This window comes from Pristiophorus japonicus, chromosome 21, assembly GCF_044704955.1.
Source record: "Pristiophorus japonicus isolate sPriJap1 chromosome 21, sPriJap1.hap1, whole genome shotgun sequence".
Taxonomy (NCBI): domain Eukaryota; kingdom Metazoa; phylum Chordata; class Chondrichthyes; family Pristiophoridae; genus Pristiophorus; species Pristiophorus japonicus.
In genome coordinates, this window is record NC_091997.1 from 66,321,299 (window position 1) to 66,465,477 (window position 144,179).

The 144,179-nt window shown below is 51.1% G+C and overlaps 1 protein-coding gene across 4 annotated transcripts; it reads right to left on the minus strand.

The window, feature by feature from the left end:
* Positions 1-9,080: 9,080 nt before the first annotated feature.
* Positions 9,081-104,903, minus strand: tp53bp1 (tumor protein p53 binding protein, 1). 4 transcript variants are annotated; one of them, XM_070864952.1, is made up of 29 exons: positions 104,824-104,903; positions 103,106-103,173; positions 81,219-81,406; positions 80,715-80,799; positions 77,712-77,805; positions 75,900-75,988; positions 73,660-73,806; positions 71,294-71,375; positions 65,269-65,447; positions 63,446-63,560; positions 59,055-59,149; positions 54,066-54,289; positions 49,994-51,536; positions 48,151-48,267; positions 43,066-43,272; positions 41,669-41,717; positions 38,004-38,096; positions 28,023-28,647; positions 26,657-26,809; positions 25,218-25,531; positions 23,336-23,500; positions 21,400-21,824; positions 19,304-19,495; positions 16,078-16,254; positions 13,744-13,956; positions 12,666-12,760; positions 11,635-11,834; positions 10,610-10,755; positions 9,081-9,418 (listed from the first exon to the last, which is right to left on the minus strand). In XM_070864952.1, the coding sequence occupies exons 3-29, from the start codon at positions 81,396-81,398 to the stop codon at positions 9,231-9,233; spliced, it is 6,192 nt and encodes a 2,063-aa protein (XP_070721053.1). In that variant the 5' UTR covers positions 81,399-81,406; positions 103,106-103,173; positions 104,824-104,903; the 3' UTR covers positions 9,081-9,230. The 4 variants fall into 4 exon arrangements, with proteins under 4 accessions (XP_070721053.1, XP_070721050.1, XP_070721051.1 ...); XM_070864949.1 differs by lacking the exon at positions 104,824-104,903 and having other exon boundaries at positions 59,055-59,146; XM_070864950.1 differs by lacking the exon at positions 104,824-104,903 and having other exon boundaries at positions 50,006-51,536.
* Positions 104,904-144,179: the final 39,276 nt, after the last annotated feature.

Here is a 144,179-nt window from a genome sequence, read left to right on the forward strand (position 1 = left end):
GCTGCGTGCGTTTAGGTAGAATGTTTTAATACTAGTTTTTAAACCATGATTTTTAGTTTTGACCCCTCCTGCAGCCCCTTTATATTCAGTGGCCCTTTTTGTTTTTTGCCTTGGGTTTCTCTGCCCTGCACTTTTACTCATCTCCTTTCTGTCTTTTGCTTTTTTCTCCTTTTTGTTTCCCTCTGCCTCCCTGCATTGGTTCCCATCCCCCTGCCATATTAGTTTAACTCCTCCCCAACAGCACTAGCAAACACTCCTCCTTGGACATTGGTTCCGGTCCTGCCCAGGTGCAGACCGTCCGGTTTGTACTGGTCCCACCTCCCCCAGAACCGGTTCCAATGCCCCAGGAATTTGAATCCCTCCCTGCTGCACCACTGCTCAAGCCACGTATTCATCTGAGCTATCCTGCGATTCCTACTCTGACTATCACGTGGCACTGGTAGCAATCCCGAGATTACTACTTTTGAGGTCCTACATTTTAATGTAGCTCCTAACTACTTAAATTCGTCTCATCCCTTTTTTTTACCTATATCGTTGGTACCAATGTGCACCACGACAACTGGCTGTTCTCCCTCCCTTTTCAGAATGTCCTGCACCCGCTCCAAGACATCCTTGACCCTTGCACCAGGGAGGCAACATACTATCCTGGAGTCTCGGTTGCGGTCGCAGAAACACCTATCTATTCCCCTCACCATCGAATCCCCTATCACTGTAGCTCTCCCACTCTTTTTCCTGCCCTCCTGTGCAGCAGAGCCAGCCACGGTGCCATGAACTTGGCTGCTGCTGCCCTCCCCTGATGAGTCATCCCCCTCAACAGTACTCAAAGCGGTGTATCTGTTTTGCAGGGGGATGACCACAGGGGACCCCTGCACTACCTTCCTTGCACTACTCTTCCTGCTGGTCTTCCATTCCCTCGCTGGCTGTGGACCCTTCTCCTGCAGTAAGACCAACTCGCTACACGTGCTACTCACGTCATTCTCAGCATCGTGGATGCTCCAGAGTGAATCCACCCTCAGCTCCAACTCCGCAACGCGGACAACGGAAGTGTCCCTGAGTTCCCACATGGTGCAGGAGGAGCATATCACGTGACCGAGCTCTCCTGCCATGACTTAACCCTTAGATACACTTAAATTGGCAACAACTTTTGACTGGGCTGCGTAGTTTGTTAAAGGGACCGCTCACCCCCCAAACATTAGGGGGGACATTATCAGTGCAGCCGTTCTGGGGCAGTTGATGAGCGTTGGAGCCCGGGAGGCATCAAAGGAATCCCTGAAAAATTGTTAATAAAATGCAACAGTTGCATTTTATTGAGGATTGTTTTCTGATTTTATTAATCATGTTGCATATTCTCTCTCTCCGCCGTCCTCGCCTGTTGTAAGGTCTGTGAGCCGCTGATGTTCACTCTCAGCCGTGGCTCTGTGGGTAGCGCTCTCGTTTCAGGAGGTCGTGGGTTCAAGTCCCCACCCCAGACATTTGAGCACAAATCCAGGCCGACCCTCCCAGTGCAGTGCTGAGGGAGCGCCGCACTGTCGGAGGGGCAGTGCTGAGGGAGTGCTGCACTGTCGGAGGGGCAGTGCTGAGGGAGCGCCGCACTGTCGGAGGGGCAGTGCTGAGGGAGCGCCGCACTGTCGGAGGGGCAGTGCTGAGGGAGCGCCGCACTGTCAGAGGGGCAGTGCTGAGGGAGCGCCGCACTGTCAGAAGGGTAGTGCTGAGGGAGCGCCGCACTGTCAGAGGGGCAGTGCTGAGGGAGCGCCGCACTGTCAGAAGGGCAGTGCTGAGGGAGTGCTGCACTGTCGGAGGGGCGGTGCTGAGGGAGTGCTGCACTGTCGGAGGGGCAGTGCTGAGGGAGCGCCGCACTGTCAGAGGGGCAGTGCTGAGGGAGCGCCGCACTGTCAGAAGGGCAGTGCTGAGGGAGCGCCGCACTGTCAGAGGGGCAGTGCTGAGGGAGCGCCGCACTGTCAGAAGGGCAGTGCTGAGGGAGCGCCGCACTGTCAGAGGGGCAGTGCTGAGGGAGCGCCGCACTGTCAGAAGGGCAGTGCTGAGGGAGTGCTGCACTGTCGGAGGGGCGGTGCTGAGGGAGTGCTGCACTGTCGGAGGGGCAGTACTGAGGGAGCGCCGCACTGTCGGAGGGGCAGTTCTGAGGGAGCACCGCACTGTCGGAGGGGCAGTTCTGAGGGAGCACCGCACTGTCGGAGGTGCCGTCTTTCAGATGAGACATTAAACTGAGGCTCCATCTGCCCTTCCTACATTACAACAGTGACTACACTTTAAAAGTACTTCATTGGCTGTGAAGCGTTATGGGCCCAGCCTGAGGTCGTGAAATGCGCTATATAAATGCAAATCTTTCTCGGGTGGATATATAAGATCCCGTGGCACTATTAAAAGAGCAGGGGAGTTCTGCCATGTATCCTGTCACTATTTAACCCTCAACCAACATTAACTGGTCATTATCACATTGCTGTGTGTGGGAGCTTGCTGTGCGCAAATTGGTTGCCGTGTTTCCCACATTACAACAGTGACTACACTCCAAAAGTACTTCATTGGCTGTAAAGCGCTTTGGGATGTTCTGAGGTCATGAAAGGCGCTATATAAATGCAAGTTCTTCTGCGCTGCAAATACCCTACCCCGCACACTTCCTCCTGCCTGTATCCTCAGTGTTGAATTCAAGGCTTATCACAGGACTCTTAAACTCATTCTTTCCCATGACTTTCAAACCGTGGAACTCCTTGCAACCCTCAGTCTGCCTCTTACAATCTACAAGCTTGCTATCACCGAATCAGGGATACCTGGCAGCGGAGGCTGTGTGCTGTGGGTATGCACTTTTCCGGAGAATGTGCACAAGCTCACTCAGTCACTTGGCTCAGCTCATGGCACAACTTGCTGAGTCAGTGCCTTCCCCTCGCAATCCCCTCGCAATCCCTGCTTCTCGGCACCAGATGGCAGCATCACTACAGCACAGCGAGAGTGCCACTTGTTGAATCGAGACCGGGTTCATGTGCAGGGGTAGATGCGATGAATTGAGGACAAAACACAATGATGTAATTTTACTATTGCCTTTTTTAAGTTGAAAAAAATACTTTAAATGAAGGGCCATAGCCCTCAAGATTTGAGAGAAGAGATTAAAGAAAAGCTTGGATTTATATAGCGCCTTTCACGACCACCTGACGTCTCAAAGCGCTTCACGTGCAAATACTTGAACATTTTGCAGAGTTATGGGGAAAGAACAGGGGGAGTGGGACTGATTGGACCGCTCTGTCACAGAGCGGCCTCCTTCTAGATTCTAGAATTTAACATAAGAAATAGGAGCAGGAGTCGGCCATTCGGCCCCTCGAGCCTGCTCCACCATTCAATAAGATCATGGCTGATCTGATCATGGGCTCAGTTCTACTTCCCCGCCCACTCCCCATAACCCTTTATTCCCTTATCGCTCTATCTCCGCCTTAAATATATTCAATGACCCAGCCTCCACAGCTCCCCGAGGCAGAGAATTCCACAGATTTACAACCCTCTGAGAAAAGAAATTTCTTCTCATCTCAGTTTTAAATGGGTGGCCCCTTATTCTAAGACTATGTCCCTTAGTTTTAGTTTCCCCTATGAGTGGAAACATCCTCTCTGCATCCACCTTGTCGAGCCCCCTCATTATCTAAAATTTTCGATAAGATCACCTCTCATTTTTCTGAACTCCAATGAGTAGAGGCCCAACCTGCTCAACCTTTCCTCATAAGTCAACCCCTTCATCTCCGGAATCAACCGAGTGAACCTTCTCTGAACAGCCTCCAAAGCAAGTATATCCTTCCTTAAATACGGAGACCAAAACTGTATGCAGTACTCCAGGTGTGGCCTCACCAATACCCTGTACAGTTGTAGCAGGACTTCTCTGTTTTTATACTCTCAAAAGTAGTAATTTGGGTTTAAAAGTCTTGATTCAGGAGGAAGGCTGAAGGAGGTAAGGATTCCACAGCAAAGATCTTTGGAATAAGGTTAGTCGTATAGTGAATGCAAAACAGTAACATTAAATGAGTTTCCACCCTTCTCCCTATCCTGCTCCAACGTTCCCCTCTGCTGGAGGTGTTGATTCTTGCTGGGGTGTAGTGCCGTGAGCACCAAGTGACTCCTCCGTCTCTCCCCCAAGTGGCTATTCCACCGGGCGTCAGCCTAAAGTGAGCAGCAGGCAGCTGTTTTACCATGGGGTGCATCACGACTGAGCCGCATTCTGTCACCCGCTGACACCTGCACCTGGAAAATGTCAGCAGTGGGGAGGGGTCCCCGGGCGGTGATTATAACTGGGGGTTCAGGCTGATCTTTTATCTGTTGGGGGGAGGGAATAATGAGGGAGGGTCAAACTCGCATCCCCCTTTCCTCACACTCCTCCTTGCTCTCACCCACTCCGTCCCATCACCCCCTCCTAAACCCCACCCCCGCTCACCTTCCCCTCCTGTTACCCTACACACTTGCCCCCTCCCCTACACACTTCCCCCCTCCCCAACACACTTCCCCCATCCCCAACACACTTCCCCCCTCCCCAACACACTTCCCCCCTCCCCAACACACTTCCCCCCTCCCCAACACACTTCCCCCCTCCCCAACACACTTGCCCCCTCCCCAACACACTTGCCCCCTCCCCAACACACTTCCCCCCTCCCCAACACACTTCCCCCCTCCCCTACACACTTCCCCCTCTCCCCCTCTCCCACACCTCCCAACCTCTCACCTCCTCCCAACCACACCCCCTGCTCCTCACCCCTCCCTCCGAATCCTCCCCTACACCCACCCCACTTCCCTCTCACCCCCGCACCTGCCCTGAACCCCTCACCTCCCCCCCCAAACACTAACCACACCCCCACTCCTCACCCCTACACAGCTCCCTCCCCCCCTCACTGCTCACAGTACCAGCAGTGAGGGGTGAATTGGGGCACACAGCTTTGCCCCTCTAATCTCTGCAGAGCACCAATTTGCTCCAGCTCGCCACCCTAGCTGTCCGCATCGACCATTCTCGGCTTCTTCTGTGGGTTCCCCGCGACAGGCAACGTGTCTGCGAGCAGTGTGTGTGTGTGTTTGGGCTCCCCATAAATGACGTGGCTATTAAGGCAAGCTAAACCCCGAAACACTAGATTCAGTCTGAATTGTTTGCGCCCTTGTCTGTTCGCATTGTCCCTTTAATCACCGGCCTTCTGACATAAAATCTGGTTTATTTTTGACACTTTGAATTCAATTAAAAATCTCTCCAAACATTGACCATGTCACTGTCGGATCATCTTATCATCATCATAGGCGGTCCCTCGTATCGAGGATGACTTGCTTCCACGCCGAAAAGGGATGAGTTCACAGGTGTTTCTATGAAGGATCTAATATTCCAGATCCCGAACTACATCCTGAAGGGTGGAAGATGCTGTTTCACTGATCTCCTTTAGTGACAGCTGTGGCTCCGTGGGCAGCACTCTCGCCTCTGAGTCAGAAGGTTGTGGGTTCAAGTCTCACTCCAGTGACTGGAGCACAAAAATCTAGGCTGACACTCCCAGTGCAGTACTGAGGGAGTACTGCACTGTCGGAGGGGCAGTAACTGAGGGAGTGCTGCACTGTCGGAGGGGCAGTACTGAGGGAGTACTGCACTGTCTGAGGGAGCGCCGCACTGTCGGAGAGGCAGTGCTGAGGGAGTGCTGCACTATTGGAAGGGTGGTACTGAGGGAGTGCTGCACTGTCGGAGGTGCCGCCTTTTGGATGAGATGTTAAACAGAGGCCTCATCTGCTCTCTCAGGTGGATGTAAAAGATCCCATGGCACTATATTGAAGAGCAGGGGAGTTCTCCCCGGTGTCCTGGGGCCAATATTTATCCATCAATCAACATCAATAAAACAGATGATCTGGCTCATTATCACATTGCTGTTTGTGGGAGCTTGCTGTGCGCAAATTGGCTGCCGCGTTTCCTGCATTACAACAGTGACTACACTTGACAAATCTAGTATTTTTTGAGGATGTAACCAGGTGAGTGGACAAGGGAGAACCAGTGGATGTGGTGTATTTGGACTTTCAAAAAGGCTTTTGACAAGGTCCCACACAAGAGATTGGTGTGCAAAATTAAAGCACATGGTATTGGGGGTAAGATACTGATGTGGATAGAGAACTGGTTGGCAGACAGGAAGCAGAGAGTCGGGATAAACGGGTCCATTTCAGAATGGCAGGCAGTGACTAGTGGGGTGCCGCAGGGCTCAGTGCTGGGACCGCAGCTATTTACAATATACATTAATGATTTAGATGAATGAATTGAATGTAATATCTCCAAGTTTGCAGATGACACTAAACTGGGTGGCAGTGTGAGCTGTGAGGGGGATGTGTGACTTGGACAGGTTAGCAGAGTGGGGAAATGCATGGCAGATGCAATATAATGTGGATAAATGTGAGGTTATCCACTTTGGTGGTTAAAAACAGGAGGGCTGATTATTATCTGAATGGTGACAGATTGGTAAAGGGGGAGGTGCAACGAGATCTGGGTGTCATGGTACATCAGTCATTGAAGGTTGGCATGCAGGTACAGCAGGCGGTGAAGGCGGCAAATGGCATGTTGGCCTTCATAGCTAGGGGATTTGAGTATAGGAGCAGGGAGGTCTTACTGCAGTGGTTTAGGGCCTTGGTGAGGCCTCACCTGGAATATTGTGTACAGTTTTGGTCTCCTAATCTGAGGAAGGACATTCTTGCTATTGAGGGAGTGCAGCGAAGGTTCACCAGACTGATTCCCGGGATGGCAGGACTGACATATGAAGAAAGACTGGATCGACTAGGCTTATATTCACTGGAATTTAGAAGAATGAGAGGGGATCTCATAGAAACATATAAAATTCTGACTGGATTGGACAGGTTAGATGCAGGAAGAATGTTCCCAATGTTGGGGAAGTCCAGAACCAGGGATCACAGTCTAAGGATAAGGGGCAAGCCATATAGGACCGAGATGAGGAAAAACTTCTTCACTCAGAGAATTATGAACCTGTGGAATTCTCTACCGCAGAAAGTTGTTGAGGCCAATTCGTTAGATATATTCAAGAGAGAGTTAGATGTGGCCCTTACGTCTAAAGGGATCAAGGGGTATGGATAGAAAGCAGGAAAGGGGTACTGAGGTGAATGATCAGCCATGATCTTATTGAATGGTTTTTCTTTTAGCCTTCATTGGACGCAAGTCACTTTGGAACATCCGGACGTTGTGAAAGGCGCTATGGAAATGCAAGTCTTTCTTTAGGGAAGGAAACCGACCGCCCTTACCCGGTCTGGGCCTATATGTGACTCCAGTTCCACACTCACGGGTCGACTATTAACTGCTGCCTGAAGGGGCCCAGCGAGACTCGGATTTATCAAATTGCTACCAGCGGAGCAAGGAGGCAGCTTAGCACCTTCGCAAGGGATGGGCAATGGCGGCCTTGGCAGCGAGATGATGTGATGGGGAATGCGCTGCCTGAAAGGGCGGTGGGAGCAGATTCAACATAACTTTCAGAAGGGAATCGGATAGATACTTGGAAAGGAAAAAAGAATACAGGGCTGTGGGGAAAGAGCGGGGGGAGTGGGACTAACTAGATCGCTCGTTCACAGAGCCGGCACAAACACGATGGGCCGAATGGCCTCTCTCTTCTTTTCCCCCCCCCCCCCTGTGCTGCACCATTCTATAAATGAAATCTTATTTTGATATGCTTGGGGAAGAGCCATTTTTGCAATCTCTGATATTAATTCAAAAGTGTGGAGGCGAGAACATAAGAAATAGGAGCAGGAGTTGGCCATTCGGCCCCTCGAGCCTGCTCCACCATTCAATGAGATCACGGCTGATCTGATCTTGGGCTCAGCTCCACTTCCCTGCCCCGCTCCCCATAACCCTTCACTCCCGAATCGTTCAAAAATCTGTCTATCTCCACCTTAAATATATTCACTGACCCAGCCTCCACAGCTCTCTGGGGCAGAGAATTCCACAGATTTACAAACCCCGAGAAGAAATTCCTCCGTTTTAAATGGGCGACCCCTTATTCTGAGACTATAGAAACATCGAAAATAGGTGCAGGAGTAGGCCATTCGGCCCTTCGAGCCTGCACCGCCATTCAATAAGATCATGGCTGATCATTCCCTCAGTACCCCTTTCCTGCTTTCTCTCCATACCCCTTGATCCCCTTAACCGTAAGAGCCATATCTAACTCCCTCTTGAATATATCCAATGAACTGGCATCAACAACTCTCTGCGGCAGGGAATTCCACAGGTTCACCACTCTCTGGGTGAAGAAGTTTCTCCTCATCTCGGTCCTAAATGGCCTACCCCTTATCCTTAGACTGTGTCCCCTGGTTCTGGACTTCCCCAACATCGGGAACATTCTTCCTGCATCTAACCTGTCCCGTCCCATCAGAATCCTGTATGTTCATCAACCATCCTACACTTTAATCTATTTTCCCAGTCCACTTCAGCCAACTCAGCCCCTTTGAAGTCTCCTTTATTTAAGCTGAGTACACTGGTTGAATTCGAACTTTCTCGCCCTCCATCTGAATTTGAAATTCAACCATGTAATGGGCTTTCATTCCCAAGGTATCCTTTACTGGGAGATTGTTTATTAATCCTGTCTCATTACACAAGACCAGATCCAAAATATCCTGCCTGCTGTTTGGTTCAGTTACATACAGCTCAAGGAACCCGTCCCTTATGCACTCTATGAAATCTAGGAGGACAAGATTTGCTCCCTAGTTCTAGATTCTCCCACGAGGGGAAACATCCTCTCTGCATCTACCCTGTCAAAGCCCCCTCAGAATCTTAACCGTTTCAGTAAGATCACACCTCATTCTTCTAAACTGCAATGAGTCCAGACCCAAGCTGCAGGAGCGAGCGGACAGTGGAGGGGCGGGATTCATGAGCGAGCGATCAGGAACAGCTGAATATTAATCCTCGGAAGATGGCGGGCCAATCGATCCACCCCACCCACCGGCTGAGATCGCGCAATAATCCCAGGCCCCTGTGGGCACAGTGCCAGCCTGGCACATGTTGAGATGAAGACAGACAAAAATAAAATTAATTTAAAACTGACCCCAAAAAATGCGGCCGTGAAACTTCACCGTTTGTTCCGTTATTGTTTTTTTTAATAAAAATGAAACCGATAAAACTATGTACATTTTCATACATGCAGTTACAAACACAAACAATTAAAAGCTTCTAAAATGTAAAACAACACCACAATTGATTGGCGGTTGAGGGAGCGAGAAGGTGAGCTCTCCTTTTAGCTGGGTTTGTAGGTGTGTTTGTACTGGGGGTGCTTGTTGTGACTGACACGCTGGCCAGTCACCAGGCTCTGAATCACCCACTCCTGCGAGACCACTGGCAGCTTCAACATCTCCGCACACTTGAGCAGGGAAGGCGGGCAGGAAGGATCGGTCACCACGATGTCAAAGATGCCCAACGGGACGTCTGCAAGAAGAAGCAATCGTCAAGTCGGCCAAAAGGTTATGGTCCCCAACATCCCCAGCACTGACCGCGTTTGGCCAGCTCCGCTGGGCAGGGCCACATCGCCCGCGGGCCCCGACACGAGACTCCCAAAGCAAGCGTTCTACTCGGATCTCCGACACGGCAAGCGGGCGCCAGGTGGGCAGAGGAAACGCTTCAAGGACACCCTCAAAGCCTCCCTGATAAAATGCAACATCCCCACCGACACCTGGGAGTCCCTGGCCCAAGACGGCCCAAAGTGGAGGAAGTGCATCCGGGAGGGCGCTGAGCACCTCGAGTCTCTCCGCCGGGAGCACGCGGAGGCCAAGCGCAAACAGCGGAAGGAGCGCACGGCAACTCAAGCCCCCCACCCACCCCGTCCCTCCAACCACCGTGTGCCCCAGACACCGCCTGTGACACAGACTGTCGGTCCCGCATTGGTCTCAGTCACCTGAGAACTGGTGTTAGTGTGGGAGCAAGTCATCCTCGACTCCGAGGGACTGCCTAAGATTGCCCAAAGCACTCTCATCCGGCCTCAAAATATCAGAGGCTGATTTCCGCTCTGGGTTATGCTCCGAGATACAGGGTGTGACTAAAGTCTCGGCAGCAGAACTAAATAAACATCATATGCAATGTTCGACAGTGTAGAGAGAGCTTTACTCTGTATCTAACCCCCTGTAACTGCCCTGGGAGTGTTTGATGGGGACAGTGTAGAGGGAGCTTTACTCTGTATCTAACCCTGTGCTGTATCTGCCCTGGGAGTGTTTGATGGGACAGTGTAGAGGGAGCTTTACTCTGTATCTAACCCCCTGTACCTGCCCTGGGAGTGTTTGATGGGGACAGTGTAGAGGGAGCTTTACTCTGTATCTAACCCTGTGCTGTATCTGCCCTGGGAGTGTTTGATGGGACAGTGTAGAGGGAGCTTTACTCTGTATCTAACCCCCTGTACCTGCCCTGGGAGTGTTTGATGGGACAGTGTAGAGGGAGCTTTACTCTGTATCTAACCCCCTGTACCTCCCCTGGGAGTGTTTGATGGGACAGTATAGAGGGAGCTTTACTCTGTACCTAACCCCCTGTACCTGCCCTGGGAGTGTGTGAAGGGACCCCTCACTATTTGCACACGTCACACACCGACACCGCTGCCCGCTCGCTGCCCGCCCGCTGCCCGCTGCTCACCCATGCTGTGCGCGGTTGCGTTGTGCTGTCTGACGGACATGGCCCCGCCCATCATCACAATCTCCGACCAGAGGCTCAGGAAACTCTCCTGCTGATCAGAAACTAGCAGCATCTTCATATTCTTAAACGGGACGGTCCGCGGGTGCCTGCGGGACGGAGAGAGGGAGGAGGGGAGTGTGAAAGTGAAGGGTAAGGAGCGGACAGAAGCGAGACGGAATACATCAGGAAGGAGAGCGAGACAGACCACACCACGAATATTTACAATGTTCTGATTAGCTTTGGGGTGTCGGCTCGTGTTACAGAACTTCTACTGAACATAAGAATTAGGAGCAGGAGTCGGCCATTCGGCCCCTCGAGCCTGCTCCACCATTCAATAAGATCACGGCTGATCATCGACCTCAACTCCACTTTCCTGCCCGATCCCCATATTCCTCGATTTCCCTAGAGTCCAGAAATCTGTCTATCTCAGCCTTAAATATATTCAATGACCCAGCCTCCACAGCTCTCCGGGGCAGAGAATTCCACAGATGCACCACCCTCCGAGAGAAGAAATTCCTCCTCATCTCAGTTTTAAACGGCCGACCCCTTATTCTGAGACTATGTGCACCTTAGTTCTCGAGTCCCCCACGAGGGGAAACACCCTCTCTGCATCTACCCTGTCGAGCCCCCTCAGAATCTTACACAAAAGCAAAATACTGGAGATGCTGGAATCTGAAATAAAAAAAAAAACACAGAAAACGCTGGAAATCTCAGGTCAGGCAGCGTCTGTGGAGAGAGAAACAGAGTTAAATGTTTCAGGTCGGTGACCTTTGCAGTTCTGAAAGATCCCACTCAGAATCTCTCACATTTAAATGAAGTCCCCTCTCATTCTTCTAAATGCAAGAGAGCATAGGCCCAATCTACTGATGGGATTAAATGGGTGGGGGGAGTCTGCGATTGGGGGAGGGGATTGAATGGGTGGGGAGAGTGGATCTATGTCCGAATGACTCTGGAGAACAAAAATAGAAGTGCGTCCGTTTTCTCACCACTCCAGGATACGGTCGGCCTCCACACTGTATCCGGCGGGAAGCATGTAATTCTTGTAAGGCTGCAGCTGGTTTGAGAGGCAACTGTCGCGGACCCACAGGTTGGACACACACGGCACCCCGCTGGCGATACACAGGAAGTACTTCTTGGTTCGACAATGCTGGTCTGCGATCAGTACACACTGGTACGCAGCTTTACACTGAAACACAACAAGGTCACACACCGTCAAGTCGCGCAGAGCACGGGGAAGTTGCAGATAAAGGGTTGGACTCAGGGAGTTACCCTGGGCCCCACATCCCCTCCCTCTCACCTCTGGGCCCCACATCCCCTCCCTCTCACCTCTGACTGTTGCCGGTTTACTCAAGTCTGGGCACGAACCTCAGGCACACAAACTACACAATAACTTAGCATAAGAATTAGGAGCAGGAGTCGGCCATTCGGCCCCTCGAGCCTGCTCCGCCATTCAATGGGATCATGGCTGATCTTCGACCTCAACTCCACTTTCCCGCCCGATCCCTTGATTCACTTAGTGCCCCAAAAACTATCGATCTCAGTCTTGAATATACTCAGCGACTGAGCCTCCACAGTCCTCTGGGGCAGAGAATTCCAAAGATTCACCACCCTCTGAGTGAAGAAATTCCTCCTCATCTCAGTCCTAAATGGCCGACCCCTTATCCTGAGACTGTGACCCCTGGTTCTAGACTCCCCAGCCCGGGGGGGGGGGGGGGGGGGGAAAAACACCCTCCCTGCATCTACACTCCAAAAGTGTACTTCATTGGTTGTGAAGCGCTTTGAGACATCCAGTGGTCGTGAAAGGCGCTATATAAATGCAAGCCTTTCTTTCTTTACCCTGTCAAGCTCTTAAGAATATTGTTAAAATGGCTCCGTCTTTCACCCGACAGACGGGGGGGGGGGGGGGCAGTCTGCGTGTGTCCAGTCTGGGTCTAGTTCCCTCCCATCGGCCCTCAGCTCCCTCTCCGCTGACCCGAGATCGGTATCCGGGCAGCAGGGGCTGCTGTTAAACCTTTACCTGCGCTTCGTTGAAGTCCTGGAGGATGTATCCGCCCCCAGCCCGTAGCTGCCTCTCGGTGTACTGCTTATTGTAGGCCGCAGTTTCCACAAACTCTAGAGTGAAACAGGGACACAGTGAGACATCGACTCTGACCCTCAGCCTGTTCACTAATGCTGGGGGAGTGAGGGGTCGAGACCGGGGCTGATGTTTCTGTTCGCTCCTCATCTCCCCCCCCCCCCCCCGCCCACCTTGGTGAAGAGGCCAATCATAGTGTCTCTCCTGGGATCTTCCTGTTCACTGTGCGTGCCTCAGTTCCAAGCTGATCAGTGAACGGAGTCGCCAGTTCTGGTCGAACGGATTGCCGGAGGTTGGAGCAGGTGACTCACGACCCCCCCACCTCCCAAACCCCCGACCTCTGGGCCCCACACCCCCTCCCCCTCACCTCTGACTGTTGCCGGATTACTCAAGTCTGGGCACGAACCTCAGGCACAGAAACTACACAATAACTTAGCATAAGAATTAGGAGCAGGAGTCGGCCATTCGGCCCCTCGAGCCTGCTCCGCCATTCAATGAGATCAAGGACAAGGGCAGCAGGTGCATGGGAACACCACCTCCTCCACGTTCCCCTCCCAGTCACACACCATCCCGACTTGGGAATATATCGGCCGTTCCTTCATCGTCGCTGGGTCACAATCCTGGAACTCCCTCCCTAACAGCAGTGTGGGAGCACCTTCACCACACGGACTGCAGCGGTTCAAGAAGGCGGCTCACCACCACCTTCTCAAGGGGCAATTAGGGATGGGCAATAAATGCCGGCCTTGCCAGCGACGCCCACATCCCAGGAATGAATTTTTTTTTTTTTTTTTATATAAAAGTGTTTGCAAATCTACCGTATAAAGTCCGAGTGTCTGGACCAGCTGAAGGGGGTCTGGGTATTGGGAAATTCTCCCCCCATCCCACTGACAAAGTGCGTTGTGTTCTCTCAGTGCACCCCCCCCAGTGTGGCTCGCTCCGATCCCCCTCCCAAATCACGTTGCTACCATTAACCACCGGCGACAGCTGCGCAGGAAGGGGAGGGAGGAACGATTGGGCTCACCCTCATCCTCCTCGCTGCTGAGGGCTCCGTCCCGCTGGGCTTGTTTGTTGGTCCGCCGGTCCGATTCGGTTGCCGCGGTGAGGATGAAGGCGTAGCCCACGAAGAGGGTGGGGCTTTTCGGCAAGGGTCCGTGCTGGGCCTCCACTGAGGGGCCAGACTCCCTGGACATGTCGCCCTCCGAGGGGCTCGCAAATCCGCTCAGCTTCGAGATCCCTGCAGACCGGAAACCACAGTTCACAGAGTGCACAGAAAGAGGCCAATCAGCCCCACCAGTCCATGCCGGCGTTGATGCTCCACTCGAGCCACCTCCCGTCTTTCCTCATCTCAATCTATCAGCGTAACCCTCTATTCCCTTCTCCCTCATAAGAACATCAGAAATAGGAGCAGGAGTCAGCCATATGGGCCCTCGAGTCTGCTCCGCCATTTAATAAGATCATGGCTGATCCGATCATGGCTGATCCGATCATGGCTGATCCGATCATGGCTGATCCGATCATGGACTCAGGTTCACTTCCCTGCCTGTTCTCCATAACCCCCTACTCCCCTATCGTTTAAGAAACTGTCTATCTCTGTCTTAAATCCATTCAATGATCCAGCTTCCATTCTGAGGCAGAAAATTCCACAGATTTACAACCCTCAGAAGAAATTCCTCCTCATCTCTCAGTTTTAAATGGGCGGCCCTTATTCTAAGACCATGCCCTCTAGTTCTAGTCTCCCCCATCAGTGGAAACATCCTCTCTGCATCCACCTTGTCAAGTCTCCTCATAATCTTATAGGTTTCGATAAGGTCACCTCTCATTCTTCTGAACTCCAATGAGTAGAGGCCCAACCTACTCAACCTTTCCTCATAAGTCAACCCCCTCATCTCCGGAATCAACCGAGTGAACCTTTTCTGAACTGCCTCCAAAGCAAGTACATCCTTTTTTAAATATGGAAACCAAAACTGCACGCAGTACTCCAGGTGTGGCCTCACCAATACCCTGTATAACTGTAGCAAGACTTCCCTGCTCTTATACTCCCCATCCCCTTTGCAATAAAGGCCAAGATTCCATTGGCCTTCCTGATCACTTGCTGTACCTGCATACTATCCTTTTGTGTTTCATGCACAAGTAGCCCCAGGTCCCACTGTACTGCGGCACTTTGCAATCTTTCTCCATTTAAATAATAACTTGCTCTTTGATTTTTTTTCTGCCAAAGTGCATGACCTCACACTTTCCAACATTATACTCCATCTGCCAAATTTTTGCCCACTCACTTAGCCTGTCTATGTCCTTTTGCAGATTGTGTGTGTCCTCCTCACACATTGCTTTTCCTCCCATCTTTGTATCGTCATATGTTTGTCGAGCCTCCCTTTAAATGCATCGATACTATTCGCTTCAACCCTTCTCTGTAGCAGCGAGTTCCACATTCTCACCACGCTCTGGGTAAAGTACTGAATTCCCCATTGGATTTTAGTGACCATCTTATATTGATGGTCACTAGTTCAGGTCTCCCCACATCTTTGCTACCTCTATCCCATCAAACCCTTTCATTACTTTAAAGACCTCTAGCAACTCACCCCTCAGCCGTCTCTTTTCTAGAGAAAAGAGGCCCAGCCTGCGCATCCTTTCCTGATAAAACTATCAGGGACGATTAAACAAATTGGGGCTCTTTTCTGCAAAGAAGAGAAGACCGAGAGGTGATCTAATAGAGGCCTTTAGTATTAAGCTAAACGAAGTGGATATATACTTGAAAAGGAAACTGTAATGTACGCACTGGGAGTACGCTTACAGGTTTGTAGAGCTGTTAAAGTGCCTCTCCCTCCCACTTTTAGCCAGGGGGCACTTGTATCATTTGTGTTTTAGTGCCCTCAAAAAAAAAGGGGCACTTAAAGTTTTTGGAGTGTGCCCCCACCTTTAATCAGGGGGCACTTGATTACTGATCACAGCTTAAAATAGTTGTGGAGCTGTTGAGGTGGGAGGGGCTTAGCCAGTCACGTGATGTTCACGAGACTCAATAAAACCCCAGCCAGTTGGGTTTGGGGGATCCACGATGGGGCAGGTGGTTGTGAGCCTGGTGGATGAACCGGTAATGTGTCATGTGATTGTTAAACCTTTGCTATTAAGAACTAGTTGGTTTATTAGCAATGTGTTGCTGTGAATTCTTAAGCAAAGAACCCATGAAGCAAATACATTGCAGAAATATGTGCCGGGCTGTGGGGAAAGAGCAGGGGGACTGGGACGAATGGGATCGCTCTTTCACAGAGCTGGCACAGACACGATGGGCCGAATGGCTTCCTGCTGTGCATACCGTTCTAAAACCGGGCTCCCACTCCCAACCGCCCAACGTTATTACCGGATTTTCCAGACCCCGGCTTGCGTCCGCGTTTTGCAGGCGATCGTTCCTCGTCCGAGCTCATCAGCTTCCTCTTCCCCGAGAGGGCCAGGCCCCGCGGGCTTTCCGCCTGTTTCCGCGTCGGCGTGCTGGCCCCAACACTGCTGCGCCGTTTCCGCTTCCCCTCCACCAGGTTATCTGTGGGCGCAGTGTTCGTTCGTCATTACACCCGCGTAGCTCGGTACAGGGCCCGCGCATCGCAACACCGCAGGTCAGGGCAGGGCCCGCGCATCGCAACACCGCAGGGCAGGGCAGGGCTCGCGCATCGCAACACCGCAGGGCAGGGCCCGTGCATCGCAACACCGCAGGGCAGGGCCCACGCATCGCAACATCGCAGGGCAGGGCAGGACCCGCGCAGCGCAACACCGCAGGGCAGGGCAGGGCCCGCGCATCGCAACACCGCAGGGCAGGGCAGGGCCCGCGCATCGCAACACCGCAGGGCAGGGCCCGCGCAGCGCAACACCGCAGGGCAGGGCAGGGCCCGCGCAGCGCAACACCGCAGGGCAGGGCAGGGCCCGCGCATCGCAACACCGCAGGGCAGGGCAGGGCCCGCGCATCGCAACACCGCAGGGCAGGGCAGGGCCCGCGCATCGCAACACCGCAGGGCAGGGCAGGGCCCGCGCATCGCAACACCGCAGGGCAGGGCAGGGCCCGCGCATCGCAACACCGCAGGGCAGGGCAGGGCCCGCGCATCGCAACACCGCAGGGCAGGGCAGGGCCCGCGCATCGCAACACCGCAGGGCAGGGCAGGGCCCGCGCATCGCAACACCGCAGGGCAGGGCAGGGCCCGCGCATCGCAACACCGCAGGGCAGGGCAGGGCCCGCGCATCGCAACACCGCAGGGCAGGGCAGGGCCCGCGCATCGCAACACCGCAGGGCAGGGCAGGGCCCGCGCATCGCAACACCGCAGGGCAGGGCAGGGCCCGCGCATCGCAACACCGCAGGGCAGGGCAGGGCCCGCGCATCGCAACACCGCAGGGCAGGGCAGGGCCCGCGCATCGCAACACCGCAGGGCAGGGCAGGGCCCGCGCATCGCAACACCGCAGGGCAGGGCAGGGCCCGCGCATCGCAACACCGCAGGGCAGGGCAGGACCCGCGCATCGCAACACCGCAGGGCAGGGCAGGGCCCGCGCATCGCAACACCGCAGGGCAGGGCAGGGCCCGCGCATCGCAACACCGCAGGGCAGGGCAGGACCCGCGCATCGCAACACCTTACCGCCACTCGAGAGGGCACGGAGGAGAGTTATGAGGATGTTGCCAGGACTGGAAAATTTTAGCTGAGGAAAGATTGGATAGGCTGGTATTGTTTTCTTTGGAACAGAATAGGCTGAGGTAGACCTTATTAAGGTGTATAAAATGATGAGGGACCTATTTCCCTCAGCAGAGGGGTCAACAACCAAGGGGCATAGATTTAAAGTAATTGTGGTGGGGGGAGGTGAGGTTTAGAGGGATTTGAGGAGAAATTTCTTCACCCAGAGGGTGGTGGGAGTCTGGAACTCACTGCCTGAAAGGGTGGTAGAGGCAGAAACCCTCACCACATTTAAAAAGTACTTGGATGTGCACCTGAAGTACCGTAACCTACAGGGCTACAGACCAAGAGCTGGAAAGTGGGATTAGGCTGGGTGGCTCTTGGTCGGCCGGCACGGACACGATGGGCCGAATGGCCTCCTTCTGTGCTGTAAATTTCTTTGATTCCCAGGAGTGATTATCAAACAAAAGCTGACACCGAGCTACATAAGGTGATATGACCAAAAGCTTGGTCAGAGGTAGGTTTTAAGGAGCATCTTAAAAGGAGGAAAGAGAGCTAAAGAGGCGGAGAGGTTTAGGGAGGGAGTTCCAGAGCTTGGGGCCCAGGCAACAGAAGGCACAGCCACCGATGGTTGAGTGATTATAATCAGGGATGCTCGAGAGGGCAGAATTGGAGGAGCGCAGACATTTATGGCGGGGGGGGGGCTGGAGGAGATTACAGAGATAGGGAGGGGCGAGGGCCATGGAGGGATTTGTAAACAAGGATGAGAATTTTGAAAACGAAGCGTTGCTTAACCGGGAGCCAATGTAGGTCAGCGAGCACAGGGGGTGATGGGTGAGCGGGACTGGGTGCGAGTTAGGACACGGGGCAGTGAGCACAGGGGGTGATGGGTGAGCGGGACTCGGTGCGAGTTAGGACACGGGGCAGTGAGCACAGGGGGTGATGGGTGAGCGGGACTGGGTGCGAGTTGGGACACGGGGCAGCGAGCACAGGGGGTGATGGGCGAGCGGGACTCGGTGCGAGTTAGGACACGGGGCAGTGAGCACAGGGGGTGATGGGTGAGCGGGACTGGGTGCGAGTTAGGACACGGGGTCAGTGAGCACAGGGGGTGATGGGTGAGCGGGACTCGGTGCGAGTTAGGACACGGGGCAGTGAGCACAGAGGGTGTTGGGTGAGCGGGGCTTGGTGCGAGTTAGGACACAGGGCAGCGAGCACAGGGGGTGATGGGTGAGCGGGACTCGGTGCGAGTTAGGACACAGGGCAGCGAGCACAGGGGGTGATGGGTGAGCGGGACTCGGTGCGAGTTAGGACACGGGGTCAGCGAGCACAGGGGGTGATGGGTGAGCGGGACTGGGTGCGAGTTAGGACACGGGGTCAGTGAGCACAGGGGGTGATGGGTGAGCGGGACTCGGTGCGAGTTAGGACACGGGGCAGTGAGCACAGAGGGTGTTGGGTGAGCGGGGCTTGGTGCGAGTTAGGACACAGGGCAGCGAGCACAGGGGGTGATGGGTGAGCGGGACTCGGTGCGAGTTAGGACACGGGGTCAGCGAGCACAGGGGGTGATGGGTGAGCGGGACTAGGTGCGAGTTAGGACACGGGGTCAGTGAGCACAGGGGGTGATGGGTGAGCGGGACTCGGTGCGAGTTAGGACACAGGGCAGCGAGCACAGGGGGTGATGGGTGAGCGGGACTCGGTGCGAGTTAGGACACAGGGCAGCGAGCACAGGGGGTGATGGGTGAGTGGGACTCAGTGCGAGTTAGGACACGGGCTGCCGAGTTTTGGGTGAGTTCAAGTTTATGTAGGGTGGAATGTGGGAAGCCAGCCAGGAGTGCGTTGGAGTAGCCTAGTGGTAACAAAAGCCAAATGAGAGCAGGAGGGCGCCCCAGAGGCCGGCGGGGTGGGGGGAAAGAGGAGAAGAGAGACCTCTCCCTCACTTACCCAAGCTGATGTCCGCGGCCATGGTGAGGGGGGTGGTGGGTTCACAGGGGTCGAGGCCGAACTGCTCCCGCAGCCGGTTGCCCTGCTCCAGCGACAGTATGACTGCCATCCGCTTGTACCACTTCTGCAGGCCGTCCTTCTCGATGCAGTAGTAGAACTCCTCGGCCTCCTTCCGGTGCGCCTTCACGATACCTGCGGCAACGGCACACGGGGTGGTCACTGGTCTTTGCAAATGGTGCGGCAATCTTTACTGCTCAATTTACACCTCCTCCCGACTTATCTCCTGTTCCTTAACTTGTCCCATTACCTTCTCCTTTTGTCTCTTTAATCTCTCCTGTCTCCCACCCGATCACAGACCCTCCCCTTTCCCTGCCCCTACACTTCCTTAAAAACCTGTTACATCTTGAACTTCTTCCACTTCTGACAAAGGGTCATAAGAACATAACATAAGAATTAGGAGCAGGAGTCGGCCATTCGGCCCCTCGAGCCTGCTCCACCACTCAGTGAGATCACGGCTGATCATCGACCTCAACTCCACTTTCCTGCACTAGCCCTCGATTCCCATAATATTCAAAAATCTATCGACCTCGGTCTTGAATATACTCAAAGACTGAGCCCCGACCTGAAACGTTAACTCTGTTTTTCTCCCCACGGATGCTGCCTGACCCGCTGAGTATTTCCAGCATTTTTTATTATTCCAGATTCCAGCATCCGCATTATTTTGCCTTTTTAGTGCAAGGGGGGGTTGGAGTACACGAGTGAGGAAGTCGTCTGATCAGCACCTCATCCTCATTCGGCTCCAAATCCCTCGACACCCTTGCCCCACAACAATCTACTCGATCAGTCTGGAGAGCTGCAAATCTCTCCCAGCGTCCACAGCCTTTCAGGGGGGGGGGAAAGTGTTACAGATTGCCACTACTCTTGGTGTGACGGATATAAAAGCAGAGTGTGTTTTAAATGGTGAGAGACGAGGTGATGCTGGTATGATTTAGGAGTCCTTGTACACAAATCACAGAGTTAGCACGCAGGCATGGCAAGCAATAAGGAAGGCAAATGGCATTTTAGCCTTTACTGCAGGAGGGTTGGAGTGTAAGACTAAGGAAGTCTTGCTACAACTGTACAAGGCCCTGGTGAGACCACACCTGGAGTATTGTGCACAGTTTTGGTCTCTTTATCTAAGGAAGGATATACTTGCCATAGAGGCAGTGCAACGAAGGTTCACCAGACTGATTCCTGGGATTGGGGGGGGAGGGGAATTGACCCAAGAGAAGAGATTGAGCAGATATTCTCTCGAGTTTAGAAGAATGAGGGGCGCTCGTTGAATTCCTTTGCGAGAGCTGGACCCGTTTCTGGCTGTGTCAGAGATCGCTTCTCACAGAAGGCAGGTGCCGCAGGGAATTCAGGGATCTCCTGGACTAGGTTCCATCGCCTAGATGGGTTGGAGAGGAATTTCACAGATTTTTACCCCGGCCAAATTGGCTGTTTTTTTTTAAAAAGCTGGTTTTCGCCTTTCCCAGGAGATCTCATGGTTTGGGTGGGGTGGGGAGAGTGTGTCATCATAAGCAGTCCCTCGGACTTGCTTCCACTCTAAAAATGAGTTCTCAGGTGACTGTACAGTCCAATACGGGAATTACAGTCTCTGTCACAGGTTGAGGGAAGGGGGAGGGTGGGACTGGTTTGCCGCACGCTCCTTCCGCTGCCTGCGCTTGGTTTCTGCACGCTCTCGGCGACGAGACTCGAGGTGCTCAGCGCCCTCCCGGAGGTATTTCCCTCACTTAGGGAGGTCTTTGGCCAGGGACTCCCAGGCGCCGGTGGGGATGTTGCACTTCATCAGGGAGAGTGTGTATACTGAATACACGAGGCATCGCAATTGTGTAGGGCCAGGGACTCTTCACATGTCTGTCACTGTCCGTATCTCATTGAAATGTATAAAATTCTTAAGAGGGCTTAACAGGCCTCCTCCTGTTCCGATGTAAAAGGCTGATCCCAATGCATTTGCAGCTTTTAAAACAATCCAAAGTGCCCGGAGTGGGATTCGAACTCGAGCGCTCTGGATCACTGGCCCAGCGACTGATCCCGCTACGCCACACATTTACCTGCACTGAAGTACTCGTCGTCAGATAGGGCGGTGACCTCTGTCTCCACGGGGATGGGGTCACACAGCAGGATGTCCTTGCCCGACACCTCGCACTCGTAGCCGTCGTCGAACAACACCTTGTACTTGCCGTCGCCGGCGTCCCGGGTAATGGCACCAGAGTAGAAGTACCCGTTGGACGACCACTTGGCCACCACGCGCAGCCCCACGAAGCTGCTGGTCTGGGAGGCCGGGAGCTCAGGGCCCGAGGCGGGGGGAGACGACCCCGGGGGCGGGGGCACCTCCGGTGAGCCAGAGCGGGGGAGGGGCGGGGCCGCCGCCTTCTCGGGGGGCCGGGCCGCAATGCGGGTGTAGGCGTCCTCCTCCGGCGAGGTGGCGCTCGACGGGTCATCCCCCCGTGCCCGGGGAGAGGTGGGCATCATCTCCCTGTGGGGAAACAAGGCGGGGAGAGGGTGGTTAGCGAGGGAGAGAGGGGGAGGGGGAGGGGGAGGGGGAGGGGGAGGGGGAGGGGGAGGGGGAGGGGGAGGGGGAGGGGGAGGGGGAGGGGGAGGGGGAGGGGGAGGGGGAGGGGGAGGGGGAGGGGGAGAGAGGGGTGAGAGAGAAAGGAAAAGAAAGGAAGGGAGGAGAGAAGGAAAGAGACAGAAAGAGTGAATGAAAAAAATCCAGCGATCGAAAGAACAAAAGAATCACAGACATTTACAGCACAGAAGGAGGCCATTCGGCCCATCGTGTCCGTGCTAGCCAACCCAGAGCTACCCAGCCTAATCCCACTTTCCAGCTCTCGGTCCGTAGCCCTGTGGGTTACATCACTTCAGGTGCACATCCAGGTACTTTTTAAATGTGATGAGGGTTTCTGCCTCTACCACCCTTTCAGGCCGTGAATTCCAGACCCCCACCGCCCTCTGGGTGAAGAAAGTTCTCCTCAAATCCCCTCTAAACCTTCTAATTATTTCAAAAATATGCCCCCTGGTTGTTGACCCCTGTGTTAAGGGAAATAGGTCTGTCCTATCCACTCTAGGTCCCTCATAATTTTATACGCCTCAACAAAGGTCTCCCTCAGCCTCCTCTGTTCCAAAGAAAACAAGCCCAGCCTATCCAATCGTTCCTCGTACCTAAAATTCTCGGCAATAAAAAGACTTGTATTTGTATAGCACCTTTCACAAAGGTCTTGACAGCCAATTAAGTACTTTCTGGAGTGTAGTCACTGTTGTAATGTGGGAAACGCAAGCTCCCACACACAGCAATGTGATAATGACCCAGATAATCTGTTTTAGTGATGTTGATTGAGGGATAAATATTGGCCCCAGGACACCGGGGAGAACTCCCCTGCTCTTCGAAATAGTGCCGTGGGATCTTTTACGTCCACCTGAGCGAGCAGACGGGGCCTGGGATGGGGCGATTGTTCGATGAGGAGAGATTGAGTAGACTGGGCCGATATTCTCTGGAGTTTAGAAGAATGAGAGGGGATCTCACTGAAACATACACGATTTTGAGGGGGATTGACAGGGTAGATGCAGGGAGGATGTTTCCCCCGGGCTGGAGAGTCTAGAACCAGGGGTCACAGTCTCAGGATAAGGGGTCGGCCATTTAGGACTGAGATGAGGAGGAATTTCTTCACTCAGAGGGTGGTGAATCTTTGGGATTCTCTGCCCCAGAGGGCTGTGGAGGCTCAGTCGTTGAGTATATTCAAGGCTGAGATCGATAGATTTTTGGACTCTAGGGGAAATCGAGGGATACAGGGATCGGGCGGGAAAGTGGAGTTGAGGTCGAAGATCAGCCATTGAATGGCGGAGCAGGCTCGAGGGGCCGAATGGCCGACTCCTGCTCCTATTTCTTATGTCCTTTATTCACGATGCAAAAAGAGCCCCCAGTGTTGGCCGAAAGTGTTCCATTTCCCCAGGACTGGCATTCCCAAGTTCCCCACCTGCCCGGCTTACCTCCCAACTAGCGATCGGATTGGCGGCCGCCCTCTCTTCCCCCTACCCCGGGGAGCGGGGCTCCTCGGTATGGGCTTGTGGCTGAGTGAGGTCTCTTCTGTCTCTGCCACACCTGACAGCGGATGTTTCGACGGCGACCAATATTGGCCTCCAACCTTCCGAGGGCTTAAAACAAAAAACAAAAACAAAATCAGAAAGATGGCGTTGCAGGCGAAGGATAATGACAGGCAGCTCAATCGTGGAACGGCGCTCAGCGTCAAACAGCCACTCATCTGGGCTGGCTGGTGTAGTAACTCCTCCCAACCACCGAGCGGGACAATGAGCTGGCCATTGGCCACCCTCCCCATGGCAATTGGGTTCAAGTCCAGCCCACACCCAATCCCAAGAGGTTCCTCTGTAAGACGTCCCATGTCAGCTCAAACAAGCAGCTCGACCCACTGCACAAGCCTGCCCATCTCGCCCAGAGTCACAACAGGACAGCCAGTGTGGGACTTCAAACAATGTCACACTGCTACAGAAGGGCGCTCACGTCGGAGATTGCACTGAGACATGCACTCTGTATCTAACCCGTGCTGTACCTGCCCTGGGAGTGTTTGATGGGACAGTGTAGAGGGAGCTTTACTCTGTATCTAACCCTGTGCTGTACCTGCCCTGGGAGTGTTTGATGGGACAGTGTAGAGGGAGCTTTACTCTGTATCTAACCCGTGCTGTACCTGCCCTGGGAGTGTTTGATGGGACAGTGTAGAGGGAGCTTTACTCTGTATCTAACCCGTGCTGTACCTGCCCTGGGAGTGTTTGATGGGACAGTGTAGAGGGAGCTATACTCTGTATCTAACTCCCTGTACCTGCCCTGGGAGTGTTTGATGGGACAGTGTAGAGGGAGCTTTACTCTGTATCTAACCCTGTGCTGTACCTGCCCTGGGAGTGTTTGATGGGACAGTGTAGAGGGAGCTTTACTCTGTATCTAACCCGTGCTGTACCTGCCCTGGGAGTGTTTGATGGGACAGTGTAGAGGGAGCTTTACTCTGTATCTAACCCCGTCCTGTACCTGCCCTGGGAGTGTTTGATGGGACAGTGTAGAGGGAGCTTTACTCTGTATCTAACCCCGTGCTGTACCTGCCCTGGGAGTGTTTGATGGGACAGTGTAGAGGGAGCTTTACTCTGTATCTAACCCCGTCCTGTACCTGCCCTGGGAGTGTTTGATGGGACAGTGTAGAGGGAGCTTTACTCTGTATCTAACCCCCTGTACCAGCCCTGGGAGTGTTTGATGGGACAGTGTAGAGGGAGCTTTACTCTGTGGAGGCTCAGTCGTTGAGTATATTCAAGGCTGAGATCGATAGATTTTTGGACTCGAGGGGAAATCGAGGGATATGGGGATCGGGCGGGAAAGTGGAGTTGAGGTCGAAGATCAGCCGTGATCTTATTGAATGGCGGAGCAGGCTCGAGGGGCCGAATGGCCGACTCCTGCTCCTATTTCTGCTGTACCTGCCCTGGGAGTGTTTGATGGGACAGTGTAGAGGGAGCTTTACTCTGTATCTAACCCCGTGCTGTACCTGTCCTGGGAGTGTTTGATGGGACAGTGTAGAGGGAGCTTTACTCTGTATCTAACCCCCTGTACCTGCCCTGGGAGTGTTTGATGGGACAGTGTAGAGGGAGCTTTACTCTGTATCTAACCCCCTGTACCTGCCCTGGGAGTGTTTGATGGGACAGTGTAGAGGGAGCTTTACTCTGTATCTAACCCCCTGTACCTGCCCTGGAATTTCCCGCAGTACAAGTGTGCAATGGGGAGATAAGGACAGAGAGATTGAAAACAAGGATCAGAAATCCCCCCCCACCCAGTCACCAACACCCGCCCCACCCGCTCTGCAGCGATGGCCCCCACCTGAGTTTGGACTGAATGCCTCGTCCGCTGGGCACGACGAACTCCCGCAGGTCTGCCCCTCCGTTACGCCCCCTGGAGCCGCCGCTGCCCCTCCCCCGCTCGTGCGAGGCAGGCCCTCCTCCCCCGCTGCTGCTGCTGCTGTGAGCCAGCGACACGATGCTGCTGGTGCCACTGGAGGCTCGCAGCAAGCTGGAGGCCTTCGAGGAGAAGGAGCTGATGTCCCCCAGGTCGCCAGAGGTCATGGACCCTGTGGCCCGAGACGGTGAGACCTCGTTCTCGTATTCCCGACACTCCAGCACCGGTTCCTCGCTCTCCTAACCAAACAAAACACAGACAGAAAGGGAGCCACGTTAAACGGTGACAACTCCTCTGGTCGCAGCAGAGATACAATCACAGAAAGTTACAGCACAGGAGGAGGCCATTCGGCCCATCGTGTCCGCGCCGGCCGACCAAGAGCTACCCGGCCTAATCCCACTTTCCAGCTCTCGGTCCGTAGCCCTGTAGGTTACGGCACTTCACGTGCACTCCAAATATTTTTTAAATGTGGTGAGGGTTTCTGCCTCTACCACCCTTTCAGGCCGTGAGTTCCAGACCCCCACCACCCTCTGGGTGAAGACATTTCCCCTCAAATCCCCTCTAAACCGCCTACCAATTACTTTAAATCTGTGCCCCCTGGTTATTGACCCCTCTGCCAAAGGAAACAGGTCCTTCCTATCCACTCTATCCAGGCCCCTCATAATTTTATGCACCTCAATCAGGTCTCCCCTCAGCCTCCTCTGTTCCAAAGAAAACAACCCTAGCCTATCCAATCTTTCCTCATCGCTAAAATTCTCCAGTCCTGGCAACATCCTGGTAAATCTCCTCTGTACACTCTCCAGTGCGATCACATCCTTCCTGTTATGCGGTGACCAGAACTGCACGCAGTACTCCAGCTGTGGCATAACTAGTGTTTTATACAGTTCAAGCATAACCTCCCCTGCTCTTGTATGCTATGCCTCGACTAATAAAATTCCCAATTTATTTACATTAGTCAGCCGTGGCTCAGTGGGCAGCACCCTCGCCCGAGTCAGAAGGTTGTGGGTTCAAGTCCCACCCTAGGGACCCAAGCACAAAATCCAGGCCGATACTCCCAGTGCAGTGCCGAGGGAGCGCCGCACTGTCGGAGGGGCAGTGCCGAGGGAGCGCCGCACTGTCGGAGGGGCAGTGCCGAGGGAGCGCCGCACTGTCGGAGGGGCAGTGCCGAGGGAGCGCCGCACTGTCGGAGGGGCAGTGCCGAGGGAGCGCCGCACTGTCGGAGGGGCAGTGCCGAGGGAGCGCCGCACTGTCGGAGGGGCAGTGCCGAGGGAGCGCCGCACTGTCGGAGGGGTCTATTTTCCGTGTCTGCCACGCTCAGCCTGCTGCTTCTTCCAACACTGACCCCACCCCCGATCGGACCTTACCTCGGTCACTTTGCGCTCCACCTCCTTCCCGTCCATGTAGTAAACGTCGGTGATGATGCGAGTCAGCACGGTGCGCACCTCGCGGATTGTGCGGACGTGTCTGCGCAGGAGCCGGCCAGGTGGAGGGGGCGGGAGCTCCAAATCCTCTTCCTCCTGCAGCGCAAAACAGTTAGTGCGGCCGTTACACAAACCCTCAACTGGTCTACCGAGCATCCGCCCAGACACAGCTTCAAATCGCCGGGAATGGTTTAACGCAAGGTTACAGGAACTATATTTTTTTTTACTCAAAGGATGTAATATATTTGGAAAATTTGTAAAAAGTATTCAAAATGCAGCTGCATCAAATGGGGGAGTTAGGGTACCGGAGGGATGGGCCTCGATGGGAGGGTTAGGGTACCAGAGGGATGGGCCTCGATGGGTGAGTTAGGGTACCGGAGGGATGGGCTTCGATGGGAGAGTTAGGGTACCGGAGGGATGGGCCTCGATGGGAGAGTTAGGGTACCGGAGGGATGGGCCTCAATAGAAGAGTTAGGGTACCGGAGGGATGGGCTTCAATGGGAGAGTTAGGGTACTGGAGGGATGGGCTTCGATGTGAGAGTTAGGGTACCGGAGGGATGGGCCTCGATGGGAGAGTTTGGGTACCGGAGGGATGGGCTTCGATGGGAGAGTTAGGGTACCGGAGGGATGGGCTTCGATGGGTGAGTTAGGGTACTGGAGGGATGGGCCTCGATGGGAGAGTTAGGGTACTGGAGGGATGGACCTTGATGGGAGAGTTAGGGTACTGGAGGGATGGACCTTGATGGGAGAGTTAGGGTACCAGAGGGATGGGCTTCGATGGGAGAGTTAGGGTACCGGAGGGATGGGCCTCGATGGGAGAGTTAGGGTACCGGAGGGATGGGCCTCGATGTGAGTTAGGGTACTGGAGGGATGGGCTTCGATGTGAGAGTTAGGGTACCGGAGGGATGGGCCTCGATGGGAGAGTTTGGGTACCGGAGGGATGGGCTTCGATGTGAGAGTTAGGGTACCAGAGGGATGGGCTTCGATGGGAGAGTTAGGGTACTGGAGGGATGGACCTTGATGGGAGAGTTAGGGTACCAGAGGGATGGGCTTCGATGGGAGAGTTAGGGTACCGGAGGGATGGGCCTCGATGGGAGAGTTAGGGTACCGGAGGGATGGGCCTCGATGGGAGAGTTAGGGTACCAGGCGGATTGGATAAGAGAATGGTGGATGACTGCGATTGATCAACCATATCCAGATTCGGGATGGACTGGACTCTGACGCTCTCGCCCTCCAGGCTGTGTGTTTCACCAGCACGACACAATCGGAACGCACCATTTATCGAGGAAACAAGAGAAGGGGCCAGTACCTGACTGTGAAGGGAGTCTGTGTCTCGATCATCTGCCCCCTGGTGGGCGTGGAAGGAGGTACTCCTCGACCGCATCTGGGGCTTGCCGGACGACCCTTCGGTCTGCACCATGGCGTCCCGCGACGGGACCTTGGGGCACTCCCGCTGAGCCGCGCTGGTCTGGGTGGCGGTGTGTGTAACGCTGAACTCCGAGGGGCACTGGGGCAACCCACCCCGCCCGCGCGGCTGGACTGCCCGCGCGTTCACTGCCCCCTCGGCCGCCCTCCTCCCCGCGGGGCCGGCCGGCGTCGTCTCCTCGTCCTTGGGGGTCACGCGGACCACCGCAGCCCCGCCCCGCTCAGCGCCGTTCCCGCCCTTGGCCGGACCTGGACCGCAGGGCACCGCGTCCAACTCCATGGCCTCCACCTCGCTCTCGCCCCCGCTCCCCGCCGAGGGTTTGCCGGCCCCCGATTCCGGCATGGACTCCTCGGGGGTCTCCCCGACCTCTTCCGCCGGCGGCGACTGGCTGATCAGGAAGTGGCGCCGCGCCCTCTGCTTCGCCCGCTGTTGCCGCTGCCACGTCTTGCGCTCGTCGCAAACTTCCTCCGCCTCTTCCTGGGTGCTGGGGAGGCTGTACGGGTCACTTCTGGAAACATATAAAATCAGCAACTAGATCGAGTGAAAGAAAGACAGACTCGCATTTATATAGCGCCTTCCACCACCACCGGACGTCCCAAAGCGTTTTACAGCCAATGAAGTACTTTTGGAGTGTAGTCACTGCTGTAATGTGGGAAACGCAGCAGCCAATTTGCGCACAGCAAGCTCCCACACACAGCAATGAGATAATGAACAGATCATCTGTTTTTAGTGATGTTGATTGAGGGATAAATATTGGCCCCAGGATACCGGGGATAACTCCCCTGCTCTTCTGCAAAATAGTGTCGCGGGATCTTTTACGTCCACCCGAGAGAGCAGACGGGGCCTCGGTTTAATGTCTCATCCGAAATATGGCACCTCCGACAGTGCGGGGCTCCCGCGGCACTGCACTGGGAGTGTTGGGCTGGATTTTTGTGCTCAAGTCCCTGTAGTGGGACTTGAACCCACGACCTTCTGACTCAGACGAGGGTGCTGCCCACTGAGCCACGGCTGGTCATCTAAAAGGAATGAGAAACTCTCTGTGCCCCTACCCAACAGTGGCTCAATGAGTAAGTCCATCGTAGGGGTATCCACTGGCAGCAGGATGGGCAAGCAGAGGACACAGATTGAAGATAATTGGCACGACAGAGTAGGAGGAATTTCTTCACTCGGAGGGTGGTGAATCTTTGGAATTCTCTGCCCCAGAGGGCTGTGGAGGCTCAGTCGTTGAGTATATCCAAGACCGAGATCGATAGATTTTAGGGCTCTCGGGGAATCGAGGGATATGGGGATCGGGCGGGAAAGTGGAGTTGAGGTCGAAGATCAGCCGTGACCTTATTGAATGGTGGAGCAGGCTCGAGGGGCCGAATGGCCGACTCCTGCTCCTAATTCTTATGTTCTAAACGAACCAGTGGGGAGGAGAATTTTTCTTTTTACGCAGCGAGTTGTTGTGATCGGGAACGCGCTGCCTGAAAGGGCGGTGGGAGCAGATTCAATCGTAACTTTCAAACAGGGATTGGATAAATACTTGAAAAGGAAAAATCTTCAGAGGAAAGAGCAAGGGGGAGGGGAGAAGGAAAGAGTGGGACTGATGGGTTCGCTCTGTCACAGAGCCAGCACAGGTACGATGGGTGAATGGCCCCCTCCTGTGCTGTAAGATTCTATGTTGCGATACTGGGCTACACAGCTTGGGGAGCACCCAGGCGGTTCATGTTGAACTTCCTGATCTTCGGGCAATGCTGGCACTGAACCTGGGCTCGGGAAGGAAAGAACAATCACATCTCTGACCCCGATCCAGCAACACCTCCCACAGCTGTGGCTCAGTGGGCAGCACCCTCACCTCCGAGTCAGAAGGTTGTGGGTTCAAGTCCCACTCGAGACTGGAGCACAAAAATCTAGGCCGACTCTCCCAGTGCAGTGCCGAGGGAGCGCCGCACTGTCGGAGGGGCCGTGCCGAGGGAGCGCCGCACTGTCGGAGGGGCCGTCTTTCAAACGAAGCGTTAAACCGAGGCCCCATCTTCTCTCTCAGGCGGGTGTAAAAGATCCCAAGGCGAAGAACAGGAGCAGGGGAGTTATCCCCAGTTTCCTGGGACCAATATTTATCCCTCAATCAACATCACAAAAAGAGATTATCTGGTGATTATCACATTGCTGGTTATGGGAGCTTGCTGTGCCAAATTGGCTGCCGTGTTTCCCACATTACAACAGTGACTACACTCCAAAAGGTTAATTCATTAGCTGTAAAACATAGAAACATAGAAAATAGGTGCAGGAGCAGGCCATTCAGCCCTTCCAGCCTGCACCGCCATTCATTGAGTTCATGGCTGAACATGAAACTTCAGTACCCCCTTCCTGCTTTCACGCCATACCCCTTGATCCCCCGAGTAGTAAGGACTTCATCTAACTCCTTTTTGAATATATTTAGTGAATTGGCCTCAACTACTTTCTGTGGTAGAGAATTCCACAGGTTCACCACTCTCTGGGTGAAGAAGTTTCTCCTCATCTCGGTCCTAAATGGCTTACCCCTTATCCTTAGACTGTGACCCCTGGTTCTGGACTTCCCCAACATTGGGAACATTCTTCCTGCATCCAACCTGTCCAAACCAGTCAGAATTTTAAACGTTTCTATGAGGTCCCCTCTCACTCTTCTGAACTCCAGTGAATACAAGTCCAGTTGATCCAGTCTTTCTTGATAGGTCAGTCCCACCATCCCGGGAATCAGTCTGGTGAACCTTCGCTGCACTCCCTCAATAGCAAGAATGTCCTTCCTCAAGTTAGGAGACCAAAACTGTACACAATACTCCAGGTGTGGCCTCACCAAGGCCCTGTACAACTGTAGCAACACCTCCCTGCCCCTGTACTCAAATCCCCTCGCTATGAAGGCCAACATGCCATTTGCTTTCTTAACCGTCTGCTGTACCTGCATGCCAACCTTCAATGACTGATGTACCATGACACCCAGGTCTCGTTGCACCTTCCCTTTTCCTAATCTGTCACCATTCAGATAATAGTCTGACTCTCTGTTTTTACCACCAAAGTGGATAACCTCACATTTATCCACATTATACTTCATCTGCCACGCATTTTCCCACTCACCTAACCTATCCAAGTCACTCTGCAGCCTCATAGCATCCTCCTCGCAGCTCACACTGCCACCCAACTTAGTGTCATCCGCAAATTTGGAGATACTACATTTAATCCCCTCGTCTAAATCATTAATGTACAATGTAAACAGCTGGGGCCCCAGCACAGAACCCTGCGGTACCCCACTAGTCACTGCCTGCCATTCTGAAAAGTACCCATTTACTCCTACTCTTTGCTTCCTGTCTGACAACCAGTTCTCAATCCACGTCAGCACACTACCCCCAATCCCATGTGCTCTAACTTTGCACATTAATCTCCTGTGTGGGACCTTGTCGAAAGCCTTCTGAAAGTCCAAATATACCACATCAACTGGTTCTCCTTTGTCCACTTTACTGGAAACATCCTCAAGAAATTCCAGAAGATTTGTCAAGCATGATTTCCCTTTCACAAATCCATGCTGACTTGGACCTATCATGTCACCATTTTCCAAATGCGCTGCTATGACATCCTTAATAAGTGATTCCATCATTTTACCCACTACTGAGGTCAGGCTGACCGGTCTATAATTCCCTGCTTTCTCTCTCCCTCCTTTTTTAAAAAGTGGGGTTACATTGGCTACCCTCCACTCGCTAGCAACTGATGGAATGTTGGAAAATGACTGTCAATGCATCCGCTATTTCCAAGGCCACCTCCTTAAGTACTCTGGGATGCAGTCCATCAGGCCCTGGGGATTTATCAGCCTTCAATCCCATCAATTTCCCCAACACAATTTCCCGACTAATAAAGATTTCCCTCAGTTCCTCCTCCTTAATAGACCCTCTGACCCCTTTTATATCGGTCTCCGTAATCCCAATCACTTCATATTTGTTAACATCTATTTGCACAGTTAATTCATCCACCTTATTGCGGATACTCCTTGCATTAAGACACAAAGCCTTCAGGCTTGTTTTTTTAAACACCCTTTGTCCTTTTAGAATTTTGCTGTACAGTGGCCCTTTTTGTTCTTTGCCTTGGGTTTCTCTGCCCTCCACTTTTCTTCATCTCCTTTCTGTCTTTTGCTTTTGCCTCCTTTTTGTCTCCCTCTGTCTCCCTGCATAGGTTCCCATCCCCCTGCAATATTAGTTTAACTCCTCCCCAACAGCACTAGCAAACACTTCCCCCTAGGACATTGGTTCCGGTCCTGCCCAGGTGCAGACCGTCCGGTTTGTACTGGTCCCACCTCCCCCAGAACCGGTTCCAATGTCCCAGGAATTTGAATCCCTCCCTGCTGCACCACTCCTCAAGCCAACGCTTTGGGACGTTCGGTGGTCACGAAAGGTGCTATATAAATGCAAGTCTTTCTTTACCTACAAGAGGAGGACACAATCAGGAGCTAGAGGTTGCAGTAGCCCCACAGTCCATGCTTAAACTTAGACATAACGAACAGTCACTTTCTGAGGGGCACTACAATAGCCGGAGAAAACAGGAAAAAATACTCCGCACTCCACAGGTTAATCTACAGCCCAGCTGAAACCACCAACCTTACTCCAGAAACAGACGCTAAACGGCACCATTCTAGCACCTCAGTGACGGTCGGTCCCCTCAGCCCCACATTCAGCAGGAGGCAGTGAATGGGACCATCAGAGTTTGCAGCAGGGCCAATGCAGATCTGGTTTCTCCTCCATTTTTAACGTAGATTCAGGTCTGAAGGCATAGCAGGGGAGCTAGTGACACCCCCCCCCCCCCCTCCCCCCCCCAACACTGACAGACTGACCGGTGCAGGGTTACTGCAGACTGTGTGCCCAGCGCAGATATCAGAGACCATTCATGAGATGACACTGACACAAACCCTCCTCAAACTGGGCAGTCGTGGCAAACCAGGGGTTAATACCACCCCCCCAACCCCACATTCTCGTTCCAGTCGTCCCTAGAGTACAAAAGATTGAGCGGTTTTCCGATCAAGGTGTTTAATAGGATTCTGCGCACCTCGGCAAAGATTTATTAGCTTTGGAGGGGGTGCAGGGCAGATTCACCAGAACGATACCGGCTCATGGGAACACCACCACCTCCACGTTCCCCTCCCGACTTGGGAATATATCGGCCGTTCCTTCATCGTCGCTGGGTCACAATCCTGGAACTCCCTCCCCAACAGCACTGTGGGAGCACCTTCACCACACGGACTGCAGCGGTTCAAGAAGGCGGCTCACCACCACCTTCTCGAGGAGCAGTTAGGGATGGGCAATAAATGAGGAGGAATGCCTGCATAAACTTGAGTTTAGAAGGTTGCGTTTAAAATGTTAGCAGAATTCAAATCGGGTGGATCGAGAGAATCTATTTCCTCGAGCCGGGGGGAAATCGAGCGCAAGGGGACAGAATCTTAAAATCACAGCCAGGTCGTTTCAGGCGTGAAATCAGGAAGCACTTTGTTCACAAAGGGTAGTGGAAATGTGGAACTCTCTCCCAAAAGGCTTTGTTTGCTGTGGGTCAATTGGATTACACAGGAGATACGGCCCAGAAACAGGCCATTGGGCCCAACCAGTCCATGCCGGCGTTTATACTCCACTCGAGCCTCCTCCAGTCTTTCCTCATCTAAATCTATCAGCGTAACCCTCTATTCCCTTCTCCCTCATATGCTTGTCTCATCATCATCATCACAGGCAGTCCCTCGAATGGAGAATTACTTGCTTCCACGTCAAAAAGTTCACAGGTGTTTCAATGAAGGGCCTAATATTCCAGACCCCGAACTACATCCTGAAGGGTGGAAGATGCCTGTGGGTGGATTTTTTTAACGTGGGGTGGCCGTTGCACACTAGCCACCACACGGGCTTGACAGAGCGAGGTCTTGGTCCAGTGGCAAGGATTACCCAAGACGACTGGAGACCTGCTCTGCTGCACGGACCTAGTGCGCCCACATATCGCAGTGTGGGCTGGTCCGTGCTGCCCCTGGGCCCCAAACTCGCGCCTCTCCTGGGCCCCGATCACATCCCTCTACAATCTCTCGCCGCTCCATCGCCCTGACCTCGCCGCTCCTGCTGTATCTGCCCACGCTCCAATCACCGACCTGGACCTTGGTGATGTCCCTTCACTGCCGTTGCTCTCCTGCTCCAGCACATGCTGCTCCCTGGAGTGGTACACCGCCACACTGCTCCTTCCACTCCCCGGCCTGCTCCGATGGTGCTCGCAGGCCCGGGGGGGGGGCCACACAGACTATGTCTAGGCGTGTTCAGCCTCCCTTTAAATGCATCGATACTATTCGCTTCTGCCACTCCCTGTGGCAGCAAGTTCCACATGCTCACCATTAATACAGAGATTGATCAATTTTTAGAAGCCAAGGGTATCAAGGGATTATAGAACCAAGGCAAGTAGATGGAGTTGGTCCCGATCAGCCCTGATCCAACAGAATGGCAGAGCAGGCACGAGGGCCTGAATCGCCCCCTCCTGCTCCCACTTCCCCCCACATCTCTCCTCAATGTGCTGACGTGACGCGCGAGTACGGGGGTGCCCGAGGCACCAGCAATCTCGGGCGACCTCGTCCATTCATCAGATGCCAGCTTAAAACAGCCCAACTCTCCCCTCACCCACAATGCCCACGTGCCGATGGCAGAGCCCACCAGAAGCAGAAACCAAGGCTTCTTCATCCCCTCCAGAGACCGAAAGGCAAGTGGTCAGTTTCAGAACTCCCTACCTCAAATCCATCAGAAGAAAGGTTAAAAAAAAAAGTATGAAAGGTGGGGTGGGAGGGAAAGGCTCCCCCCGTGAGGTGTGCTTTGTTCTGCGTGGCCCCTTTAAATTTCTGCGCGTGCACGTTTTTATTTACAATGGAGGAGCCGCAACTTAGCGGGGACATTGGGGGTGGAGGGGCTGGAGGTTTGATGGTCGCCTGAATCAGCATTAAAATCCCACGCACAGCAAGGTCCCAGATATTATCCTCGTGTGCTGAATTAGCTGCAGTGCCGTGACACTCCTACAGGTGGCAGTGCTCGGCGGCTACAGACAACCTAGGCTTGCAGCCTAAACACCAGGACAGAACCAGGCACAAGAAAATAGTCGTTTTAAAAATATTTAAATGTAATAATGTTCTTGTTTTTAAAAAAAAATGTAAAAGCTGAGGGAGCCAAGACGGTAATTCTGAAATGGTAGCTAAGCACACAAGGGGGGATTTAAAATCCGCAAGTTCATACCCATCAAAATATTTCCAATTATTGTCAACCCGTGTTGGCAGTGAATGCACACAAGCGACATGGGGATGGGGGCTTGTAGGGGACGCGGCGGGGGGAGGCAGGGGAAGCTCTCAGCCGCTCCCAGATCCCGTCCCTTCCCATGAGTCAAGAGATTGTGGGTTCAAGTCCAACTCCAGGGACTTGAGTGAGTGAATGAGTGAGTGAGCGAGCGAGTGCCAAGACGACTGGAGACCAGCTCTGCTGCACGGACCTAGTGCGCTCACATAGCGCAGTGTGGGCTGGGCCGTGCTGCCCCTGGGCCCCGATCACGTCCCTCTACAATCTCTCGCCGCTCCTTCGCCCCGACTGCTGTACCTGCCCACACGCCAATCACCGACCTGGATCTTGGTGATGTCTCTCTTCGCTGCCGTTGTGTGGCGCAGATCCACACGGGATGTGGGATTATCAACAGAGCCAATGGAAAGGTGCCATGTTTGGTCATCTCTCTGACTGGATACTCGAGCGAGGCAACACTCAACAACTGCAGGGTCTCCCATTGCGAGGGAGAAAGCACCTCTACCGAGACTGGAAAGCACTTTTTTTTTTAAATATACAAGAAAACTAAAGCTCTTCGTGTGTTGTCTTTGAACCCCAGGGCACGGTGTTCAGTTACAGAACCTTCCACAACAAACTTACGTTCAATTGGAGCAGTGACAGTTGCCTAGCAACGACACCCATTTGACCTAGAATGCTTCCAAATTCCGTGCTGAATGATTTTATTTTAATGCACAAGCCAAACACAATCTCAGCGGCTAAATGGGCGACCCCGATGGAAAGTCTAGCCCTTGGGTACCAAACTCAGCACCTCAGCGGAAATGTTCAAATTACAATTAATGAGGTTTCTGCTCATTAAATTTATATTTAATTACATTTGACTAACTATAATTGGTGCTTTTATTTATCAGGTTGTAATGCACTCCTGGCTGGCCACCCTCAGCTTATCCAAAACTCGGTGCGAGTTAGGACATGGCAGGCTGAGTCCCGCTCACCCATCACCCCTCTGTGACCCGTGTCCTAACTCACACCAAGTCCCGCTCATCCATCACCCCCTGTGCTCGCTGCCCCGTGTCCTAACTTACATCGAGTCCCACTCAACCATCACCCCCTGTCCTAACTTGCACTCAGTCCCGCTCACTCATCACCCCCTGTGCCCTGTGTCCTAACTCGCACCCAGTCCCGCTCACCCATCACCCCCTGTCCTAACTCGCACCCAGTCCCGCTCACTCATCACCCCCTGTGCCCCATGTCCTAACTCGCACCCAGTCCCGCTCACCCATCACCCCCTGTGCTTGCTGCCCCGTGTCCTAACTTGCATCGAGTCCCGCTCACCCATCACCCACTGTGCTCACTGCCCCGTGTCCTAACTCGCACCGAGTCCCGCTCACCCATCAACCCCTGTGCTCGCTGAACTACACTGGCTATCGGTCCGGCAACGTCTTGATTTCAAAATGCTCATCCTGGTTTTCAAACCCCTCTATGGCCTCGCCCCTCCCTATCTCCTCCAGCCCCACAACCCACCCCCCAGATCTCTGCGTTCCTCCAATTCTCGCAATGCGTATCCCTGATTATAATCGCTCCACCATTGGCGGCCGTGCCTTTAGCTACCCGGGCCCCAAGCTCCAGAATTTCCTCCCTAAACCTCTTCGCCTCTCTTTCCTCCTTTAAGACGCTTCTTAAAACCGACCTCTTTCCTGCGCTAATATCTCCCTATGCGGTGTCAGATTGTGTCTGCTATTTGCTCCTGTGGGGCGTCTTACTGCATTAAAGGTGCTATATAAATACGAGTTGTTGTTCAGCCAACTGAAAGCCTCAGCACATGGGCCAAAAATCAGTCACAGCCCATCACAACCCAATATATACACACCCTGCCCCATCAACAAGTGAACACGCCAATGGCGGTCTTGGGAAGGCCTGGGGCTCACGTCCCCATTGCCAATCCAGTAAGGGCAGAGTTAGCACGGGTGCGCAGCACGGGCAGGTACTGGGGTGCAGGCAATGGAACGCCCCTGGTCTCTTGCTTCGGCTAAAGGCACGAGATAGCAAGATACACCTCTCCCCTCCCACCCCCACCCTATAACAATATACAAAATAGGAGCAGGAGTCGGCCATTCGGCCCTCGAGCCTGCTCCGCCATTCAATAAGATAATGGCTGATCTGATCATGGACTCAGCTCCACTTCCCCGCCCACTCCCCATAATCCTTCACTCCCTTATCATTCAAGTATCTGTCTATCACCACCTTAAATATATTCAATAACCCAGCCTCCACAGCTCTCTGGGGCAGAGAATTCCAAAGATTCATGACCCTCTGAGGAAATTCCTCCTCATCACCATTTTAAACGGGCGGCCCCTTATTCTGAAACTATGCCCCCAGTTCTAGATTCTCCCACGAGGGGAAACATCCTCTCTGCATCTACCCGGTCAAGTCCCCTCAGAATCTTATACGTTGCGATAAGATCACCTCTCATTCTTCTGAACGTCAATGAGTACAGGCCCAGCCTGCTCAACCTTTCTTGATAAGACAACCCCTTCATCTCAGGAATCAAGCGAGTGAACTCCACCGCAACAAAAGAAAAGAAACTTACCTAAATGGGGCGGTGGCTTCATCCGGTTGTTTGGCCTCTGTTTCTCGCCTCACCTCACAGACCCGGCTGAACACCGACTGGCTCTTTACCGCACTGCAAACACAGAAGCAGCCGAAAGTTAGAACCCACCGACCCAACTTGTCCCAGCCACACCCGGAAAGGGCTTCAAGCTTAAACTGATGTACTGAATGCATCACACTCTGCAAATCGCAAGCTACTGACAGAAAAGGAGGGAGAGAGAAAGCAGGGAATTATAGACCGGTCAGCCTGACCTCAGTAGTGGGTAAAATGATGGAATCAATTATTAAGGATGTCATAGCAGCGCATTTGGAAAATGGTGACATGATAGGTCCAAGTCAGCATGGATTTGTGAAAGGGAGATCATGCTTGACAAATCTTCTGGAATTTTTTGAGGATGTTTCCAATAAAGTGGACAAAGGAGTACCAGTTGATGTGGTATATTTGGACTTTCAGAAGGCTTTCGACAAGGTCCCACACAGGAGATTAATGTGCAAAGTTAAAGCACATGGGATTGGGGGTAGTGTGCTGACGTGGATTGAGAACTGGTTGTCAGACAGGAAGCAAAGAGTAGGAGTAAATGGGTAATTTTCAGAATGGCAGGCAGTGACTAGTGGGGTACCGCAGGGTTCTGTGCTGGGGCCCCAGCTGTTTACATTGTACATTAATGATTTAGACGAGGGGATTAAATGTAGTATCTCCAAATTTGCGGATGACACTAAGTTGAGTGGAAGTGTGAGCTGCGAGGAGGATGGTATTAGGCTGCAGAGTGACTTGGTTAGGTTAGGTGAGTGGGCAAATGCATGGCAGATGCAGTATAATGTGGATAAATGTGAGGTTATCCACTTTGGTGGTAAAAACAGAGAGACAGACTATTATCTGAATGGTGACAGATTAGGAAAAGGGGAGGTGCAAAGAGACCTGGGTGTCATGGTACATCAGTCATTGAAGGTTGGCATGCAGGTACAGCAGGCGGTTAAGAAAGCAAATGGCATGTTGGCCTTCATAGCGAGGGGATTTGAGTACAGGGGCAGGGAGGTGTTGCTACAGTTGTACAGGGCCTTGGTGAGGCCACACCTGGAGTATTGTGTACAGTTTTGGTCTCCTAACTTGAGGAAGGACATTCTTGCTATTGAGGGAGTGCAGCGAAGGTTCCCCAGACTGATTCCCGGGATGGTGGGACTGACCTATCAAAAAAGACTGGATCAACTGGGCTTGTATTCACTGGAGTTCAGAAGAGTGAGAGGGGACCTCATAGAAACGTTTAAAATTCTGACGGGTTTGGACAGGTTGGATGCAGGAAGAATGTTCCCAATGTTGGGGAAGTCCAGAACCAGGGGTCACAGTCTAAGGATAAGGGGTAAGCCATTTAGGACTGAGATAAGGAGAAACTTCTTCACCCAGAGAGTGGTGAACCTGTGGAATTCTCTACCACAGAAAGTAGTTGAGGCCAATTCACTAAATATATTCAAAAAGGAGTTAGATGAAGTCCTTACTACTCGGGGGATCAAGGGGTATGGCGTGAAAGCAGGAAGTGGGTACTGAAGTTGCATGTTCAGCCATGAACTCATTGAATGGCGGTGCAGGCTAGAAGGGCTGAATGGCCTGCTCCTGCACCTATTTTCTATGTTTCTATGTTAAAAAGGCAACCTTTCTGCCCCTCTCATCAGGTCTCAGACTTGGCTCCGAGTCAGAAGGTTGTGGGTTCAAATCCCACTCCAGAGACCCGAGCACAAAGTCCAGGTCGACACTCCCAGTGCAGTGCCGAGGGAGCACCACACCGTCGGAGGGGCAGTGCTGAGGGAGCGCCGCACCGTCGGAGGGGCAGTGCCGAGGGAGCACCACACCGTCGGAGGGGCAGTGCCGAGGGAGCGCCGCACCGTCGGAGGGGCAGTGCCGAGGGAGCACCACACTGCCGGAGGGGCCGTCTTTCTGAAGAAATGTTATCCGAGGCCCCTTCTGCCCCCGTCAGGTGGGCGGAAGAGATCCCATGGCGCTATTTCGGAGAAGAGCAGGGGAGTTATCCACGGTGTCTTGGGACCAATATTTATCCCTCAACCAATCTCACTAAAAACAGATTATCTGGGTCATTATCACATTGCTGTGTGTGGGAGCTTGCTGTGCGCAAATTGGTTGCCGCGTTTCCCACATTACAACAGTGACTACATTCCAAAAGTACTTCACTGGCTGTAAAGCGCTTTGGGATGTCCGGTAGTCGTGAAAGGCGCTATATAAATGCAAGTCTTTCTTTCACAGTTCTGGTCTCCATATTATAAAAAGGATATAGAGGCAGTGGAGAAGATGCAAAAAATATTTACAAGGATGATGCCAGAAGAGAGAGGTTATACACATCAGGAAAGGATGTACAGGCTGGGTCTCTTTTTTCTAGAAAACAGAAGGCTGAGGGGTGACCTAATAGATCGCCTTAAAATTTTGAAGGATTTCGATAGTGTAGACGTTGAGAAAATATTTCCACTTGTGTGGTGTCTAAAACTAGGGACCATCAATATCAGACAGTCACTAATAAATCCAATGGGGAATTTAGGAGAAACTTCTTTACCCAGAGAGTGCTGAGAATGTGGATCTCGCTGCCACAGGGAGTGGTCGAGGCAGAGACAGATTTTGTGAGCGATAAGGGAGTCAAAGGTTATGGGGAGCGGGCAGGGAAGTGGAGCTGAGCCCAAGATCGGATCAGCCATGATCTTATTGAATGGCGGAGCAGGCTCGAGGGGCCGAATGGCCGACTCCTGCTCCCAGTTCTCCTCATGTACTTAACAGCTTGTTGCCGCTCCCCAGTGCAGACGCACATTCCAGCTGCTCACTGTGGGCCCGCCCCGACCTGTACGAGACCAGCACCGGTCACAGGGCTATGAACAGAGCTCGAGCGCCGGGGCCTGGTACATGGTGGGCCAAGGTGCGGCGAATGAGGGCCCGGGGGCAGCACGGGCCCAGCCCACACTGTGTCTTTTGTGCGCACTGGGTCCGTGCAGCAGAGCAGGTCTCCAGTCGATCTGGCTCAACCCTTGCCACTGGACCAAGACGGAGCTCTGTCGAGCCCGTGTGGTGGCTGGTGTGCAACGGTCACCCCACGTTAGAGGAGATCCACACACACACCGGCATCTTCCACCCCCTCGACTGGGGGTTCAGGACTGGAACGTCGGGTCCTTCATTGAAACACCTGTGAACTCATGTGGAAGAGAGTCACCCTCGTTCGAGGGACCACCTATGATGATGACTAACAGCAGGGATGCATTTAAGGGGAGGCTAGATAAACACATGAGGGAGAAAGGAAGAGAAGGATATGGTGATGGGGGTGAAGGTGATGGGAGGAGGCTCGAGTGGAGCATAAACCCCGGCACGGATCGTTCTGTGTTGTGAATTCTGGGTATTTCTATAGCTGGTCAATCAGAGGGCAACAATGGAACCTAAACTACAACACAGACCAAAGGGAGGGAAATAAATGCAATCTGTACAGGCCCAAAAATTGTCACCAACACAAAGATTTCTCTATCTGACAGAAAGAGAGAGTCTTGTAGCCAGTTTGGAACTCGTTCTGCGTAATCACGGGGTTGAAATGTTGACGGGAGGTTAAATAGCCCAGATATTGTTACACCAGAGCAGAGTGCGGAGAGAGAAGGTCTGGTTACCTGGCAACCGCTTCAGCAGCAGATGTTTGCACTCCTGCCCGCACAGGCTCTGCGAAGGGAAAATGAAAAGGGCAAATATTATTGCACACAAGCGTTGGTCAGACTCAGGAATTAAACATCAGCACAGCGAGGGTCAGAGAGAGAGAGAGAGAGAGAGAGAGAGAGAGAGAGAGAGAGAGAGAGAGAGAGAGAGAGAGAGAGAACGAGCGAGAGCGATAACATGACACAAACATCGGTTTCTGTACAGACTGCACGTGGAATACTGAGTGCCCGCCCCCAATCCACCTCCCCCCCAGCCCCCAATCCACCTCCCCCACCGCCCCCAATCCACCTCCCCCACCGCCCCCAATCCACCTCCCCCCCCCCCGCCCCCAATCCACCTCCCCCCCCCCGCCCCCAATCCACCTCCCCTACCCCGCCCCCAATCCACCTCCCCCGCCCCCTGCCCCCAATCCACCTCCCCCCCCGCCCCCTATCCACTTCACCCCCCCCCTCCACGCCCCCAATCCACCTCCCCCCGCCCCCTGCCCCCAATCCACCTCCCCCCCCGCCCCCAATCCACCTCCCTCCCCGCCCCCAATCCACCTCCCCCCCCCGGTCAAATGTACACCCGCCATGGTCAACAATTGGGCAGGGGCTCGTCCCACTCGTAGAGGTGGGCCACCGAGGTCTCCGCGCTCTCTCTCTCTCTCTCTCTCTCTCTCTCGGGGGAGGGGTGCAAAGTGGTCCGTGATCACATGTCACACGAGCCAGAATAGCCGCACACCAGTCTCTGTTACAGTGGGACACCACACGCTCATCGCCAAGGTGACAAATTTAAACCTTCCTCAGCCCAGAAAATATAATGCCAGCGAGGAAGGTGCCACATTCAATCCCTTCGCCCCCCTCGCCTAATATATATATTATCTAAAAAATTGTCTGCGTGTAAATATATATATAGTCTGTGCGCATACGTGTGCATATATATGTATATATACACACACATAGGCGTGTGCGTTTGCATATGTGCGTGCACGCGCGTATATATGCACACGTGCGCGCTTGTGTGCGAGAATGTGCGTATACACACACACACACACACGTGTCTATATGTGTGGGTGTGCGCTAGTGTGTGTAACATGTGTCTATACGTGTGCGCGACTGTGTGTGTCCGCATGTGTGCACGAGTCTCTGTTTGCGTGTGTGCGCGAGCATGCAAGTGTGCGAGGCCCAAGAGGAGTTCGGGTGAGGACAGGATTGGGTGAGCGGTGATGCCCTCCACAGTCCAGCAGCCGACCTGTCCCTTGTGATGCACTGGAGGAAGGCACTTGCACCACCAGTCAGAGCCCTCTCAAAAGTGGGTTGGGTTTTGGGGACAAACGGCAAACAATGGATAAACACTCTGCCCATGGTCTTACTCTCGAGGCTGAAGAGGGCGGAGTGCCGATCCTCCTTGTGGACCGGAGTGCCCAGCCGCATCCGCAGGCACAGTTTGCCGTCACCCGCAGACACGGCCAGGAACTCGGGACTCGACGCCCCGTGCTCACTTTCCTCCGCGACAACATCACTGGCTCCCATGGCATTCTCTGTGACGTCACCGGTTGCCATGGGACGGTCTTCAAGCTCTGCACAGAAAAAACAAGAGAGAGACAGAATCAAACATACATTCGGTTTCAGCCCCAATGTGGATTGGAGTCATGGCCTCCAACAGCAGAATTCCCGCCAGCTCTCACTGGGTGCTGCAGTGAACGCAATGGTAACAGTGACTCGAGCAATGTCCCTTTTCCTGCTTAGAATAAAGCTCAACTTCACTAAAACCACATGAACAAAAGGGTGACATCGTCACAGTGCCAACTGTGACTCAGTGGGCAGGACTTGCGCTTCAGTCAGAAGGTCATGGGTTCAAGCTCCATTCCAGGGACTGGAGCACAAAAAAAATCCAGGCTGACACTCCCAGTGCAGTGCTGAGGGAGCGCCGCACTGTCGGAGGGGCAGTGCTGAGGGAGCGCCGCACTGTCGGAGGGGCAGTGCTGAGGGAGTGCCGCACTGTCGGAGGGGCAGTGCTGAGGGAGCGCCGCACTGTCGGAGGGGCAGTGCTGAGGGAGCGCCGCACTGTCGGAGGGGCCGTCTTTCGGATGAAACTGTGGCCTCGTCTCTCAGGTGGACATAAAAGATCCCATGGCACTATTCCGAAGAAGAGCAGGGGAGTTATCCCTGGTGTCCTGGCCAATAATTATCCCTCAATCAACATCAGTAAAAAGAGTACAGGTCTCAGGCTGCCTGGTGCAGCAGGGACACTGTTCGGAGCTTAGAGCTAAAGCACATCGTTGGCAGTGTAGAGGGAGCTTTGCTCTGTATCTAACCCCCTGTACCTGCCCTGGGAGTGTTTGATGGGACAGTGTAGAGGGAGCTTTGCTCTGTATCTAACCCGTGCTGTACCTGACCTGGGAGTGTTTGATGGGACAGTGTAGAGGGAGCTTAGGGAACTGTTGGGGGGGGGGGGTCTCATCAGGAGAGAGCAGCAGCAGCCGCCAAGTTCATGGCACCGTGGCTGGCTCTGCTGCACAGGAGGGCAGGAAATACAGTGGGAGAGCGATAGTGATAGGGGATTCAATTGTAAGGGGAATAGATAGGCGTTTCTGCGGCCGCAACTGACACTCCAGGATGGTATGTTGCCTCCCTGGTGCAAGGGCCAAGGATGTCTCGGAGCGGGTGCAGGGCATTTTGAAAAGGGAGGGTGAACAGCCAGTTGTCGTGGTGCATATAGGAACCAACGATATAGGTAAAAAACGGGATGAGGTCCTACGAGACGAATTTAGGGACCTAGGAGCCAAATTAAAAAGTAGGACCTCAAAAGTAGTAGCACATTGCTGCCAGTGCCACGTGCTAGTCAGAGTAGGAATCGCAGGATAGCTCAGATGAATACGTGGCTTGAGCAGTGGTGCAGCAGGGAGGGATTCAAATTCCTGGGGCATTGGAACCGGTTCTGGGGGAGGTGGGACCAGTACAAACCGGACGGTCTGCACCTGGGCAGGACCGGAACCAATGTCCTAGGGGGAGTGTTTGCTAGTGCTGTTGGGGAGGAGTTAAACTAATATGGCAGGGGGATGGGAACCTATGCAGGGAGACAGAGGGAAGTAGAATGGGGGCAGAAGCAAAAGATAAGAAAAAAAAGTAAAAGTGGAGGGCAGAGAAACGCAAGGCAAAAAGCAAAAAGGGCCACATTACAGCAAAATTTTAAAGAGGCAAAGTGTGTTAGAAAGACAAGCCTGAAAGCTCTGTGCCTCAATGCGAGGAGTATTCGGAATAAGGTGGACGAATTAACTGCGCAGATAGCAGTTAACGGTTAATGGTGTAATTGGCATCACGGAGATATGGCGCCAGGGTGACCAAGGCTGGGAACTCAACATCCAGGGGTATTCAACATTTAGGAAGGATAGACAGAAAGGAAAAGGAGATGGGGTGGCATTGCTGGTTAAAGAGGAAATTAATGCAATTGTGAGGAAGGACATTAGCTTGGATGATGTGGAATCGGTATGGGTGGAGCTACGGAATACCAAAGGGCAGAAAACGCTAGTGGGAGTTGTGTACAGACCACCAAACAGTAGTAGTAAGGTTGGGGACAGCATCAAACAAGAAATTAGGGATGCGTGCAATAAAAGGTACAGCAGTTATCATGGGCGACTTTAATCTACATATTGATTGGGCTAACCAAACTGGTAGCAATGCGGTGGAGGAGGATTTCCTGGAGTGTATTAGGGATGGTTTTCTAGACCAATATGTCGAGGAACCAACTAGAGAGCTGGCCATCCTAGACTGGGTGATGTGTAATGAGAAAAGACTAATTAGCAATCTTGTTGTGAGAGGCCCCTTGGGGAAGAGTGACTATAACATGGTAGAATTCTTTATTAAGATGGAGAGTGACACAGTTAATTCAGAAACTAGGGTCCTGAACTTAAGGAAAGGTAATTTCGATGGTTTGAGGCGTGAATTGGCTAGGATAGACTGGCAAATGATACTTAAAGGGTTGACGGTGGATAGGCAATGGCAAACATTTAAAGATCACATGGATGAACTTCAACAATTGTACATCCCTGTCTGGAGTAAAAATAAAACGGGAAGGTGGCTCAACTGTGGCTAACAAAGGAAATTAAGGATAATGTTAAAGCCAAGGAAGAGGCATATAAATTGGCCAGAAAAAGCAGCAAACCTGAGGACTGGGAGAAAATTAGAATTCAGCAGAGGAGGACAAAGGGTTTAATTAGGAGGGGGAAAATAGAGTACGAGAGGAAGCTTGCTGGGAACATAAAAACTGACTGCAAAAGCTTCTATAGATATGTGAAGAGAAAGAGATTAATGAAGACAAATGTAGGTCCCTTACAGTCGAACTCAGGTGAATGTATAATGGGGAACAAAGAAATGGCAGACCAATTGAACAAATACTTTGGTTCTGTCTTCACAAGGAAGACACAAATAACCTTCTGAATGTACTAGGGGACCGAGGGTCTAGTGAGAAGGAGGAACTGAAGGATATCTTTATTATTAGGGAAATTGTGTTAGGGAAATTGATGGGATTGAAGGTCGATAAATCCCTGGGGCCTGATTACTCTGGGATGCAGACTCTTAAGTGGCCATAGAAATAGTGGGTGCATTGGTGATCATTTTCCAACAGTCTATCGACTCTGGATCAGCTCCTATGGACTGGAGGGTAGCTAATGTAACACCACTTTTTAAAAAGGGAGGGAGAGAGAAAACGGGTAATTATAGACCGGTTAGCCTGACATCAGTAGTGGGGAAAATGTTGGAATCAATTATTAAGGATGAAATAGCAGCACATTTGGAAAGCAGTGACAGGATCGGTCCAAGTTAGCATGCATTTATGAAAGGGAAATCATGCTTGATGAATCTTCTGGAATTTTTTGAGGATGTAACTAGTAGAGTGGACAAGGGAGAACCAGTGGATGTGGTGTATTTGGACTTTCAAAAGGCTTTTGACAAGAGATTGGTGTGCAAAATCAAAGCACATGGTATTGGGGATAATGTACTGATGTGGATAGAGAACTGGTTGGCAGACAGGAAGCAGAGAGTCGGGATAAACGGGTCCTTTTCAGAATGGCAGGCAGTGACTAGTGGGGTGCCGCAGGGCTCAGTGCTGGGACCCCAGCTCTTTACACTATATATTAATTATTTAGATGAAGGAATTGAGAGTAATATCTCCAAGTTTGCAGATGACACTAAGCTGGGTGGCAGTGTGAGCTGTGAGGAGGACGCCAAGAGGCTGCAGGGTGACTTGGACAGGTTAAGCGAGTGGGCAAATGCATGGCAGATGCAGTATAATGTGGATAAATGTGAGGTTATCCATTTTGGGGGCAAAAACACGAAGGCAGAATTTTATCTGAATGGCGGCAGATTAGGAAAAGGGGAGGTGCAACGAGACCTGGGTGTCATGGTACATCAGTCATTGAAAGTTGGCATGCAGGTACAGCAGGCGGTGAAGAAGGCAAATGATATGTTGGTCTACATAGCTAAGGGATTTGAGTATAGGAGCAGGGAGATCTTACTGCAGTTGTACAGGGCCTTGGTGAGGCCTCACCTGGAATATTGTGTTCAGTTTTGGTCTCCTAATCTGAGGAAGGACATTCTTGCTATTGAGGGAGTGCAGCGAAGGTTCACCAGACTGATTCCTGGGATGGCTGGTCTGACATATGAGGAGAGACTGGATCGGCTGGGCCTTTATACACTGGAGTTTAGAAGGATGAGAGGGGATCTCATAGAAATATAAGATTCTGACGGGACTGGACAGGTTAGATGCAGGAAGAATGTTCACGATGTTGGGGAAGTCCAGAACCAGGGGACACAGTCTTAGGATAAGGGGTAGGCCATTTAGGACTGAGATGAGGAGAAACTTCATCACTCAGAGTTGTTAACCTGTGGAATTCTCTACCGCAGAGAGTTGTTGATGCCAGTTCATTAGATATATTCAAGAGGGAGTTAGATATGGCCCTTACGGCTAAAGGGATCAAAGGGTATGGAGAGAAAGCAGGAAAGGAGTACTGAGGGAATGATCAGCCATGATCTTATTGAATGGTGGTGCAGGCTCGAAGGGCCGAACGGCCTACCCCTGTACCTATTTTCTATGTTTCTATGTTACTCTGTATCTAACCCATGCTGTACCTGTTCTGTGTTTGATGGGACATCCTGAAAAGGTTAGATAGGGTAGAGATATTTTCCCTTTCAGAGGGGTCCATAAATATAAAATAGTCACTAATAAACCCAATAGGGAATTCAGGAGAAGCCTCTTTACCTAGAAAGTGTAACGTGCTCGATGCATTTAAGGGGAGGCGAGATAAACACGAGGGAGAAAGGAAGAGAAGGATGTGTTGATGGGGCGAGATGAAGAGGGGTGGGAGGAGGCTCGAGTGGAGCATAAACCCCGGCACGGAGCGGTGGGGTCACATGGGCTGTTTCTGCACTGTAAATACGATGCAACTGATGGAACCTACCAATCGGAGTGCTGTGTCTTGGCCCTTGCTTCAACTTGCCAATCAGAGGAGGGGTACCACTGCTTATGGGCTGGATAACATCGCCTTCCTTCGGCAGAGTGAAGTGAAATGGGATTTCTGGGGCGGAAGAGAACAAAAACACAGCACTAAAGATTCACAAATCAAGGCGAAAGGGGAAATACATTAACGGCAACAATTGGGCCAAAGATGCTGCCAGTAGCCACAGTCCGCCATTGCCTCAAACACCTTTTTCTTAACGTTGCCTTTCCTTATTTGAGCTCCATGGAGACCCACCCTAACACAACACACAGCTACATTAACCCAGGGCCTCCAATCAACCTCCTCCCCTCAGGCTCCTGCTTGTGCCTGGGGTCAAGGCCCAGAGGCTCAGGTAGCTCATTCATTTGGCCGGTCTTCATGGGCAAGCGCAGACACTTGGGGGACGGAGAGGTGGTGGGGGCAATTTATCGAGTCACCAGGCAGGGAGCCCAAGGGTTCAGGGTTTACCGACAGTTTTACACCCGGCCTGGTATTGGTCTTTGCGGGGTTTAGCAGGGAGGAGAACCGGGGGGGTGTAAAACCCCCCCCCCCACTGCACCCGATCCGATCAGGTTCCCGATGGGACGGCTCGCTTCAAACTGTTGGTGGTTCTGCCCTCCCTGGCCCTCTGGCTCTTGCCATCACCGTGGTTTCCCAGGTTCTTCTGCTCCTTAAAGGGCAGCGAGCCTCGGCTATCAAAGGCATCACGACCAAGGCCAATCCTGGCCACGCCCAGTATCTACACCGGCCCAATCCTGTACACGCCCAATATCTATACTCCCACCTTCTAGTAGAAGGCAGGGGCCACTCGATAGTCAATAACATAAGAATTAGGAGCAGGAGTTGGCCATTCGGCCCCTCGAGCCTGCTCCGCCATTTAATAAGATCACGGCTGATCTGATCATGGGCTCAGCTCCACTTCCCTGCCCCGCTCCCCATAACCCTTTACTCCCTTAATCACTCAAAAATCTGTCCATCTCCACCTTAAATATATTCAATGACCCTGCAGCCACAACTCTCTGGGGCAGAGAATTCTACAGATTTATAATCCTCAGAAGAAATTTCTCCTTATCTCTGTTTTAAATGGGCGGCCCCTTATTCTGAGACTATGTCCCCTTCTTTTAGTTGCCCCCATCAGTGGAAACATCCTCTCTGCATCCACCTTGTCAAGCCCCCTCATTATCTTATATGTTTCGATAAGATCACCTCTCATTCTTCTGAACTCGAATGAGTATAGGCCCAACCTATCTTCATAAGTCAACCCAGTCATCTCCAGAATCAACCGAGTGAACCTTCTCTGAACTGCCTCCAAAGCAAGTATATCCTTCCTTAAATACGGAGACCAAAACTGTACGCAGTACTCCAGGTGTGGCCTCAACAATACCCTGTAAAATTTTAGCAGGACTTCCCTGCTTTTATACTCCATCGACTTTGCAATAAAGCCCAAGATTCCGTCGGCCTTCCTGATCACTTGCAGTCGATGTTACTGGTACCTCCGCTCACCCAGTTAAAATCAGAGCAAGGGATCCCAGCCCCTTCTCCCTCCCCACATCCCAGGGTGGGAGGGATGGAAGGCAAGAGCGTTGATGCTATCCCATCAACGTTCCCTGCCTGCAATCTCCGTGCATCCCCCGAGCTCAAGGTACCGATTTATCTCACCTTCTCTTCTACCCTTCCCACCCATGGCGCTGCCCTGCCAACCCCCCCCCCCTCCACTGGCCCCTTTGTCCGAGGCCTCCTGACATTGCTCCGGCCTCGAATCAAGTACGGCCGCATGCACAGCCGTTACAATCTTGGCTCTCACCAGAGTACGCACCGCCAGAGCTGTCCGAGAGGCTCTTCGTCGACGGCTCCGATGGCTGAAGATCTTCGGTTCCTCGGTTCCGAGTCTCTGGTTCCAACGGGCTGGTTTCGCTCGGCCTCTGGGTTCCTGCGGGCGGGTCAAGGCTGCTGGGTTTGGGCGATCCCGTGACGTCCTGCTGGTGGTTCTGCCCCGCCGCGTCCTGCGGCTCTGGCTGCGGGGTTCCGGCACTGTGGTTGCCGAGGCTCTTCTGCTCCTTGAAGGTCTTCTTGTCTTCGGGCTGCATCCAGACCACCAGCTCTGCCTGGAAGTCCTTTCTGGAGTCCGTGACCTCGCTGCCTTGCAGCGCCGCCGGCCGGGGGCAGACGGCTGTGGGGCCTTCCTGCTTTCCCGAAGAAGTCACGCTGACTTGCTCAGAAACCTTCTCTTGGCTCATCAACGGTATCTGTCGCGGCGCATCGATTGGTTCCTCATCTTTCTCCGCGCCCTTGCGGCTCTCGGAAGCATCGTCTTCCTCGGTGCAATGATCCTTGCTGTCCAAACTTTCGGAACGAGCAACGTGGGGATGCTCGGGCTGGGAACTATCTGGATTGGCAAGTGCGGGGGTCCTCTCTTCATCGGGGGCCCTCTCTTCATCGGGGGTTCCCTTCGCCACAACGTCAGCTGATTCACCGAGGCCCTGCTCCATTGGCTCGTCCACTTCCTTCACCTGCTCTTCTTTAGCGACAGTTGCCGATTGCATTTGGCTTTGTGAAACCTCAAGATTTAGAGGAGCTTCTTGGACCGCACCCATGCCCTCCTCCTTCGGAGGAACTTTTATCGCGGATACGTCAAGACCCAAATGCTCAGGTTGCTCACTCTGGGTCCCAGGCACATCCTCGGCCTCATCCATTGGCAGCTCATTCACTATCCTTTCTTTCGCTGTCAATATGTCCTCGGGCAAATCCAGAGCTTCTTGGGAGGGAGCACTGAGGTGAAGGAGGCTCAGCGATTCTTGAGATTGAAGTGATGGCTCAGCCGGCTGATTGGCTCCCTCGGGTCCTCTGGAAACCTCACCCACATTCTCTCCGGCCTCGTTGGGTTCAGCTTCCGGCCCGACACTGGACCCCTCAAACGCATTGGTGCCAGGAGCTTGGGAAAGGCAAGAGGTCATCGCTTGGCTCTCCTCCTCAGTCAATCGGAGATGGAGACTGTGGGTGTCGCCCTGCTGACCTCCCTCGGCCGTCTCCGTGTGGTCCTCTTCGTCGACCTGCGTGGCTTGGCTGTCCTCGTCTGCCGAGGGCGGGTGTTCGTCCGTCTCCATCGGCTGCATCCATTCACCAGCCGACAACTTCAGCTCGAAAGGCTCCCCGGCCCCCTCTTCCGGCCGCTCGCTTCCGATATCCAAGCTCTCCTTCGATTCCACGCCCAGCTTCTCTCCCTCTGCCCCCTCGTCCGATGGTTCTGCGGGCAACTTCGAGGGACTTGCTGTTTGAACGCGGGTGGATTTAACCCCTTCATCGCTGCTGGTATTTTCGGTCAGGCTTGGTGTGGGCATAAAAATATCCTTCAAAAATAAGAAATAAAATGTTTTGTAGTGGCGAATATTTCACTGGACAAAAGAAATCAGTAACTCAGAAAATATCTTCTGACACACAAATACAACAGATCAGTGGTCCCCAAAATAAATAGAATAAAAACAGACTTGCATTTATATAGCGCCTTTCACAACCTTAGGACATCACAAAACGCTTCACAACCAATGAACTACGTTTGAAGTGCAGTCACTGTTGTAATGTAGGAAATGCGCAGGCAATTTGTGCACAGCAAGCTCCCACAAACAGCAATGTGATAATGACCAGATAATCTGTTTTTGTTATGTTATGTTGAGGGATAAATATTGGCCCCAGGACACCGGGGAGAACTCCCCTGCTTTACTTTGAAAAAGTGCCGTGGGATCTTTTACATCCACCAGAGAGCAGACAGGGCCTCGGTTTATCATCATAGGCAGTCCCGCGAAATCGAGGAAGATGTGCTTCCTCTCTAAAAGTGAGTTCTCAGATGACTGTACAGTCCGATATGGGAATTACAGTCTCTGTCACAGGTGGGACAGTGGTTGAGGGAAAGGGTGGGTGGGGAGTCTGGTTTGCCGCACGCTCCTTCCGCTGCCTGCGCTTGTTTTCTGCGCGCTCTCGGCGACGAGACTCTAGGTGCTCAGCGCCCTCCCGGTTACTCTTCCTCCACTGAGGTTTCACGTCTTATCTGAAAGACGGCCCCTCCGACAGTGCGGCGCTCCCTCAGCACTGCCCCTCCGACAGTGCGGCGCTCCCTCAGCACTGCCCCTCCGACAGTGCGGCGCTCCCTCAGCACTGCCCCTCCGACAGTGCGGCGCTCCCTCAGCACTGCCCCTCCGACAGTGCGGCGCTCCCTCAGCACTGCCCCTCCGACAGTGCGGCGCTCCCTCAGCACTGCCCCTCCGACAGTGCGGCGCTCCCTCAGCACTGCCCCTCCGACAGTGCGGCATTCCCTCAGCACTGCACTGGGAGTGTCAGCCTGGATTTTGTGCTCAAGTCCCTGGAGTGGGACTTGAACCCACAACTTTCTGACTCGGAGGCGAGAGAGAGAGAGAGAGAGAGAGAGAGAGAGAGAGAGAGAGAGAGAGAGAGAGAGAGAGAGACCCATTGAGCCACAGCTGACATTAAAAGGTCAGAATATTGCAGGGTTCCTCCCCCTCAGTCGGGATGTGAATGCACGTTTCTGGATTACTAGTCCAGTCACATAACCACTATGCTACACCCACCCCTCCAAGGCGAATAAATCCTTCCCCGAGGGGGGTGCTCAGGATCTGCGTGCCGCGGTCCAGGAGTGACGTCCTTCAGTCTCCAGAATCCGGACAGGACGACACTCGGGTCTGAGAGAACACGCAGCACAACTAATGCCGCAGCTTCCGTTGGTTCTGAACGTTACACATTTCAGTTATGGGCCCGGATTTGCTGGTGAAATAATGGCAGGTCGCGCACCATTATTGATGTGCGAATCGGCCAGCAATTTGCGGCGAGGGAGCGACACCCCGTGAGCTGCGAATCACCACAAGCTGTTGGAGGATTTGCGCGGAGCCGCCATTAACCTTGCGAAAATGGCAGTTTGCCCTCAACCTCCCCGCGAGTGTCAAGCAATTTTTTGTTTTTTTATTCGTTCCTGGGGTGTGGGCGTCGCTGGCCAGGTCGGCATTTATTGCCCATCCCTAATTGCCCCTTGAGAAGGTGGTGGTGAGCCGCCTTCTTGAACCGCTGCAGTCCGTGTGGTGAAGGTGCTCCCACAGTGCTGTTAGGGCGGGAGTTCCAGGATTTTGACCCAGCGACGATGAAGGAACGGCCGATATATTTCCAAGTCAGGATGGTGTGTGACTGGGAGGGGAACGTGGAGGTGATGGTGTTCCCATACGCCTGCTGCCCTTGTCCTTCTAGGCGGTAGAGGTCGCGGGTTTGGGAGGTGCTGCCGAAGAAGCCTTGGCGAGTTGCTGCAGTGCATCTTGTAGACGGTGCACACTGCAGCCACGGTGCGCCGGTGGTGGAGGGAGTGAATGTTGAAGGCGATTGGTAGCGTGCCGATCAAACGGGCTGCTTTGTCCTGGATGGTGTCGAGCGTCTCGAGTGTTCTTGGAGCTGCACTCATCCAGGCAAGTGAAGAGTGTTCCATCACACTCCTGACTTGTGCCTTGTAGATGGTGGAAAGGCTTTGGGGAGTCAGGAGAGGAGACACTCGCTGCAGAATACCCAGCCTCTGACCCACTCTTGTAGCCACAGTATTTATGTGGCTGGTCCAGTTAAGTTTCTGGATTTGCTACATTTGCATCCGTAAATATGAATTAAACTCGCCGCAGAAAGTTAAGGCTGGTAATTAACAGTGTAAGGACCCTTATAATGATGAGATTTATGTTCCTGCAATGCCACACGACCTCTCCGGCCCAGAAAAGGTAAATGGAGGCGGGGTGGGGGGGTAAGGTCTAACTAATGGGGAGAGATGTCCCGCTCCAGCAAATTCTGGGCCATTGAGCCTCGGTAAGAACAAACCCGACCGTAGCCCGAACACTCACGTGGGATAAATCCGGGAGCGTTGGCACTGGAATTAATTGTCCGGCAGCGAATGCAGGAGTTGCCGCCGACACTGGTGTTGAGGCCTGTGGGCACCGGAGGGGAGCGCGCTCAGTCCGCTCCGCAGGCTGGTCCATTTCCATTGGCTCCTCCTCTTCCTCACATAGTGCCTTTCCTGATTGGATGGCGTCTGCGAGTGGCAGAGAGGTATCCATTGGCTCCTCCCCTAGGAAGAAATCAGGCCAAATATTTATTGCAGCAGTCTCCATGCACTCGCTCCGAACTTTTCCAAATGCGGTCTGATTTGGTGAATTTTCAACAACGCGAGTTTTTGTTTCAGATCTCCCAACATTACATTTTATCCCATCACTTAATCCTCTCTAGCACTCACTCTAACCTCTGCTGTGAGAATGTTTGATGGGACAGTGTAGAGGGAGCTTTACTCTGTATCTAACCCCGTGCTGTACCTGCCCTGGGAGTGTTTGATGGGACAGTGTAGAGGGAGCTTTACTCTGTATCTAACCCTGTGCTGTACCTGCCCTGGGAGTGTTTGATGGGACAGTGTAGCGGGAGCTTTACTCTGTATCTAACCCCCTGTACCTGCCCTGGGAGTGTTTGATGGGACAGTGTAGAGGGAGCTTTACTCTGTATCTAACCCTGTGCTGTACCTGCCCTGGGAGTGTTTGATGGGACAGTGTAGAGGGAGCTTTACTCTGTATCTAACCCCCTGTACCTGCCCTGGGAGTGTTTGATGGGACAGTGTAGAAAGAGCACAAACTTTGTTAAAATAAGCTTTGTAATGAGTTAATATTCACACTCAGTACTCCAGTGTTAAATAACTGGCAAAGACTAACTGAATGAAGCTCACGACGAGTCTGCGACACAGGTAACGAGCAACATCAGGGCAGCAATGTAAATTTCAAGTGCGAATATGTGACTGGACCAGAAAAGCACTTGTCCTGTTGGTCCCTTGCAAATGAGCCCGGTGTATCTATCGCTCAGGCGCATATCCCAGTTGCAGATACTGAGCTAAAACTGCTGCTGCTGATGGCTCAATGCTAATGGCCCCACCCAGCGTGGAACCCAGCCGTTGGGGCAACAGAGGTTCCCAGTCTCTGCCGCATGAATTCATCCACAACGAGGAAAGCACGTCGTTGACCTCCGAGGCCCAGGGGGATGGAGGCTTAAAACCAGTCACAGGGTCCCTGCTCTCGATCGCCACCCAGTGACCTCTGCGCGCGTGGGCAAAGAACCGGGCTCAAGTGCGATTCCCATCACAGTCGAATAGCGTCCACCCTCCACAGGAATGGCTACTGGGATGGTGTACTGCAGGACTAATGGTTCCAGTGGAATAGCACGCCACAAGCTTCAGGAAATGGGACAGGGGAGGGAAATGATTAGAGGGAGGGAATTGATCAGATCAAATATGACTGAACGCCCAATCAGTATCTACATTACATCGAATGTACAGCACAGGAACAGACCATGCGGCCCAGCAGGTCCATGCCGGGTTTTACCACCAAAGGGCAAAAAACGTTAGTGGGAGTTGTGTACAGACCTCCAAACAGTAGTAGTGATGTTGGGGAGGGCATCAAACAGGAAATTAGGGGTGTGTGCAATAAAGGTGCAGCAGTTATAATGGGTGACTTTAATATGCACATAGATTGGGCTAACCAAACTGGAAGCAATACGGTGGAGGAGGATTTTCTGGAGTGCATAAGGGATGGTTTTTTAGACCAATATGTCGAGGAACCAACTAGGGGGGAGGCCATCTTAGACTGGGTGTTATGTAATGAGAAAGGATTAATTAGCAATCTCGTTGTGCGAGGTCCCTTGGGGAAGAGTGACCATAATATGGTGGAATTCTGCATTAGGATGGAGAATGAAACAGTTAATTCAGAGACCATGGTCCAGAACTTAAAGAAGGCTAACTTTGAAGGTATGAGGCGTGAATTGGCTGAGATGGATTGGCGAATGATACTTAAGGGGTTGACTGTGGATGGGCAATGGCAGACATTTAGAGACCGCATGGATGAACTACAACAATTGTACATTCCTGTCTGGCATAGAAATAAAAAAGGGAAGGTGGCTCAACCGTGGCTATCAAGGGAAATCAGGGATAGTATTAAAGCCAAGGAAGTGGCATACAAATTGGCCAGAAATAGCAGCGAACCTGGGGACTGGGAGAAATTTAGAACTCAGCAGAGGAGGACAAAGGGTTTGATTAGGGCAGGGAAAATGGAGTATGAGAAGAAGCTTGCAGGGAACATTAAGACGGATTGCAAAAGTTTCTATAGATATGTAAAGAGAAAAAGGTTAGTAAAGACAAACGTAGGTCCCCTGCAGTCAGAATCAGGGGAAGTCATAACGGGGAACAAAGAAATGGCGGACCAATTGAACAAGTACTTTGGTTCGGTATTCACGAAGGAGGACACGAACAACCTTCCGGTTATAAAAGGGGTCGGGGGGTCTAGTAAGGAGGAGGAACTGAGGGAAATCCTTATTAGCCGGGAAATTGTGTTGGGGAAATTGATGGGATTGAAGGCCGATAAATCCCCAGGGCCTGATGGACTGCATCCCAGAGTACTTAAGGAGGTGGCCTTGGAAATAGTGGATGCGTTGACAGTCATTTTCCAACATTCCATTGACTCTGGATCAGTTCCTATGGAGTGGAGGGTAGCCAATGTAACCCCACTTTTTAAAAAAGGAGGGAGAGAGAAAACAGGGAATTATAGACCGGTCAGCCTGACATCGGTAGTGGGTAAAATGATGGAATCAATTATTAAGATGTCATAGCAGTGCATTTGGAAAGAGGTGACATGATAGGTCCAAGTCAGCATGGATTTGTGAAAGGGAAATCATGCTTGACAAATCTTCTGGAATTTTTTGAGGATGTTTCCAGTAGAGTGGATAAGGGAGAACCAGTTGATGTGGTATATTTGGACTTTCAGAAGGCGTTCGACAAGGTCCCACACAAGAGATTGATGTGCAAAGTTAGAGCACATGGGATTGGGGGTAGTGTACTGACATGGATTGAGAACTGGTTGTCAGACAGGAAGCAAAGAGTAGGAGTAAATGGGTACTTTTCAGAATGGCAGGCAGTGACTAGTGGGGTACCGCAAGGTTCTGTGCTGGGGCCCCAGCTGTTTACACTGTACATTAATGATTTAGATGAGGGGATTAAATGTAGTATCTCCAAATTTGCGGATGACACTAAGTTGGGTGGCAGTGTGAGCTGCGAGGAGGATGCTGTGAGGCTGCAGAGCGACTTGGATAGGTTAGGTGAGTGGGCAAATGCATGGCAGATGAAGTATAATGTGGATAAATGTGAGGTTATCCACTTTGGTGGTAAAAACAGAGAGACAGACTATTATCTGAATGGTGACAGATTAGGAAAAGGGGAGGTGCAAAGAGACCTGGGTGTCATGGTACATCAGTCATTGAAGGTTGGCATGCAGGTGCAGCAGGCGGTTAAGAAAGCAAATGGCATGTTGGCCTTCATAGCAAGGGGATTTGAGTACAGGGGCAGGGAGGTGTTGCTACAGTTGTACAGGGCATTGGTGAGGCCACACCTGGAGTATTGTGTACAGTTTTGGTCTCCTAACCTGAGGAAGGACATTCTTGCTATTGAGGGAGTGCAGCGAAGGTTCACCAGACTGATTCCCGGGATGGCGGGACTGACCTATCAAGAAAGACTGGATCAACTGGGCTTGTATTCACTGGAGTTCAGAAGAATGAGAGGGGACCTCATAGAAACATATAAAATTCTGACGGGGTTAGACAGGTTAGATGCAGGAAGAATGTTCCCAATGTTGGGGAAGTCCAGAACCAGGGGTCACAGTCTAAGGATAAGGGGTAAGCCATTTAGGACCGAGATGCGGAGGAACTTCTTCACCCAGAGAGTGGTGAACCTGTGGAATTCTCTACCACAGAAAGTTGTTGAGGCCAATTCACTAAATATATTCAAAAAGGAGTTAGATGAGGTCCTTACTGCTAGGGGGATCAAGGGGTATGGCGAGAAAGCAGGAATGGGGTACTGAAGTTGAATGTTCAGCCATGAACTCATTGAATGGCGGTGCAGGCTCGAAGGGCCGAATGGCCTACTCCTGCACCTATTTTCTATGTTTCTATGCTCCACTCGAGCCTCCTCCCACCTAGCTTCATCTCACCCCATCACCCTATCCCTCTATTCCTTTCTCCCTCATGTGTTTGTCCAGCTTCACCTTAAATGCATCGATACTATTCGCCCTCCTGTGGCAGCGAGTTCCACATTTTCACCACTCTCTGGGTAAAGAGGTTTCTCCTGAATTCCTGTCTGTCCTATGATCTGCCTGAAAGGGCGGTGGAAGCAGGGTCAATCGTAACTTTCAAAACGGGAATTGGATAAATACTTGAAAGGGAAAAGTGTTCAGAGCTACGGGCAAAGAGCGAGGGGAGAGTGGGACTGATTGGATCGCTCTGCCAAAGGGCTGGCACGGGCACGATGGGCCGAATGGCCTCCTTGTACGCTGTGGCATTCTATGATTCTGTGATCTTCTCTGCATCTACTCGGCAAACTGGTAAAAACGCACAGGCCACCCTAAAGAACCAGGTGTAATGTTTTCCGGGGTAATTACAAAAGAACATAAGAATTAGGAGCAGGAGTCGGCCATTCGGCCCCTCGAGCCTGCTCTGCCATTCAATGAGATCATGGCTGATCTTCGACCTCAACTCCACTTTCCTGCACTGTCCCCATATCCCTCGATTCCCCTAGAATCCAAATATTTATCGATGTCTTGAATATACAGAACAACTGAGCCTCCAGTCCTCTGGGGCAGAGAATTTCAAAGATTCACCACCCTCCAAGTGAAGAAATTCCTCCTCATCTCAGTCCTAAATGGCCGACCCCTTACTCTGAGACTGTGACCCCTAGTTCTCGACTCTCCAGCCCGGGGGAAACATCCTCCCTGTTACAGGCCTAATGCCCCCACCCCCCACTCCCATGCTGTTACCTAATTCGCCTCCTTGCTCCGTCGGGCTGTTGGGAATGATGATGGGAGTGGGCCCAAACGCCTCTTGGGATGGATCGATGACATCGGAGGAGCTGCTATAAAAAGGGAGAGAGAGAGAGAGAGAGAGAGAGAGAGAGAGAGAAAGAGAGAGAGAGACGGAGCATTATTTGGGAAACAGAGTTATTAAAAAAATCAGAGCGATATTAATTATTCAATAATCAAACGTCTGGGCAGGCAGCTCCAAGGCCAACTACACTGCCTGGCAAAGGATTAAGCCCTCGGCCTACGGAGGGGTTGCAACCCTCCAGGAACGGCCTGGAGCCTGTGGGAATTAAAGATTCTGCTCCCGGACACTCCCATCCGCAACATCCAGGAGAAAAATCGGGAGGGGCACGAAAAAAAAAAAATTACACGTCGTTTTCATTTTCTTTCATTACGTTTGTTTATTGGTTGTCCCAATATTGGGAGTTGGGATGGAGCCAAGAGTCATCCAAATCGAGTAAAGAGTGTGATCGACGTTCCAATTAGCCGTGATGGGCGGGGCGCCGCGAGGATACAGGTGTCAGGGGGACCAATGGCGGGAGAGTGGGGGCGACCAATGGCGGGAGAGTGGGGGCGACCAATGGCGGGAGAGTGGGGGCGGGGAGGTTGGAGACGAGAGGTCATGTGATGAAAACGGCAGGAATTTGTCCACAGTTGGCGACTCACTATACCCGCTCCCCCATCACCCCCGTGCTCGCTGACCTACATTGGCGCTCGGTCTGGCAACGCCTCGATTTCAACATTCCCATCCTCGTTTACAAATCCCTCCGTGGCCCTCGCTCCTCCCTATCTCTGTAATCTCCTCCAGCACCCACGCCCACCCCCCCCCCCACGAGATGTCTGCATTCCTTTAATTCTGCCCTCTTGAGCATCCCTGATTATAATCACTCCACCATCGGTGGCCGTGCCTTCTGTTGCCTGGGCCCCAAGCTCTGGAACTCCCTCCCTAAACCCCTCTACCTCTCTTTCCTCCTTCAAGATGCTCCTCAAAACCTGCCTCTTTGACCAAGCCAGTCCTAATATATGTCATGTCGAATGTTGTCTGATAATCGCACCCATGATGTGCCTTCGGATGATTTTGCCACGTTAAAGGCGCCATATAAATGCAAGTTGTTAGACTGAGTGGGCATGTGGTGAGGCTGCTCCACAGAGAGGAGACGATACAAACACTAAAGTTTGGGGGGGGTGGGGGGAGCCACATCACTGTGCATGTAGCAGACAACAGCTCACCCATCATCAGACTCACAGATAAGCCATTGTCAGACACCACGGTCAAACACATCACCTCCAACCAGGAGCATTCATAGCGAAGGCGATCCCGCATCACCGAGGGGGCAATACAAGACTCTTTGTTCCCGATGCGTAGGTGATTGGAGTCAGCGCTCAGGCAGTTAACTTGGCCTCTCCCTCCAAACAAACAGTCAACAGCAGACGCACCACTCCTGCATCATCCCAGCAACAGCAAGTATCGGCAAGCACTGTACATATCAGCACAGGGACGTGGGCGGGAGGAGGAGCAGAGGATGCAATTCACTGCAGTATCATAGCAACAGCAATCTCCGAGCAACACGACCCTCAATGAGCATCACTCCAACACAACAGTTATAATTTACAGCAATGAGAGAGACAGACAGAGAGAGAGACAGAGAGAGAGAGACAGAGAGAGAGAGACAGAGAGAGAGAGACAGAGAGAGAGAGACAGAGAGAGAGAGACAGAGAGAGAGAGACAGAGAGAGAGAGACAGAGAGAGAGAGACAGAGAGAGAGAGACAGACAGAGAGAGACAGACAGAGAGAGACAGACAGAGAGAGACAGACAGAGAGAGACAGACAGAGAGAGACAGACAGAGAGAGACAGACAGAGAGAGACAGACAGAGAGAGACAGACAGAGAGAGACAGACAGAGAGAGACAGACAGAGAGAGACAGACAGAGAGAGACAGACAGAGAGAGACAGACAGACAGACAGAGGGGATGCTCAAGAGGGCAGAATTAGAGGATCACAGACATCTCGAGGGGGTTGTGGGACTGGAGGAGATTAGAGTAAACACAGACAACATGAAGCCAGGGCTCAGAAAAACCGACGTCTGCACAGTGATAAAGTGACCTCAGGAACTCTTCACTGCCCGAAGAGACTCTCCCTGCCCCTCCCCCCCCCCCCCACCCCACACACACACACAGCCGTGCAGCGCTCCCTCGGTACTGCCCTGAAATGTCGGCGCACGTTTGACAGCACGGCGATGGCTGAGGTAATGTCCCCGTAGGGGGGACAACATCGATGGCGGGAAAATGGGCCATTAAGGACATCTGACCAGCTGACCACACACATATATATACACACACACACACACACACATATATATACACACACACACACACACACATATATACACACACACACATACATATATACACACACACACACACACACACACACACATACACACACACACACATCTATATACACACACACACACACATCTATATACACACACACACATACATCTATATACACACACACACATACATCTATACACACACACACATATATACATCTATACACACACACACATATATACACACACACACACACACACATATATACACACACACACACACACATATATACACACACACACACACATATATACACACACACACACACACATATATACACACACACACACACATATATACACACACACACATACATATATACACACACACACATACATATATACACACACACACATACATATATACACACACACACACACACATCAGCCGTCGCCCGCTGCTCCCTCTAATGGCCCCTGCCTGCTGCAGCTACAGATCAGCCACAATCTGACGGAATGGCTGCCTCCTGTCCCGACATTCAACACCAGGGCTCGCGGCCAAGCGACGAGGGTTTGGGGGGTGCAGGGGAAACGCAGAGATCGCCCATCGCTCCGCCCCTGCCCCGCCTGCCCCTCGTGCAGTCACTACAAAAAAAACAGTAACGCAGGAAAGTCAGCAGTCAAATCCAGCGACGGGACCATATGCAAAATCAATGGGTCGCCAAGCAGGTTAGATTTACATAGCAACAGTAAGCCGGGGCAATAAAAAATGATTAGGATACGGAGTCATGCAGCGGCACGAGGCAGTTCAGAGAAGGTTCACAAGGTCAATTCCTGGGATGAGGGGGTTGTCTTATGAAGAAAAGTGGAGTAGGTTGGGCCTATACTCATTGGAGTTCAGAAGAATGAGAGGTGATACAAGACAATGAGGGAGCTCAACAAGGTGACTGCAGAGAGGATGTTTCCCCTTGTGGGGGAAATCTTGAACTAGGGGCCATAGTCTCAGAATAAGGGGCCGCCCATTTAAAACTGAGATGAGGGGGAATTCCTTCTCAGAGGGTTGTAAATCTGTGGAATTCTCTGCCCCAGAGAGCTGTGGAGACTGGGTCATTGAATATATTTAAGGTGGAGATAGACAGACTTTTGAGCGATAAGGGAGTGAAGGGTTATGGGGAGTGGGCAGGGAAGTGGAGCTGAGCCCATGATCAGATCAGTCATTGAAGGTTGGCATGCAGGTACAGCAGGCAGTTAAGAAAGCAAATGGCAAATGACCATAGCGAGGGGATTTGAGTACAGGGGCAGGGAGGTATTACTACAGTTGTACAGGGCCTTGGTGAGGCCACACCTGGAGTATTGTGTACAGTTTTGGTCTCCTAACTTGAGGAAGAACATTCTTGCTATTGAGGGAGTGCAGCGAAGGTTCACCAGACTGATTCCCGGGATGGCGGGACTGACCTATCAAGAAAGACTGGATCAACTGGGCTTGTATTCACTGGAGTTCAGAAGAATGAGAGGGGACCTCATAGAAACATTTAAAATTCTGTTGGGTTTGGACAGGTTGGATGCAGAAAGAATGTTCCCAATGTTGAGGAAGTCCAGAACCAGGGGACACAGTCTAAGGATAAGGGGTAAGCCATTTAGGACCGAGATGAGGAGAAACTTCTTCACCCAGAGAGTGGTGAACCTGTGGAATTCTCTACCACAGAAAGTAGTTGAGGCCAATTCACTAAATATATTCAAAAGGGAGTTAGATGAAGTCCTTACTACTAGGGGGATCAAGGGGTATGGCGAGAAAGCAGGAATGGGGTACTGAAGTTGCATGTTCAGCCATGAACTCATTGAATGGCGGTGCAGGCTAGAAGGGCCGAATGGCCTACTCCTGCACCTATTTTCTATGTTTCTATGTTTCTATGTTTCTGTGAATGGCGGAGCAGGCTCGAGGGGCCAGGTGGCCTACTCCTGCTGCTATTTCGTATTTTGTTACGTGTCGAACTCTGTTACCGCGGCTCCACTTACTCCGACAGACCTTCCCGTGCCAGCGTCTGTTGCCCCGAGAGATGTAGGACCAGCAGGCGATCGGTGCGGGCAGCTGGAACACTTTTACCTCCCACAGCAGCTTCTGGGCTGGGACCTGAGAGAGGGAGAGAGGGAGAGAGGGAGAGAGGGAGAGAGGGAGAGAGGGAGAGAGGGAGAGAGGGAGAGAGGGAGAGAGGGAGAGAGGGAGAGAGGGAGAGAGGGAGAGAGGGAGAGAGGGAGAGAGGGAGAGAGGGAGAGAACAGGAAAGAGGATGTTCAAAAGACAAGCCATAAGTTGGCGGCGGGGGTAATTATACAGCGAGAGCCCGAGGGGGCTTCACGGAGGCAAATAATGCAATGGCTCAGCTTGTCCAATGGTTCGATCGACAAAGCCCAGCGGTGCCAGGTCCCATCCCTGAACCGCACTCCGTTATCCAAACTCTGCCAGGACGACAGCAGCTTCATTACAATCGCACCGATCCTTACACCCTGACCACCCTGATTCAGCCCAACCGATCCGTGCCGGGGTTTATGCTCCACATGAGCCTCCTCCCACCCCTCTTCATCTCACCCCATCACCATATCCCTCGATTCCTTTCTCCCTCAACGTGCTTGTCCGACTTCCCCCTTAAATGCATCTATAAGTGGAGGAAGTGCATCCGGGAGGGCGCTGAGCACCTCGAGTCTCGTCGCCGAGAGCATGCAGAAATCAAGCGCAGGCAGCGGAAGGAGTGTGCGGCAAACCAGTCCCATCCACCCTTTCCTTCAACCACTGTCTGTCCCACCTGTGATAGGGACTGTGGCTCTCGTATTGGACTGTACAGCCACCTAAGGACTCACTGCAGGTGTGGAAGCAAGTCTTCCTCGATTCCGAGGGACTGCCTATGATGTTGATGATGAAATGCATCGCTACTATTCGCTTCAACCACTCCCTGTGGCAGCGAGTTCCACATTCCCACTGCTCTCCTGAATTCCCGATTGGGTTTATTAGTGACTATCTTATATTGATGCCCCCCTAGTTCTGGTCTCCCCCACTAGTGGAAACATCTCTTCTATGTTTACCCTATCGAACCCCTCTGTCAGGCATCCCGCCACCCTTCCTTATTCTGGATAAAGGAGCCCCAGCCCATTCTGTCTTTCCCAATTTGATAGAATCTCTCAGTTGTGATTGTTCCCTCGCCCAGGGTGTCTGGGCCAAAGAGGCTCCAGACTGTTACCCTACAAGCCAATACAGCACAATAAGAGACTTGCATTTATATAGCACCTTTCACAACCACCGGACGTCCCAAAGCACTTTACAGCCAATGAAGTACTTTTTGAAGTGCAGTCACTGTTGTAATGTGGGAAATGCAGCAGCCAATTTGCGCACAGCAAGCTCCCACAAACAGCAATGTGATAATGACCCAGATAATCTGTTTTAGTGATGTTGATTGAGGGATAAAAATTGGCCCCTGGACACCGGGGAGAACTCCCCTGCTCTTCTTCGAAATAGTGCCATGGGATCTTATGTTCACCCGAGAGAGCAGGCAGAGCCTCGGTTTAACGTCTCATCCAAAGGACGGCCCCTCCGACAGTGCGGCGCTCCCTCAGCACTGCCCCTCCGACGGTGCGGCGCTCCCTCAGCACCGCCCCTCCGACGGTGCGGCGCTCCCTCAGCACTGCCCCTCCGACAGTGCGGCGCTCCCTCAGCACTGCACTGGGAGTGTCAGCCTGGATTTTGTGCTCAAGTCCCTGGAGTGGGACTTGAGCCCACGACCTTCTGGCGGAGACAGACACAGAGAAAGAGCTGCCCACAACCATGGCTGCACACAGCGAGACACATACCCGATGGAGACGGCTCAAGTGCGTCCTCCTGTGTTGAGGCGATCTCGGAACGTTCCGGTTTAGGCGGGGGCTCCACGCTCCGTAGTCCGCGCGGCATCCGGAACAGGACCAGCGCCTCCTTCCCGCCGCCCAGCGCCTCCCGCCACGGGGCTGCGGGCACACTTGACGTCACCTCCGACCTGCAAGGGTTAAAGGTTAAGCTTGGGTCATTAGCGAAGGTCAACTCAAGCGCCAACTCTACCTGGGGAGAGCATGGGCAGGCTGATGGCTGTGATTGCACCAAGCACTGAACTACTGACAGGCGGAGGGTTTGGCCGATAGTCACCGAGCCAAGACCCCGGTGTGCACCAGCCCATGAGAGGAGAGACAGAAGTAGACACACATTACAACAACAGCTTGTATTTATATAGCGCCTTTAACAGTGAAACATCCCAAGGCGCTTCACAGGAGTATTATGAAATAAAAATCTGGACACCGAGCCGCACAAGTAGAAATTAGCGCAGATGACCATAAGCTGGGTCAAAGAGGTCGGTTTTAAGGAGCATCTTGAAGGAGGAACGAGAGGTAGAGAGGTGGAGAGGTTTAGGGAGAGAGTTCCAGAGCTTGGGGCCCAGGCAACAGAAGGCACGGCCACCGATGGTGGAGCGATTATAATCAGGGATGCTCAAGAGGGCAGAATTAGAGGCACAAAAAACAAGGGCCATCAGGCAACTCTCACAATTACTATCCGGGGTATTTTTTTAATTATTTGATCTGAGAATGCGAGCAGCCACATTTATTGCCCATCCCTAGTTGCCTCAAGATGGTGGAAACTTCACCTGGAACCAGCACAGTCCTTTTAAAAGGAAAAGAACTTGCGTTTATATAGCGCCTTTCACAACCTCAGGATGTCCCAAAGCGCTTTACAGCCAATGAAGTACTTTTTGGAGTGTAGTCACTATTGTAACGTGGGAAACGCAGCAGCCAATTTGCACACAGCAAGCTCCCACACACAGCAATGTGATAATGGCCAGATAATCTGTTTTAGCGATGGTGGTTGTGGGATTAATATTGGCCCCAGGACACCGGGGATATCTCCCCTGCGCTTCTTCGAAATAGCGCCGTGGGATCTTTTACATCCACCCAAGAGGGCAGACGGGACCTCAGTTTAACGTCTCAGGTGAAAGACTGCCGCTCCGACAGTGCGGCGCTCCCTCAGCACTGCCCCTCCGACAGCACGGCGCTCCCTCAGCACTGCCCCTCCGACAGCGCGGCGCTCCCTCAGCACTGCCCCTCCGACAGCGCGGCGCTCCCTCAGCACTGCCCCTCCGACAGCGCGGCGCTCCCTCAGCACTGCCCCTCCGACAGCGCGGCGCTCCCTCAGCACTGCCCCTCCGACAGCGCGGCGCTCCCTCAGCACTGCCCCTCCGACAGCGCGGCGCTCCCTCAGCACTGCCCCTCCGACAGCGCGGCGCTCCCTCAGCACTGCCCCTCCGACAGCGCGGCGCTCCCTCAGCACTGCCCCTCCGACAGCGCGGCGCTCCCTCAGCACTGCCCCTCCGACAGCACTGCACTGGAGGGTCAGCTTGGCAGCACCTTAGGTTCTTTCATCAATCTGAGCAGGCAGATGGAGCCTGCAGTTTAACGTCCCATCAGAAAGACGGCACCCACAACACTGCGGCACTCCCTCAGCACTGCACTGGGAGCGTCAGCCTGGATTTGTGTGTTAAAGTTTCTGGAACGAGACTTGAACTCGAGGTATTCAGAACATTTATTGCCCATCCCTAGTTGCCTTAAGATGGTGGCGAGTTTTATCGTTGAACTGCTGCAGTCCATGTGGTGAAGGGGCCCCTGCACTGGCGTTGAGGAGGGAGTTCCAGGATATTGACCCAGCGACGATGAGGGAACAAGGCCACGTCAGGACGGAGCGACATTTGGGAGCTGGAATAATAGAGGGCATGGTGACTACCGGTGACTCACCGCACTTCCCCCACCCCCCCCCCCCATCCATATCCCCCACTCACCTGGATCCTTGCAGGAAGATCCGCTCATCATATTGTTAAATAATCTCCAATTCAAAAATACGTATCAAATAACGCTGCCCAACCCATGAACACGCCAGAATGTTGTTAGAGGAGCTGCAAAGTGTTGTCACTGCTGGTTCCGTTTCCATGGTTTCACGTAGAGACCATGGATCAACAATGACTCACAATTCATAGTAGAATTATCGAGTTTTGCAGCAGGGGAGGAAGCCATTCAGTCCATCACGCCGGCGTGTGCTGGCTCTCGGATATAACTGCACACTCCTTCCCAATCCCTCCACCCTTTCCCCACGCCCCCCCGGAAACATTTCATAGAAACATAGAAAATAGGAGCAGGAGTCGGCCACTCGGTCCTTCGAGCCTGCTCCGCCATTCAATATGATCATGGCTGATCCTCTATCTCAGCACCACACCCCTGCTTTTTCCCCATACCCCTTGATGCCTTTTGTGTCTAGAAATCTATATATCTTCTTCTTAAATATATTCAGTGACTTGGCCTCCACAGCCTTCTGTGGTAGAGAATTCCACAGGTTCACCACACTCCGAGCGAAAAAAAATTCTCCTCATCTCAGTCCTAAATTTCCTACCCCGTATCCAGAGACTGTGACCCCTTGTTCTAGACTTCCCTGCCAGGGGGAAACATCCGCCCCGCATCCAGTCTATCCAATCCAGTCATAATTTTATACGTTTCAATGAGATCCCCTCTCATTCTCCTATACTCTAGTGAATACAGACCTAGTCGACCCAATCTCTCCTCATACGGCAGTCCTGCCATCCCAGGCATCAGTCTGGTGAACCTTCGCTGCACTCTCTCTATGGCAAGTATATCCTTTCTTAGGTAAGGAGACCAGAACAGCACACAATACTCCAGGTGCGGTCTCACCAAGGCCCTGTATAACTGTAGTAAGACATCCTTGCTCCTGTACTCAAATCCTCTTGCAATGAAGACCAACATACCATTTGCCCCTAACTGCTTGCTGCACCATGTTTGCTTTCAGTGACTGGTGTACAAGGACACCCAGGTCCCTCTGAACATCAACACTTCTCAAGCCATCACCATTTAAATAATACTTTGTCCTTATGTTTTTCCTCACATTTATCCATGTTATACTACAGCTGCCATGTGTTTGCCCCTCACTCAACCTATCTAAATTGCCTTGCAGCATCTTTGCATCCTCCTCACAACTCACAATCCCACCTAGTTTTGTGTTGTCAGCAAACTTGGAAATATTACATTTGGTTCCCTCCTCCAAATCATTTATATATATTGTGAATAGCTGGGGCCCCAGCACTGATCCCTGTGGTACCCCACTAGTCACTGCCCACCACCCCGAAAAAGCCCCGTTTATTCCTACTCTCTGTCTCCTGTCAGTTAACAATTTTCAATCCATGCCAATACATTACCCCCAATCCTATGTGCTTTAATTTTGCAGACTAACCTCTTATGTGGGACTTTATCAAAGGCCTTCTGAAAATCCAAATACACTACATCCACTGGTTCTCCCTTATCTATTTTATCAGTTACATCTTCAAAAAACTCCAGTAGGTTTGTCAAACATGATTTTCCTTTCATAAATCCATGTTGACTTTGTTTAATCCCGTTGATATTATTTAAGTGTGCCGTTATCACATCCTTTATAATAAGACTCCAGCATTTTTCCTACAACTGATGTCAGGCTAACCGGTCTGTAGTTCCCCGTTTTCTCTCTCCCTCCCCCCTTTTTTAAATAGTGGGGTTACATTTGCCACCCTCCAATCTGCAGGAACTGATCCATAATCTATAGAATTTTGGAAGATGACAACCAATGCATCCACTATTTCCATGGCTACCACTTTTAGTACTCTGGGATGCAGGAATTCCTTTTCAAATCTTTACCCTGTCCCATGCACGGGGGAACGGTAGCATAGTGGGTATGTTACTGGACCAGTAATCCCAGAGACCTGGACTAATGATCCCGAGGCCAGAATTCAAATCCCACCACGGCAGCTGGGGAATTTAAATTCAGTGAATTAAATCAATTTGGCATAAAACACTAGTAACCATGAAATTACCAGATTGTCGTAAAAACCCATCTGGGTCACTAATTCCCCAGGGAAGGAAATCTGCTGCCCTTACCCGGTCTGGCCGATATGTGACTCCAGACCCACAGCAAACTCTTAACTGCCCTCTGAAATGGTCCAGCGAGAGACAGTTGTTTAGGGATGGGCAATAAATGCTGGTCTTGCCAGCAACACCCATATATCCCGTGAATTAATTTTTTATTGATTCTGCTTCCACCGCTATTTCGACAATAACTTGTATTGATATAGCGCCTTTAACAGTGAAACGTCCCAAGGTGCTTCACAAGAATGGAGATTGTGTGTTTTTAAATTTGACACCGAGCCGCATAAGGAGAAATTAGGGCAGGTGACCAAAGGTTTGGAGGAAGAAAGAGAGGTAGGGAGGCGGAGAGGTTTAGGGAGGGAGTTCCAGAGCTTGGGGCCCAGGCAACAGAAGGCACGGCCACCGATGGTGGAGCGATTATAAATCAGGGATGCTCAAGAGGGCAGAATTAGAGGGGCGCAGAGGTCTCGGGGGGGGCTGGAGGAGATTATAGAGATAGGGAGGGGCGAGGGCCATGGAGGGATTTGTAAGCAAGGGTGAGAATTTTGAAATCGAGGCACTGCTTAACCAGTGTAGGTCAGAGAGCACAGTGGTAGGACTTTCCATTTCAGGACAACCCTCTTGTATTGTACAAGACTTGGTCATTTCACCTGGTGCACAGTGTTCAGTACCTCAGGACAGGTTTATTGGCCTCAGAGGGGTGCAGCAGATTCACCAGAATGATTCCGGGGCTCAGAGGGTCTAATTCTAAGATTATGTCCCCTTGTTCCTGAATCTACCATCAGACGAAATACTTTTTCTACCTCATCAAATCCTTTTAACTTTTTTTAAACACTTTGATTGGATAACTCACCAAAGCTCCTAAACTCAAGGGAACAGGACTAGTCTGTATAACCTGCCCTCATAATCTGAACCTCCATGAGCAGTAGTTCAGCGATAAACAGTGCAGCGATCTAACCGTAGAGTTACATCGTGTCCACAGCACAGAAACAGGCCATTCGGCCCAACTAATAAACTACAGGTAATCCAAAACTCGGCTGCCCTATGTCCTAACTCGCACCAAGTCCCGCTCACCCATCACCCCGTGCTCGCTGACCTACATTGGCTCCTAGTCCAGCAACGCCTCGATTTCAAAATTCTCATCCTTGTTTTCAATTCCCTCCATGGCCTCACCCCTCCCTATCTCTAATCTCCTCCAGCCCCACTAACCCCTGAGATGTCTGCGCTCCTTCAACTCTGGCCTCTTAAGCACCCCTGATTATAAATCGCTCCACCATCGGTGGCCATACCTTCAGCTGCCTGGGCCCCAAGCTCTGGAACTCCCTCCCTAATTCTCTCGCCTCTCTCTCCTCCTTCAAGACGCTCCTTAAAACCGACCTCTTTGACCAAGCTTTTGGTCACCTGTCCTAATTTCCCCTTATGCGGCTTGGTGTCAAATTTTTGGTCTTATATCACTCCTGTCAAGCGTCTTGGGACGTTTCACTATGTTACAGGCGCAATATAAATACAAGTTGTTGTTATTACGGTGTTTATGCTCCACACGAGCTTGCCCCCACTCTATCAGCATAACCTTCGAACCAGAGGTCAATAAATGTCCCGGGAGACGAAATGAGAGGGGAACAACAGAATGAGAGGACTAACTTGTGCAAAAACAAAGGGTAGTTGTAGACTTTGATCCTAACCAATCAGCTCAAAGTTGAACGGTCAGAATAGTCTGCCCGGAGGTCCCCCTCCCCCGCCGAAGACTTGGAAATCAAACTAATACCAGAGCCTCCCTCGGCAACGTAGCCCTCTTCCGCAGCCTTCACGCACAGGAGTGAACACCAGCCAGATGTCAAAGGTCACCCCCCCCCCCCCCATCCCATTCTCACACTGATATCCCCCCGTCCCACCGACCTACCTCTCAGTGGGGGGCCTGGCCGCCGTGCCAAGCGAAGGCTTGCCTGTTGCTTGCAGATCAGAGGCCGAGCCAACATCGCCAGCTGTGAGGAATCAGGAGACAGCGGAGTTGAAGGCGGCACAGAATACAAGAGCAGGGAGGTTATGCTTGAACTGTATAAAACACTAGTCAGGCCATAGCTGGAGTACTGCGTGCAGTTCTGGTCACCACATTACAGGAAGGATGTGATTGCACTGGAGAAGGTGCAGAGGAGATTTACGAGGATGTTGCCTGGACTGGAGAATCTGAGCGATGAGGACAGATTGGAGAGGCCGGAGCTGTTTTCTTTGGAACAGAGGAGGCCAATGGGAGATCCAATTGAGGTGTATAAAATTATGAGGAACCTGGATAGAGTGGACAGGAAGGACCTGGTTCTCTTAACAAAGGAGTCAACAACCAGGGGGCTGAGATTTAAAGTAATTGGTAGGAGGTTTGAGAGGAAATATTTTCACAGAGGTCGGTGGGGGCCTGGAACTCACGGCCTGAAAGGGTGGTAGAGGCAGAAGCCCTCACCACATTTTAAAAGTTCTTGGATGTGCACCTGAAGTGCCGTAACCTACAGGGCTACGGACCGAGAGCTGGAAAGTGGGATTAGGCTGGGTAGCTCTTTGTCGGCCGGTGTGGACACGATGTGCTGTAAATTTCTACGATTCTATGAATGAGTTCTTCCCTTGTCCCAGACAGTACCGGAGTGACGTTTAGCAATGGCAGCTGGCCGCCATCCTCCGCGCCGACACGATCGTCCCCACCAGCTCACCGCACTGTTCCCTCTCGCGGGACATTGGAGGGCAGGGTCTTTGGGGGAGGGGAGACGCTACCTCAGACTTAAATACCGTCCAGTAACCAGGCAGGTATACGTCGCGCTAGGCAGCACCACGACTCTAAGGGCCACAGTGCCCACCATCGGTCACTCACCACAGCAGTCACACATCCCCCCCCTCGCCCCCCACCCCACGGGTCACTCTCTGCAAAGTCGCTCCGCGGAGTGACAGGGCTGGGGTTAGTGCAGGTGAGTTCCCAGTTTCGATCGTGCCATGGGAGGAGGGGAGCCTACTGCCGGTGCGGCGCTCCCTCAGCGCTGCCCCTCCGACAGTGCGGCGCTCCCTCAGCTCTGCCCCTCCGACAGTGCGGCGCTCCCTCAGCGCTGCCCCTCCGACAGTGCGGCGCTCCCTCAGCGCTGCCCCTCCGACAGTGCGGCGCTCCCTCAGCGCTGCCCCTCCGACAGTGCGGCGCTCCCTCAGCGCTGCCCCTCCGACAGTGCGGCGCTCCCTCAGCGCTGCCCCTCCGACAGTGCGGCGCTCCCTCAGCGCTGCCCCTCCGACAGGGCGGCGCTCCCTCAGCGCTGCCCCTCCGACAGTGCGGCGCTCCCTCAGCTCTGCCCCTCCGACAGTGCGGCGCTCCCTCAGCGCTGCCCCTCCGACAGTGCGGCGCTCCCTCAGCGCTGCCCCTCCGACAGTGCGGCGCTCCCTCAGCGCTGCCCCTCCGACAGTGCGGCGCTCCCTCAGCGCTGCCCCTCCGACAGTGCGGCGCTCCCTCAGCGCTGCCCCTCCGACAGTGCGGCGCTCCCTCAGCGCTGCCCCTCCGACAGGGCGGCGCTCCCTCAGCGCTGCCCCTCCGACAGGGCGGCGCTCCCTCAGCGCTGCCCCTCCGACAGGGCGGCGCTCCCTCAGCGCTGCCCCTCCGACAGGGCGGCGCTCCCTCAGCGCTGCCCCTCCGACAGGGCGGCGCTCCCTCAGCGCTGCCCCTCCGACAGGGCGGCGCTCCCTCAGCGCTGCCCCTCCGACAGTGCGGCGCTCCCTCAGCGCTGCCCCTCCGACAGGGCGGCGCTCCCTCAGCGCTGCCCCTCCGACAGGGCGGCGCTCCCTCAGCGCTGCCCCTCCGACAGGGCGGCGCTCCCTCAGCGCTGCCCCTCCGACAGGGCGGCGCTCCCTCAGCGCTGCCCCTCCGACAGGGCGGCGCTCCCTCAGCGCTGCCCCTCCGACAGGGCGGCGCTCCCTCAGCGCTGCCCCTCCGACAGTGCGGCGCTCCCTCAGCGCTGCCCCTCCGACAGTGCGGCGCTCCCTCAGCGCTGCCCCTCCGACAGTGCGGCGCTCCCTCAGCGCTGCCCCTCCGACAGTGCGGCGCTCCCTCAGCGCTGCCCCTCCGACAGTGCGGCGCTCCCTCAGCGCTGCCCCTCCGACAGTGCGGCGCTCCCTCAGCGGTCGACATGGATTCTGTGCCTGGACGAGGATTTATTGAATGTTTTAAGCATTGCGACAGAAGGCTGAAAAGAAAGGACATTGGTCGCTGTCCCGAGTATGGCCTTTCACCGGCGAAGCACCTCCTACCGGTCTCTGAGTCCTGGCGGGATCTGCTGGATGAGTCCACCTCCTCTGGACACTGCGCACTCCCACTGGATGCGTTGGCACTGGTCTCAGGATCGCTGCCCTTGCTCTCGGACAACTCGAGCAGCCCCAAGCCAGCCTGCGACGTGCCTGAATAAAACAACATGCATTCACTGGATCATCGCAGAAGTGGAAGGCCACTTGGCCTCTCTAACCTGGCCCAGCCACAAAGCCAAACTTCCCACGTTATGGGAAACCTCCCATTGAAACATACAACATTCTCACAGGGTAGGGAGGATGTTTTCCCCCTGGCTGGGGAGTCTAGAACCAGTTTAATATCCCCTCAGTACTGCACTATAAGTGTTAACCTGAATCATGGGCTCAAGTCTCTGGAGTGGATCTTGAACCAACAATCTTCTGATTGTGAGAGATTGAGCTGATTGGGCCTATACTCTCTGCAGATCAGAAGAATGAGAGGGTGATCTCATTGAAACTTACACAATTCTTACAGGGCTTGACAGGGTAGATGCAGGGAGGATGTTTCCCCCGGGCTGGGGAGTCTGGAACCAGGGGTCACAGTCCCAGGATATGGGGTCGGCCATTTAGGACTGAGATGAGGAGGAATTTCTTCACTCAGAGGGTGGTGAATCTTTGGAATTCTCTGCCCCAGAGGGCTGATGGGGCTCAGTCGCTGAGTATATTCAAGGCAGAGATCGATAGATTTTTGGATATTTTTGGAATCGAGGGATATGGGGATCGGGCGGGAAAGTGGAGTTGAGGTCGAAGATCAGCCGTGATCTCATTGAATGGCGGTGCAGGCTCGAGGGGCCGAATGGCCGACTCCTGCTCCCAATTCTTATGTTCATGTGGGCAAGTTGCAGCAATGCATCATCAGAGACAGAGTGACTGCGCACTGGGTCAGCTGATCAAAGAGGCCAGAATGGATTAGTGAGCGATAAATATGTCCGACTAAATCGAGTTGCATTTAGTTGTGAGGTCACTGGCTTGGTGGACAGGGCAAGTTAAAAAAAAATTTGTTCCTGGGATGTGGGCGTTGCTGGCAAGGCCGGCATTTATTGCCCATCCCTAATTGCCCCTTGAGAAGGTGGTGGTGAGCCGCCTTCGTGAACCGCTGCAGTCCGTGTGGTGAAGGTGCTCCCACAGTGCTGTTAGGGAGGGAGTTCCAGGATTGTGACCCAGCGACGATGAAGGAACGGCCGATATATTCCCAAGTCAGGATGGTGTGTGACTGGGAGGGGAACGTGGAGGTGGTGGTGTTCCCATGCGCCTGCTGCCCTTGCCCTTCTAGGTGGTAGAGGTCGTGGGTTTTGGAGGTGCTGCCGAAGAAGCCTTGGCAAGTTGCTGCAGTGCATCTTGTAGATGGTGCACACTGCAGTTCTAACGGTTTCCTAAATGATTGCAGAGTTTTGGGCTCCAGCTCGCTGTCTGGCAATTCACGGGTTTTAAACCTGTGGACCCTTGTCCTGCTATTGCAATTTAATATAAAGCAATTTTCCGGATTAAACAAAGACTTTCTTAAGTGACATGAAAAATGACGCCATTTTCCCCTCAGCCCACTCCTGGCTGGTGGATGGTTTAATGAGTGCCAGGGACTGTCTTACTTCACAAATCTGGTTCGCGGGCTATTCAACCATGGCCTGGGGGGGGGCGGGGGCAGGTGGCAGGGCCAGGTTACATTCTCGCCGGGCCACTACGGACTCTCGCACTCCAATGGAGTTTACGCACAGTGGCCAGGAACAGAGGCACATAGTCAGCCCTGGGGAGAGAGCGCTTCACTCTGCATCGAACATCTGGGCCTGATGGAGATTAAATGACCTGTGATTATGGTTGTATACATGTCCCAGGGGCGGCAGAACTAGATGGACCTTGGTTATTTTGTTTTTTTTTTTTTTTAAACCGGCTAGTAATTCCTTTTGTTCCGAACAGAGTGGGTCTCTAGAGAGGGTGGGAGGAAGAGTTGGGATTATAAGCACATTGCACCCGATCTGAGGGACGCTGGATTCCGACACTGGACCGAAATTGGAAAAAGAGGGACGGTGTTCCATTCTCTAGCAGTGACACCCGCCAGCCTGACGAGCACCAATATCCCCACGCGTATACAGACAGAGACACACAAGAGAACCGAGGCACTCAGCCGACAGTCAGAGACCACACCCAGAGGCAGGCCACCACGCCCCCCCCCGGGATTGGCCCAGCCTCTCCACGAATGGGCACAGCTCTACCTTCACAGCCGATGGAGTTGGTCGTTGAATCGGCGATGTCCCCGCCTCCTCCGTCTCCCTCCTGCGGGCTGGCGCGAGTGTTCGGAGCACTGCAGGAGCAACAAAAAAAAAAAAAATAAGGCCATCTCCTTTAAATGGAGGTCGGCGAGATTTGGCGCCCGAGTGATTCCCCCCCCCCTCGGGGAGGGGCAGGGGCAGGGGATGGCAGGAACGCTCCGCCGTACTGGCTGGGGGGGGGGGGGGGGGGGGGGGGGGAGGTGCGTGCTTTCCCGCTGGGCAAACCTGGCCGCTTGTGACACAACCCCGGGGGGGCCACTCACACCCCAAAACACCCAGAGCCGCTCGCCACGCTTGCTGCTCCACCCAACTCTGGCAATCAACATTCCGTCAGTCGAGCGAGCGAGAGGCAGGGGGCGCAAGTCAGTGCCTACAGGCAGCGAGGGCGGGGTCAGGGGCGCAGGAGAAAATAAACCCTCCCAGTTAAATAACCTGACTGCAACTGCCTGGAAGCGAGGGGAGGAGATCTTGGAATTCACCAAGCTATAAATAATGACTTGCATTTCTATAGTACCTTTCACAACCTCAGGACGTCCCAAAGCGCTTTACAGCCAATGAAGTACATTTTTGGAGTGTAGTCACTGTTGTAATGTGGGTAAAGCGGCAGCCAATTTGCACACAGCAAGCTCCCACCATCAGCAATATGATAATGATCCAGATAATCTGTTTGTTACGTTGATTGAGGGATAAATATTGGCCCCAGGACACCGGGGATAACTCCCCTGCTCCAATTCAAAATGCATGGGATCTTTTACGTCACCTGAGAGAGCAGACGGGGCCTCGGTTGAACGTCTCAGCCGAAAGACGGCACTTCCGACAGCACAGCGCTCCCTCAGCACCGCCCCTCCGACAGCGCGGCGCTCCCTCAGCACCGCCCCTCCGAGTGTCAGCCTATGTAGTCCTTACTACTAGGGGGATCAAGGGGTATGGCAAGAAAGCAGGAATGGGGTACTGAAGTTGCATGTTCAGCCATGAACTCATTGAATGGCGGTGCAGGCTAGAAGGGCCGAATGTCCTACTCCTGCACCTATTTTCTATGTTTCTATATTTTGTGCTCAAGTCTCTGGAGTGGGACTTGAACCCATGGCTTTCTGACTCAGAGGCGAGAGAGAGAGTGTGTGGCCCACTGAGCCACTTGCTGAGACCTCAAGACATCTTTATCAACCCAATAATGTTGGAGACAACGGGGGCAGTGGTTTCCCTCTCAAGACTGTCCTTTCTCTTGACACAGCTTAACCTGTTACAATGACAAGGCATTGTACCCATGGAGATGCAGTCCTGTGTCTATCCCCGTGAAGGAGAATCCCAGCCTTTCCCCCCCCCCGCCACAACTGCCGCAACAAGTTCAAGTCACTGATACAAAAGCAAAATACTGCGGATGCTGGAATCTGAAATAAAAACACAAAATGCTGGAGACACTCAACAGGTCAGGCAGCGTCTGCGGAGAGAGAAACAGAGTTAACGTTTCATTAACTTGCCCCATTACCAGCTCCATTTGCCTTGCACCATCTTTTGTCTCTCTAATCTCTCCTGCCTTCCACCCAATTACAGACCTTCCCTTTTGTTCTTTCCTCCTCTCCCCCCCCACCCCCCTTTCCCTACCCCTCCACTTGCTTACAAACCCGTGACCTTTTTCCCAGTTCTGACAAAGGGTCACCGACCTGAAACATTATCTTGGTTTCTCTCGCCACAGACGCTGCCCGACCTGCTGTGTCCCCAGCACTTTCGGTTTTTATTTCAGTTCAAGTCACTTGCCTGGTTTGTCCATTTGGGCGGGGCTGATCTTCAGTCGCGGGAATGGACCGCTCATCCGACCTCTGACCCGTCGCCGTTTCCATGGCACCCGCAACTGCGAAAACGCAAAAAGGAGTGACCATCACCTCATAGTTAGCTCAGGTTCAAGGTTCAAGGGTTAAACTCAGCAATGCTGAGATTTTCTCACGCAACCTGAGGGTCATGTAGAATCAAAGATTTACAGCACAGAAGGAGGCCATAGGCCCAAATGGCTGTTCACCATTGAGGTGTATAAAATTATTAGGCCTGGATAAGAGTGGATAGGAAGGATCTATTTCCCCCAGAAGAGCAGTCAAGAATCAGGGGGCGTAGATTTAGGAACAGGAGGAGGCCATTCAGCCTCTCGAGACTGTTCCGCCATTCAATGAAATCATGGCTGATCTGGATCTTAACTCCATTTACCCACTTGGATTCAGTAACCCTTACCGCACAAAAATCTCTCAGTTTTGACATTTTCATTGAACCCTGCCCCAACAGCCTTTTGAGAGAGAGAGAGAGAGAGAGAGAGAGAGAGAGAGAGAGAGAGTTCCAGATCCCCACTGCCCTTTGTGTGAAGAAGTGCTTCCTGACATCACCGCTGAACGGCCCAATTCCAATTTTAAGGTTATGCCCCCTTGCTCCTCTAATTCTGCCCTTGAACATCCCTGATTATAAAATCGCTCAACCATTGGTGGCCGTGCCTTCAGCTGCCTGGGCCCCAAGCTCTGGAACTCCCTCTACCTCTCTACCTCTCTACCTCTCTACCTCTCTACCTCTCTACCTCTCTACCTCTCTACCTCTCTACCTCTCTACCTCTCTACCTCTCTACCTCTCTACCTCTCTACCTCTCTACCTCCTCCTTCAAGACGCTCCTGAAAACCTACCTCTTTGGTCACCTGCCCTAATTTCTCCTTATGCGGCTCGGAGTCAAATTTTTAAATCGCATAATACTCCTGTGAAGCGCCTTCACGATGTCAACGGCGCTATATAAATACAAGTTGTTGTTGTATTCCAGTACCCACGCGATAAAGGCCAACATTCCATTTGCCTTGTTGATTATTTTTGTGGCTGTCCACTAACGTTTAGTGATTTTAGTACATGGACCCCTAAATCTGATGATATAAAGATGGGTGGGAAAGCAAGTTGTGAGGAGGACATAAAAAATCTGCAAAGGGATATAGACAGGCTAAGTGAGTGGGCAAACATTTGGCAGATGGAGTATAATGTGGGAAAATGTGAGGTTATCCACTTTGGCAGTAAAAATAAAATAGCAAATTATTATTTAAATGGAGAGAAATTATAAAGTGCTGCAGTACAGAGGGACCTGGGGGTCCTTGTGCATGAAACACAAAAAGTTAGTCTGCAGGTACAGCAAGTGATCAGGAAGGCAAATGCAATGTTGGCCTTTATTGCAAGGGGGAGAGTATAAAAGCAGAGAAGTCCTGCTACAACTGTACAGGGTATTGGTGAGGCCACACCTGGAGTACTGCGTACAGTTTTGGTCTCTTTATTTAAGGAGGGATACACTTGCATTCAGAGAAGGTTCACTAGGTTGATTCCTGAGATGAAGGGGTGGACTTATGAGGCAGGTTAGGCCTATACTCATTGGAATTTAGAAGAATGAGTGATAATCTTATTGAAACGTACAAAATTCTGAGAGGGCTCGACAAGGTAGATGCAGAGAGGATGTTTCCCCTTGTGGGGGAATCTAGAACTAGGAGGCATAGTTTCAGAATAAGGGATCGCCCATTTAAAACTGAGATGAGGAGGAATTTCTTCTGAGGTTTTTAAATCTGTGGAATTCTCTGCCCCAGAGAGCTGTGGAGGCTGGGTCATTGAATATATTTAAGGCGGAGATAGACAGATTTTTGAACAATAAGAGAGTCGAGGGTTATGGGGAACGGGCGGTGAAGTGGAGCTGAGTCCATGATCAGATCAGCCAGGATCTTATTGGATGGCAGAGCAGTCTCGAGGGGCCAAATGGCCGACTCCTGCTCCTATTTCTTGTGTTCTGATCTCTCTGCTCCTCCACAGTGCCTAGACTCTCACCATTCAGAAAATAGGCTGATCTATCGTTCTTGGGTACAACTTCCCCACTCTCTCCATGGCAACCTCGCCCTCCCTCCACAGTAAATCAAAGACTCGCAACATCCACCTGTCCCCTTGTGACACATCGGGAATTCTGGGTCAATATCGAAAGACTTGCATTTATATAGAGCCTTTCACAACCATTGGATGTCCCAACGCTTTGCAGCCAATGAAGTACTTTTGAAGTGTCGTCTCTATTGTAATGTGGGAAACGCGGCAGCCAATTTGCGCACAAGCTCCCACAAATAGCAATGTGATAATGACCAGATAATCTGTTTTAGGCATGTTGATTGAGGGATGAATAGTGGCCATAACACCGGGGATAACACCACTGCTCTTCTTTGAAATAGTGCTGTGGGATCTTTTATGTCCACCTGAGAGAGCAGACGGGGCCTCGGTTTAATGTCTCATCTGAAAGACGGCACCTGCGACAGTGCAGCACTCCCTCAGTACTGCGCCTCCGACAGTGTGGCGCTCCCTCAATACTGACCCTCCGACAGTGCGGCGCTCCCTCAGCACTGCCCCTCCGACAGTGCGGCGCTCCCTCAGCGCTGCCCCTCCGACAGTGCGGCGCTCCCTCAGCGCTGCCCCTCCGACAGTGCGGCGCTCCCTCAGCGCTGCCCCTCCGACAGTGCGGCGCTCCCTCAGCGCTGCCCCTCCGACAGTGCGGCGCTCCCTCAGCACTGCACTGGGAGTGCCAGCCTAGATTTTTGTGCTCAAGTCCCTGAAGTGGGACTTGAACCCACAACCTTCTGACTCAGAGGCGAGGGTGCTGCCCACTGAGCCACAGCTGACACAGTGGAAGCTGCCCCAAGCAGCCTCACGGGCAGGTTTTCACAACTCCGCCCCCAGCAAGTTTACCCGCGGCATTTTAACCCCAGTTCCATGGGCTCTCACCTTTGTGGGGCGTTTCCTTCTGATCAGCCGACTCCTCGTTGCCTCCTGCGGAAGTCTTGGGGGCCTGTGGGCCAGTGATCACCTCCTGGAACATACAACACAGGGGCAGCTACGAGTCGGAGAACAAAAGAGCATAATAAATAATAGCAGGAGTCAGCCATTCGGCCCCTCGAGCCTGCTCCGCCATTCAATAAGATCGTGGCTGATCTGATCTTGGCCTCAGCTCCACTTCCCCGCCCGCTCCCCATAACCCTTTATTCCCTTATCACTCAAAAAACCTGTCTTGCTCCACCTTAAATATGCTCGTTCCCAGCACCTTCAGGTGTAGTGGGATGGAACTTGTAGGGGAGTGGGTTGGGGTGGGAGGGGGGGGCAGGGCAAAGAGAAGAAAATGAGATGAAACAAACGCACAACCTTGAACAGTGAGCAGGAGCGGTTTACAGACTTGTGCCATCGTGGAGCACTGCGGAGATCGCTGAAGGGTGAGGGTCTGGGCGTACTCACCAGGACAGGGCTCTGGGTGCGGGACTGCAGGTTCGACAGGCACCTGGCTTGCAGGTGTCGGTAACTCCGCTCAGGGTCATCCTCGCTCAGCACGCTCTCCGGCTGAGAGTCCTCCACAATCAAGCACGGGGTGTCCTGCTGAGAGAAATCTGGCTCCAGCTGCGTTCCGTTGGGGTCCATGTGCTGAACTGCAATTCAAAAAAGCCACACGTGCACTCAAGTCGCTGGAGAAATACCGCCAACGATGTCTCCGCAAGATCCTGCAAATCCGCTGGGAGGACAGACCCACCAACATTAGTGTCCTCAACCAGGCCAACATCCCCCAGCATTGAAGCACTGACCACACTCTACCAGCTCCGCTGGGCGGGTCACATTGTCCGTAGGCCAGACACGAGACTCCCAAAGCAAGTGCTCCACTCGGAACTCCTTCAGGGCAAACGAGCCCAAGGTGGGCAGAGGAAACGTTACAGGGACACCCCGAGAGCCTCCCTGATAAAGTGCAACATCCCCACCGACACCTGGGAGTCCCTGGCCAAAGACCAGTCCGCCCTAAGTGGAGGAAGTGCATCCGGGAGGGCGCTGAGCACCTCGAGTCTCATCGCCGAGAGCACGCAGAAACCAAGCGCAGGCAGCGGAATGAGCGTGCGGCAAACCTGTCCCACCCTCCCCTTCCCTCAACGACTGTCTGTCCCACCTGTGACAGGGTCCGTGGTTCTCGTATTGGACTGTTCAGCCACCTAAGGACTCATGCTAAGAGTGGAAGCAAGTCTTCCTCAATTCCGAGGGACTGCCTATGATGATGATGAAGTGCAGACGTATAAACACAGGCAACATCTGTAGCACAGGCCAATCTTACACACACACACACACACACCATACCACACACGCACTCCCCGTGTCCTGATCAAGTGCAGAGAAGCAGGATTCGAGGGCGGGGAATACTTAGGCCGTGGCCCACAAGACTTGCATTTCTATAGCGCCTTTCACGACCTCAAAGCGCTTGACAGCCAATGAATCATAGAACAATTACAGCACAGAAGGAGGCCGTTCGGCCCATCGAGCCCGTGCCAGCTCTCTGCAAGAGCACCTCAGCCAGTCCCGCTCCCCTGCCAAGTCACACTTCCTGTCCCGCTTTTTATATCATTTCTAATTAAATGGCAAAGACCGACAGCATTTTGGGTGGTAGAGTTGATGGGAGCACGAGATGCTCTGCAGTCGCCGCAACCCTGCAGCGCCACCACAGGCACGGAGGTGTCATTGCAGCATGACGTGTTTACATAGGCAGTCACCATGACAACCGCGGAGGCAGGAATTTATAACGAGAAAAGCATGGCAACAGGAAGCAAGGTTTTATAGACAGGAAATAGGCGCAAACAGAAGATGCTCAATATAATACGAACATTGCCTGTAGTGCACACTTTGAGGCACATTTACTTCCAGGCAGTGCCATAGAAGATCTACAAACATATTAAATAACACACACACTTATTTAAAAATAGGTCTAGATGGAGAAGGCCCTTCAGCCCATCTGATTTCATTCTACCTCAATATGAACCCATCTCTTCTCCCATTTCAGACTTGCATTTATAGAGCACCTTTCACGACCTCAGGACAGCCCAAAGCGCTTTACAGCCAATGAAGTACTTTTGAAGAGTAGTCACTGTTGTAATGTGGGAAACGCAGCAGCCAATTTGCGCACAGCAAGCTCCCACACACAACGATGTGATAATGACCAGATAATCTGTTTTAGTGATGTTGGTTGAGGGATAAATATTGGCCCCAGGGTCACCGGGGAGAACTCCCCTGCTCTTCTCCGAAATAGTGACGCGGGATCTTTTGCATCCATCCAAGAGGGCAGACGGGGCCTCGGTTTAACGTCTCATCCGAAACATTTGAATAAAGACACTACATTCCCTGTGATAGTCACACAGGCACTTATTATCTCCACTTCAATTATTTGTCATTCTGATTAAGTGCCAGAACTCCCTCAGGACAGAACCTTGCCAGAACCTTTATTTTGCGTTTATTCTGTACCTGCCTGCACTCCTACGCTCAGAGCACTGTGCGGCAAATGTACAGAATTAAACTGTGACAACTCTCAATTGTTAGATGCAGGAAGAATGTTCCCAATGTTGGGGAAGTCCAGAACCAGAGGTCACAGTCTAAGGAGAAGGGGTAAGCCATTTAGGACCGAGATGAGGAGAAACTTCTTCACCCAGAGAGTGGTGAACCTGTGGAATTCTCTACCACAGAAAGTTGTTGAGGCCAATTCACTAAATATATTCAAAAAGGAGTTAGATGTAGTCCTTACTACCAGGGGGATCAAGGGGTATGGTGAGAAAGCAGGAATGGGGTACTGAGGTTGCATGTTCAGCCATGAACTCACTGAATGGCGGTGCAGGCTAGAAGGGCCGAATGGCTTACTCCTGCACCTATTTTCTATGTTTCTATCCACCTGGGGGGGGGGGTCCACATATAACGGGTCTCGGGTGGGGGGGGGGGGGGTGGGGGGAGATTGGGCCTCCTTGGTCTATGTGGCCAACCCTGGATGTACTTCTCAATCAAGATAAACATTTAAAGGAGTAACTGCTTTGCAATACAGCCATTATAAGCAACAATCTGCAAAGATTGTGCTGAAACAACGCCTTCAGAGAGAGATAGGTAGCGAGCACACAGACCCACCCACACTAAAGCTTTGCACAATGAGGGGATACATGGCGAGGATGGACAAACCACTTCAGCACTGGTTATAGAGCAGCGTTGCCCAATAGAATTCGCAGACCAGCCCCAGCTCCAGCCCCACACTGATTTTCCCGAGCAAGCACCTACCACCATTCAGTGACCAAGGGAGTAAACAACAACTTGTATTTATAATAGCGCCTTTAACGTAGTGAAACATCCCAGCAGTGTTACAAGATAAAAAATAAGTAAATTTGACACCGAGCCACGTAAGAAATTACAGCAGATGACCAAAAGCTTGGTCAGAGGTATGTTGAAAGGAGCGTTTTGAAGGAGGAAAGAGGCAGAGAGGTTTAGGGAGGGAGTTCCAGAGCTTAAGGCCCAGGCAACAGAAGGCACGGCCACCGATGGTTGAGCGATTATAATCAGGGATACTCAAGAGGGCAGAATTAGAGGAGTGCAGACATCTCCGAGGGTGGGAGTTGTGGGGCTGGAGGAGATTACAGAGATAGGGAGGGGCGAGGCCACGGAGGGATTTGAAAACAAGGATGAGAATTTTGAAAATCAAGGTGTTGCTTAACCGGGAGCCAATGTAGGTCAGTGAGCACAGGGGGTGATTGGTGAGCGGGACTTGGTGCGAGTTAGGACACGGGGCAGTGAGCACAGGGGGTGATTGGTGAGCGGGACTTGGTGCGAGTTAGGACACGGGGCAGTGAGCACAGGGGGTGATTGGTGAGCGGGACTTGGTGCGAGTTAGGACACAGGGCAGCGAGCACAGGGGGTGATGGGTGAGCGGGACTCGGTGCGAGTTAGGACACGGGGCAGTGAGCACAGGGGGTGATTGGCGAGTGGGACTTGGTGCGAGTTAGGACACAGGGCAGCGAGCACAGGGGGTGATGGGTGAGCGGGACTCGGTGCGAGTTAGGACACGGGGCAGCGAGCACAGGGGGTGATGGATGAGCGGGACAGTGAGAGTTAGGACACGGGGCAGCCGAGTTTTGGATGATGTAGGAGAGAATGTGGGAGGCCAGCTAGGAGTGCATTGGAGTAGTCAAGTCTCGAGGTAACAAAGGCATGGATGAGGGCTTCAGCAGCAAGGGCAGAGATGGGCGAAGTTACGGAGGTGGAAATAGGCAGTCTTCGTTATGCCGTGGGTGTGGTCAGAAGCTCATTTCAGGGTCAAATGTAGCACCTAGGTTGTGAACAGTCTGGTTCAGCCTCAGACAGATGCTAGGGAGAGGGATAGAGTCGGTGGATCAAAAATCATGGCATTCCCTGCTTTTCCTCTCACTAATGTACCGACAAACACACAAAGATTCAAGTTCATGTGTATAGGCCACACGAAGACAGGTATCGAGATCACATGACCCTCGACGGTATCGATTACTCATTGTTTTAATTTACTAATCAGAAACGCAATTAGATATATCTGGATTCCCAATTAGCCACATGTGGCTAATGACAAAAGCATTAGGCATCCCAGTTACACAGACTGACTGACCTGCTCTTTACCTCGGGGGAACACCCATTTCATTGGATGCAAAGGAATAGTTGCATTTATATAGTGCCGTTGGCATCCTCAGAATGTTCCAAAGCACTTTACAGCCAATTAAATATTTTTTTGGTGTATAGTTGCTGTTGTAATGTAGGAAATGTGGCAGCCAAATTGTGCTCAGCAAGCTCCCACAAACAGCAATGTGATAATGACCCAGATCATGTTTTTTTTTTAAAAAGTGATGTTGATTGAGGGATAAATATTGGCCCCAGTCAAAACTCCCCTGCTCTTCTTCAAAACAGTGGCCATGGGATCTTTCACATCCACCCGAGAGCAGATGGGGCCTCAATTGAACGCCTCATCTGAAAGACGGCACCTCCGACAGTGCTGCACTCCCTCAGCACTGCACTGGGGATGTCAGCCTGGATTTTTGTGCTCCAGTCTCTGGAATGGGGCTTGAACCCATAACCTTCTGACTCCAGGGCGAGGGTGCTGCCCACTGAGCCACGGCTGACACTGAAATCAGACAATGAAAAGGAGCATCAAAGGAATTGGAGAAACAAAGAACGTGTGAATAATTGAGGCGGTGGGGAGATAGGAACAGCTGGAGTTAGGCCAGTTGAGTAGATTGTAAACCAGGTCTGAAAATCATAGGCGTCGCTGGACAAAAGACCCAGCTCCATCTGGTTCACTTTCTTCCATCCTGGTAGGCATAGGATCCAACGATAATGGAGTCGTTGACCAATCACGGCGGTCGATCTCTATCAATGAGGCTACAACAGACCCAGACACGAGGTGAGGAAAACACCCCCCAGTGGGGGGGAGCTTTGGGGAACCAGAGACCCAAAGTCCCCTGTTCCCACCGAGCTCGCTACACTGCCCACACGGCACAGCTCACATACTGTGCCCCCAAAATGTTATTTTCTGAGAGAAATCTATCTCGTGCACATTGTAATGACCTAACACTAATCGCTTCCCCCATCTCCATAGCCTGCTCCATAGATTGACCACCTGCTCACTGAAATACTTGGCTCAATTTTCCCCAAAGCTGTTTTTTTTGGCATACTTAAAGAGTTATGCCCGTTTTTTTGGGGCCCCCAACAATGCCAAAACAAAATGATCCAACTTTCCCCCGTGTGAATTGTTGAGTTTGGCGTCGCCTCGCCCGTCCTTGAGCTTTGGGGGCGGAGCCCAAGATCTGCGCCAAATAGATCGGGTGTGCCAGGGCAACGAGCGACACACTATGGGCGAAGACTGGAAAGTGGAACATACAACACATTCTGGCCCACTCACAGCAACCTCCACAAGCACCTCACACATTGCAGCAGCTTACCAGCATGAAATGATTAAAGTGTTTATGCCAAAAGTCTATCTCTCCTCCCCCCCCCCTTCCCCCACCGCAGTGCTGGTTGCTGCTGCTAGCCCTGGCCGAAAGGCCTCCCCTCCATCTCTTTTTCCCCCTACCCCAATCTTTTTTCTTCCCCTACCTCTGCTGTTGCTATGGCGGGCCGTGGAACTGGATCAGCTGTGCTGATTCGCTTACCTGCGCCGATTTTGTTAACTGCCCAGGTGGTTTTTCCAGAGTGGTCACATACGTCGTCCTCAGAAAAAAGCGGAGTAAATCGGAGCTGGCCAAACTTGCTAAAATGACCAGAATCGGTGCGGGTGGCAGGTTACGCCCCCAATGAGGTAAAAAAAAAAATCGTAGCCTTAAAAAAAATCCTACCCAAGTGAATTACACTAGCACAGAAACTTTGGGGAAACTGGGAGATTCAAATTTACTCAAAAAAAACGGCGCGGATAATTGGAGAAAATTGAGCCGAATGTTGCCACAGATTAGTTTTGAATTTATCCCCCTTCAAGCACAAGCCCTGGCAGATGAAGTATAATGTGGATAAATGTGAGGTTATCCACTTTGGTGGTAAAAACAGAGAGACAGACTATTATCTGAATGGTGACAGATTAGGAAAAGGGGAGGTGCAAAGAGACCTGGGTGTCATGGTACATCAGTCATTGAAGGTTGGCATGCAGGTGCAGCAGGCGGTTAAGAAAGCAAATGGCATGTTGGCCTTCATAGCGAGGGGATTTGAATACAGGGGCAGGGAGGTGTTGCTACAGTTGTACAGGGCATTGGTGAGGCCACACCTGGAGTATTGTGTACAGTTTTGGTCTCCTAACCTGAGGAAGGACATTCTTGCTATTGAGGGAGTGCAGCGAAGGTTCACCAGACTGATTCCCGGGATGGCGGGACTGACCTATCAAGAAAGACTGGGCTTGTATTCACTGGAGTTCAGAAGAATGAGAGGGGACCTCATAGAAACATTTAAAATTCTGACGGGGTTAGACAGGTTAGATGCAGGAAGAATGTTCCCAATGTTGGGGAAGTCCAGAACCAGAGGTCACAGTCTAAGGATAAGAGGTAAGCCATTTAGGACCGAGATGCGGAGGAACTTCTTCACCCAGAGAGTGGTGAACCTGTGGAATTCTCTACCACAGAAAGTTGTTGAGGCCAATTCACTAAATATATTCAAAAAGGAGTTAGATGAGGTCCTTACTACTAGGGGGATCAAGGGGTATGGCGAGAAAGCAGGAATGGGGTACTGAAGTTGAATGTTCAGCCATGAACTCATTGAATGGCGGTGCAGGTTAGAAGGGCCGAATGGCCTACTCCTGCACCTATTTTCTATGTTTCTATGTTTCCTCTGGTCCGACTGTTCTGGACAGGAGGAGATAGCTTGTCATGGTCGGCATTATCTAAAGTCCTTAAATCCACAATTGCATCACCTCTCAACCTTCTCTCTTCCAGCGGGAATATGCCCAGTTTACATAACCGCTCCTCAAAATCCAAATTCCTCCAGCCCCTCAAATCATTCTGCTTGCCCCAAGAATAAGAATTAGGAGCAGGAGTAGGCCATTTGGAACCTCGGGCCTCTTCAATGAGATCACAGCTGATCTTCGACCTCAACTCCACTTTCCCGCGAGTCCAAAAATCTATCGGTCTCAGCCTTGAATATCCTCAAAGACTGAGTCTCCACAGCCCTCTGGGGCAGAGAATTCCAAAGATTCACCTCCTTCTGAGTGAAAAAATTCCCCCTCATCTCAGTCTTAAATGGCCGACCCTTTATTCGGACAGTATGACCCTAATTGAAACGTGTAAGATTCTGAGGGGGATTGACAGGGTAGATGCAGAGAGGATGTTTCCCCTCGTGGGGGAATCTAGAACTAGGGGGCATAGTTTCAGAATAAGGGGGTCGCATGTTTAAAACAGAAATGAGGAGGAATTTCTTCTGAGGGTCATGAATCTTTGGACTTCTCTGTCCCAGAGAGCTGTAGAGGCTGGGTCATTGAATATATTTAAGGTGGAGAAAGAGAGACTTGTGAATGATGAGAGTGAAGGGTTATGGGGAGCGGGCAGGAAAGTGGAGTTGAGGCCAGGATCAGATCAGCCATGATCTTATTGAAAGGCGGTGCAGGCTCGAGGGGCCGTATGGTCTGCTCCTATTTCTTATGTTCTTATGACCCCTAGTTCCAGACTCTCCAGCCAGGGGAAACAAGCACTTGGCCCCTACCCTGTCAATCCCTCCCTTGAGAATCTTGCATGTTTCAACGAGTATCCTTTCAATGGTGAAAGGCACGATGAAAGCACAAGTCCTTTTCTTTTAATGACCCAAGGGCATTCACTCCCTCGTGAACACCACGCACCTCTAGCACATAACATGCTGTGTAGGATTGGGCAGAGTTTTAGACCTACTGATGTCCCTGGGAGATTATCCTTACAGACATCACAGCTTGAACACATGCTCATTTAAAAACTGCGCCCCATTTATTATTTCTTTAATTAAACACTCCTGGAACCAGACATCACCTAAACTGAAACTGGAGCTCAGAATCTCCCCAACAGTCAAGCTCCTTTCCCTGGGACATTGCAAAGCCTAAAAAAAACCATTAGGATTCTACTGTGCACACCACCAACTCACACACACAGCCACGGCATACAATGCATAAATACACAGCAACATACTGTAGTGATAGACACCCATATTACAGAATATATTACACACACACACACTATATAGGCATATTATAGTATATACATTACCCACACGATATCAGCCGGGGCTGTGGGCAGCACCCTCACCCGAGTCAGAAGGTTGGGGGTTCAAGCCCCACTCCAGGGACTCGAGCACAAAATCCAGGCTGACACTCCCAGTGCAGTGCTGAGGGAGTGCCGCACTGTCGGAGGGGCGGTGCTGAGGGAGAGCCGCACTGTCGGAGGGGCAGTACTGAGGGAGCGCCGCACTGTCGGAGGGGCAGTACTGAGGGAGCCCCGCACTGTCGGAGGGGCAGTACTGAGGGAGTGCCGCACTGTCGGAGGGGCAGTACTGAGGGAGCGCTGCACTGTCGGAGGGGCAGTACTGAGGGAGCGCCGCACTGTCGGAGGGGCAGTGCTGAGGCCGCACTGTCGGAGGGGCAGTACAGAGGGAGTGCCGCACTGTCGGAGGGGCAGTGCTGAGGGAGTGCCGCACTGTCGGAGGGGCAGCGCTGAGGGAGCGCCGCACTGTCGGAGGGGCAGCGCTGAGGGAGCGCCGCACTGTCGGAGGGGCAGCGCTGAGGGAGCGCCGCACTGTCGGAGGGGCAGTGCTGAGGCCGCACTGTCGGAGGGGCAGTGCTGAGGGAGTGCCGCACTGTCGGAGGGGCAGTACAGAGGGAGCGCCGCACTGTCGGAGGGGCAGTACTGAGGGAACGCCGCACTGTCGGAGGGGCAGTGCTGAGGGAGCGCCGCACTGTCGGAGGGGCAGTGCTGAGGGAGCGCCGCACTGTCGGAGGGGGCAGTGCTGAGGGAGTGCCGCACTGTCGGAGGGGCAGTGCTGAGGGAGTGCCGCACTGTCGGAGGGGCAGTGCTGAGGGAGTGCCGCACTGTCGGAGGGGCAGTGCTGAGGGAGCGCCGCACTGTCGGAGGGGCAGTGCTGAGGGAGCGCCGCACTGTCGGAGGGGCAGTGCTGAGGGAGCGCCGCACTGTCGGAGGGGACATACACATATCTCCATACATTTAGAGATCAGGTTTTGCTCCATTTCTGCCCTGCAGCCGATGGATCTATCTCCCCACCGAGAGCCCGTGGATCCTCCCCCCTCCCCCGGCCGCTGTCGGTACCTGCGCTCCTGTCTCCGGGCGCTCCGGGCTCGGGGTTCGGGGTTCAGGCTCTCGGGGTTCCCCGGTCCCCGGGCCCTCACTGTTTCACCCGGCGGTGCGTCCAACCCCGCCCCCCGCGCCGCGCCGCCCTCTCATAGGCCGACCGACCGGAACTGCGTCACTGATGGACACAAGCCTCCACCAATCACAAGCAGCAGCTGGGCTCCAGGTGAAGGCTGGAGAGCCTCTGCCCCCTCTCCCCCCTTCACCCCCAATTACCCCATACCCCCCTTCACCCCTCCTTGCCCCTAATTACCCCTCGCCCCTAATTATACATTACCCTCTCTCCCCTTCCCCATTACCCCCTCTTCCCCTTTCCCCCTCTCCCCATTATTCCCTCTCTTCCTTTCCCCATTTCCCCCTCTCTCTCTCTCCCCTTCCCCCCTCTCCCCATTACCCCCTCTCCCCCATTACTCCCTCTCTTCCTTTCCCCATTACCCTCTCTCCCCTTCCCCCCTCTACCCTTCCCCATTACCCCCTCTCCCCCATTACTCCCTCTCCCTCTCTTCCTTTCCCCATTACCCTCTCTCCCCTTCCCCCTCTACCCTTCCCCATTACCCCCTCTCCCCATTACCCCCTCTCCCCCATTACCCCCTCTCCCCCATTACCCCCTCTCCCCCATTACTCCCTCTCCCTCATTACTCCCTCTCCCTCTCTTCCTTTCCCCATTACCCTCTCTCCCCTTCCCCCCTCTACCCTTCCCCATTACCCCCTCTCCCCCATTACTCCCTCTCCCTCATTACTCCCTCTCCCTCTCTTCCTTTCCCCATTACCCTCTCTCCCCTTCCCCCCTCTACCCTTCCCCATTACCCCCTCTCCCCCATTACTCCCTCTCCCTCATTACTCCCTCTCCCTCTCTTCCTTTCCCCATTACCCTCTCTCCCCTTCCCCCCTCTACCTTTCCCCATTACCCCCTCTCCCCCATTACTCCCTCTCCCTCTCTTCTTTTCCCCATTACTCCCTCTCTCACCTTCCCCATTACCCTCTTCCTTCTCTCATCTCCCTTACCCTCTTTCCCCTCTCACCTTCCTCTTCCCCTCCCCTATTCCCCCTGCGCACTCGGCCCGACTCTCCCTGGGGGTCAGGGGCTGGTCCTCAGGCACTGGTCACCCTGTGCTACTTTACCCAAGTGACCACTCCTGTGTGAGTGTTGGCAGGCTATTCAGCCATGGGAGGAGGGGCGGAGGGCCTGTTCCTTGGGTATTGGGCAGGATCCACGCATGATGTTTTTTTTCCCTCCCCCTCCCCTCTTCGCCCACGGGTGCTGAGGCCCACTGTGGGATCCCTAACCACTGTCCTGGCTGAAATAAGCTTGATTCCACATCAATCCTGGGCCCTGCTGTTCTGTAATGACTCAGCACCACACTGCTGTGCCCCAGGGTACCACAGCGTATTCTCATCCCCCAATGCAGGTAACAGTCACACAACGTACCATCTGCTAGACCAACACGACTCAATAGCTAACTACAACTTGCATTTATATAGCGCCTTTCATGTAGTACAACAACAACAACAGTTTGTATTTATATAGTGCCTTTAGACGCTTCACAAGAGCATTATAAAACAAAAATTGACACCGAGCCACAGAAGGAGATATTAGGGCAGGTGACCAAAGGCTTGGTCAAAGAGGTAAGTTTTAAGAAGCAAAAAAAAGAGGTAGAGAGCTGGAGAGAGCTTGGGGCCCAGGCAGCTGAAGGCACGGCCACCAATAGTTGAGCGATTAAAGTCGGGATTGCTCAAGAGGCCAAGAGTCCCAAGGCACTTCACAGGAGCGATTATCAAACAAAATTTGACACCGAGCCACATATTAAGACAGGTGGCCATCATCATCATCACAGGCAGTCCCTCGTATTCAAGGAAGACTTGCTTTCAGTATTAAACTGAGTCCTTAGGTGGCTGAACAGTCCAATACGGGAATTACAGTCTCTGTCACAGGTAGGACAGACAGTCGTTGAGGGAAGGGGAGGGTGGGACAGGTTTGCCGCACGCTCTTTCCGCTGCCTGCGCTTGATTTCTGCACGCTCTCGGTGATGAGACTCGAGGTGCTCAGCGCCCTCCCGGAAGCACTTCCTCCACTTAGGGTGGTCTTTGGCCAGGGACTCCCAGGTGTCGGTGGGGATGTTGTGTTTTATCAGGGAGGCTTTATCAGGGAGGCGGCCAAAGGCTTGGTCAGAGGTAGGTCTTAAAGGAGGAACGAGAGAGGCGGAAAGAGAGCTTTGGGCCTAGGCAGCTGAAGACACGGTCGGCAATGGTGGCGTTAGCTGACTTCAGCTGAGGTGGCAGTAGGGAGGCTGAAAATGGCTTCAGAGGAAAAAGTAAACCAGCCACAATCCCCATTCCGACTGATGTACGGTGACCTCTGCTGGCAGTGTGTGTGATAGGAGCAGACCCAACTGTGATCCCCTCCACAGTCAAATAGCCAGCATACACTGCCTAGGTTCACCCATGAAAAATGGCCTGTTGGCTGAGAAACTTTGCCCCACCCCCCCCCCCCCCCCACCCCCGACATTAGTCTACACCCTTTAGGGAGCAGGAAACTTTTAAAGATTAACTTTAAATTCTAAATATGTGAGGTTGGGTCGATTTTATCCTAAACCGCCCACGGCGTCTAAAAACCAGCATCTGACATGAACCCGACCCATTAGGTTAAAATTGGGGCTCAACTTGAAGTAATAGCAATTGAATATTTATTTAAAATCTGCAAGTACTGGTTCGCATGAGTGATGTGACTACCCTGATGTATCTCTTACTACACTTTCAGGGTCACTTCATCCTACGCTATACATGCTTTGGTCGCAATGTCCTACCAACATCGCAAATGCTGAAAGATGTCTCACTTACAGCCCATTTGTTTTCGGAAGATTTTCTGTCACCTGCACTCAGAATGTTTTTAAAAAAAAATTAAATCCTGTATTAACAGAACAATGCTGGCGAAATCAAAGGCTTCAATGACGTACTCCCAGGCAACCAATTACATTTCTTCAACGTCCTGAGAGTTCAAAGCGCAGCACAGATACTCGGAACAAGACAATACTTATCACATCAAAATGCACCCAAGTACTCCGGCTAATGAATTGCTCTTGGAGTGTGGTGACTGATGTAGGCAAATGTGACAGATATTCAGCAACAGCAGCATCACCCACACTCAACAGAAATAGGAGCAGGAGTCAGTCCTTTGGCCCCTCGAGCCTGCTCCGCCATTCAATAAGAGCATGGCTGATCTTCTACCTCAACTCCATCTTCTCGCAGTAACCCATATCACTTGATTTCCTTAATATCCAACAATATACCTTGAATATATTATATTCAGTGCTCAGGTCTCCCACTTGAATTTAATAGGTACTTGGCAGATCCACCAGCCTGTACTAGAAGAAACTTCCTCTGATGTTTCTCGAAATTCAGAAGAAAAGGATTTCATCAAACTCATTGGAATCAGACCTGTGTCACCAGGGGTGTTGAGGACAATGGTATCGTCCAGTTCCACTATGATACTTGTCATTTTGGTATTTGCCAATAAGGATACATAAGAATTAGAAGCAGGAGTCGGCCATTCGGCCCCTTGAGCCTGCTCCGCCATTCAATGAGATCACGGCTGATCTTCGACCTCAACTCCACATTCCCGCCCGATCCCCATATCCTGAGATTCCCTGAGATTCCCCCACAAATCTATCGACCTCAGCCTTGAATATACTCAACGACTGAGCCTCCACAGCCCTCTGGGGCAGAGAATTCCAAAGATTCACCCCCCTCCGAGTGACCCGTTTAATTGTTTGGATGTCGGTGACCAGGATGCCAGAGTAAAGTAATGTGGTGCATATGGTCTTTAACGCCCAACCGCACAGGCAGGCAGGGAGCTCAGTTTAACATTCCACCCAAGGGCAGGGCCTCCAACAGAGCGGCACTCCTTCAGCACTGCACTGGAGTCCCACTATAGGCCCAAACCCACAGTTTTCTCATCAAGAGGGGTACCGACTAAGTCAAACTGACATATGTGCCCTTATAGTGGTGATTCTAAACCTTCTCCCAATCACTTTAAATCTATGCCCCCTGGTTGTTGAACCCCTCTGCCAAGGGGAACAGGTCCTTCCTATCCACTCTATCTAGGCCCATCATCATTTTATACACCTCAATAAGGTCTCCCCTCAGCCCCCTCTGTTCCAAAGAAAACAACCCCAACCTATCCAATCTTTCCTCATAGCTAAAATTCTTCAGTCCTAGCAACATAAGAACGTAAGAAATATTAGCAGTTGGCCATTCAGCCCCTCGAGCCTGCTCCGCCATTCAATAAGATCATGGTTGATCATTTTTGCAACTTCAGTACCCCATTTCTGCTTTCTCTCCATACCCCTTGATCCCTTTAGCCGTAAGGATCATATCTAACTCCCTTTTGAATATATCTAACGAACTGACCTCAACAACTTTCTGTGGTAGAGAATTCCACAGGTTCACAATTCTCTGAGTGAAAAAGTTTCTCCTCATCTCGGTCCTAAATGGCTTACCCCTTATCCTTAGACTGTGACCCCTGGTTCTGGACTTCCTCAATATCGGGAACATTCTTCCTGCATCTAACCTGTCCAGTCCCGTCAGAATGTTATATGTTTCTATGAGATCCCCTCTCATTCTTCTAAATTCCAGTGAATATAAGCCTAGTCGATCCAGTCTTTCTTCATATGTCAGTCCTGCCATCCTGGGCATCAGTCTGGCGAACCTTCGCTGAACTCCCTCAATAGCAAGAGTGTCCTTCCTCAGATTAGGAGACCAAAACTGTACACAATATTCAAGGTGTGGCCTCACCAAGGCCCTGTACAAACTCCCTGCTCCTATACTTAAATCCTCTCACTGTGAAGGCCAACATACCATTTGCCTTCTTCACCGCCTGCTGTACCTGCATGCCAACTTTCAATGACTGATGTACCATGACACCCAAGTCTCGTTGCACCTCCCCTTTTCCTAATCTGTCACCATTCAGATAATATTCTGCCTCCCTGTTTTTGCCACCTAAGTGGATAACCTCACATTTATCTACATTAGACTGCATCTGCCATGCATTTGCCCACTCACCTAACCTGTCCAAATCACTCTGCAGCCTCTCAGCATCCTCCTCACAGCTCACACCGCCATCCAGTTTAGTGTCATCTGCAAACTTGGAGATAGTACATTCAATTCCTTCGTCCAAATCATTAATATATATTGTAAATAGCTGGGGTCCCAGCACTGAACCTTGCGGTACCCCACTAGTCACTGCCTGCCATTCTGAAAAGGACCCGTTTATTCCTACTCTTTGTTTCCTGTCTGTCAACCAGTTCTCTATCCACGTCAATACATTACCCCCAATACCATGTGCTTTAATTCTGCACACTAATCTCTTGTGTGGGACCTTGTCAAAAGCCTTTTGAAAATCCAAATACACCACATCCACTGGTCCTCCCTTGTCCACTCTACTAGTTACATCCTCAAAAAATTCTAGAAGATTGATCAAGCATGATTTCCCTTTCATAAATCCATGCTGACTTGGACCGATCCTGTCACTGCTTTCCAAATGTGCTGCTATTATATCTTTAATAATTGATTCCAACATTTTCCCCACTATCGATGTCAGGCTAACCGGTCTATAATTCCCTGTTTTCTCTCTCCCTCCTTTTTAAAAAAGTGCTGTTACATTAGCTATCCTCCAATCCATAGGAACTAATCCAGAGTCTATAGAATGTTGAAAAATGACCACCAATGCATCCACTATTTCTAGGGCCACTTCCTTAAGTACTCTGGGATTCAGACTATCAGGCCCTGGGGATATATCGGCCTTCAATCCCATCAATTTTCCGAACACAATTTCCTGACTAATAAGGATTTTCTTCAGTTCCTCCTTCTCGCTAGACCCTAGTATTTCTGGAAGGTTATTTGTGTCTTCCTTCGTGAAGTCAGAACCAAAGTATTTGTTCAATTGGTCTGCCATTTCTTTGTTCCCCATTATAAATTCACCTGATTCTGACTGCAAGGGACCTACATTTGTCTTCACTAATGTTTTTCTCTTCACATATCTATAGAAGCTTTTGCAGTCAGTTTTTATGTTCCCTGCAAGCTTCCTCTCGTACTCTATTTTCCCCCTCCTAATTAAACCCTTTGTCCTCCTCTGCTGAATTCTAAATTTCTCCCAGTCCTCAGGTTTGCTGCTTTTTCTGGCCAATTTATATGCCTCTTCCTTGGATTTAACACTATCCCTAATTTCCCTTGTTAGCCGCGGTTGAGATACCTTCCCTGTTTTATTTTTACACCAGAAGGGATGTACAATTGTTGAAGTTCATCCATGTGATCTTTAAATGTTTGCCATTGCCTATCCATCGTCAACCCTTTAAGTATCATTCACCAGTCTATCCTAGCCAATTCACGCCTCATAGCATCAAAGTTACCTTTCTTTAAGTTCAGGACTCTAGTCTCTAAATTAACCGTGTCACTTTCCATCTTAATGAAGAATTCTACCATGTTATGGTCACTCTTCCCCAAGGGACCTCACACAACAAGATTGCTAATTAATCCTCTCTCGTTACACAACACCCAGTCTAGGATGGCCAGCTCTCTAGTTGGTTCCTCGACATATTGGTCTAGAAAACCATCCCTTATACACTCCAGGAAATCCTCCTCCACCGTATTGCTACCAGTTTGGTTAGCCCAATCTATATGCAAATTAAAGTCACCCATGATAACTGCTGTACCTTTATTGCATGCATCCCTAATTTCCTGTTTGATACCATCCCCAACCTCACTACTACTGTTTGGTGGTCTGTACACAACTCCCACCAGCGTTTTCTGTCCTTTGGTGTTCCGCAGCTCTACCCATACAGATTCCACATCATTCTAACTAATGTCCTTCCTTACTATTGCATTAATCTTCTCTTTAACCAGCAATGCTACCCCACCTCCTTTTCCTTTCTGTCTATCCTTCCTGAATATTGAATACCCCTGGATGTTGAGTTCCCAGCCTTGGTCACCCTGGAGCCATGTCTCCGTAATCCCAATTGCATCATATCCATTAACAGCTATCTGCACAGTGAATTCATCCACCTTATTACGAATGCTCGTCGCATTGAGACACAGAGCCTTCAGGCTGTTTTAATAACACTCTTTGTACTTTTAGAATTATGTTGTAATGTGGCCCTTTTTTGATTTTTGCCCTTGATTTCTCTGCCCTCCACTTTACTTATCTCCTTTCTACCTTTTGCTTCTGCCCCCATTTTACTTCTCTCTGTCTCCCTGCATAGATTCTCATCCCCCTGCCATATTAGTTTAACCCCCCCCCCCAACAGCACTAGCAAACACTCCCCCTAGGACATTGGTTCCGGTCCTGCCCAGGTGCAGACCATCCGGTTTATACTGGTTCCACCTCCCCCAGAGCCGGTTCCAATGTCCCAGGAATTTAAATCCCTCCCTCTTGCACCATTCCTCAAGCCATGTATTCATCTTAACTATCCTGTTATTTCTACTCTGACTAGCACGTGGCACTGGCAGCAATCCTGAATTTACTACCTTTGAGGGCTAGAGAAGGTTAGAGAGATAGGGAGGGGATGAGGCCATGGATTCAAAATGGTTGCTTTGAAAACCCTATCACCACCTTAACACGTGGTGTCATCGTGCGTTTATACATCAGATGTCTTCACTTTATTTACCTGGCATCGCACATTGTTCTCTGGAGTGTTCTGTGGGTGGTCCTGGGACCTAAACATCTCCAGAAAGTCCATCGATGTTTCTCAATGATCAGCCGTCTGGTGATAATGTCAGCTCCGCCTTCCCACCCACTTCACTGACACCTACGTTCTCAGTTTATGATTTCCCTTATGCCATGAATCCAACCAGTAAACACCAATCTTCATCTTTCATGGCTCCAGTCTTGTTCCTTCCTCATCGAGTTTTTGTCCTCGGTGCCTCCTCTGATCCCAAATGCAACTCCCACATCTCCTCCATCGCTAAAACTGCCCCCATGAAGTTTAGTTTCCTCTCCTGTGCCAAACACTTCTTTCCCCTCAACAGCTTTTAACGCTCTATAAAGCCCAAACCTACCCAAGAGCTAAAGACTTAGGAAGCTCGTCTGACACCCCTCTCACATCTGAGAACATAAGAACATAAGAAATAGGAGCAGGAGTCGGCCATTCGGCCCCTCGAGCCTGTGCCGCCATTCAATAAGATCATGGCTGATCTGATCTTGGCCTCAACCCCACTTCCCTGCCCGCTTCCCATAACCTTTGACTCCCTTATCGTTCAAAAATCTGTCTATCTCCAACTTAAATATATTCAATGACCCAGCCTCCACAGCTCTCTGGGGCAGAGAATTCCACAGGTTCACGACCCTCTGAGAGAACAAATTCCTCCTCATTTCTGTTTTAAACGGGCGACCCCTTATTCTGAGACTATTTTATTCTCCATTCCCCTTGCGATAAAGGCCAGCATTCCATTTGCATTCCTGATTACTGCATGCTAACTTTTTGTGTTTTATGTACAAGGACCCCCAGATCCCTCTGTACCTCAGCATTTTGTAATCTCTCCCTATTTAAATAATAATTTGCTTTTATATTTTTCCTGCCAAAGTGGATAACCTCACATTTTCCCACATTATACTCCATCTGCCAAATGTTTGCCCACTCACTTAACCTGTCTATATCCCTTTGCAAATCCATTTGCGTCCTCCTCACAATGTGCTGAAAAAACTCATCACTTAGCCGATCCTCTCTCACCTCCAGCCTCCAAACTCTTATCCCCTTCATAATTTTTCTTCTCTGTCTCTGTTTTGCATATGCAACTATATTAGTGTTCCTCTCAACCATTTAGGACTGAGATGAGGAGGAATTTCTTCACTCAGAGGGTGGTGAATCTTTCGAATTCTCTGCCCCAGAGGGCTGTGGATGCTGAGTCGTTGGGCAAATTCAAGGCTGAGATCGATAGATTTTTGGGCTCGTGGGGAAATCAAGGATATGGGGATTGGGCGGGAAAGTGGAGTTGAGGTCGAAGATCAGCCATGATCTTATTGAATGGCGGAGCAGGCTCGAGGGGCCGAATGGCCGACTCCTGCTCCCAATTTGTATGTTCTCTTAAGTTCTTAATGTTACCTGCTAAACTACCATTCTACCTGCTCTTCCTTCTCTTGAAATCATCACAGGCCAAGTGAATATGCAGTGCATCATTTACTCTAAGTCACTCTTTCCCCAGACCTCAGGCCTATGGAACTCCTCACCTCCCTCAGTCTGCCTTTCCTCCCACAATCTTCAGGCTTTCAAAACCCAAGTTTGATATCAAGATAATCACTCCTTCTTAATTTATCTCATCTCCACCACTCTCTTCAACCTCTACGGTTTCCTGCACTATGGACTTGGATCCTCACCTCTGATCCTCAATTTAATAACTTTTTTCTCAATATTCGTTGTGGGATGTGGGCATCGCTGGCAAGGCCGGCATTTATCGCCCATCCCTAATTGCCCCTTGAGAAGGTGGTGGTGAGCCGCTTTCTTGAACTGCTGCAGTCCGTGTGGTGAAGGTGCTCCCACAGTGCTGTTAGGGAGTTCCAGGATTTTGACCCAGCGACGATGAAGGAACGGCCGATATATTTCCATGTCGGGATGGTGTGTGACTGGGAGGGGAACGTGGAGGTGGTGGTGTTCCCATGCACCTGCTGCCCTTGTCCTTCTAGGCGGTAGAGGTCGCGGGTTTGGGAGGTGCTGCCGAAGAAGCCTTGGCGAGTTGCTGCAGTGCGTCTTGTAGATGGTGCACACTGCAGCCAGGGGGCGCCGGTGGTGGAGGGAGTGAATGTTGAAGGTGATGGGTAGCGTGCCGATCAAGCGGGTTGCTTTGTCCAGGATGGTGTCGAGCTTCTTGAGTGTTGAGAGAGATCATTTGGGAGGCCCATAGAGCTGGTTAGAGTTGAGCATTTAACTGCTTCATCCACTGTGTTACCCAGAGTTCTCGTTGGCGATGTAGAATACAATAGCAACAGGAGGCATCAACTCCTCCCACAATCTTACCCAGACCCAGCACTGAATTACACTGGAGCATGGTTCAACAGGGATTAGCCATCCTTTGATACATCATTCAAGTGACCGCAGTAGACAGAGAGTGAACACATTGGGGACATCATAGTCAATCCTGCTCTCATGTGATCACTTTCTTGCAGGACCTTCGAGCATCAACCAAAAAGAGGAGGAGGGGTCAGAATCAGCCCGTGTTCCTGCTCAGAAATACTGGGTTAAATTGTTTTCTTCCTCCTGCCCCAGGGATTGAATCTGCAACACCCAAATCCAAATCTCTCAGAAGCACACACAGGATTAGAAGCATAGAAATTTACAGCGCAGAAGGGGGCCATTTCAGCCCATCGTGTCCACACCAGCCGACAAAGAGCCGCACGGCCCTCGGTCAGCACAGAATCAGGCCATTGGGCCCAACCAGTCCATGCTGGCGTTTATGCTCCACTCGAGCCTCCTCCCGTCTTTCCTCATCTAAATCTATCAGCGTAACCCTCTATTCCCTTCTCCCCCATACGCTTGTCCAGCCTCCCCTTAAGTGCACCGATACTATTCGCCTCAACCCCTCCCTGTGGCAGCGAGTTCCACATTCTCACCACTCTCTGGGTAAAGAAGTTTCTTCTGAATTCCCCATTGGGTTTCTTGGTGACGATCTTATATTGATGGCCTCTAGTTCTGCTCTTCCCCACAAGGGGAAACACTCTCTCTGTATCCACGCTATCAAAACCTTTCATCATTTTAAAGACCTCTATCAGGTCTCTCTCAGCCTTCTATTTTCAAGCCTGTTCATCCTTTCCTGATAGGTATACCCTCGCATTTCTGGTATCACCCTTGTAAATCTTCTCGTCACCCTCTCCAGTGCCTCTATGTCCTTTTTATAATATGGTGACCAGAACTGTACGCAGTATCTTGTCGTCTAACCAAGGATCGATACAGGTTTAGCATAATTTCCCTACTCTTTTAGCTACGAAGTTACCATTGAGGCAGACCGAGAGTCTTATCTTCCTGTTATAAGAACATAAGAGTTAGGAGCAGGAGTCGACCATTCAGCCCCTCGAGCCTGCTCTGCCATTTAATGAGATCATGGCTGATCTTCGACCTCAACTCCACTTTTATGCACTGTCCCCATATCCCTCGGTTTCCTTAATATCCAAAAATCTATCGGTCTCTGTCTTGAATATACTCAAAGACTGAGCCTCCACAGCCCTCTGGGGCAGAGAATTCCAAAGATTCACCACTCTCTGAGTGAAGAGGCTTCTCCTCATCTCAGTCCTAAATGGCTGACCCCTTATCCTGAGTCTGTGACCCCTGGTTCTAGACTCCCCAGCCCGGGGGAAACATCCTCCCTGCATCTACCCTGTCAATCCCTGTAAGAATTTTGTATGTTTCAGTGAGATCACCTCTCATTCTTCTAAACTCTAGAGAATATAGGCCTAGTCTACTCAATTTCTCTCATAGGACAATCCCCCAATCCCAGGAATCAGTCTGGTGAACCTTTGTTGTACTCCCTCTATGGCAAGTATATTCTTCCTTAGGTAAGGAGACCAAAACTGTGCACAATACTCCAGGTGCGGTCTTACCAGGGCCCTGTATAATTACAGTAAGACATAAGAACATAAGAAATAGGAGCAGGAGTAGGCCATACGGCCCCTCGAGCCTGCTCCGCCATTTAATACAATCATGGCTGATCCGATCATGGACTCAGGTCGACTTCCCTGCCCGCTCCCCATAACCCCTTATTTCCTTATCGGTTAAGAAACTGTCTATCGCTGTCTTAAATTTATTCAATGTCCCAGCTTCCACAGCTCTCTGAGGCAGCGAATTCCACAGATTTACAACTCTCTGACTGAAGAAATTCCTCCTCATCTCAGTTTTAAATGGGCGGCCCCTTATTCTAAGATTATGCCCCAGTTCTAGTCTCTCCTATCAGTGGAAACATCCTCTCAGCATCCACCTTGTCAAGCCCCCTCATAATCTTATACGTTTCGATAAGGTCACCTCTCATTCTTCTGAATTCCAAAGAGTAGAGGCCCAACCTACTCAACCTTTCCTCATAAGTCAACCCCCTCATCTCCGGAATCAACCTTGTGAACTGCCTCCTAAACAAGTATGTCCTTTCTTAAATATGGAAACCAAAACTTCACGCAGTATTCCAGGTGCGGCCTCACCAATACCCTGTACAACTGTAGCAAGACTTCCCTGCTTTTATACTCCATCCCCTTTACAATAAAGGCCAAGATACCATTGGCCTTCCTGATCACTTGCTGTAAACATAGAAACATAGAGTAGGCTATTCGGCCCTTCGAGCCTGCACCACCTGCATACTATCCTTTTGTGCTTCATGCACAAGTACCCCCAGGTCCTGTTGTACTGCGGCACTTTGCAATCTTTCTCCATTTAAATAATAACTTGCTCTTTGATTTTTTTTCTGCCAAAGTGCATGACCTCACACTTTCCAACATTATACTACATCTTTACTCTTATACTCAAATCCTTTTGTAATAAAGGCGAATATACATACCATTTGCTTTCTTAATGTCTTGAGAACGTAGACAGTCAATTATTGAAACAGGGTGGCACTTTTGAAACCTTGAAATTAAAAGGATTTTTTTTTAGCTGTAATGAAGAGTCCCCAAATTAAAGTTCAACGTGAGAGGAGAGTTTCAGATTTAAACCACATTACTCATTATAAATTCTGTTGAAATAGCAATGCACTTGAGATATGTTTACATTTTTAGATTGGCAGTGTCACTGCTGAACAGTGGATATTGGTCACCGATCGGCCTTTGGCTTCAACCCGTCTGTGCCCAGCACGGACCGAACAGAAGCACAGCAGATCCATCCCAACCCCTGGGTGGCCTTGATCTCGGGCGGGACGACGGCATTTAGCCTCAGCACCCCTGAATTTAGAGAGGGCGGAGGCCCCCTGCCGCAATGTGTGGGTGTCTGGAGTGCAATTGGTGCTTGACTGCGCCCCCTCCCAAGGTTGAATAGCTTGCCAATAATTTGCTTGCTGGGCATGCGCACTGGCAGTACCGGAAGGCTGTCCTTGAAACTAAATCCCAGACAATGAGTCAGCACCTCGAGGAGACTGAGAGAGGAAACAAGCACGGCTCTGGCTTGGGATTAGATTTGCCTCATTCCCCCCCCCCCCCCCCCCCCCCCGCCGCCAAAATCTGCTGAACACGTCTTCAGTACGCTTGGTAAACGAAGACAAGGTTTAAACACGAAAGGAGAAATGACCCTCCTTTTTTAATCCAGATCTGCCTTGTATCTATCCCTTTAAAATTTCGACCCAGTGGCCCATTTCGCTCAGGGCTCGAATGACCAGATGCCTCCTGAATGCAGCTACATGTCTTGCCCTATTGACAACAAAAGCTGCTGGTGTTATGACTGCACTGTAACATCTAGGTGGGTCAGAAGCCCTTGTAAAGCAACGACTTGTACCCCCACCCAAATCTGGTGACAGGCACTCAACTGATCACAGAATACCTTTTCACTATGGTGGGTGGGGAGATACAGGTTGCAAGACCAATTGATTTTGGTCACTGATACGCCTTATTTAGAGAAGATAATGAAAGCACACACTGCTCTCATCCGAGATCTTAAACATACATATATATATATACACAAACTGCATTATAAAATTAGCAGCCCCCTTTTCTCAAACAGCAAAGCTCTCCGTAAAATTCAGCTCTGTTGCCATCCCATTCATTTATAAACGAGATTTAGCAAATAATCACTGATATTTTTTTTAAAACCTTGTTCGTTGCTGCAACTGAGTCGCGTTTTTTAATGCTGCACATCTGTCCTGCTCTGTTACATTTCCAGATGCGTGCATTTTTCCAACATCTCCTCAAACTGCAAGAAAAAAAATGCAAGGTCGATTTTGCACTCAACATAATTGTAGGGTGATTTACTCGGCGTTGCATTTAAATTCTATATTTCAGACACCAAATATGCAAAGTATATATACATATACTCGTAAATTGCAGACCAACAGCTGAAAAAAAAACACAGTTGCAATGAAGGGACTGCGTAGCGAGAAACCAGGCATGTTTTTAACATATAATTCCACTGGCGTTTTAATGGTTCATATCTTGCTTGCAATTATTAAGATTAAGCTGCTGCAAATAAAATACCTTTTTTTAACAAAAGTGCAATGCAAAATAAAAGCGTATTTTTTTTTTTAGCTAAGATGCATGCATAAAAGGGATGTAAATGCAGCTTTTTGTTTACCTGTTTGATGTGAGGCTGGGGTGATTGAAAATCAGATGAATTTCGCTGCAGTCCTTCCCCGGCTCACCGCCTGCCGTGGCGGCGCTGCGCCAGCGGGGGCGCTGCAGGACAGCCTCTCCTGGACACCCAACAAGGGTGTGGAGTCAAACAGGCATATTATAGAAACATAGAAACATAGAAAATCTATCTATGTTGCATATAAACATGCATAAACCCAATGTAGACGTTGCAAAGACAAGGTCAGAGCTCTGGTATGAGCAATCTGCTGCCTGAAAAAAGTTCACCAGGTTAGATTCTTGACCTGAAGGGGTTGTCATTTGAAGAAAGATTGAGCAGGTTGGTGCTGCACTCATTGGAGTTTAGAAGGATGAGAGGTGATCTTACTGAAACGTGTAAGATTCTGAGGGGGTTTGACAGAGAGGATGTTTCCCCTCTTGGGGGAATCTAGAACGAGGGGGGGGGGCATAGTCTCAGAATAAGGGGTCGCCCGTTTAAAATGGAGATGAGGAGGAATTTCTTCTCTCAGAGGGTTGTGAATCTTTGGAATTCTCTGCCCCAGAGAGCTGTGGAGGCTGGGTCATTGAATATATTTAAGGCGGAGATAGACAGATTTTTGAACGATAAGGGAGTGAAGGGTTATGGGGAGTGGGCAGGGAAGTGGAGCTGAGGCCAAGATCAGATCAGCCATGATCTTATTGAATGGCGGAGCAGGCTCGAGGGGCCGAATGGCCGACTCCTGCTCCTATTTCTTATGTCAGAACATAAGAATTAGGAGCAATGAGATCATGGCTGATCTTCTACCTCAACTCCACTTTCTCGCCCGATCCCCATATCCCTTGATTCCCTTAATATCCAAAAATCTATCGATCTCTGTCTTGAATATACTCAAAGACTGAGCCTCCACAGCCCTCTGGGGCAGAGAATTCCAAAGATTCACCACCCTCCGAGTGAAGAAGTTTCTCCTCATCTCAGTCCTGCTAGGTATCTAAATTGTCAGACTGCTTGTCCGACGTCCAGTACTGGATGAGCAGAAATTTTCTCCAATTAACTATTGGGAAGACCAAAGCCATTATCTTTGGTCCCCACCACAAACTGCGTTCCCTAACCACTGACTCCATCCCTCTCCCTAGCGTCAATCTGAGGGTGAACAAGACTGTTCGCAACCTAGGTGTCATATTTGACCCTGAAATGAGTTTCCAGCCATATATCTGTGGCATAACTAAAACTGCCTTTTTCCACCTCCGTAACATCGCCCGCCTCCACCCCTGTCTCAGCTCTTCTGCTGCTGAAACCCTCATCCATGCCTTTGTTACCTCTAGATTTGACTACTCCAACTCACTCCTGGCCGGCCGTCCACATTCCACACCACGTAAACTTGAAGCCATCCAAAACTCAGCAGCCCGTGTACTAACTCGCACTGAGTCCCGCTCACCCATCACCCCCTGTGCTCGCTGCAACATGTACTAACTCGCACCGAGTCCCGCTCACCCATCACCCCCTGCGCTCGCTGACCTACATTGGCTCCCGGTTAAACAACGCCTCGATTTCAAAATTCTCATCCTTGTTAACAAATCACTCCGTAGACTTGCCCCTCCCTATCTCTGTAATTTTTTTCAGCCTTACAATCCCACAAGATGTCTGCGCTCCTCAAATTCTGGCCTCTTGAACATCCCTCATTATAACTGCTCAACCATCGGAGGCCGTGCCTTCAGCTGCCTGGGCCCTAAGCTCTGGAACTCCCTCCCTAAACCTCTCCACCTCTCTACCGCTCGTTAAAACCCACCTCTTTAAACAAGCCTTTGATCATCTGCCTTAATTTCTTCTTCTGTGGCTCGATGTCAAATTTATCTGTTTGTTTGTAACACTGTTGTGAGGCGCCTTGGGATGCTTTACTGCGTTAAACACGCTATATAAATAAAATTTATTATTATTATTATAAATGGCCGACCCCTTACCCTGAGACTGTGACCCCTGGTTCTAGACTCCCCAGCCCGGGGGAAACATCCTCCCTGCATCTACCCTGTCAAGCCCTGTAAGAATGTTGTATGTTTCAAAGAGATCACCTCTCATTCTTCTGAACTCTAGAGAATATCGGCCCAGTCTGCTCAATCTCTCCTCATAGGACAATCCCCCCATCCCAGGAATCAGTCTGGTGAACCTTCGTTGCACTCCCTCTATGATAAGTATATCCTTCCTTAGGTAAGGAGACCAAAACTGTACCAGAACCCTATATAATTGCAGTAAGACATCTCGGGATATTTATTCAGGAATGACATATTAAGAACAAAAGAGTTAGGAGTAGGAGTCGGCCATTCGGCCCCTCGAGCCTGCTCCACCATTTAATACGATCATGGCTGATCTTCGACCTCAACTCCACTTTCCTGCCCGATCCCCATATCCCTCGATTCCCTTAGTACCCAAAAATGTATCTATTAAAGTAAGAACGTGACCTTTCACGATCTCAGGATGTCCCAAAGCGCTTTACAGCCAATGAAGTACTTTTTGGAGTGTAGTCACTGTTGTAATGTGGGAAACGCAATTTGCGCACAGCAAGCTCCCACAAACAGCAATGTGATAATGACTAGATCATCTGTTTTTTAGTGATGTTGATTGGTGGATAAATATTGGCCCCAGGACACCGGGGAGTGCCGTGGGATCGTTTACGTCTACCTGAGACGGCAGACAGGGCCTCGGTTTAACGTTTCATCCAAAAGACGGCACCTCTGACAGTGCGGCGCTCCCTCAGCACTGCCCCTCCGACAGTGCGGCGCTCCCTCAGCACTGCCCCTCCGACAGTGCGGCGCTCCCTCAGCACTGCACTGGGAGTGTCAGCCTAGATTTTGTGCTCAAGTCCCTGGAGTAGGACTTGAACTCTCAACCTTCTGACTCGGAGACGAGAGAGTGCTGCCAGCTGACACATGATAATGACCAGATAATCTGTTTTTTTAGTGATGTTTGTTCAGGGATAAATATTGGTCCAGGGACTTTCCTGCTCTCCCTCATCCACCTAAGGGGGGCACATGTCTCATCTTCTGACTCCTCCCCTCATTCCTGTCCCATGTTTCCCCCTTGCCTGTGAAGGGCCCTCAAACAGTTTCCCCACGTTAGAGGAACCACTCAAGTAAATGGACCCCTTGCCCACTCGGGCGACACACTCAGCACTGTCACTACTCTACCCCAGCAAGAGTTAAGGACTCTGAGAGAAAAGGCAGGAGAGCTGAGGGGTTGTGGGACATGTTTTTCTTGTAAAATGAAACCTCTTTGCATTAGTCCTTTTTTACAATCCAGCTGTGCATTGTTACTGCGGAAACACTATCCCAGCGAGTGAGTGGTCAGTCCGTGGAACAGGATCCCCAGGGAGACGGTGAAAGCAGTTCATATTGATTCATTACGATGCAAATTAATGAGATGTCTTTCAGAAAATAACATTTGGGGACACAGTATGTGAGTAGTGTGAGACGTGACGTGTGGGGAGTGTAGTGTGGCTCGGGGGGGGAACAGGGGACTTTGGGCCTCTGGCTCCCCAAAGCTCACCCCCACGGGGGGATTTTCCTCACCTCGTGTCTGGATCTGTTGTAGACTCATTGATAGCGATCCGACCGCCGTGATTGGTCAACAACTCCATTATCGTTGGATTATCTGAGTACCAGGATGGTAAAAGGTGAAATAGATGGACTTTTTATGTCCAGAAATTCCTAGGTCCTATGTTCATACTTACGAATAAGCCTCACAATAGTCTTTAATTACAAGATACTTTCTCAAAATCTGTGACCGATATTAGAACGGATGGACTGAAATGATGAACATTGACTGGTGTCAGCCATGACTCAGTGGGTAGCACTCTCATAGAAACATAGAAACATAGAAAATAGGTGCAGGAGTAGGCCATTCGGCCCTTTGAGCCTGCACCACCATTCAATATGATCATGGCTGATCATGCAACTTCAGTACCCCATTCCTGCTTTCTCTCCATACCCCTTGATCCCTTTAGCCGTAAGGGCCATATCTAACTCCCTCTTGAATATATCTAACGAACTGGCCTCAACAACTTACTGTGGTAGAGAATTCCACATGTCCACAACTCTCTGAGTGAAGAAGTTTCTCCTCATCTCGGTCCTAAATGGCTTACCCCTTATCCTTAGACTGTGACTCCTGGTTCTGGACTTCCCCAACAACGGTAACGTTCTTCCTGCATTAACAGTCAGAAGGTTGTGGGTTCAAGTCCCACTCCAGGAGACTTGAACGTAAGAAATAGGAGCAGGAGTCGGCCATTCGGCCCCTCGAGCCTGATCTGCCATTCAATAAGATCAGGGCTGATCTGATCCTGGTCTCAACTCCAATTTCCTGCCTGTTCCCATAACTCTTGACAACCCTTGAACACATGATCCAGGCTGATACTCCCAGTGCAGTGCTGAAGGAGTGCTGCAGTGTTCAAGATGCAGTCCTTTGGATGGCGAGATAATCTGTGTTTTAGTGATATGGGGTTGGGGGATAAATATTGGCCAGGACCAGAACTCCGCTGTTCGTTTTCAAAATAGTGCAGTGGGATCTTTTACGTCCACCTGTGAGGGCAGACTGGGCCTCGGTTTAATGTCTCATCCGAAAGGAGGCAATTCCGACAGTGCAGCACTCCCTCAGTACTGCCCCTCCGACAGTGCGGCACTCCCTCAGCACTGCCCCTCCGACAGTGCGGCGCGCCCTCAGTACTGCCCCTCCGACAGTGCGCCGCTCCCTCAGCACTGCCCCTCCGACAGTGCGGCACTCCCTCAGCACTGCCCCTCCGACAGTGCGGCACTCCCTCAGTACTGCCCCTCCGACAGTGCGGCGCTCCCTCAGCACTGCCCCTCCGACAGTGCGGCGCTCCCTCAGTACTGCCCCTCCGACAGTGCGGCACTCCCTCAGTACTGCCCCTCCGACAATGCGGCGCTCCCTCAGCACTGCCCCTCCGACAGTGCGGCGCTCCCTCAGTACTGCCCCTCCGACAGTGCGGCGCTCCCTCAACACTGCACTGGGAGTGACAGCCTGGATTTTGTGCTCAAGTCGCTGGAGTGGGACTTGAACCCACGACCTTCTGCCTCAGAGGCTGGTGACTGACTCTGTATTGTAGCAGTGCACTTTGCCAGTACCAGCCTGACTACTGAGTGAAAGATATCCTTGAAGTCAAAGTCTTGCAGACAAAAAATAAATTATATTAACCCCTCGTATCCCACTGCAATTACGCCCTCATTAGTCTTGTATAGTATTTACAGCACAGAAACGGGCCATGCGGCCCAACTGGTCCGTGCTGTTGTTCATGCTCCACACCAGCCGCCTCCCACCCCTCTTCATCTCACCCGATCCTTCTATTCCCTTCTCCCTCATGTGTTTATCCAGCTTCCCCTGAAATGCATCGATACTATTCGCCTCAACCCCTCCCTGTGGCAGCGAGTTCCACATTCTCACCACTTTCTGGGTAAATGTTTCTCCTGAATTCCTAATTGTTGTTTAGAAACATAGAAACAAAGAAAATAGGTGCAGGAGTAGGCCATTCGGCCCATCGAGCCTGCACCACCATTCAATAAGATTATGGCTGGTCATTCACCTCAGTACCCTTTTCCAGCTTTCTCTCTATACCCCTTGATCCCCTTTAGCCGTAAAGGCCATATCTAACTCCCTCTTGAATATATCCAACGGACTGGCAACAACAATTCTCTGCGGTAGAGAATTCCACAGGTTAACAACTCTCTGAGTGAAGAAGTTTCTCCTCATCTCAGTCCTAAATGGCTTGCCTCTTATCCTTAGACTGTGTCCCCTGGTTCTGAACTTCCCCAACATCGGGAACATTCTTCCTGCATCTAACCTGTCCAGTCCCGTCAGAATTTTATATGTTTCTATGAGATCCCCTCTCATCCTTCTAAACTCCAGTGAATACAGGCCCAGTTGATCCAGTCTCTCCTCATATGTCAGTCCTGCCATCCTGGGAATCAGTCTGGTGAACCTTCGCTGCACTCCCTCAATAGCAAGAACGTCCTTCCTCAGATTAGGAGACCAAAACTGAACACAATATTCCAGGTGAGGCCTCACCAAGGCCCTGTACAACTGCAGTAAGACCTCCCTGCTCCTATACACAAATCCCCTAGCTATGAAGGTCAACATGCCATTTGCCTTCTTCACCGCCTGCTGTACCTGCATGCCAACTTTCAATGACTGATGTACCATGACACCCAGGTCTCGTTGCACCTCCCCTTTTCCTAATCTGCCGCCATTCAGATAATATTCTGCCTTCGTGTTTTTGCCCCCAAAGTGGATAACCTCACATTTATCCACATTATACTGCATCTGCCATGCATTTGCCCACTCACCTAACCTGTCCAAGTCACCCTGCATCCTCTTAGCGTCCTCCTCACAGCTCACACCGCCACCCAGCTTAGTATCATCTGCAAACTTGGAGATATTACACTCAATTCCTTCATCTAAATCATTAATGTATATTGTAAAGAGCTGGGGTCCCAGCACTGAGCCCTGCGGCACCCCACTAGTCACTGCCTGCCATTCTGAAAAGGACCCGCTTATCCCGATTCTCTGCTTCCTGTCTGCCAACCAGTTCTCTATCCACGTCAGTACATTACCCCAATAGCATGTGCTTTGATTTTGCACACCAATCTCTTGTGTTGGACCTTGTCAAAAGCCTTTTGAAAGTCCAAATACACCACATCCACTGGTTCTCCCTTGTCCACTCTGCTAATTACATCCTCAAAAAATTCCAGAAGATTTGTCAAGCATGATTTCCCTTTCCTAAATCCATGCTGACTTGGACTGATCCTGTCACTGCTTTCCAAATACGCTGCTATTTCATCTTTAATAATTGATTCCAACATTTTCCCCACTACCGATGTCAGGCTAACCGGTCTATAATTACCCGTTTTCTCTCTCCCTCCTTTTTTAAAAAGTGGTGTTACATTAGCTACCCTCCAATCCATAGGAGCTGATCCAGAGTGACAGTCTTATATTGATGGCACCTTTAGTTCAGGTCTCTCCATGCAAGTGGAAACATCTTCTCTACATCTACCCTGTCATAAGAAATAAGAGCAGGAGTCGGCCATTCAGCCCCTCGGGCCTGCTGCACCATTCGATGAGATCATGGCTGATCTGATCCTGGCCTCAACCCCACTTCCTCGCCCGCTCTCCATAATCTTTCATGAATGTAAAGACCTCTATCAGGTCGGTAGAGAAGGGCCGGTCAGTGGGCCAATCCATCTGGAGACCATCTTGCCCCGACCTTACTGCTGAAAGTGACTGTGTCAAATCAAGAGAGAAGGGAACTAAATGACAGTGCAATGGTAGTACGTAATGCACAGACATACAGTGCATCGCAAACCACATGGAACTTATGACTGTTGACCTTGCATTAATGGATTGTTGAGTGAAATCTAATATAGCTATTGGCTGACCAGATGTCATTCGCTCTTGGTGACTCAGTTGGATTTAAGAACAAGTGTTAAAGACTTGACTTGACAATTTCAAAGAAACAAGCAGTTCCCCCCTGCCACCTCCCCGCAGCCACTCCAGATGTCTCAGTTACTGAATGCACAGCCCAGTGCGATATTCAACTGTTACAGACCCTGGGTGGATGTCTGGTCTGTGACCGTTAGCTGATCCCTGTTGGAGTGCTGGGAAGAAAGAACTTGCATTTATATAGCGCCTTTCACAAGCTCATGGTGTCCCAGAACCCTTCACAACCAATGAAGTACTTTTGGAATGTAGTCACTGTTGTAATGTAGGAAATGCGGCAGCCAATTTGTGCACAGCAAGCTCCCACACACAGCAATGTGATAATGACCAGCTAATCTGTTTTAGTGATGTTGGTTGAGGGATAAATATTGGATGGGACACCAGGGGATAACTCCCCTGCTCTCCTTTGAAATAGTGCTGTGGGATCTTTTATGCACACCCGAGAGAGTAGACGGGGCCTCGGTTTAACGTCTCATCTAAAAGACGTCACCTCCGGTTCTGTGCGGCGCTCCCTCAGCACTGCACTGGAGTGTCAGCCTAGAGCTTGTGTTCCAATCCAAGTTGGAAATGTTGGAACGGAGGCTACAATTGATCTTGATCCCCCGTGAGCTATCCCGTGACACCTCTGCGAGACAGTGCGCACGTGTGAGCGTGGAGTGAGGGTTTCAACAGTCTATCGACTATGGATCAGTTCCTATGGACTGGAGGGTAGCTAATGTAACACCACTTTTTTAAAAAGGAGGGAGAGAGAAAACGGGTAATTATAGACCGGTTAGCCTGACATCAGTAGTGGGGAAAATGTTGGAATCAATCATTAAGGATGAAATAGCAACGCATTTGGAAAGCAGTGACAGGTCCAAGTCAGCATGGATTTATGAAAGGGAAATCATGCTTGACAAATCTTCTGGAATTTTTTGAGGACGTAACTAGCAGAGTGGTCAAGGGAGAACCAGTGGATGTGTTGTATTTGGACTTTCAAAAGGTTTTTGACAAGGTCCCGCACAAGAGATTGGTGTGCAAAATCAAAGCACATGGTATTGGGGGTAATGTACTGACATGGATAGACAACTGGTTGGCAGACAGGAAGCAGAGAGTCGGGATAAACGGGTCCTTTTCAGAATGGCAGGCAATAACTAGTGGAGTGCCGCAGGGCTCAGTGCTGGGACCCCAGCTCTTTACAATATACATTAATGATTTAGATGAAGGAATTGAGTGTAATATCTCCAAATTTACAGATGACACTAAGCTGGGAGGCGGTGTGAGCTGTGAGGAGGACGCTAAGAGGTTGCAGGGTGACTTATACAGGTCAGGTGAGTGGGCAAATGCATGGTAGATGCAGTATAATGTGGATAAATGTGAGATTATCTATTTTGGGGGCAAAAACACGAAGGCAGAATATTATCTGAATGGCGGCAGATTAGGAAAAGGGGAGGTGCAACGAGACCTGGGTGTCATGGTTCATCAGTCATTGAAGGTTGGCATGCAGGTACAGCAGGCGGTGAAGAAGGCAAATGGTATGTTGGCCTTCATAGCTAGGGGATTTGAGTATAGGAGCATGGAGGTCTTACTGCAGTTGTACAGAGCCTTGGTGAGGCCTCACCTGGAATATTGTGTTCAGTTTTGGTCTCCTAATCTGAGGAAGGACATTCTTGCTATTGAGGGAGTGCAGCGAAGGTTCACCAGACTGATTCCCAGGATGGCAGGACTGACATATGAGGAGAGACTGGATCAACTGGGCCTTTATTCACTGGAGTTTAGAAGGATGAGAGGGGATCTCATAGATACGTATAAGATTCTGATGGGACTGGACAGGTTAGAGGCGGGAAGAATGTTCCCGATGTTGGGGAAGTCCAGAACCAGGGGACATAGTCTAAGGATAAGGGGTAAGCCAAGGGGTAAGCCATTTAGGACTGAGATGAGGAGAAACTTCTTCACTCAGAGAGTTGCTAACCTGTGGAATTCCCTACTGCAGAGAGTTGTTGATGCCAGTTCATTGGATATATTCAAGAGGGAGTTAGATATGGCCCTTACGGCTAGGGAGATCAAGGGGGATGGAGAGAAAGCAGGAAAGGGGTACTGAGAGAATGATCAGCCATGATCTTATTGAATGTGGTGCAGGCTCGAAGGGCCGAATGGCCTACTCCTGCACCTATTTTCTATGTTTCTATGTTTCACTGTGATTCCCCTCCCCCTGGCCGACACTCACAGCTGAGGCCCGTACGCGGGGGATGGGCACCTGGGTGAGGGGGCAGGGGGGCGGGGGGCACATGGTGTAATGCCAGCCAAATCCATGCAGATGGACCCTGAGGTACGGATTGGTACTTTCGGGAAAAACAGAAAACGAAAAACGCTCGAAGGAAACTGAACCTTTAAAAAGACAAAAACTGTTCATCTAAAATAAATACTTCTGCTGAATGATTGAGAACTTACAGTAAATGATCTGGAAGGTTCTGTGCTCAGGCTCCTGACATTTGCTTGAGGTTGCTTGCGAGCACAGTACAAAATGTGCTGGATCCCATTCTATAATCCTATCGTCCCATTCCACAGCAATCAGCCAGTTTGCATTGAATATTAAATCATCGGTAATCCTCAACAACCCCTTCGGTTTTTCCAGAATGTACACAGGACGAGACAGTGTGGGGAAATAAGAGGCGCAGAAAATATTATTAATCATAGATGGTTATTATTTCAGACAGAGCTGCAATGTTTTATTAAATGCAACAGTGATTTTCCAAACTGCATTATTCATATTCTGTCAGCAGATATTGAACAGAAAATCCAGGGAATGTGGTCAGATTGATGATCTGGTGATTAGTGAACAGCAGACCCTGTTTCTCACTGCTGCCACCAGCTAGCACCAAGCTTCACACCAAAGGGAAGCATAAAATCTTCGCTTTAGGTTCTTATTGAACGGTCTCAAATAAAGGGAGGAGTGAGGAGTTAGAGATGGGTAAAGGAATTAAGGGATGTGGGGAATGAGTTGGAGATGGATAAAATAATTTAGGGATGTGGGGAAGGAGATAGAGATGGGTAAAAACAATTTAGGGATGTGGGGAAGGAGTTAGGGATGGGTAAAACAATTTAGGGATGCGGGGTAGGAGCTGGTGATGGATAAAGGAATTTAGGGATATGGGGGAAGAGTTGGAGATGGGTTAAGGAGTTCTGTGTGGGAAATTCTATACAATTTGCCTTTGCATCTGTGGTAGACAATTCTTATGGTAAGAATGTGAGAAGCCATTGTTTTAGTCATCAGGTGACTGACTGTCCTTCGAACACCAATATCACCGAATTCTCCTTTAACGCCCCTTGCTGCTCTCGAAACTCGTGATCTGTCACCATCTAAATACTTAAAGCTGAAAATGGTATAAATGGAAGGGATCTAGTGCTGTCGGGGAACTGAAACAGAACATTCTGGAAAATGCACGGCTGATCAGTCAGCCTCTGAGGGAGACACAGGATAGGATTCTTGGTGTAGGTCCCCAACCCTCATTCCACCCCTCTCTGAACACTGATGAAAGCTGTTAACGTGAACCTAAATCTTCCCTTCACTGATGCATTGGCACCATTTTCTGTTTCAATTCCTTTGGTTGTGTGCACCACCTATTGTGGAAGCCTACGTGCACCATTGCAGCAGTCTCCTAGCTTACTGCATTAAAAAAATGCAAAGATTTCAGTAGCATAAAAACAGTGGCAAAAATCTAGCAGCTCTCAAAGGGCAAAAAAAGCACACACACATATTAAAATCTAAGCAGGAGGTTTTATTTTATCACAATGTTGATTTGCCATGATCCTGGTTTGATCAAGTAGTTGAGATGCAGAATGGGCTGCTTGCAAAGCGCATTGAACACACCCATCCACACTTACACTGCACCACATTCACTCTCCTCTTGCACTGACGCAGGATTTAAAAAGCATGTTTGCACTTTTTTTCGTGTGTGTGTGTGTGGTGTGGTGTGGTGTGTATGCATCACAGTCCCACCCACCGCCTGGTTCACGATTGGCACCAGTTGACATCACCCGAATGTCAGTCAGCCAGCCCCCGGCCAATCCCTGTGCAGACCGGCTTGCTTAAGAAGGCCGGCGGCGGCTGATTGACGTGGTTGCGATGGCGACTGCGGCCGGGTCAGCGCTGCTTCTGCCGGGTGCCTGCGAGCCCCGAGCCCCGGGCCAGGACCAGCGGCAACTTCAGCACCAGGGACAGCGGCACCCCGCTGCCTTCAGCGATGACCGCTACTACATCCTGGTCGTCATCGGCGAGATCGCCTCCGACAACCAGCTGCGATCAACTATTCTGCACGTCGAGCAAGGTGAGGCCAAGATGCAAATTCGCAAAAAAAAAGCCTTTTTTTCTCCCCATTTTTTAAATTCCACATATTTGCTAGGAATAGTCAAACTGCATTGCATTTACATTTAAAAATGACGTGTGCATCTTTTCTAAACCCTTGATGGATGCAAACTGTGCATATCTATATTTAAACAGCAGCCGCTTTTGAATTTAGCTGAGCACATGCAATTATTGCAATAGGAAGTTCTCCCTCAAATATAATCATTTCGGTGCAATCTCTTGCAAAAGTTCAACTCGCCCCGCTCCAGAACCGGTGTGCTGTCGGTGAATGGATCACAACATGACCTGCACCCGGTGAAATTCTTCAGGATGTGTGTGTTTTATTCTTGCTACGATTTTCACTAAATCCTAGTTCTGTGATACGGAAGCTAAATTGTGCTGCAGAAATATCGACGTGGTTTGCAAAGTCTCTTGATATCAGTAAAACTTTAAAAAAAATTAAAATAAAGAGGTTTGACTTTCTGCACACTGGGCTTTAATATCTGACCTTATGGATGCAAGTGTCCCACTCCAGGCTCCTGGAATCCTGAGGGACCCCTAAATCACAGCCTTCCTCGCCAGAGCATTTCTGTAGGTGTAGACTTATCAGCACTTTACTGCTGCTGCTACATAACCAACAAAAAATGTATTTCGTCTGTTTCTCTTTGGGCAGCAGAAAGTGTTCTTTGCATGTTGGGACAGGGACTCGGCAGATGTGTGTCAGTATTTGCAGGGGGTCCCCAGGAGTGTGTTTGTATTTGCTGGGGTCCCCAGGAGTGTGTCAGTATTTACAGGGGGTCCCCAGGAGTGTGTCAGTATTTACAGGGGGTCCCAGGAGTGTGTCAGTATTTACAGGGGATCCCAGGAGTGTGTCAGTATTTACAAGGGGGCCCAGGAGTGTGTCAGTATTTGCAGGGGGTCCCAGGAGTGTGTCGGTATTTGCTGGGGTCCCGGGAGTGTGTCAGTATTTACAGAGGATCCGGGAGTGTGTCAGTATTTACAGGGGATCCCAGGAGTGTGTTAGTATTTACAGGGGTCCCAGGAGTGTGTCAGCATTTGCTGGAGTCCCCAGGAGTGTGTCGGTATTTGCTGGAGTCCACAGGAGTGTGTCAGTATTTACAGGGGTCCGGGAGTGTGTCACTATTTGTAGGGGTCCCAGGAGTGTGTCAGTATTTACAGGGGTTCGGGAGTGTGTCAGTATTTACAGGGGGTCCCAGAAGTGTGTCGGTATTTTCTGCGTGTCCCCAGGAGTGTGTCAGTATTTGCAGGGGGTCCCAGGAGTGTGTCGGTATTTACAGGGGTCTGGGAGTGTGTCATTACCTGCGGAGGGTCCCTGACGTGGAAAGGTTTGAACGCCTCTGCTTTCAGTGTCGGTGCCCGACTCCAGCAATGCTTATATTACCCGTGGCAAAGCAGCACAGCCAACACGCTGACTAAGGTTAGACTGGATTGTGGTATATGGTCAGAGCAGAGTGTTCTGTGGCAATAGGTAGCAAAGATAACAGACAATTCTTATCAAAGTACAGACAGAGGTGAAATAACATGCAAGGGGTGGATTGGGTGGGGGAGGGGGGGCAGGGGTTAAGAAACATTCTGAGATTTGAAGAGAGGGTCATAACCTGTTATTAAAAACTTGAGAGCAGGGGCAGACATGCTTACCTCGTCCTATCCCGCCCATAATTCTAGTTGCATTGTGAGTACAGTTGGACAAGTTCGCTATTAATTCTAGGGGAAATAAGTGCCCTTTAACCTTTCGACCGAGAGCAAGGCTCCAGTAAATACACAGGTAAATGAACAGACACAGCAGTCAACAGCTTGGTCGATATTATTGTTCCAGGTAATGATCTGGGCCAATTGCAGATCTCTAAACAAAATTTATTACAACAACTTGCATTTATAAAGCACCTTTAAAGCCGTAAAGGTGCTTAACAGGAGTGATTATCAGACACAATTTGACACTGAGCCATAGAAGGAGATATTATGAGAGGTGGCCAAAAGCTTGGTCAAAGAGGTAGGTTTAAGGGAGGAGAGAGAGGTAGAGAGACAGAGAGGTTTAGGGAGGGAATTCCAGACCTTAGGACCCAGGCAGCTGAAAGCACGACTGATGGAGCGATTATAATCAGGGATGCTCAGGAGGGCAGAATGGAGGAGCGCAGATATCCCGGGGGGGTTGTGGGGCTGGAGGAGATTACAGAGATAGGGAGGAGCGAGGCCATGGAGGGATTTGTAAATAAGGATGAGAATTTTGAAATCGAGGCGTTGCTTAACCGGGAGCCAGTGTAGGTCAGCGAGCACAGGGGGGTGATGGGTGAGCGGTACGAGTTAGAGGGGGGGGGGTTTACAGCAGCAGATGGGCTGAGGCAGGGGCAGAGCTGGGAGCAGATGGTGTTGGTGATGGAGAGGATATGGGGTCGGAAACTCAGCTCAGGGTCAAATAGGATGCCGAGATGGCGAACAGTCTGGCTCGGCCTCAAGACAGTGAAGGAGTCGGTGGTGAGGGAAGGGAGTTTATTAGAAAGAAAGACTTGCATTTATATAGCGCCTTTCACAACCACCAGACGTCTCAAAGCACTCATGCCTGCCTCATCCTATTGCGCCCACCATTCTGGTTGCATCGTGAGTACAGTTGGACAAGCTCGCTATTAATTCCAATGAAGTACTTTTGGAGTGTAGTCACTGTTGTAATGTGGGAAACGCAGCAGCCAATTTGCACACAGCAAGCTCCCACACACAGCAATGTGATAATGACCCAGATCTTTTAGTGATGTTGATTGGGGGATAAATATTGGCCAGAACACCGGGGAGAACTCCCCTGCTCTTCATCGAAATAGTGCAGTGGGATCGTTTACGTCCACCTGAGAGAGTAGATGGGGCCTTGGTTTAACGTCTCATCCGAAAGACAGCACCTCCGACAGTGCAACACTCCCTCAGCACTGCACTGGGAGTGTCAGCCTAGATTTTTGTGCTCAAGTCCCTGGAGTGGGACTTGAACCCACAAACTTCTGTCTCCGAGGCGAGTGAGCTGCCCACTGAGCCACGGCTGACAATGACCCTGCAGGCGATGTGAACTATGGGAGATGCTGTCGGTACAGCATCCGGCAAAGCCTTTTTACACTCGTCGGGCAGCTCCAGATGTGCAGGTCTTGAGCAGCTGTCAGCCACACCAGAGAGAAGCTGGGCAGATGTTCTCTGACTGGCGGGGAGGACAATGGCTGTGTGACCCAGGTGTTGGGAACTGGTGGCACGAGCCCGACATAAAAGCCTTGGATTATCCGATTCCCTGACCTGCCTTGGGTGGGGGAAGGGAGGAGCTGGGATTCTGCTGGTCAGTGTGAGCACCACACAGTTTCTCAACCACATCTGCAAGTCCAGCTGTCTATCCTGGCTGGGCAGTAAGCCGTTATTAACCGTGCTATGGGAGGGCTGCAACAAAATACAGAATAACTTGTCTCAACTGCATTTCGGAAATGCCACGGTTTGTCTGTAACTGAGTTTATCCGAGAACGCCAACCAGCGACAGAATGACGTAAAGCAGAAGACAAAAGGTGCATTGTGACTTGTCCACAGGGAAATTACCCAAAGCATTTATCTAAGGGAGAATATTGAGGTTCCTGAAAGAGTTTTTGGAAATGTGATGTGAAATGAGAGTCAGTGGTGGAGCCTGTAATGTATGCACCTGTGAGTATGTTCACACGTTGGTAGAGCTGGCTTAGCCAGTCACACGATGTTCACAAGACTCAATAAAACCCCAGCCAGTTGGGTTCGGGGGATCCATGATGAGGCTTGGTAGATGAACTGGTAATGTGTAGTGTGATTGTTCAACCTTTGCTAATAAACCAACTAGTTCTTAATAGCAATGTGTTGCTATGCATTCTTAAGCAAAGAACCCATGAAGCAAATATATTACAGAGCCATTGAGGGGTCAGGACCTACCCCCACCCTCTCCACTCATTTTAGGATTGGCCCACGCGGCTTTGGAGGACCACCTCCGTTTCACCCTCGGGGTATCTTCGTCACCCTCCCCTGGCCTCCAGGTGTAACCAGCAGGAAAACAGAGAGTCGGGATAAATGGTTCATTCTCGGGTTGGCAACCAGTAACTAGTGGTGTGCCGCAGGGATCAGTGCTGGGACCCAACTATTTACAATCTATATTAACGACTTGGAAGAAGGGACTGAGTGTAACGGAGCCAAGTTTGCTGATGATACAAAGATGGGAGGAAAAGCAATGTGTGAGGAGGACACAAAAAATCTGCAAAAGGACATAGACAGGCTAAGTGAGTGGGCAAAAATTTGGCAGATGGAGTATAATGTTGGAACGTGTGATGTCACGCACTATGGCAGAAAAAAAATCAAAGAGCAAGTTATTATTTAAATGGAGAAAGATTGCAAAGTGCCGCAGTACAGAGGGACCTGGGGGTACTTGTGCATGAAACACAAAAGGTTAGTATGCAGGCACAGCAAGTGATCAGGAAGGCCAATGGTATCTTGGCCTTTATTGCAAAAGGAATTGAGTATAAAAGCAGGGAAGTCTTATACAGCTATATACGGTATTGGTGAGGCCACACCTGGAATACTGCGTGCAGTTTTGGTTTCCATATTTACGTAAGGATATACTTGCTTTGGAGCCAGTTCAGAGAAGGTTCACTCGGTTGATTCCGGTGATGAGGGAGTTGACTTATGAGGAAAGGTTGAGTAGGTTGGGCCTCTACTCATTGGAATTCAGAAGAATGAGAGGTGATCTTATCGAAACGTATAAGATTATGAGGAGGCTTGATAAGGTGGATGCAGAGAGGATGTTTCCACTGATGGGGGAGACTAGAACTAGAGGGCATGATCTTAGAATAAGGGGCCGCCCATTTAAAACTGAGATGAGGAGAAATGTCTTCTCTCAGAGGGTTGTAAATCTGTGGAATTCGCTGCCTCAGAGAACTGTGGAAGCTGGGACATTGAATAAACTTAAGACAGAAATAGACAGTTTCTTGAGCGATAAGGGAATAAGGGGTTATGGGTAGCGGGCAGGGAAGTGGAGCTGAGTCCATGATCAGATCAGCCATGATTGTATTGCATGGCAGAGCAGGTTCAAGGGGCGGAATGGCCGACTTCTGCTCCTATTTCTTATGTTCTTCTGTCAGTGCGGCAAGTAAAGTGCAGGATTGCTGACTCCCAGCAGCCACGAGCGTTCAGTGCTGCATCAGTTGGTGACCGGGTGGGGGAGGCTACACATGATTGTTCTCCATTTCGGAGAAGAGCAGAGCAGTTCTGACAGAGTTGCTGTGCACCTCCAACATTTCTTTACCTGCGATGTTGGCAGGTTTGCCCTGATCAAGTAAAAGGAAGGAAAGATCTTGCGGCGTCCCAACGCGCTGTCAGCCAATGACGTATAGGCACGGTTATAATGTGGGGAACGCAGCAGCCAATTTGCACACAGCAAGCTCCCACAAACAGCAATGTGATGATGACCCAGATAATCTGTTTTAGTGATGTTGATTGAGGGATAAATATTGGCCCCAGGACACCGGGGAGAACTCCCCTGCTCTTCTTCGAAATAGTGCCGCGGGATCTTTTACATCCGTCTGGGAGGGCAGACGGGGCCTCGGTTTAATGTCTCATCTGAAAGACAGTCCCTCCGACAGTGCAGCACTCCCTCAGCACTGCCCCTCCGACAGTGCGGCACTCCCTCAGTACCACCCCTCCGACAGTGCAGCACACCCTCAGTACTGCCCCTTCAACAGTGCGGCGCTCCCTCAGTACCGCCCCTCCGACAGTGCAGCACTCCCTCAGTACTGCCCCTCCGATAGTGCGGCACTCCCTCAGTACTGCCCCTCCGATAGTGTGGCACTCCCTCGGTACCGCCCCTCCGATATTGCGGCACTCCCTCAGTACCTCCCCTCCGACAGTGCAGCACTCCCTCAGTACTGACCCTCCGATTGTGCGGCACTCCCTCAGTACTGACCCTCTGACAGTGCAGCACTCCCTCAGTACTGCCCCTCCGATAGTGTGGCACTCCCTCAGTACCGCCCCTCCGATAGTGCGGCACTCCCTCAGTACCTCCCCTCCGACAGTGCAACACTCCCTCTGTACTGCCCCTCCGATAGTGCGGCACTCCCTCAGTACTGACCCTCCGATAGTGCGGCACTCCCTCAGTACTGACTCTCTGACAGTGCGGCATTCCCTCAGTACTGACCCTCTGACAGTGCAGCACTCCCCTGGAAGTATGTCCATTAATGTCCATTCCAAGATGGAGAGATTTTTGCTCCCTACAATGTAGTCATGAGTAGCTATTGAGATAATGGGCCATCGTTCAAAATCTCTCCATCTTGGAATGGACATTAATGACATACTTCCAGGGGAGTGCTGCACTGTCAGAGGGTCAGTACTGAGGGAGCGCTGCACTGTCAGAGGGTCAGTACTGAGGGAGTGCTGCACTGTCAGAGGGTCAGTACTGAGGGAGTGCTGCACTGTCAGAGGGCTTGTATTAAGTGTTCCAGTCTCTGGAGCAGGACTTGAACCCATGACCTTCTGATTCAGAGGTGAGAGTGCTACTCACTGAGCCACGGCTGACAGTTATTGAACGAAGTCTTATCGTATTCTTTCAAATCTCACCCAACCCCCACGCCTCCATTTCCTCCTTTTACTCTCCTACTTTTTCTTTAACATTGTTCAACAGCCCTATTTCCCTCACTTAGAGTTCTATTAATAATTGATCAAATGTGAATGGATCAGCTGCAGGCAGCACTTGTGACCCTGTTGAATTATGCACCAGATTCTGTTCCATCTTATAATTGTGATCTTTGTGTCTGGGACTATTAAGGAGGAAGGCTCCCTACAATGTAGTCATGAGTAGCTATTGAGATAATGGGCCATCGTTCAAAATCTCTCCATCTTGGAATGGACATTAATCTGTTCGGTGTGGTTCTGAGCCCAAGAGACCAGAAAGGCTTCAATCCCCTGTGCATGCTGGGTCAACTGAGACTCTCGTGAGTCAGAAGGTTGTGGGTTCCAGTCCCATTCCGGGGACTTGAGCACAAAAATCCAGGCTGACACTCCCAATGCAGTGCTGAGGGAGCGCTGCACTGTTGGAGGTGTAGTCTTTCGGATGAGACGTTAAAACCGAGGCCCCGTCTGCTCTCTCAGGTGGGTGTAAAAGAATCCCGTGGCACTATTTCGAAGAAGAGCAAGAGAGTTCTCCCCGGTGTCCTGGGCCCAATATTTATCCCTCAATCAACATCACTAGAACAGATTATCTGGGTCATTATCACATTGCTGTGTTTGGGAGCTTGCTGTGCACAAATTGGCTGCCACGTTTCCCACATTACAACAATGACCACTTCAAAAAGTACATCATTGGCTGTTATGTGCTTTGGGATGTTGGGAGCCACAGCTGACAAAATAAAGTGTAGTCTTCAGGGGATAGAAAGCAGGGGATAATTAGAATATGCAGATGTTGTGAAAGGCGCTATATAAATGCAAGTCTTTCTAACTTATCTCATCTGATGAAGCAGTTGGAGGTGGTGGGCACAATTGGTCTCAGTACCCCGGGGTACAGGAGGTCGAAAATCTGCCCGGATTCTCATTCCTGATTGCTTGAGACTAAAAGCGAGATTAGGAGGGTTATTTGATAATGCAGCGAGTTGTTGTGATCGGGAATGCGCTGCCTGAAAGGGCGGTGGGAGCAGATTCAATAGTAACGTTCAAAAGGCAACTGGGTAAATACTTGAAGGCGAATCATTTGCAGGGCTTTGGGGAAAGTGGGAGGGGAGTGAGACAAAGATTCAAAGAGCCGGCACAGGCACGATAGGCCGAACCGTCGCCTCCTATGCTGTATCAGTCTCTGATTCTATCCGGCTGGAAATTTTTTGTCTGAGTTCAACATCGGGCCCAGAACCCTCTTGTGTCCTTCTCCAAGGGACTTTGGCAGTGAGGCACTCCAACACAAACCTCTCACTGCGTCGATGCACACATGTAAGGAATGGGCGCTTGGGGTGTGATCCCACAGGGCAGCTGATTAGCAGGAACCGTACCACAGCAGGATTTAGAGCCTCCTGGACAGGAGGGAAGAGCATTTAGCTGGACGAGGAGAGATAAAAGAAACGTGGAACTCACTGCCTGAAGGAAGCAGATTGAGTTCTAACGTTCAAAAGGGAATTGGATCTCCATTTTAAAAATACAAAATTGCAGGACTATGGTGGAAAGAGCAGAGACGTGGGACTAATTGGACTGTTCTTTCCCAGAGCCGGCACAGGCACGATAGGCCGAATGGCCTCCTTCTGTGCTGTAAGATTCTCTAATTCTATGATAACTTAATGAGGAAACAGAGCCTGGTCTTGTGTCTTACTGTTGCTTCAAAATCTTCGCCATTTCACGAATTGGTTTATATAGAGCCCAGTTACTCTGTAAAATATTCCTTAAACATAACGTACTGCATCAGGAAATGTACAGTGGAGGTGAACTGAACTGTGGACGTCCTTCCATAAGAACATAAGAATTAGGAGCAGGAATCGGCCCCTCGAGCCTGCTCCGCCATTCAGTGAGATCATGGCTGATCTTAGACCTCAACTCTACTTTCCCGCCCGATCCCCATATCCCTTGATTCCCCGAGAGTCCAAAAATCTATCGATCTCAGCCTTGAATATACTCAACGACTGAGCCTCCACAGCCCTCTGGGGCAGAGAATTCCAAAGATTCACCACCCTCTGAGTGAAGAAATTCCCCCTCATCTCAGTCCTAAATGGCCGACCCCTTATCCTGAGACTGTGACCCCTGGTTCTAGACTCCCCAGCCCGGGGGAAACACCCTCCCTGCATCTACCTTGTCAAGCCCTGTAAGAATTTTGTATGTTTGAATGAGATCGCCTCTCATTCTTCTAAACTCTAGTTGTACTCAATCTCTCCTCATAGGACACCCCTCCCACCACAAGGATCAATCTAGTGAACCTTCGTGATATTCCCATGTGCCCACCAGGAGGTGGGCGGACTAGACATGGGACAATTCAATGGTTGTCCTGGTGCAACAAAAACAATTGCCACCCCACAGTGTCCAGGCGAGGCGCGTGAGTCTGACCAACTGACTGCCACGCAGTATAACACGAGCCTCTTGGAGGTCAAGAGCTAAATAAAACAAACAGGATGCAAAACGGCCAACCGATCCTGACAGCTCCCTGTCAAGGCGTGTTGGGTTAGAATTACCCCAAAGTTGCACTAAAATATATATATATATATTTATATATTTTTGGCCATTGCAGCAGAATGCCAATGTCGGCATGTTCTGCTAATCCCCTGATTTAGCTAATGGAGTGCAGGTGGAGGAGAGAAGTTAAATGTATCACGTACCAATGTCTGTCTCTTTTAGAACTTGGCTGGACATCCTTGGTCCTTTTAAGAGGGATCAAATTAGTCTGCATTGCAGAGAAATGGGACTGAGAGGAAACTCAATACAGAAGGTTGTTTTCCTGGAAATAATCCAGCTGGTTAGATCAAGTCCCTGAAGTCACGAGTGCTACAGGCACAAGGCTCCATCAAACTAAACCTTGTGTAATCTCTTACATTACACAAGATTACATCAGATATACAGCACAGAGACAGGCAATTCGGCCCAACCAGTCCATCGATAGACAGACAGACAGACGGACAGACAGATAGATAGATAGTTAGATGGATAGATAAATAGATAGTTAGATTGATAGACATCATCATCATCGGAATCGAGGAAGACTTGCTTCCACTCTTAACATGAGCCCTTAGGTGGCTGTACAGTCCAATACGAGAACCACAGTCCCTGTCACAGGTGGGACAGATAGTCGTTGAGGGAAAGGGTGGGTGGGACTGGTTTGCCGCATGCTCTTTCCGCTGCCTGCGCTTGGTTTCTGCATGCTCTCGGCGATGAGACTCGAGGAGCTCAGCGCTCTCCCGGATGCACTTCCTCCACTTAGGGCGGACTGGTCTTTGGCCAGGGACTCCCAGGTGTCAGTGGGGATGTTGCACTTTATCAGGGAGGCTTTGAGGGTGTCCTTGTAATGTTTCCTCTGCCCACCTTTGGCTCGTTTGCCATGAAGAAGTTCCAAGTAGAGCGCTTGTTTTGGGAGTCTCGTGTCTGGCATGCGAACTGTGTGGCCTGCCCAGTGGAGCTGATCAAGTGTGGTCAGTGCTTCAATACTGAGGATGTTGGCCTGGTCGAGGACGCTAACGTTGGTGCATCTGTCCTCCCAGGGGATTTGTAGATACGGATAGACAAACAGATATATAGACAGACAGACAGTCGACTCTGGATCAATTCCTATGGACTGGAGGGTAGCTAATGTAACACCACTTTTTAAGAAAAGAGGGAGAGCGAAAATGGGTAATTATAGACCGGTTAGCCTGACATCAGTAGTGGGGAAAAGTTGGAATCAATTATTAAAGATGAAATGGCAGCACATTTGGAAAGCAGTGACAGGATCGGTCCAAGTCAGCATGGATTTATGAAAGGGAAATCATGCTTGACGAATTTTCTGGAATTTTTTGAGGATGTAACTAGTAGAGTGGACAGGGAGAATCAGTGGATGTGGTGTATTTGGACTTTCAAAAGGCTTTTGACAAGGTCTCACACAAGAGATTGGTGTGCAAAATCAAAGCACATGATATTGGGGATAATGTACTGACGCGGATAGAGAACTGGTTGGCAGACAGGAAGCAGAGCGTCGGGATAAACAGGTCCTTTTCAGAATGGCAGGCAGTGACTAGTGGGGTGCCGCAGGGCTCAATGCTGGGACCCCAGCTATTTACAATCTAAATTAATGATTTGGATGAAGGAATTGAGTGTAATATCTCCAAGTTTGCAGATGACACTAAGCTGGGTGGTGGTGTGAGCTGTGAGGAGGACGCTAAGAGGCTGCAGGGTGACTTGGACAGGTTAGTTGAGTGGGCAAATGCATGGCAGATGCAGTATAATGTGGATAAATGTGAGGTTATCCACTTTGGTGGCAAAAACATGAAGGCAGAATATTATCTGAATGGCGACAGATTAGGAAAAGGGGAGATGCAACGAGACCTGGATGTCATGGTACATCAGTCATTGAAAGTTGGCATGCAGGTACAGCAGGCGGTGAAGAAGGCAAATGGTATGTTGGCCTTCATAGCTAGGGGATTTGAGTATAGGAGCAGGGAGGTCTTATTACAGTTGTACAGGGCCTTGGTGAAGCCTCACCTGGAATATTGTGTTCAGTTTTGGTCTCCTAATCTGAGGAAGGATGTTCTTGCCATTGAGGGAGTGCAGCGATGGTTCACCAGACTGATTCCCAGGATGGCAGGACTGACATATGAGGAGAGACTGAATCAACTGGGCCTGTATTCATTGGAATTTAGAAGGGTGAGTGGGGATCTCATAGAAACATATAAAATTCTGATGGGACTGGACGGGTTAGATGCAGGAAGAATGTTCCCGATGTTGGGGAAGTCCAGAACCAGGGGACATAGTCTAAGGATAAGGGGTAAGCCATTTAGGACCGAGATGAGGAGAAACTTATTCACTCAGAGAGTGGTGAACCTGTGGAATTCTCTACCGCAGAAAGTTGTTGATGCCAGTTCGTTGGATATGTTCGAAAGAGTTAGATATGGTCCTTACGGCTAAAGGGATCAAGGGGTATGGAGAGAAAGCAGGAATGGGGTACTGAGGTGAATGATCAACCATGATCTTATTGAATGGTGGTGCAGGCTTGAAGGGCCGAATGGCCTACTCCTGCACCTATTTTCTATGTTTCTATGACAGATAGATAAACAGATATACGCCATTCGAGCCTCCTCCCATCTCTCGCATTTCTGGTATCATCCTTGTAAATCTTCTCAGCACCCTCTCCAGTGCCTCTATATCCTTTTTATAATCTGGCGACCAGAACTGCGGTCTAACCAAGGTTCAATACAGATATTATGGGTCTGTTACCTCACGGGGATATTTTTTAAAATTGTATTATTGAGAGTATTTATAGATAATTATGTAAGCGATACAACAAAAAAAATGGCTTCTGTACCCCCCAAAAAATAATGTGAGGGAGTATCACAGAGAATGGTGGCCACCTTAATAGTCATGGCACAAGGAGAGAGAATGAGAATTTAAAATGGATTCTCGAAGATAATTCTCTACTCAAAGGAGATAAATGTTTGGAATAATCTGCTGGCTGAGGTAGGGGAGACATCAAAGGAGTTCAGGCTGTGGGTGCTGGGCTGGGAAAATGGACATTCCAGGGCTGCTGAGCTCCCATCAGTTAAATGGCCTTTGTTGCTCTGTGCTGGTGTCCTGAGCCCTGTAAACGTTGGATGAACTTGGTTGGAAATCACTCACCACTCATCATGGAGGGCAGAGGGAGTCCCAGAGTCAGCGAGCAGTTCTGACCCACACCATCCAATAAGCCCAATAACTGCAGCTGAATTTCCAGTGGCTGAGGGGTCAATAGCCAGAGGGCTCTTATTTAAGGCGCTGGGCCAAAGAACTAGAGGCTATACGAGGAAAAACTTTTATAGGTAAAGAATGGTTAGGATTTTGGAATGCACTGCCTGATAGCGTAGTGGATACAGTTTCAATAGTAGCCTTCGAAAGGGAATTCATAGAATCATAGCAGAGCTGCTCTCCAGTCGTCCTGGTTAATCCTTGCCACTGGACCAAGACCAAGCTCTGTCAAGCCCGTGTGGTGGCTGGTGTGCAACGGTCACCACACGTTAAAAAAATCCACGCACAGGCATCTTCCACCCTTCAGGATGTAGTTCGTGATCGCGAATATTATTGAAACACCTGCGCCCTTTTTGTCGTGGGAAAGCTTTCAAGGACAATTTTCATCCTGAGCCCCAATCTTCTCCTAACCTACAACCCTTTGAGAATTCTCCATCCCTCCCTGGTGGTCCTACATCTGCCACTAAAGTGGCTGCAGGGTTCGCAGTGACCCGCCCCTTTACCTGAGGGGGAGGGACGCTGTGGAGCGCCGGCGCGATGACATCATCAGCGCGGCGCTGATGCCTTGCAGCGACGGTCACTCCGCCCCGCCCCCACGATGAGGCCACTTCCGCCCCGCTCCAAACCCTCCACCCCCTCCCCCCCGAAGTGCTGAATTTCAACAGTTGGGTCTCACCAAAGCCCTAGATAAACCTATAGTAGATCCCTGTCAAAACTCTTTTAGAGTAAACAAATCAACATTAGATCGAGTGCCCCCCGATCTGGGGGACACTCCAGACACTTATAACAGCCCTCTTTTTTTTTGTATTTTTGTAGGTTTTTTTTTGTGTTTTTTTTAGGGCATTAAAATTCAATATTTTACAAGTGCCCCCTATAAAAATGGAGGGGGACACTAAAACCCCAGCAATTAAAACAAATTAAACTTTAAAACATAAAATCAAATTAAAATTTGGTTGCCGGGGGTGATGATGCACTCCAGTCCCTCCGGCGCCCACCTGTCGCGGAAGGCCGCGAGCGTACCGGTGGGACACCGAGATCCCTGTCAAATCCCTGAACTGTCTTAAACACCTGGATTAGATCACCACTTAATCTTCTGGATTCAAAGGACAACAAGCCTGGTCTATGCAACCTGCCCTCATAACGTAACCCTTTCAGCCCCGGTATCATTCTAGTGAAGCTTTCAAGGTCAATATGTCCTTCCTGAGATGCTGTGCCAGAACTCCAGAGGGGGTCTAACCAGAGCTGTATGTAACTGTAACACAACTTCCACCCCTCTGTATTCCAGCCCCCCTTGAGATAAAGGCCACCATTCCGTTAGCCTTTTAAATGATTTGTTGTGCCTGCGCACTAGTTTTTAGTGATTTCCGTTCTTGGACCCCTGAATCGTTCAGCTCCTCCACAGTTCCCAGCTTCCCACCATTTAGAAATTTCTCTGATCTGTCTTTCTGAGGTCCAAGGTGGATGGGCACACACTTGTCCTCACTGACCTCCATCTGTCACGGTGTTACGCACTCACCAACTCTTATCGATGTCCCTTTGCAACTTCCTGCTCCCATCTACACTCTTCTTCTGAGGCAGTCCCTCGGAGTCGAGGATGACTTGCTCCCACACTAACACCAGTTCTCAGGTGACTGATGAGACCAATGCGGGACCGACAGTCTCTGTCACAGGCGGTGTCTGGGGCAGACGGTGGTTGGAGGGACGGGTGGGTGGGGGGTTTGGTTTGCCGTGCGCTCCTTCCGCTGTTTGTACTTGGCCTCCGCGTGCTCCCGGCGAAGAGGCTCGAAGTGTTCAGCGCCTTCCTGGATGCTTCTCCACTTTGAGTGGCCTTGGGCCAGGGATTCCCAAGAGTCGGTGGGGATGTAAATTTTTTTTCTACACTACACATCTACACTACTTATTGGGCCACCTAATGTAGTGCCGTTAGCCAACTTGGATATATGGCTCCGTATTTCAAAATCATGAGGGGTCTGGACAGAGTAGATCGAGAAACTGTTCCCATTGGTGGAAGGGTGGAGAACCAGAGGACACAGATTGAAGGCGATTGGCAGAAGGACCAAAGGCGACATGAGGAAAACCCTTTTTACGCAGCGAGTGGTTAGGATCTGGAACGCGCGGCCCGAGAGGGCGGAGGAGGCAGATTAAATCGTGGCTTTCAAAAGGGAGTTGGATAACTACCTGAAGGATAAATATTTACAGGGCTGCGGGGAGTGGGACTGACTGAGGTGCTCTTGCAGAGAGCCGGCATGGGCTCGACGGGCCGAATGGCCTCCTTCCGTGCTGTAACCGTTCTGTGATTCAATTCCTTCATCTAAGTCATTTATAAATACAATGGACAGAGGGGCGACGTACCACGGCAAGGTACAGCGCGAGCTGGTGCAGGAGAGCGACTGCAGCGAAGGGTGACGTCATCAAGGTCCAGGTCGATGATTGGAGCGTGGGCAGGTACAGCAGGAGCAGCGAGGTCGGGGCCGCAGGAGCAGCGAGAGATTGTAGAGGGAAATGATCGGGGCCCAGGAGAGGCGCGAGTTCGGGGCCAGAAGAGCCGAGGGCACAGGGGCAGCACGGGCCCAGCCCACACTGCGATATGTGCGCGCACTGGGTCCGTGCAGCAGAGCTGGGCTCCAGTCGTCCTGGTTAACCCTTGCCCCTGGACCAAGACCTGGCTCTGTCAAGCCGTGTGGTGGCTGGTGTGTAACGGCCGCCCCACGTTAAACAATCCACGCACAGGCATCTTCCACCCTTCAGGATGTAGTTCGGATCCGGAATATTAGATCTTTCATTGAAACACCTGTGAACTCATCCTTTTTGGTGTGGAATCAAGTCATCCTCGCTTTGATGATGTTGATGATTATAAATCCAGTGACTCGCTGAGGCCTCAGTGTAAATCCCGGGGACACCACTTGTCACAAAATGCTTTGCTGTTGCAAAAATTGGCCGGTGCATTTTCTACATTGCAACAATGACTACACTTCAAAACGACTTCATTGGGTGTCCTGAGGTTGAGAAAGGCGCTATATAAATGCAGGTCCTTCCTTTAGTTCTACCCTCCTGGGAATTTCAGAGCCAATGACTTTTTTTGGCAAATTATTTCTGTTAAATAAAGACAGACTTGTATTTATACCGCACTTTTCACGACTTCCCAAAGTGCTTCACAGCCAATGAAGCACTTGTGAAGCGCAGTCACTGTTGCAACGCAGGAAACGCGACTGCCAATTTGCGCAACACAGATCACAGCGGTGCCGCAGTTTCCCAAGGGGGTCTTGCCCTCGTTCCCTCCCCAGCTGCAGGACACGGCGCGCTGATCTGTGCAGGGCCCTGGCCTGTGGGTTAGCTGATCGCAGTCAAAAAAGCCGCGGCAAGAGGGGTTGGAATTGGCTTCAGGAGCCCGCGGGAGCGAGAGGGCGGAGGATTAAACCGAGAAAAACGATCCGTCTTGCTCACTGTCCAGTGAGCCCTGCTGGATAATGTGTTGGGTGGAGGTTGGGGGGGGTGGGCGCCAAGGGGGCCAGGATCAGGCTTGGGTGTGACATCTTCCACAATCGTCGTCATCATCGGCAGTCCCTCGGAATCGAGGAAGACTTGCTTCCACTCTTCAAAATGAGTTCTTGGGTGGCTGAACAGTCCGATACGAGAGCCAGAGTCCCTGTCACAGGTGGGACAGATAGACGCTGAGGGTAAGGGGTGGGTGGGACTGGTTTGCCGCACGCTCTCGGCGATGAGACTCGAGGTGCTCAGCACCCTTCAGGGTCACTACAAGATGGCCACCGGGATGGCAGCTCCCTCGGAAGCTCCCCTGCCAAATCAGCTCCCACAATCAAATAGCCTGCTGGCAGTGACGTGATGCACACGTAAAGAATTAGCAAGCGAGTTGGCGGTGGTGGTAGGGGAGAGCGGGGTGGGTGGCAGGGTTGCCGTGGCCCTGTGAATGGGAGGTCAGTATCCCCCCCCAGTACCAGGCCGACCCCCCCCCTCGGCGGAGGGCAGGAAGACCTTGCCCCTCCCTGGTTGGTGCAGTACAGTGCCCGCCTGTCTGTCCGTGGGCCGCTGCAGTGCTGCTGCGTGCGGGTGCCAGGATTCTGCCGACAGCTGGAATTAAAACCCTGCGTCGACACTGAGCTGGGAGCCGATGCAATGTCACTTTGCACCCACCAGACCCACTCCCACTCGCTCTCCCTCGGCCTGCGTTCCGAGCGTGGAGACCGGTGAGTGCGAGGCAGATTGCCGAGCGCAGTAGAAACAATCGATTTGTGCTGCTCCTATTCTGTCTGCCCGGTCACTGCAGTCATTGTACAAACAGCTTTGATATATTTACTGTGATTAAGCCATTGCAGGAACAATGGTGTTTCCACCCATCTGCTAGTGCCGTCATTATGTTCCTGAACTACTAATCCAGAGAATGGGGGTTCAAGTCCCACCAGGGCACTTTGCGAATTTGAATTCAGCTTGAAGATTTCTGGTAATAAGGAGCTAGTCTCAGTAAAAGTGACCATGATTGTCATAAAAACCCGACTGGTTCACTAATGCCCTTTAGGGAAGGAAATCATAGAATTATTGAACGGTTACAGCACAGAAGGAGGCCATTCGGCCCGTCGAACCCGTGCTGGCTCTCAGCGAGACCCACTCCCCCACCCTTCCCCCATAGCCCTTCAGATACTTATCCATCATGGGCAGTCCCCCGAAGCGAGGATGACTTGCTCCCACTCCAAAAAGGGATGAGTTCACAGGTGTTTCAATGAAGGACCTAATGCTCCAGATCCCGAACTACGTCCTGAAGGGTGGAAGATGCCTGTGGGTGGATTTGTTTAACGTGGGGTGGCCGTTGCACACCAGCCACCACACGGGGTTTGACAGAGCTAGGTCTTGGTCCAGTGGCAAGGGTTAACCAGGACGACTGGAGACCAGCTCTGCTGCACGGACCCAGTGCGCTCACATATCGCAGTGTGGGCTGGGCCCGTGCTGCCCCTGGGCCCCTGGCCCCGAATTCTCGCCTCCCCCGGGCTCCGATCACATCCCTCCACAGTCTCTCGCCGCTCCTGCTGTATCTGCCCACGCTCCAATCACCGACCTGGACCTTGAGGCCGTCGCTGCCGTCATTCCTGCACCAGCTCGCGCTGTACCTTGCCGTGGTATGCCTCCATGCTGCTCCCGGGCCTCTCCTTTTATGGCCCCGACCTGCCGCTGGTGTCAGGGCCTCCACTTTCCATACTTATCCAACTCCCTTTTGAAAGCCACGATTGGGTCTGCCTCCATCACCCTCTCAGGCATCGCATTCCAGATCCTAACCACTCGCTGCGGTAAAAAAGTTTATCCTCGCGTTGCCTTTGGTTCTTCTGCCAATCGCCTTAAATCTGTGTCCTCTGGTTCCCGACCCTTCCGCCAATGGGAACACTTTCTCTCTGTCTATAGTGTCCAGACCCCCTTTGCCGTCCTTACCTGGTCTCTCCTCGGGTCAACCCAAATTGTTTTACAGCCAATGCAGTGCAGTCACTGTTGTAATGTAGGAAACGCGGCAGCCAATTTGCGCACAGCAAGCACCCACAGAGGAACATGGAAAGGCCAATGAGCAAAAAATCCCAAATTATTGGGCCCATAATGATAATACAACTACAATTTCTAATGTCTCCTCCCTGTTGTGTGCACTGACCTACATTACAATATAATTGACGAGAATCGGCTCACGTTACAAGATCCTGGTTACTTTCTCATCAGCTCTTTTTTTTCAGCAGCCAAGTAACGTGTCCTGTTGACCGTCTCACCCATCACCCCCTGTGCGCGCTAACTCACACCCAGTCCCACTCACCCATCACCCCCTGTGCCCTGTGTCCTAACTCACACCAAGTCCCGCTCACCTATCACCCCCTGTGCTCACTGCTCCGTGTCCTAACTCACACCCAGTCCCGCTCACCCATCACTCCCTGTGCTCATTGCCTCATGCCCTAACTCGCACCCAGTCCCGCTCACCCATCACCCCCTGTGCTCACTGCCCTGTGTCCTAACTCACACCGAGTCCCGCTCACGCATCACCCCCTGTGCTCGCTGCCCCGTGTCCTAACTCACACCAAGTCCCGCTCACCCATCACCCCCTGTGCTCGCTGCCCTGTGTCCTAACTCGCACCGAGTCCTGCTCACCCATCACCCCCTGTGCTCACTGCTCCGTGTCCTAACTCGCACCCAGTCCCGCTCACCCATCACTCCCTGTGCTCATTGCCTCATGTCTTAACTCGCACCGAGTCCCGCTCACCCATCACCCCCTGTGCTCACTGCCCCGTGTCCTAACTCGCACCGAGTCCCGCTCACCCATCACCCCCTGTGCTCGCTGCCCCGTGTCCTAACTCGCACCGAGTCCCGCTCACCCATCACCCCCTGTGCTCGCTGACCTGCATTGGCTTCCGGTCTGGCAATGCCTCCATTTTAAAATTCTCATCCTTGTTTTCAAATCCCTCCATGGCCTCGCCACTCCCTATCTCTGTAATCTCCTCCAGCCTCAAAATCCCATGAGAGCTCTGAGCTCCTCTAATTCTGCCCTCTTAAGCATCCCGGATTATAATCGTTCCACCATCGGTGGCCGTGCCTTCAGCTGCCTGGGCCCCAAGCTCTGGAACTCCCTCCCTGAACCTCTCTGCCTCGCTTACCTCTCTCCTTCTTTAAGACGCTCCTTAAAACGTACCTCTTTGATCAAGCTTTTGGTCACCTGTCCAAATGTCTCCTTATGTGGCTCGGTGTCAAATTTTGTTTGATAAACGCTCCTGTGAAGCGCCCTGGGATGTTTTATTATGTTAAAGGCACTATATAAATGCAAGTTGTTGTTCAACTCACCAACTAAATATTTGCATTATCTCCAGAACCATGCACCCTCTCCTGCGTGCCCATTAGTAATTAGTATCATACAACGGTTACAGCACAGAAGGAGGCCATTTGGCCCGTCGAGCCCGTGCCAGCTCTCTGCAAGAGCACCTCAGCCAGTCCCACTCTCTGCCCTTTCCCCGTAGCCCTGCCACAGTAAAGTCTCGCACACTAACCCCCAATGCTGTATCTCCATTCACACACACCTCAAACGTTCACGTGGGGAAATGTGGCTGCAGCCCCACTCTCCGCAATGTGAAACTGGGGCTCTCCCGAGCGTGTTATGCGGAGCGGGTGGGGAAGTGTAGTTGAGCCAAAGATCAGATCGGCCATGATCTTATTGAATGGCGGAGCAGGCTCGAGGGGCCGAATGGCCGACTCCTGCTCCTAATTCTTATGTTCTTATGTAATGTAAGAAATGCAGCAGCCAATTTGCGCACAGCAAGCTCCCATAAACAGCAATGTGATAATGACCCAGATAATCTGTTTTAGTGATGTTGATTGAGGGATAAATATTGGCCCCAGGACACCGGGGATAACTCCCCTGCTCTTCTTCGAAATAGTGGCCGTGGGATATTTTACGTCCACTTGAGAGGGCAGACTGAGCCTCGGTTTAACGTCTCATCTGAAAGACGGCCCCTCCGACAGTGCAGCATCCCTCAGTACTGCCCCTCCGACAGTGCGGCATCCCTCAGTACTGCCCCTCCGACAGTGCGGCGCTCCCTCAGCACTGCCCCTCTGACAGTGCGGCACTCCCTCAGCACTGCCCCTCCGACGGTGCAGCGCTCCCTCAGTACTGCCCCTCCGACAGTGCGGCGCTCCCTCAGTACTGCCCCTCTGACAGTGCAGCGCTCCCTCGGTACTGCCCCTCCGACAGTGTGGCACTCCCTTGGCACTGCCCCTCCGACAGTGCAGCGCTCCCTCAGCACTGCCCCTCCGACAGTGCAGCACTCCCTCAGCACTTCCCCTCCGACAGTGCAGCACTCCCTCAGCACTGCCCCTCCGACAGTGCGGCGCTCCCTCAGTACTGCACTGGGAGTGTCAGCCTGGATTTTTGTGCTCAAGTCTCTGGAGCGGGGCTTGAACCCACAACCTTCTGACTCAGAGGCGAGAGAGCTATAAGTGAGATGATATCAAAGGAGGTTTGGCAGATGTATTATTTTCTTTCCCTGCGTTACTGAGCCAAGTGCAGACCTGCTGCTGACAGTGACTCAGCACAAATGGCAGAAGACTCGCTGATCTGAATAGGAATGCTGGCTGCTTCTCCCGGGGAGAGGAAAGATTAGCGAGCCAAACATCCCTGTGAGCCAGCACGTAATCAGTCGGATGGAGGCAACGCTGCAGTGTGACTGTGCGTTTCAGCCCTGGGCAGGGAGGGGTCAGTTTCAAGGACGTTACACAGAGAGAGGGAGGTGATACCAACCAGAAAGTGCTGGGTATCAGCTGATGTCAGATCGATTGTGGCACGAGTCTCGCGCTGTTTCTTTGCCCTGATTGGCCGTCTACCTGCGGCAGAGGACACGGAGGGGGTAATGCCTGGTCAGCACTCGGTCAGCAGAGAGCGGACACCACCCTTTGATCCTCCTACCTCTCTCCCCCGCACGCTGATCCCATGCCCACCCAAGCAGCGAGGGTCGGCAGGCTATTCACCCACAGAGTCCTCGCCTGCTCTGACGCACGCACCTCTAAGCATGCTCACAGGCGCTGGGCCCTGACTCCACTCGGTGTGTCGAGGAGGCTCGAGCATGTGGGGCGATCCCGTCCGAACTGACCCCCGTCCGGACGGAATTCCTCATCGGCGCCAAGCCCTGGAACCTCCCTCGGGAGCCGGCGCCTCACAACTTGAGCCTCCCCGGGAAAATCCCCTCCGTGCCTTTCAGTTCTGCGCCGGAGGGGGATTCCTGTAGGGGCTGCTCCTGCACACTCTCCACCTTGCCAGCCTCGTCTGCCGTCCGGACACGCCATGGTGCACCATCTTGCCGTCCGGAGGAGGCGGGGGTCCCCGAAGGAGTGCACTCTATGCGGGAGTCCTCCCACTATTTATTGGGGACTTGGCCTGGAGGGTGGTGCACAGGGCAGTCCCATGCAATAAGTTTTTAATTCTGTTCATGGACTCCCAGGCCGCCTGCAATTTCTGCGGTCTGGAGGAGTCCGTGTTCGAGGTGGCAGCCCCTGTTCCATTATTTGAAGGGGCTGCTCCTCAAATTCTGGTTGCACTTCAGTCCCACACTCCTGATCTTTGGGCACCCTGTGCGAAGGGGAGCGGGTAGGTCGGAAGGCCTCCTCGTAGGACTGCTCCTGGGCACGGCCAAGGGTGCCATCAGCCGGTCCAGGCAGCGGGCGGTCGAGGGGGTCATTCAGCCCGACTGCCTGCCTCTCTTCCACGGTTACATCCGAGCCAGGGTGTCCCTGGAGATGGAGCACGCGGTGTCCACCGGTACGCTCGCGGCCTTCCGCGAGAGGTGGGCGCCGGAGGGACTGGAGTGCATCATCACCCCCGGCAATTGAATTTTAATTTGTTTGGTTAAGGTTCCCTTTAAAATTTATTTGATAATTTGTGGGTTCTAGTGCCCTTGTATTAAGGGGGCTCTCAGCTTTATCTGTTAATTAAAATAGTTGTAGAGCTGTTGAGTTGGGAGTGGCTTAGCCAGTCACATGATGTTCACCAGACTCAATAAAACCCCAGCCAGTTGAGTTTGCGGAATCCACGATGAGGTATACAGTTGTGAGCCTGGTGGATGAACCGGTAATGTGTAGTGTGATTGTTCAACCTTTTGCTAATAAACCAACTAGTTCTTAATAGCAATGTGTTGCTATGAATTCTTAAGCAAAGAATCCATGAAGCAAATACATTACAAACTACACCTTTGTTCATCGCCGTGAGACCAGGAAACATAGAAGCATAGAAACATAGAAAATAGGTGCAGGAGTAGGCCATTCGGCCCTTCGAGCCTGCACCGCCATTCAATAAGATCATGGCTGATCATTCACCTCAGTACCCCTTTCCTGCTTTCTCTCCATACCCCTTGATCCCTTTAGCCGTAAGGGCCACATCTAACTCCCTCTTGAATATATCCAATGAACTGGCATCAACGACTCTCTGCGGTAGGGAATTCCACAGGTTAACAACTCTCTGAGTGAAGAAGTTTCTCCTCATCTCAGTCCTAAATGGCTTACCCCTTATCCTTAGTCTGTGACCCCTGGTTCTGGACTTCCCCAACATCGGGCACATTCTTCCTGCATCTAAGCTGAAGGAGCCCCACCCCCGCCCCGCTCTCCCCCCGCTAGCCTCCTTGCCCCAGCTCAGAGGTGTTGAACCCAGTTGCAGCCCTGTTAAGGTCGGCTAACTAAAGACTGACCAGGCCCTGAGCATTGGGACCTTCCGATCTGTGTGGAGGCGGGCAGCAGGGTCGGAGTAACCATAGGGCGCATGGGGCTACAGCTCTAGGCCCACCAAAGAACATAGGCCCCCAAATAAATGTAGGAAAAAATACATAAGGCCTCCTAAATAGGCTGAATAGAATCGACAATAAGAGAGGAAAAACAAGACCGAGGAAAATAGATTCACTTGTTTATACCTATATACTGAAGTACCTATATACACTAACGTATCTATATACAGTAATACCTATATACACTAATGTACATATATACAGAACTACCTATATACACTAACGTATCTATATACAGTAATACCTATATACACTAAAGTACCTATATACACTAATGTATTTATATACAGTAATACCTATATACACTAACGTACCTATATACAGAAGTACCTATATACACTAATGTATCTATATACAGTAATACCGATATACACTAATGTACCTATATACAGAACTACCTATATACATTAATGTATCTATATACAGTAGTACCTATATATACTACTGTACCTATATACACTAATGTTCCTATATACAGAACTACCTATATACACTAATGTATCTATATACAGTAGTACCGATATACACTAATGCACCAATATACAGAACTACCTATATACATTAATGTATCTATATACAGTAGTACCTATATATACTACTGTACCTATATACACTAATGTACCAATATACAGAACTACCTATATACACTAATATATCTATATACAGTAGTACCTATATACACTAATATACCTTTATACAGTAATACCTATATACACTAATGTACCTATATACAGAACTACCTATATACACTAATGTATCTATATACAGTAGTACCTATATATACTAATGTACCTATATACAGAACTACCTATATACACTAATGTACCTATATAATACTAATGTACCTATATACAGAAGTACCTATATACACTAATGTCCCTATATACTGAACTACCTATATACACTAATGTATCTCTATACAGTAGTACCTATATACACTAATGTACCTATATACAGTAGTACCTATATACACTAATGGACCTATATACACTAATGTATCTATATACAGTAGTACCTATATACACTAATGGACCTATATACAGTAGTACCTATATACACTAATGTACCGATATACAGAAGTACCTATATACACTAATGCACCTATATACAGAACAGAATATGTACTAGCCTGTTTTATGAGAGAAATTTGCATATATGTATAGTAATCTAGCATTGCAATGTTACCAGAATATATACCTGCCTGATACAGAATATATGCTTTAATTGCTGAATATCCTGGCCTATGTTTCCATACTCAGAATCAGAATCATACACGTAATGCAATGAACATGAACAGAACTATTGGCCCATGTGGATCAGTTTGCCCCCGGCTCATCAGGCCCTGAATCCGGCCCGAGGGGCAGCTTAACCCTGTCACGACCCCACACTGTGAACCCAGTGCACACGCAGCTCCGACTGATCAACTCTGTTCCCCCATTCGCTCTCGGCTTGAACCCCGTCTCTTGCTGCTCGCAGGATATTTACAAATGTCGACGGGTCAATCGCCATTCGCCCGCCCACAGACCGCCTAAAGCCCCCACATTCGAACATCTATTTATTTCTTAAATGGATCGGGGGAGTCTGTTGCATGTGTCAATCACTCTTTCTGTGAAGCGCTTCCTGATATCAGTCCGAAATTGACCTTTCACCCCCAGCTGACCCCCAGTCTTTGGCGTCTCCCTTCACTCCGCCATTGGCTTCTGTTGCCTGGGCCCCAGGCTCTGGAACTCCCTCCCTAAACCTCTCCGCCTCTCTACCTCCCTTTCCTCCTTAAAGACGTTCCTTAAAACCCACCTCTGACTAAGCTTTTGGTCACCTGTCCTAATCCTCTTTCGTATGATAGCAACAAAGCAAATCAGACGTCAATATCTAAGTCGGATATCCAGGCCACAGCTCCCGGTGTACCAGCGGGGATATCCTGTAGGCTGCCTGCGAATTCCCTCTGAGGGCAGTGCTCGATGATGTGCTCCAGGGTCTGATTAGGAGCTCCACAGTCACATGATGGGGAGGCTTTAATCTGCCACCGATGGAGAAGGTGGCAGTATCGACCGTGACCGGTTCTGAGGTGGTTGATGGTTGCCCACTGTTTGCGAGGAAGGTTTGATCCTTCAGGTTGTACTGTGGGCTCCTCGATAACCTGTCCCAATATGCGGCTCGGTGTCAAATTGTGTCTGATTTAGGCTCCTGTGATGCGCCTGGGAACGTTTTACTACTTATGTTAAAGGTGCTATAGAGATGTAAGTTGTTGTTGTGTCCTTGTCCCACTTGCCATACTAGTTTACTGTCTCATTCACCTCCATAAGGTCATGGCTCCGATCAGCAAAACAGGGGGAGCACTAACCATATAATGTAGTTGCTTTGTGGGTTCTTTGCTTAAGAATCCATAGCAACACATTGCTATTAAGAACTAGTTGGTTTATTAGCAAAAGGTTTAACAATCACACTACACGTTACCAGTTCATCCACCAGGCTCACAACCACCTGTCCCATCGTGGATCCCCCGAACCCAACTGGCTGGGGTTTTATTGAGTCGTGTGAACATCACGTGACTGGCTAAGTCACTCTGAATGCAAGCATACTCACAGGTCCATACAGTACAGATGGGGAGGAGCTGGTGGATAATACCTGTTGTAGAAGTGGCGTCTTGCCTTTATATGCCATTTCATCACATCTCAAAAACACTTAATCGAGAGCAGTTTTGTCCAATGGAGATTGTTGACTAGCTCGGCCCGAGTGAGGTTACAGCGACACTGATTAAACCACATGCACTCATATTAGTAGAATGGACCTCACACACGTTACAGGTAAATGTACTTCATATATTCGTGTATATATTCACCGGACAAACCTTTGCCATTCAGGGAGTAAACCAGCTACAATGATTTTTAAAAACCCTCGCACTCTCTGCTATTCCTCTCACCAGTGTTACCGACAAACACACAAAGAAGGTTAAAGTTCACGTGCACACACCATGTAGGTATGAGTATTGAGATCACATGACCCAGCGGCGGTGTCTATTACTCAATCTTTATTGACTAGTCAACAATGCAATTAGGCATATCCAGATTTCCAATTAGCCACACGAGGGCAGCGGCCAACACATCAGATAGCACTGATCTATAATGAATTACGTTGAAGTGCTGGGACTATCGTCATATCGGCAAACAGAACGGCCCTTTTTCATCCCAGAAAATCAATGAATTAAATGACCTGTCAATCCATTTTTTTTGATGGTGAGGGTTGGGGGGAGAAGGATAGGTCAGGTCAGAGTCCTTCAAAACCCCAGCAGAGCTCTGCCCCGCCGACAATGCAACACTCCTTCAGCACCAAATTGGAGTGCCCACCAAGATTAGCGCCATCTATCTGACCCAATGGTTGGAGAGCTACTTATTGAGCCAAGCTGATACTCTTTGACCTGATTCTTTGCCTCCAGCTGGTGCGTAGGAACGACCGTCTGACAATTCTCTCTCTTTTTTTTTTCCCCCCCCCCCCCCTCTCCACACAGGCGTTCGATCCTGGGATGTCGACCTCACGTCCTTTGATCTCGATCAACAGCTGAGGCTCTTTGTGACCAGGCACTCGGCTCAGTTCTCCGGAGAAGTCCGAGGTGAGTACAAGCGACAATGCCACGAGGTACAACCACACCCAGTGACAACATCAAAAAAAACAAATCCAGTCGCAAACCAAACAAGGCGGAGACCCTTAAAGCCCCAGCAACGCGGCTGGCTGGAGCGGTTGACCTGGTGACACGTGCTGACCAGCTCCTAATGTGAACCCAATAAACTACATTGGCCGAACTTCCAGATTGCTGCTTTTCCATAAACAACTCGACAATCAGACACTTTTAGACCATAGCAATGAAACCAGACTTTCCAGCAGAATCTGAAATTAAGGCTTTTAAAAAAAAAAAAAAAATCACAGATATTGAGGTGCTAATCTTGGAGAGTTATTTTAAACAAATGTAGAATTAATGCCGCACTTGTCTCGAGATTTAGGCTATGTTGTTGTCGTCATAGCAACGCTATAATTTTAAGGATTATTTCATCTCCCCCTGAAGCACTTTGTTTAATGTGTTGGCTCCTAATCCCTTCGAGTGTGAACCTAATGCTATCTCAACGCATTTAATAAAAATTAATATTCATTCTCAGGATGTGGGAGTCGCTGGCAAGGCCGACATTTATTGCCCATCCCTAATCGCCCTCGAGAAGGTGGTGGTGAGCCGCCTTCTTGAACCGTTGCATTAAAGGAATACTCCCCACTTGCCTGGCTGAGTGCAGCTCCAACAACACACGAGAAGTTCGATACCATCCAGGACAAAGCAGCCCGCTCGATGGGCACGCTACCCACCACCTTCAACATTCACTCCCTCCACCAGCGGCGCCCCCTGGCTGCAGTGTGTACCATCTACAAGATGCACTGCAGCAACTCGCCAAGGCTTCTTCGGCAGAACCTCCCAAACCCGCGGCCTCTACCCCCTAGAAGGACAAGGGCAGCAGGCGCATGGGAACACCACCACCTCCACGTTCCCCTCCCAGTCACACACCATCCCGACTTGGGAATATATCGGCCGTTCCTTCATCGTTGCTGGGTCACAATCCTGGAACTCCCTCCCTAACAGCACTGTGGGAGCACCTTCACCACACGGACTGCAGCGGTTCAAGGCGGCGGCTCACCACCACCTTCTCAAGGGGCAATTAGGGATGGGCAGTAAATGCCGGCCTTGCCAACGACTCCCACATCCCGTGAATGAATTTTAAAAAGTCCGTGTGGTGAAGGTGCTCCCCAGCGCTGTTAGGGAGGGAGTTCCAGGATTGTGACCCAATGAC

Excerpts from the sequence above, each read along its gene's own strand:
- tp53bp1 (XM_070864952.1), bottom strand. The coding sequence starts at position 81,398 with ATGGACCCCAACGGAACGCAGCTGGAGCCAGATTTCTCTCAGCAGGAC. Across the intron at positions 41,718-43,065 it reads CGCCCTCTTCAGCCTCGAGA|AGCCTGTGCGGGCAGGAGTG; the intron begins GTAAGACCATGG and ends TTCCCTTCGCAG. Across the intron at positions 25,532-26,656 it reads TGGAGCGCAAAGTGACCGAG|GAGAGCGAGGAACCGGTGCT; the intron begins GTAAGGTCCGAT and ends TTGTTTGGTTAG.